This window comes from Diplotaxodon limnothrissa, linkage group LG20 (genome assembly GCF_057381915.1).
Source record: "Diplotaxodon limnothrissa isolate DT_005_m linkage group LG20, D_limnothrissa_male_GT1.1, whole genome shotgun sequence".
Lineage (NCBI taxonomy): Eukaryota > Metazoa > Chordata > Actinopteri > Cichliformes > Cichlidae > Diplotaxodon > Diplotaxodon limnothrissa.
Window position 1 is genome coordinate 4,475,472 of NC_140615.1, and position 111,397 is coordinate 4,586,868.

The following is a 111,397-nucleotide window of genomic DNA, read 5'->3' on the forward strand; positions in this document are numbered from 1 at the left end:
TTAAAAATGACATGAAAATGAACCTGAGCTGTCCTGAGGTCAGCTTAGCTCTTGCGGCTTTTTTTTTTTTTGCTAAAAACAAAGTGAATTATGGGCTGTCACTAGGGGGACTGCTAGAACACCTGAAATAGAGGCAGACATTGTACACATGCCGACACAGACACATTGGGTGTGAGGACATGTAAATGGGCCACATACGCTGGAAGTCATAGTAAATTAGGCCAACATCTGGCTAGGCACAGAGAGTTCACTTACCCACTCAGCTGTAGTATGTACCGCGAGGGCTTGGTGAAGGAGAAGTGGCACAGTCCAGTGCATTTTTAGGATCAACCCTGGCACTTCGTTGAATGTCTGCCATCTGCAGCTACCTTGGAGGGGTTCTTTGTCTCCAGTACAAACAGTGGGTCACTTTGACCAAGGATTATTGTGTTGCTATTAACAAAAGTTGGAGAGGGAGCGCTCACACAAACCAATTTACTGGGATGTGTAACAGTGAAAATCAATCCACATTGCAATTAAATTCAAAAGAGAAGCATCATCATATCGTCCACCAGCCATGCTGCCAAACAGCTCCAAGCCACTGTGGCAAGGACTCGACATATCAGACTTCAAGATGTTAGCAGTCAGATGTTTGAAATCCTGGAGATTGTCAGTGGGGGGCTCTCTGGATTATACTTCTACTTATAATACATTCTGAGAAATGCTCATTGGAGAATGATCATCTGTGGGATGTGTTGAGAGCTTCACCTTGTGCTCTTTGTCATTCTCTGTCTTTTCAAACAGTCCTAAGTAGTTTTTGCCATACAGCAGGGTGCTTTATCATGTTGAAAGAGGCTCCTGACAGTATCATCAGGGTCATTAATCCCCTGTTATACTAGGCTGGGAAATTAAGCTAATTGCAGCTGTAGCTCAAATGTTACGGAAGTGAACTAATATAGTGAAGGTATTTCTTTCTTTGGCGTAATGATCTGAAGTAACTTGCGATTTTCCATGAACAGCATGTGCGCAATCTTAACCCTCAGAGCTGATTCTGTGCAGCTGAGGGATTTGTCTTCAGAGCCCTGTGTGTTTCTTGAACATAAGAACCAGACATTTGAGTTCAAATGAAAAGGTGGTGGAAGAGCCAAAAATCTATAAAACCATCAGTCTATCCATTTTCTTAACTGCTCAACTTGAGGGAACTAAAACCTGCTACCAGTAAAACAGAGAGATAATACAGAGAGATTAACAACCATTCATGCTTGCATCCATACATTGGCAGCGGTGGTAGCCTCACTAAGTCCATAAAACAATGAGCATTTGAAGAATAAAGGCAAACTTAGACATGGAGAGAAGAACAAAAAAAAGGGGGTACACAGAAGAACTGACAACTAAAGGACTATAAATACAAAAACACCAGAGACCGACAAGGTAAGCAACTTAAAAAAGGAAAGAACAGGAGCATCTTCTCAAATGAGAGATATAGAAATGAATGAAATGAACGACGCTATGGTGACGAACCAGCAGGTGGATAGCAATATACTCAAATTCAAAGGTAATGTGCAACCTGCAAAATAAATAGGATTAAGAACTAATATTTATAGTATATGATGATGAATCGATGTTCGTGCCGGACAGGACTTTTTCTGTAGGGGTGGATGGGGGTGGAAAGGGAAATCTGAAAGGAATTATGTGGCTCTAAGTGGACAGCCCTCAGTGCTGTTGTGTAACATTAGCATCATGTTCTGGGTCCTCGGATAACTCTCTTCAAAGACACAAGAACACATTCCAGAAGTAACCTGTCACTTTATACTTCCTGTTTGTACACAACCAGATTAAAATCTTCTACATTTTTTACATTTGTTATTATTATTGTTATTATTTTAAAAAGGAGCTCGAACACAACAGCAAAACTGTGCGTATCCATCTGTTTGTGCAGAAATGTGCAGAATCTTAGATTACTGATGAGGTGTGATGAGGTGTCGAGTCCTGCAGTGTGGGCTCTCTCTCTCTTTCCTTCCCCTCTCTTGCTCACTTACAGACACACAGACACCAGATTTTCTGCCTCTGCCGCAGTGCAGGGCAGGGCCAGAATATCCAAACCCATCAATTTCCTATAAAGCCAGTTTTGTTCAAGAAAGGAGCAGGATGTGAACACTGCCTTCCTCTTATGTGTTATCTGAACATATCTGGCAGTAAAATATGTACTTTCAAAGTAAAAGGCTTTTTTATTCATAGAAGGAAACAAAAACAATATTAAAATTAATTTGCAGGCATTAAAGAAAAAAAATCTTGCTGTTAATGAGCAGTTCCAATAATTCTCCATCAATTTTTTTTCTTACAAAATGTTTTAGATGTTCATAGCTCCCCAAACATAATGACTAATGGCTTCTAATCTTCTGAGGTTTATTCCTCCACTGTAAGCTTGATGTTTGTGTTTCTTAACAAAATGTCTTAACAATTATTTATCATATTGCTTTGAAATTAATTTGCAAGTCTCGCTGAAGCCCAGCTCAAATCAAAACATCCAAGAGCCACAGACCCTGTGGGTAGTCTGATGACCTGTCCCGGATGTGCCCACCTCCCTGCAGCCATGACTTCATTATGAGCACATCCTTTTACATCATTATTTTACAAACATAACAGAACATCTGAACAGATGTGCACCTTCAGGTTCAGCACACAGTAAACGCTATGTCCCAGCTCTTCCACACCTGTTAGTGTGACCCCTGACTCTGAACTCTCTCTGTGACCAGAAACGTGACTCCCCTACAGCTCTCTCTTGACCCCTTACTTCCCCAGTTACACCACCAATCAGCTCAGTCAAATGTGAACAGTTGTTTAATGTTTCCTGTGGTCACACTGGGAAAGCACAACTTCTTCCACTGAAACCTGTGTGTGTGTGTGTGTGTGTGTGTGTGTGTGTGTGTGTGTGTGTGTGTGTGTGTGTGTGTGTGTGTGTGTGTAACCTGAATTGGATCAGTAGTTATGACAATGGATGGATGTTTATTCTTAAGTATATACATATACTAGTATGTACTGGAGATGAAGAAGTTTCAATAGATGAAATAACAATGGTGATGATTAATTTTGTGCAGTTGATTACAAATAAAATACATTTTAAAAACGGATGCATCAGTTTTATACTGAGGATTTCCCCACAAACAATCGTCACATCTAAAATATAAAACAGGCAAACACACACACACACACACACAAACATGCTCTGTCCCCTTCTTTGTGATCACTTGGCAACCGCACACAAAGGCCAAGGCGTGCTCTGCTGCACACAATGTGACACTGCTTGTGCATGTCAGGGTGGGGAGGAGCAGTGAGCTGTACCCTTAACGATCATGCACAAACACACAGAGCGGATTTGGCTACAGGCCACATCCTGCATGTGTCTGCACAAGCCAAAATAACATGGAGACATTTGGTACAGCACCCAAAAGCACCATCCTCTCATCTGGAGAAATGAACAGCAACTGACGCTTTGTCCTTCATGCTGATTAAATGCTAGATTAGTTTGTCTGCAGCAGACTGAGTGCACAGCAGTAATAATTACTCTATAATTACACCATATTGTGTCTCTGCTGTTTTTCACCGCTGTCGTTTTACTTTTTACTCAGTGGTCACTACGACTGTAGTAGCATAAATCAAGGAACTTTCTTTGATTCCCTTTCAGTTCTGCAGCCTAAATGATGGATAATGCTCCTCTCTTAACTCAGAGAAAACATGAGCAGTCATTAAAAGGATCCATGCATTCCTCCAAAGAGAGCATATCTCCACCAGTGAGCAATGTGAATGCATCTGTGCAACTGTTATCCTTAAGGTCCCTGCAGCTATCGTAGAAGTGTTAGTGAAGGGAAGGCCGAACATACTGCAGGCAGCACTCTGCTCATTTTTGTGTGCTCCACTTAGGGAAATATAGCTACAGGCGGGAGTCTGTGCTTTTAGTGGTCTGGGGGACTGTGAGGTGTGTGTGCAGCTTATTTGAAGATGCACATGGGACCAGAGGGCTCTCCCACTGAGCATCAACTCTCCTGCCTCTGTTGGGGGTAGGGCAAAGAAAAATAAGGAGATGGGAGATGGGATCTGAAACAAGTCCAACAGCGAGGAAGGGTGCAGAGGGGGTTCAGTATTTTCGCCAGATTTAGTCTCATCTCAATTTTACTTCCAAATGAAGAGGACTCTAAATAAAGAACTGCAATATAAAACCCCTGCTGAAATGGATAGGGTCACTGTAGTGTTCAAGAAGAAGGGGCGTATCCAAGAGAAGCACTGAGGAGAGCAATGACATTGATCTTTAGTGACACGGGAGCTGTAAATCACAGAGAATACACATACTAGAGAGATGTTCTTGCCTGTACTGACCCAAAGGGGCAAGTGAGGCATAGAGGCGATGTAGATTACATAAGCAGAGCAATGTGAAGAGGTCTTTGCTGCCTGGCAGCATCCAAAAGAAACTAAAACTAGCCAAGCTAGAGTCATGTTAGAAAACTCAACCTACCGGTATGAAACCTATGAAAAAAGGAAGTATACATTATGAATAGTCCTGCAAGCTAGCTCAGCCTCACGTTTCTAAGATATGCAAGTGAAAAAGTGTCACTTCACAAACTTGACCTTCTGCAGCTCGACAACAAGCACTGGGTTGGGTTTGATGTAGACGGGTTAGGGTTTAAAAAATGAAACAGTGATGATGTAGAGGTTACAAAAAATTAATGTATCAAATAAAACAGGGTTCAATCACAAATCAGATTTATAATAATATGATATAATATCCTAACATCCTGGAACAAAAACACTTTGAAACTCTACATTCTTACACGCTGAACCTTATTAAACGCAATCCGTGATGGTATAGAGAGTGGCTGAGTAAATATTCAGCCACTCTATCTGTATGTCTCTACTTTCTTGTATTGTTCTTGCTTCCCACTCTTTGTCCCTATTATGCAATCAAAATCCTGATGACCATCACAAATAGAGACTGCTTCCGTGTCTGGGTATGAATCATCACCTTTAAAAGTACTCGGAGATAAAAGAGAAGTTTTAGATCAGTGCATTGTCTAGATACTGGAATGCAGTCTGTTACTATGCAACACATCAGCTCCAAAGATATTCCCGCTGAGGATTTTCATCCGCCATCTGTCTGCGCCCTCCCCCTGAAAGCTGTTTCTTCTTTTTCCTCTGTTTCTTCTTCCTCACATATTTCTGGGTTTTTGATTCCCAGCTGCTTGAGGGGGGTGGGGGGGGTGTTTGGAAAATGAATATTCGTTTCCTTCCAGACGCTGTTCTTTTAGCCTTCATCCTGACTGCAGAGGCACCTTTGTAACATGGATCAGTATGCCACACAGGCAATACTTAAACCCTCACTGTCTCCATCTTTTCCGTCTCTCTAATTACCAGCTTGGCCTCTAATGTTAAAAAAAAAAGCTCTTAGGGGGAGACAAAATATTTATAGATCATTGTGTTTAACTACTGTTGCGTGTAATTACTGTCACTTCACAAACATATTGCTTGAAATGTAAAAAAACAAATATTTTCATGCTAGTAAATCTTTCTGGTCCTTAACGTGTGTTTGCTTTTGGGTTACACAGTGTTAGAAGGACTTGTTAGTGAATGCCATGTTTACTAGTGAATCTTGCCACACTGTTATTTCATGGGATCGTTGGCAGTCTATAACAAGACAAGCACTGTTTGCAGTTCTATTGTGGATTTAAAAAATATGCTTGTTTTATAAGACTCAGAATGCTTCTTACATGATGTATGCATTCTAGGAACGCATGCTGTAATAGGAGCACAGCAGCACTTGCTATAATTATCTCACACGATTAATTTTTCTGTTTGCTCTGATTCAACACTTGAACTGCTGAGCGAGCTGTTTGTTGCTCTAAGAAGCAGCTGTTCGCTTTGCTAATTGTAAGAACTCCTGCCGAGCCCTCTTAATGTGTGACATCTCTACGTCAACAAACCGCAGGTGAAATAAGTTTCCTGCTTCATAACCGCAAGGATTTTCTTATATTCCCAAACTGAACCTTTGAAAACCACCAATTAGTGTCTGATAGTTCTCACCTGCTTTGGATCTCCATCAGATCTCTGCACGGATGCACACCGAGGACTTACAGTACAAGAAAGCGTTACATGACTTATTAGCAGATGAAATCATTGTGTGGCCCACAGTCGACTGGACTCAGCTGCAGCAGCCTACACTTTGGCACAATATAAATACAGTTGTGCAAGCACAGTCTTTTTTTTTCCTTGAGCAAGTCCATGTTTATATTTAGAGCGTATATATTTAATTTGTGAAGCCTGAACAGCTTGTCCATAGGATTGTGGTTAATCTCGATTCTTTTTGCAATCATCACACCGCAGTCTGGCAGTTCTCTGGAAAACAAGCTAGCTCTAATTACTTTAATTGTACTACTGCAGTCTACAAATGTAAATATATGTGATTAAATCCATACACATGTTTCGCTCTTACCCCCGGGTGCATTTTACAAACTATACTCTCCAGTCACTTTTTGAAGTTGTTGAAAGCCAAACTGAGGGTTTTTTTGTGAATTAAGATGCACGACTCCAAAGTCTGAGTGTGGGTTACATTCAGTTTAGATCCATCTGGACACAAACTCTAATTAAAATGTAATGAAACCCAAAATACCTCTGAGTCTTTTAACACCTGTGGAGACAAGATGGGGTCAGAGTCTCCACAATGGTGAATGCCAGTTTTTGTCACGAGCGGATCCAATTTTTCCATTAATGTGCCAAAAGCTCCAAACAGCTGTTGCACATGTTCAAAAGAAAGTCACGCCTTGGTTAAGATTGCTGTTTGTAAAATGATAGAAAGGTCATATTAGTTGTCATGACAGCCAAAGCTTACCAGTGTTACATGAAGCAGTCTGAGAATGAATGGCCAAGGCTGAGTATTCAGACAGGAAGGGCAACAAAAGGCTGTGATATTCCTTAATGTGCCTTGAAAGTATATATCCAAGGCTGTACTTACTTTGCTTGGCTTCAGATGAATACTTCCCATTCATTGTACAGCCAGTCATTGCAGTTTAATGAATAAGAATAGATCCTGAACAACTCCGCTTGGAGAGGTGATTACTGAGCCATGTTTAAACTTCTCTAACAGAGGGCAGATGATGGAGCTGTATTCCTGTATCTCAGTCAAACTCAGCTGTTGCTAATGAAGAACAGCTTGAGCAGTTCCTTCAATCTGTGACGTTGATGCCCAGCCAAAGACCCCAACTGGTGCCAGCGCTGCTGTTGTGTCCCGTCAGTGAAGTAAGTCAGTAAATCTGTCAGAGTTACTTTTTTAAAAGCGCAGGATCTGTTCTGCCAATACAGGCATGCAAAACGTCATGTAACCCCGACAGTAAATCAGAAAACAAAATGTAAGAATGTGTCTCGTGGTTTGTACACACACAAATGCTCGTGCATTCATGGGTGTATATCTGTTCATACTGTATGCACAGACACAGTGAAGGGCGCGCAGACAAAAGGTGCAGAAGCACAAGCACCCACACACCCACCTTCACTTTGCTGTTCTTAAGCAAAGAGCCCGAGGCACAGTGAATGAGCGTGTCAGCAGTGTGGGATGACATTCTGTCGCACAAAGAGTGTGTGTGGAGACAGATGCCTCCTCAGCCTCCTCCTGTCCATTTACCTAACATACGCAAACACACTCAGATTTCATTGTTGGTGTTTTGTAATTTGAGTATAGAATTTCTGTTTTAAAAAAACCTTTACTATTTAAATCTTTATCTCTGTCAATTTTGGAACTAAAAGACAAAACTGGTAGAAGATATGAAAATATAGCTTCAAAAGGTTACATCTGGGGAAGATCCTTATTAAAGTGAAGGGGGAAGCAGAATAGGGTACTCTGCACAGGTAGCTCTGTGATTGGGTGGCTAGCACCAGAGGCTGAGAGGATGGGCAGGCAGGCAAGCAGACAGGCAGGCGATGTGCCAGGGTTCTCCCCACAGTCACAGACACTCTAATTAAGGAGCACAGTGGGGAGAAAGGGCAGAAACAACAGCTATGCATTGTCACATAGTGGTTTTCTTATCATGTCTAGTGCAAGAAAAGCTGCACATCTCTCATCTAATGGATATAAACACCTTCTAGATGCCTCCCTGAGCTGCAGTCTAGTCATGGACATGGAATCAGCAGTCTTGGTGTTACTTTCAGTGTCTTGAAGAGGCAAAAAAAATTTAAATCAAGTTGTCCTAATACAACTGTGTAGAGCTTATTTTCAGTTACCAATTCATTTTATAATAACTCTTGCCAGTCTGTATTTATATTAATGGATTTTTAGTCCATTCACAATATTGCTCTGCAAAATTACTGACACATATTTATAGCTATCATTACATTTCTGCAGCATCCCCTATTCTGTGATGCCCAGATGGACCAGATGGACTGACGGGGATGGGAAATACCTGTAGAGAGGGACAAATAATCATTCATTTTTAATATAAAACCTGCTCCAGTAACCTCACTAAAACAAAAACTGGAGGGTCTGTGGCACTTTGTTTCAGTTTAAGCAACAACACACTTTACATTTAAACAGCACAGCCTGGAGGCATTATGTCGGGAGGATGGCTTCTTATGAAATTTATTCACATGGAATACTCCACGTTAAAATGTAGGTTACATCCACTGAACTGAAAACAAACACTGCAGTAGACATGTTTGTTTTATTTTCAGTGCATATTGCTGCCTGTATAGACTAGTCATTCTCACATACAAGTTAGTTTCCCAGCTTGTATATAGTAATACCAAAAAAATGCTTGTTACTATGTAACAGGCAATGCATAGATGTAATAATAATCAATACAAAATGAAATGCACACATTTTCAGTAAGCGTGTGGAAATAAATATCTATATATATATATAAACTAAAAGAATAAAATGATTAAAAGAATAATGATGGAGAAAACTGTATGGATTTCACAGATTAATTGTGGGAGAGATGAAGAGAAGTGAGGTAGGGATGGTAGGGAAGTTTGAGCAGATGGGTCCTGGTCTGCTTTGTGAGAGCAGCAGATGCCCTGAGATCCTAGGCCACAGAAATGCCCCCAGACACTTACAGCAAAGCGTTAAAGAGGCCAAGCCCAGTAATTCCACCTCATTACATCTTCCCTCTTTCTCACAGGAATAAAGGTTAATGTATTTCCTCAACTAAGTATTTCTACTGGGAAAAAGACCAGGTGAATATTTGTACTTGGTGAATGGGAGCTGGTCAGACCAGTGAAAGGCAAATCTGGACAACTGGGATTTGTATTGTGAAATTGGGATTTATTATTGATTTTGCTGATGATGTTGTCCATCCGTGTTCTTTATGGACTCTTGCTTTAGACCAAACATCCCCTGGTCAGACAACAAAAATATATATTCATATGTAAAACCTTATATTTTGCTATTTGTTTTAATTTGTTTTTGCTAATGATTGCTTGGACATTAGTTTTCCTTTTAATATGTGACAACAGATGGCACTGTAAACAAAATAGTGCGATTAAAAAGAACATCCCAGAAATGATCTCTTCTGTTTTTTGTTTGTTTGTTTGTTTTGTCTTTAACCTTTTGACAGAGCCGTGTCATCTCCTCGTGTAACTACCACCACTCAGCTTCAACAGTATTTACACTCCCACCAGAGACTGTGGGGTCAGTGTGGTCAAACACAAGGTGATATCCCCACTTTATGTCAAATGTAAAATGCCAGCTGCTGTGGGTAAAACTGCCCCCGTGCCCAGCAGAAACAGAGTTAATAAATGTAGCAGATGCTCGGCTCCACTCACTGATCTTGGGCAATGAAGCGGGTGCTGCAGGACCGTGGGCATGCTGCATACCAAGCAGACGCCATCGCTCAGCCTTCTCTGAGAAGAGTGTTACCCTCTAGTGGACCAGAGGGGTAAAAGCCAGGAAGCTATGTCTTTAAAACAGGGAAAGAATCAGCACGTTAAATGATGCCCTCTTCTGCATCTTCCTGTATTCTCTTCCCTCCAACAACACCACATACCCTCACTCCTCTCCCTCTTCCCTCATAAAATATCCAGCGGTCTCCCACTTGTTCACAAACCTGTGGAACTGCATACCTAAAGTAAGTTTCTCTCTCCTTTTTTTTAGTCTGATTAATTTGCCAAAGGAGTAAGAAAAAATACAATATATAAAATGCATAAATGCATTTAACTTACAGCATTTAGATTATTATTTCAAACTTAAAATTCCATATCACAAAAACATCAGTGTTTTACTTTTTTGGGGCGTTTATATTCTGATGCATGTTAACATGAGTAGGGCATAGGATACAGGGCTGTGAAAACATATTATCTCCCATATTTATTTTTGCATATTGGTCACACTTACAGTATTGAGATTATCACAATGACATCATTTATTAAGGGAAAATGCTCCTGATGTCTTTACTCAGGTTATCTTTCCTTAATATTAAAATTTGTTTGATGATCTGAAACAGATTCGTGTTACAAATATGCAAAACATAAATCAGGAAGTGGGGGGACACTTTTTTACTGCACTGTGCCTATGGCCCACTTATGCAAACATGCACAGTGACAGTGGTAAAATGCGGCAGTGTTAGAAACACCTCTGGGAGCTTTCTCTTTTCCCCCTCCACTCCTCTGCACATGCCCAAACCATCTCAGCCTCCCTTTCTCTAACTTTGTCTCTAAACTGCTCAACCCGATCTGGTCGCCCCCAATGAAAATCTTCTGCTCTGCTACCTCCAACTTGGCCTCCTGTCTTTTTTGTCAGCACCATTGTCTCCAAACCATACATCTCCCTTTCATTCTTGCTGCTATCCTTCCGTCACAAATCACCCCTGAGTGCATTTCACTGAATATAATCAGAAATCAGGAATATTTAAAAAAAAAAAAAAAAAAAATTATCCTAGATAATATGCCTGGCAGAGTCTGGCCATGATCATTAATAATTAAAAGTTATAAATAGCATTAGAGCACATTATTAAAAACATTATTACAGTCTAATTTTGGTGGTAAATAATAAAACATTCACAGGATGTTGCTGTCATGCTTTAGTTCCTATACAACCAAGTTGTGGGCAGCTAATATAAACTCTCTGCAGTAGCTGCCACATAAGCATGCAGAAAATACACTTCCCAAAACATTCCAATGTCACCATAAAACAATGTGAGCAATTTATATTTTGTATTTTTTCACTACAGGCGATACCATACAACCCCCCACAGCATCCATTTTATCAATATTAATCCAGAGAGGCAACACTGACCTCTAGTGGACATATATTTAACATGAAGCGTATGTCGCACACTGACACACGCTATTGAACACATGTAAAAGGCAGACACTACGCATGCAAATGAAATGTGACAGTCTGGGGACCTGGGATACGAGCTTTCCGACCAGTATAAAATAATAATGCTAGGAGTTACTTCCGCCTGGATCCCATAATGCACACTGATGGGAGAGAAGTCCTCTCTCCCCCTGAATTTTTTCCATGCAAATGGCTGTTTAAAAAAAAAATTAATAATAAGTTAATAAATAATTATTTTAAGAACAAGCTGCTGGTTGTTCAATGAATTTTCCATTTTCTCCCGTATGAACGCAGATAGATTTGTGACGTAGAAATGAGGACGAATGACGAAAGTGCGTGTGCTTCGTCTCAACTGGATGATGCACGGCCATGTACTAGGAAGTGATGCAAACTCGGGACCCTGTGCTAAAGAACCTAATCATAATTTATCACTTTCACTGACATTGACACCAAAAGGCACATTTTTAATAGAATATTATCGCAGTGATGAACTTTACTGTATAAGATTAGCATAATAATATACAACTGTTCTCTGTTCTACTTTGAAGAGGCAATACTGTAGACTGCCTTTTACTCTAGCCCAGTCCTATTCTGACATACCATGGCTCACCTTTCAGTTAAAATAAAATAAAATAAAAATTTATAAAAGATGAGTGGGGACAGTTGAGACATGTTTTTCCACCTATCTCAGTTACTCAGAGACAGTTTGGGCTACACTGATCCAATTTGGATATATTAAGCGTATATCCCTGCTCTAATTACTTAGGTCCACTGAAAGATGAATATATACCTATCAATCACAATTGTATTTTAATCTATGATATAAGATGGGGGGGGGGGGGGGGGGGGGGGGGGTGGTCACAAGCAAAAGCATGGTGTTCTGAAAATAAGTATTGTATTGCAATGTTGAGTGCATCTAAGTGGGCTGTCTGGGGTCCTGTCATGCAACCTCACAGACATCTGGTTACATGGTAAAGCTTGTAAAATAAAAATACAAATAATGTATAGGCCTGCATCAATATACCCCAATTATCCACAATAATATTAGAAAACCACTAAACAGGAAGTCAGCTTTGGTCACATTACAATGCAGTGTTTTACTTACAAGTCTTTGGGTCTACCCATCTAAACACTGCTGCAATGCACACACCCCAGTAGCAAGTGCCTTTGTATAACTACTAGAGTGAAAGCGTGTCTGTAAAGACCGCAGGTACTTAGTTACAAAGTTATTATACAGTATTTGTAAGAATTAGTTTGAATTTACAACTTTAGTATCTGACTGTTTCATAACTGAAAGACAGGTTGCAATTCAGCTTTTTCCAAAAGCAATTCATGTTCTGCAGAAAAAAGATTCAAAATGCACTCAAACAGGTGGTGAACTCTGATTACTCATTCAGCCAAACACTAAGTTGTTGAATGACTGCTGAGCCATAAAGTTAAAATGCATACAGCTACCAGTGGGGATCCATTATGTAATTCTTCCTTTTACAAGTTGATAATACTGGTATAACCATTGTGCTTATCCTCTTGTAAACTGCGGTTCTTATTTGTGAAATTATAGGATACCTACAAGTGTTTTTCACTGAGGACTGTGTACATGTTCAACTTCACTACAGTGAAGTTCAATATTCAAACAACCGCAACTGAAAAAATAGCCAATCAAGTTGTAGAAGTGTTTTTAAAGCAGTGCCACTATTAAAGCATTAGATGGTATAAAGAGGATAGAAGTTTGGTTTCCAGGGGTTGTAAAAAATTTCTATAACAAGCATGATTAGAGGCAGTAATCTGGACTCGTGCCTAACAAATCATCACTAGCTTGAGATCAAGTTGCCTATGACGCATCTTTTTTATTTAGGGTCGACAGTGAATATCCAAACATAACTCTTTATTCAAGTATTAAAATGTAAAGCACATTATTTTGAACAAAGTACAAGAGTCAACACAATTAGAAAAGCATAACTCAAACGTTTCCTTCACAATCAATGTGTAATACATGTCACTTCTCACACTTATCGCCTCTCCTCGGGCTCCTCCTTAGTTGTGTAATGCATAGAAATGTTTGCACAGTAGCTTTAGTAAACTACAATCCTGTGTCCCAAAAATATCTCAGTTGGTCCCTTAACTAAAATAAAGGGAATGACAACAAAATGAAAGTATCTGATGAACGGATCTGACCTAAATTAACTAAAGTGGCCGCTAGCCAAGCAAGTTACTGCACTTAGCAAATCACTTTCACACATATAGACTGATCGGTTCTGAGGGGTTTTCCAGCATTTGGAGTACAAGAATGTTTATGGTGAAGCTAATAACATTATTAGCGTTAGTATACATATCTTCATGAGCTGTGTAGCATTTGCACTGAAAGCCAGATAGTATAGCTACAAACATAATGCTGCTTGCCTATTAACTAACATCAAAATAAGCCCAAACCTATGTACTATCCATCAGGAACATCATGCTTGATTTTTTTTTTTTTTAAATCAAAAAATCAATGTAAGAAAGGCACAACAAAATGAGATCAATATCCCAGCCTAAATTAGAATTATTGTTCTCGCACAATTTCTTTTTTCTCTCTCTCCACCGTGTATTTTAGAGTACTTATTTAGATAAATTAATTGAAAACAGTTACCTCATTTTAAATGAGAAGATTAGCAGGCAAACCTCCCAGTTTGACAGGAACAGAGGCATGGATATTTAAAGAGCTTTTGTGCCTACGATTTGGTTTAACTGGTCTATATGCCCTTGATATTTGACATCGTCATAAATCTGGTAATCAGAGTAGCACATTACTTACAACTGATGTAATGGGTTCAACACTTGGGAGACATCTTGAAATAACCAGCGTGACCAATGGGAAAAACCCAGTGGGAAGTCCAAATGCAAGTTAAAAAGGTGCTGCTATGAGACATCATTTAACATTCTTCCTGTTTAAGCGAAAATGAATGAAGGGTGAAGAAGACACACGAATGAAGCAATTGACATCACCTTGTAGCCACTTTGTAGGGGTTTGCCCCGAGCACTCTCAAAAGAGGAAGCAAAAACCGTTATTTCTACTTAAGTGAAAAACATACTTCCTTACCAAAGTGCCTGTGAGTGCTTTAGATTGCAACATCTTCAGAAAATTTATTCAGTTTATAGAAGCAGTGCTATCCTTGCGACATGAGCCATGTACTGACCTTATAACGTGGAATTAGTAACAACTCAACAAACATTTCTGGGGGGGAGGGGGGGCAATTCAACAAAATATGTCTGCTTATATAAGAAATAAGATGATCCCCAGAGAAGAAATACACATTAATATAACATAAACGTTAACATTAAACTTAAGATTTCCTAAACAATATTAAGTACCATGAATTCCAACAAATCACAATGCTCTTAAATATGTGCGTCACAAATCAGTCCCTGCTGCCAACAGTGGAAGCTGTAATACAAGGATGCACTGCACTCCCGAGTATTTTCTTCCACGTGTAGCACTGGGATAAACTGAAAATGAGCAAACTGAGGAAGTGAACTAGTGGAATGATATGGGCTCTGCTGCAGCATTAGACTCCTGTTTGCTGAGGTCTTTGTCTTCAGTCATCTTTTAAGAGACGGGCAGTCTCAAGAGCAAAACCTGGAGCTGAGTCATGTCCACCGCAAGGACAATCAGAAAGTCCTACAAAATCCTGGAAGAGCCTGTCGCTTTCCTGCCATCAGTCCGCTGTGATGCCCTTCTCTCTGAGCTCCTCTGTCACTCGCACCAAGTACGTGGGGTCAGGATAGCCGAAACTGTAAGAAGGAATAAAAAGCCATCACTGCGCCGGTATGAGTTCAAGCTCAAGTAATAGTGGCAACAACTGACAGCACATCTCTGTCAAGAACATGGATGAGATGCGTCACTAACTGTTCACCTCCAGCTGAAAGTGAGTACATACCAGCGTGGCCCGCCCCATATTGAGGTCTTGTGGTGAATGTCATTCCAGGTGATGACGTTTTGCATGCCCGTAGTCATGGAGGTACCGATGGTGAAGATAAGGCGCTGTTCAAAGGCCCGGCGTAGCAGGCCCAGCACACGGTTCCCCTCAGGGCTGTCAGGGAGGTAGGCCACACGGTCTGTTCCTGGGTACCGCACACCCGGGTTGGGATGTTCTGGCTATTAAGAGTTAAAGTGTGATGAGCTTATAAACGCATAAATGGCTTTAAACAATCAAATGCCTCAGTTCTGGGGCACTGCTACACATCCAGGTCTTGTATTTTTAGCCATATTTCACACAGCAGGAATGTGTTTTTTATATAATCTATTACAGCTACTTTGTAATTTTGACAGTTTCTTCAATCCAGGAGAGATTTTAGGAAACAATAAAGACAATCTTAAACCTTAATTTGATAAGAGATAAGGCACCTGTGGCACATTCTACCCCTTCTACTTGGCGTCTGTTTCCTGGGAAGGTAAACCCCACAAAAGTGCAGTTTATTTTTTCAGGGGAATTCCGACATTGACACTTGTTTAAATTTCCTACTGTGTGGAAACCAACTTTCGTTGTCAACAGATGTTTTCTCAGCTCAAGTTTGACGTTTACACAGTAAGACACAGAAAAGCTGAATGCAATCTAGCGTGACAGGCTTTGGAGAGATTATGACCCTTATTATGTAGATTATCCTGCATCCTTAGAATAACCTTTTAAGGTTAATGAACTTCCCTCTGGAAACTGTAAATTTGTGGCTACATTAAAGGTCATTAAAGTCAAACAGCGAGACATCAGTCATGACAGAAAGAGTAAATATACGCAGTCAAACTGAGGAGAGAGACTGTCATCATATGTGCAATATGGTTTCTTTTATGCCAAAGTAAGACTCTCTTACATAAATACACTCCTATTCTTAATTATTCACTGGAATTCTAATGATTAACAATGTTTAACAATCTGAATTATAAGTCCAACAAATTTCTTTACACACACACAAATGATTACTAAAACTTTTTCCCCTGAGTTGCATCTACTGTCCACATCTACTCACCGACTGTAAGCCAGGAGGGAAGCTGTAGATGATGCAGATACACCCATAGCCTTCATGGCCAGGAAGCTCCAGATCAGGATCTCGTTCTACAATCATCGAGCCATTGGCAGGCTGATTCCCAATCAGCTGCCCATACACCAGCCGACAGACGGGACACGCTTTCTTCACTTTAAAGGCTTGATCCAGGCAACAGCGACAGAAAGAATGGCCACATTTTTCCAGGGTAGTCTTCTCCACTATGTCCCCCATGCAGATCGAGCAAGTATTACTGTCCTCGGTTTCACCGTGGGAAGCCATGCTGGAGTCCACATCTTTCCTCTGGGCAGCCTCGTGGAGCATGACGCACGCCTCCTCGTCAACAGGCTTCTTTAACCTCTGCTGCTGTCTCTGGGAGCGCCGAGGCTGGGGAGGTGGAGGCTGGAGCAGGCTCCCCTCTCCGTTCTGCTCCAGGACTCCCACACAGGGCAGCAGAGCCCTCTTCCTCTTGGATCCCCCCTCCTGTTTGCTCATTTCTTTGCGGGCACAACGGCATAAGTCAATGAAAGCTTTTCGCGTCTCGCTGGAGATGGGTCCATCCATCACACCAGCCCCGACGCTCCTCGAGCCTTCCACCGGCTGCAGCCGAACAGCACAGCAGCCCCCCCTCTCTCCTCGCCTAATGATACCAGCACTCATCCCCTGCTTGTGCTGGAAGTCAATGAGCCAGGGCCGCCCAGCTGCAGTCAGGTAATCCCACACTGCCTGTGAAACCAGCACCTCATCACTGCCCTGGCCAGCACTCACACTCATCTCATCAGAGGAAACTGCACAGAGAGGCACATGAAAGTCATCAGTGTTTGAGCAGCAGAAGCAAGTTCAAACAAAAAGTGTTGCTTTTTCATAAGCATTCATCTTTTAATGAGACATGGCCGCAGGAGTCTTTTCACCTGTGCTGTTTTGTGCTTTTCTATATAATTTAGGCGCTCAGGCACACGCACATAAAACCACCATAGCACTCGCTGTGTTTTGCCTGCAGTGTATCTGTGCATGAGAAATTAATCTACGTCTATTTGCAGCGGATTCAGAAAGAAACATAACAGCGTCGCGGCACTGCTGAAGACGTATCAGCTGTTCCCAAATTCAGACTGTAAACAAGGGAAACTTAATCCCGTCACACGCGCGACAACACGAGGGGGGGGAAAGCCCACTGACAGCGGGGGCCACACGCAACAAAAACACTTGAGAGTGACACTTGTTTTGTGGTGAAAGGGTTACCTTGTGATCCCATAAATTCCTTCAATCGCGAATAAAGCGTCCTGTTGAACAGAGAAAGAGAGGAAGAGACTGAAGCACTGGAATAAACGTAATCACAGCTGCTCGCCGATATTTACACTGAGACATTCTCCACCGCGGCGGCAGCGATATCGCAACATTAGCTTAGCCTCGCACACATTTAGCTTGAACATTTAGCTAGCCTAAGTGTCTCCACCACACCAACCCCTCCACCTCGATCACTTCGACACCTCACCCTTTGCCGTAGCTCGTCGCTGCCTGTCAGGGAGGTTTCTGGCTGGATTAAAGAGCACTGAGCTCCATCGGAGGAGGCCTGTGTTGTTGTAGTTCTTAGTTATTGTTGTTGTTAAATCTGACGTACTGCTGCAGTTAAGCTAATCTTTTTGTAGTCAAGACATGATTCACATCTCTGAAGGATTTAAAACGGACGTTCCCCAAACCCTGCGCCTCCTCTTGTCAGTCACGCCTGTGTTTGCCTTCCTCATACGTCCTTGGCGTAACACGGAGTAAATAGCATTTGTAGTTGCTCTTCTTATCTGGCTCCGAGCACACTAGCCGTGTGTCCGCCTTTTACAGTCAGATAATTTGTTTCTCCTCTTCATTCTGCCCGCTTGTGTCTGAGCTTTCTAATGTAACCGTGCCCTTTCTGTTTAGCGCGTGGCAGCAAACATTATTAAGGAAACTAGGACCTACGAGAAAATGTGACCAGGAAGCTCGTCACTAAGCTGACGTGATTGGCTGCCAAATGGTGTGTGTGTGTTTAATAATGTGATTCATTCTGTAATGTCATGATTATCAGCTTTTATGATAACAGAAGAATACATGGAGCATGACAGCTTCTATGTGATAATTTATTTATTAATGTCACAGTTCAGAATGTTCTGTATACTACAAATAACAATACTGATATCTGTCTACTTATCTATCTAATCTAACTGGATATCTTATCCAGTTTAGGGTCTTGGGGGAGGATAGGGTAAGAATTCGGATGCACACTGGACAGGTTGCCAGGGCTAACACAGGGTTAGAAAAACAATGTAGTAAGCATATGCACCAGTAACAATATATTATTTGGAACATGGTTATCATTTACTATTCATCCTGTGGTTACTAAACAATGCAAAAGTCTTGAGCCATCCTTCATTTGTTTATATTTTTTTTATCTACGAGAATAAATGGCAAATAGATCATATTTAATAATGTGCTTATTAGAGCAGCTATTTTATTACCAATATCAAAACATTAATTAAAAAAATCCCTTCTCTTGTGCTTATAATAAGGTTACACGTTTTTCTTTTACTTGCCTGTGTTTATAATTTTTCTGAACAATAACCAAGATCTGAGATCAGGGTTGCATTAATGGGAGATGACAGTAATCCGCCATCATCCTGTCATGAATTTACTCTGTCCTTAATGAGGCAGCAACACGGAGCCTGTTAAAGGAATTATTAGCCCTCACAGAGAGGAAAAGATAAGGCAACTCACTGCTCGCAGAGATGACTGAGGAGATACACCACATTAAACATCTGTTCATTTTCATTACAACACTTTCTTGCCAATTTATCAATTAAACAGCTATTGAGTCTATAGGCATCAATCAGTGTCTGTTCGTAGAACAGGAATAGAAAACATCAGTTTCCTATTCACTGTGATAATAAAGGTTTCCTTTAAGCCTAAATATGTCTTATAAAATACAGCTCAATATTATTAACCAATAAAAGTGAGCCCTTTGACATTTCTCTTATTCTATATAATTTTTACTTGTTTTCTTTAAGCTAATTTGTATATTAGTTCTGTTTCTTGGCGTTCTATCTTTCTGAAATAGATAGCTCCATTGACTCCATCAAACAGATCACAAGTAAACTTCTGACTTTAAAGATTTTTCCTGTGTGACAGGAATACATACGATCCTTGAGAAACTGGGACTATTGTGGAGGTCTGCACTAAAAAGCTTGTAAAGAGATCAAATTAATATTGAGCAGAACTGAATTTAGCCTTTTGGTTCAGCCCTCTGCATCAGTCTCAGTTTCTCATTAATTAATTCCCACCCCTGTTAAAAAGGAACAAGCAATGTGCTTAAGAAATGCAGTGTTTTTACAATATCACAGTCTCTATCCTTCTTCTTTTCACTTTATGTAGGTTTGTGTATGAATGAATAATGAATGAATGAATTATGATATGTGTGCTTTCAATAAAATGAAGTCACACGAGACACTAACACACGTTTACAGATCTACACATACGATACTTCACATTTTCAAATAAATGTTGATTTAAAAGTTGAAGTAAGTTTTCATCTTCCACTTAAAACAACAGTGGACGCAAGGGCATAAAGATCCTTCTCCAGACTGATGTATGGTGCACAGTTCACGAAAAAGGCTTTCAGTGAAACAAAAATTCTAATATAAGTTTAATAAAAATAAAAAATAGAAAAAACATGTCAGCTGCTTCCTTCTTTGTCTAAATTTCCACAAACTGCTTCAGGTGAATATCTGCGATAATGGCTACCCGTCCAAGGTGTACCACCATCTAAAGAGGTTGGAAGGTTTTGTTTTGTTCACTGTCCAACTGCTGCTACAGCAGCGAAACAGAGCATCATGAAGCAAAGTAATGCAAACAGTTCTTAAAACCATCGCCCTTAAACTGTACTGCGATAGTGACTGCCTTTGCTTTTTAATTTCTTTTTAAGACAAGATGAGATTTATATGTTTAAAATATAGTCATATCTTGCTGAAGACACCATGCCTTTGAGCACAGTGACTAATGGGTCATTATTCACTGAGACTGGGGCAGCTCCAAGCTTTGTGCACCTGGCCTTTTATTTCTGCAATATTAAATCTCAAAAGGGTTTTTAGTATTACACGTGTCATTTTAATGCTTTCTTCATGAAAATTGTCTCGGAGAATGACACAGATACTTTATTGCTCTGAAGAATAATACATAAATGATAGACTACAGCAGAATTACCAAACCATTATGAAAAAGTAATCTAAGCCCTCTATAAATCCAGCCATGGGGGGCCACAAGCCAGTGCTGGTCCAAAGCCCGGATAAATGAAGAGGGTTGTGGCAGGAAGGCATCTGACATAAAAATCATTGCCAAATCAAGAATGAGATTCCCATACTGGATTGGTTGGAGCCTTGGTTAACAATGACACTGAAAACTGTGCTAATGTTGGCAAGACAAAAGAAGGAGAGAAGGGGAAGTGTGTTTGGAAGGTAGGCTATCTTGTAGAAGGAAAAGACAAAGACCACAGAAAAGATTAATGAATGCAGTGAAGGAGTGGACACAATAAGATGCTAGAGATACGGTGATTATGGAAGCAGCCAGAAGAAGAAGAATCAAAACCCTCTATGACTGTTTACATTGTTCAGAGATTTAATGTGCACCATCTTACTGTGCACAGCTTTAAAATAACGTTTTGTTTTGTTTGTTTGTTTGTTTTTACATTAATTACATCTAAAGCACATTCAACCATTTTTTGCAACATACTTGTCAGGCCATTAAAGGCGATCAGGACTGTAAAAAAGAAAGAAACTGGCTTTAAAACTCACAAAAAAACAAATTATGGCTTATTATCTGGCAGAAAAACTAGAAAGATAAGCAACAAACTATTGTTAGATCATCATTTCTTTAAAAATCATTAACTCACAAAATAGCTTTAGGTAGATGAAAAAAATTGCAATATTGAATTGAAAGTGTTGATAGTGTCTACTCTATCAATCTACAAAATAAAGTACATCCTGTCCCTTACATTTCATCATCAATTTCATCACCCACTTACAGGTCTCAAAACTAGATAAATACAACTTCAGATAGACAGCAATCCATGACATATTATACTGTGCCATTATTTAACAAAACTATGCCAACATGCAGAAGCACTGTGTGAAAAACACAGATGAACTCAGTACCTTGTAGATCACGGCTGGTAGAAATGACTTGACGTTTACTGTCAGATGTTTTTTCAGTCTCTCGCATAGTTACAGATGAATTTATGCCCTCTCGTTTTTACAATACTGCTTCAGTTCATTGAGGTTTGTGGTTTAAGCTTGCCCAAAATTGGGTCATGCAACAGAACAATGAGTCCAAGCACAGCAGCACATCTACAACATGGCTGGGAAAGAGAAAAAAAAGATAATCAAGATGCTTTAGTGGCTCTGTCAAAATCCAGACTTCAACCAAGTGAAATTCTGTAGTGCAGCTGCATGAGGCATGACTGAATTTTGGCAAGACTTTAGCCGTCAGGCGGACAGATTTGCATTTTGGTATACCATGAACTCCCCCATTGTTGCCTTAATGAGTGCAAGGTGTGCAGGTCGTGTGGTTGCAAAATAAAAGCACCTCAACAACCATGCTTGAAAGTTGGTATGAGACGTTTGTGCTAATATGCTATGTTTGGTTTTCTCCCAACGTTGTGCTTTAGGCCATTTTGGTCAAACCTCTCCACTTTGGTCTCTCCGGCCCAAAAGACATTGTTCTCGAAGTCTTGTGGTTTATTCAGGTGTAATTTTGCAAACCTCCGTATTTTTCTAATTGTACTGTCGCGAACATTTAACCTGCAAATAGAGTCTGAGTAGCACTTGGGGTTTTTGCAATTTATCTGAGCATTGCATCATATGACTTTGAGGTGAAGTTGCTGGAACTTCCTGGGAAGATTGTTAACTGTCTTGGGTGTTTTCCACTTGTGAATAATCTTTCACACTGTAGAATAATGAACTTTAGATTGTTTGAAAATGGTCTTATAACCCCTCCTAGGCTGATGGGAAGCAGCAGTTGCTTAAGATCATTGCTGACACCTTGCATCCTTAGAATTGTGTAAACAAACACGTGAATGCTCCACACCAGAAAAATGCCCAAACCTCTGCTTTTACAGAGGCGCTCACATTTAAAGGTGATCAATTTGTCAAGTGCATTTATTAGCAGCACCAAGCTGCTACTTACACTTTTAATTCTTATGGAAACAGTAATAGTGTGCTTACTTTTTCACACACTACCTTAACCTTTGTTAAATAAATAATGACATAGTGTAATATGATATATTTTGTTGTTTATATGACAATGTTTTTACCCAATTTTAAGACCTGCTAAGAACCAGATTACTTTTGTTAAAGCCTAATACAAAAAAACTGACAAATGAGTGTACATTCAGTAAAAACTTCATACAGCAATCCCTCCTTCTTTGCACTGCCTCCTATTAGATCCATGGAATCAGCTGTTCATAGTCTACCACACCTTAATAAGCTGGAGTGAATGAAGGACTGTACTGTCACCAGTAACCTATACCCTTCAGCAGAATACATGAGGCATGCAAAATGCGCCATTACTGTCTGATTCACATAGCTCCCCTTTCAAATATTAACTACCTAACTTCACTGCTTCTGTCCCACGCATTCAGAAGCTGCAGGCATTGTTATTCTACCCGTTATCATCAGTGTCATCTGTGGCTCCGTCCTCAGTGAACACTCATATGACTGTGTTGTCCTCTTCTTTCCATCCACTGGCTTTTGTTCTATTTGTGTTTTTTCTGGCAGCTGCCAAGCCTCATACTGGCAATACTGCCTCTCTCCTCTCCTGTTCAAGTACAACTGCTTGAAGCAGCTCCCAAAGTGACATCAGCTAGCCACTGATTACATCCCCCGATGGCCTTCTGTCAGTTTTCATGTGATTTTCTGTGAGCTTAAGTGCTTTAGTTTACAAAGAAAGCCACTAGAAGAAAAACACAGAAGTAGCAGGTGCATATGACACCCTCTATTCCCATGGGCCTAAAAAGTTGTGCTTCACTATGATTCATAGCCAAGGACAATGCTAGAAAGTCATCTATCGAGCAAGCTGTGAAGCTAGATGCTTTGGTTTCCACCACTGTATCTCGGCCATTTCTTGTCTGTTTTGTAGTAAGATAGGCGTCACTACATTCACTCCTTCAAAAAAAAAATTTTGCTCATATTTTAACTTTGTGTATGAGTCTTTTGTGTGTATTGTAGCATGACGGGAGGAGTACTTTGTGTGAAGACTCCATTTCTATCCAACGTTTGCAAACATGAGCAAAGCATTTGCAGTGAACCTCTCCTGAGAGGTGGTTTGCGTCCCGTTAATCGCACTGTACCAAAATTGGCTGCAAATTGATGGCACTCAAACAATCATTCTTAATGAAGCAAGCAGGTGAAATTAAGTGGGGGCTGCATTAGGAAGGTCATCCAGCATAAAAAATAATCTACCAAATCAAACATGCCTAGTGACACCTTGTGAATAAGGGAGTAGCTTTTATTCCCTTATTCACTTTTATGTTTTTGTTTTTTTACTGAGAGGTCAATTTTGCCTGTAGAACACTTTCTACTTTAAGGATTTACAGCTATATGCTATAGAACATCATCGCTTGATGAAGGCATATAAAATAAGAATGAAGCTTTCCAGTCTAAAACCCTGCATTATTTGTAATGACCAGCAGGAGGGAGAATCCACTGCATGGAAGCTTGTTTACACCAGTGAGGGAAAAAGAAACATTTTGATTGGCAGAGCTAAGTTTAACTTTAATGTTATCTCAAAATGTTGAGATAACTCAAAATTTTAGGTTATATTCTCACAATTCTGAGTTAGTAAGTCGATATTTTGAGGTAGTATCCCAAATTTTTGACTTATCCATGGCAATTGTTTTTCAGTTGAACAAACAAGCTTCTATAGGTCACATATGAAGGGACCCGAGATTTATTTTACTAGACTGCTATACAGTTTCTATATAGTTTCAAGTTATTTTTTACTCACTAACTCAAACTTGTAAGAAAATAACTTGAAATTAAAAAAAAAAACTCAAATAACTGCCGCCAATATACCCAGTGCATTGGTTGCTTCGTGCATGGCCGGTAACATTATCACAGAGTCACTTCTATTTATGCCGTTACAGCACAGGTAACCAAAGTACTCTCCTGAATGATACATGTAGCCACTCAGACAATACCTCCACATCAGCACTGATATAGGAGCAGAAGAAGTCAAAACCAGAAGCAAAGAAAATTGCAGTTCAAGTTTTTGTTCAACCTTGAGACATTTGGGGGGGGATGGGAGTATACATATATTTACAAAAAACTTGAATTTTACAGTGTTTATTTATCAGATAAAATAAGTTAAATGTCAGTGTTATTATTGTCCGGCGGACACGCCCTTCGCGGTCTAAGTGAGCAACTGTGAAATGGGTCGGTCTAGCCTTCAGAGTTACGTCATGAGCTCTCTTGGTGGAGTGAAACTCTGCCGTCTGCTCCTTGCTATCTAAAATATAACCAGACGCTGGCGTAAATTCTCGACCATTTCACACTTCTGTTTAATCCGTTTTCTGTTTTATTCAGCTGTGTGAAAAGCCCCGGAGGAACCCTCCTGAGGGATTAATAAAGTTTTATTTAATCTAATCTAATCTAATAACTTTAATCTCAGACAAACCGATTTACTCACGAACAATTAAAACACTGACAAAAGCTAAACAATAACATGTTTAAGTTATTTAAGTGACTTATATATCATGTTTAACCTGAGTTAAACATGATATAACTGCGAAAGACCGCAGGGGTTTGAAAACGATGTGCCGGGAGTTCGCTGTTCTCGCCGGCTCAGATATTTGAAGTTTACACAGCCACATTCTCGCCAGAAAATATGTTAAAAGTTTATTTGCGACCCAGAAAGAGTAATAAGAGTAATATTAAAACTAAGTAGCTGCAGTAGTAGTAGCCATTGTTGGAAACTGGAATTGGCTGGGCCAATCTGGGATATGGTTTTTCAATTTTGTTGTCCAGGTGGAAAATCGGGAGAAAATCGGGAGAATGGTGGCTACGGGAGATTTTCGGGAGGGGTACTGAAATTCCAGTAAATCAGGAGGGTTGGCATGTATGGCAGTGACAGCAGTACAGCCTACCATGTAAAAAAAAAACAAAAAAAAAAAAACAGCGCATGACCTACAGAAATGGCAGCTACCGACAGCAGACGTGACACCATGCAGCAGACTGTGACAGCACTGAGCAGCTCCTTCAGTGGGAGACTGCGGCACCCACGGTGTGGGACGGAGAGATTTCGCAGGTCTTTCCTCCCCACTGCTGTCAGACTCCACAACAAAGACTTTAACTGATCAAGCACACACATCCATACATATGCAATAATACTAAGTGCAATAATCCTTTCTGTCATCGTTGTATTTTTACTCAGTTGTATATAGTATTTGTATTTGTATTCTATTTTTATCTTATTGTATATTTATTTTATTTTATTCTACTGTATATAGTATTTTATTTTATTCTATTCTGTACAGTTGTGTACTGTATTTATTCTTATTGTATTCTAATTTTTGCCTCATAACTTTTGCACTGTCCACTTCCTGCTGTGACAAAACAAATTTCCCACGTGTGGGACTAATAAAGGTTATCTTATCTTATAAAGGTTATCTTAACTTAAATGTCACCTCTGTTGTCCAGTGCCAGCAGCACCACACAGAGGGTGTAAAATGGCCCTTAAATAAACAATGGGCCATGTCCATCTTTTATATACAGTTTATGGTTGTGCCAGAAATGGTCAGCTACTACTACGACGTGTGAACTCAAAGCAGTAATTGCTGTAAAGTTTAAAGTGACAGTGAAAGCACTGGTTTGCACCTTGAGCAGCTCGCCCAGTTACAACAATCAATTAGTTTTCATAGTGACCCAGTTATCCTATTACTGTAGAACTCAAGGAAGCCTGCTTTCATCGAGTTGTAAAACTCATAAAAGTATGAAGTGTCCTCGCTCGCCATCAGGTAGGACGACATTATTCAGGTGGTGGAGCTCTTTCACTGCTCTGGTTCCATGAGTATACTCTTTCTAGAATAATCTCCGGCGGCTTCGATCTGCCGAACACCGTGCTCACGTTCCAAATACCGGACGTCACGAGAGAACGTGAAAAACACGCGATATTTCCAGAGACACCAGTGCATATGTTGTAAACCCGAGTTAACTGTTTAGTTGTCAGTAGTCATTTTTGCCGGGCACTACTGCCAGACAACAGTGTGAATACCGTGGTTCTTCGAGGGAGCTTAAATTGCTAAAACAGTGAATATGTAAGTCTTGATTTACCGTGTTTACCTGGTAACCAACTAGCTACTTGTTAGTGCGGATCACCCACCTCATACTAGCTAAGTGAGCTAGCACACGAGTTAGCCTCAGCAGTTCAGCCGTACTTAACACTGTTGCCGAGACAAAAAGGCACAACTCTTCGTTAACGCCACAGGCTACAACTTTCCATCAATCTACTGTATTTTTGCACAATCCTGTCTCAAACTCCTAAACGTGATCTTGCATTGTTTATGGACCTGACAACAGCTCAGTCATCGTTAGCTAGCATGCTAATGTCAATGAACATGACAAGGGTAATGCTAAGAGTGGAAAAGCATGGTGTCACGCTCCGGGGTATTCACTTTAAGCTAACGTAAGCTAACACGCACTTTCACTTTAAATGTGATTGCAAGACATTCTTCTCTTAACCCTGTGAAACAATGGCCTCAGTGTGGTTCACATCTAGCAATGGCGGATTATGGTAGTATTACCCGAAACCTTTCAAGTGCGATAATCTAATTGTACCTCCGATATAGATATATATCTCAACAAGTGCATAGTTTGGCTTAAAAGATATTGTAAACTTTTTATTGGACAACAAGTATTAGTATAGGACGGATAAAGAGGGCGTTTGGGAGGCCTATGTGCTAATCTCAATGAATGAGTTACGCCTTTCTCAATTCCACAGTGTGTGGGTACTGCACTCTATACACGTGGGCCATGATCTTATAATGCCCACACTAGGCAGTGGAAATATGAGATCAGAGAGATGCATTGGTTGTTTTGGATTGTCTTAATGTTCATTTTTCATTTTTGTTCTTGGTGTATAGGCAGCCTGCAGCAGCCAAGTGGTATGACAGACGAGAGTCTGTCTTTATAGAGTTTTGCATGGAGGACAGTAAAGATGTGCAAGTAATCTTTGACAAGTCCAAATTCACTTTCAGGTAATTTGCATTGTTAGCATATTAAATGATGACATTGTTAAAACCCTGTTTGCTAAAAGTGTCTTTAAAAAAAGTCTTTCATTTCATCTTACAGCTGTGTCAGTGGAACAGATGATATCAAACACCAGAATACAGTGGAGCTTTTTGGGGAGATTGACCCTAAAGTAAGTTTTTAACTTGTGCAGACAGTTCAGGTTGGACCCTGCGTACCATTGTTAGGAAACCTTCACCAGTTTCTCCTTCTGATATACAGGAATCCAAACACAGACGCACTGACAGGTCTGTGTTGTGTTGTTTACGAAAAGCAGAGCCTGGGAAGTCATGGCCAAGACTTACCAAAGACAAGGCAAAGGTAACTCTCAGCAGTATAACATTTACAAAAACTCAGAATACATCAAAATCTCATAGTATACATCATTACCTTGTTGTTAACATTGTCAGTTACATTGACCCTCAAAGAGGTAAGATCAGGGTTTAAGTTGAAAGGTGGAGCATGTAATGCATATGTAATTTTTTTTTTTTTTTTTTAATGGAAGTAGGTTTAAGAGTGAATGACATTTTTGGGAGAATCAGGTTGTTCATCTTTCATTCAATAAAAAGAATTAAGAAAAAGGAAGTAGATAGGGGTTTGTCTCCATCAGGTTGCACTTTTATTAAGTATTTTACAACTTGCAACTTACTGTTTAAAAATAAAATAAAATAAAATGACTCCACAGTTTCATCTGCTCCGCTATGAAGGACTGTATTATAAACAGTAAGCTCTCTGTTGCACAAACAGTTTGAAACCATTTCCACATTACCCCGAGCATTGTTCTGTTTTAAAAAAAATACCTAAGTAAATATCAAAATTATAAAGTGACTGAATTTTAAACTTTGCCTAACCAAAACATTTTAATCTACTTGCTTTTAGTGCAACTGGCTAAGTGTGGATTTCAATAATTGGAAAGACTGGGAAGATGACTCAGATGAGGACTTGTCAAGTTTTGATAAATTCTCAGAGGTAAGTGTGTCAAACATGCACAGTCTGCTCATTGTTTGACTATGTTCAGCTAAACTGACATGTTGATTTGTGTCCTGCACCTTCCTCCAGATGATGAATAGCATGGGTGGGGATGATCTACCAGATTTAGATGGAGCAGATGAGGAGGTATAATATTTGTTTGTTTTATATAGCTATAGTACAACTGTAATTTGGCATTTAAATTTTATATAACAGGTGTTACACATAATTTTAATTGTTTTTTCCTTTTTTTTGCAGCATGAGTCTGCAGACAGCGATGATGAAAGTACGTAGCGATCTGAAAGGGCTCTGTTGTGATTTATAATCTGTAGTCACTAGATCACACGAGTCCCAAAACTCTGATAATGCCTGGCAGTGCGAAAAAGTGTCAAAACAGATGATTAATTATGGAATAATTTGAGTAAGAAATTACACGTGTGGGGAAAAAGTCACAAGTTATGAGATTTTATTTAATAGAATAAATTTTTATTTATTCAATGTTTTTGTTTTTATACATGTTAAGATTGCTGCGTTTAAACAAAATGCAACTAATGCAATGTACATAAGACTTTCAGCCACAGCTAATTTGCAGATCTTGTCCCTGGTTACGCTTTTTTCAGACAGTTAGAAAACAGCAATAATAAGAGAATTAACAGCAACCATGATAAAGAAATCCCATAATTCATAGCACTAACACACATTTGGTATATCAGAAATTGTTTATTAGTTTCTTTAACAATCCACTTTATCCAAAAAGCCCATAGACTTTTTTTGTAATGACCATAGCCATAAAAATTAAATTTCATACTTAGATCATGTTTTTAACTTTCTCTTTCAGAAATGCCTGATCTTGAGTAGTTGAATATGGATGCCACCTCAGTAGTTAACAAAGTGAGTTCTAAGTTTGTTGAAGAGGGAGACTAGGCATGAGTTGGCATCCACGTTGAAGAAGAACCTAATCTCGACGCAGTTTCCAAAGCGACACCCCTGAAGGGAGTGGCAGGGAGTGACTGTTGGATGGAGACATGCACAGAAATCCATAGCAACATACAGTGCTGTGCTTTGCTGTTTTGTTTTGCATGGACAATTCTGTTCAAATGAAAATGTTATTGTTCATTGACTTAAATGATGATGTTATGGGATGTACTGATGTCTTACAACTTCTCTCCGTCTCTTTTTTTTTTTCCTTTTTTTTTGCCGATGTCAGGTTATGTATTAAACGTTGTGATTTCTAATGAAAAGAAAAAAAACCTCAAAAATGCCTATTTTCCAAAAAAGTAGATTTTTTAATAACAGATTTTCCCCTTTAATGTTTGTATTGTAAATTGCACATATTTTCTTTGTTAATTTAAGAGGCAGGAGTTCTGCTTGTAATGGGTTTTTCAAATGTATGCCAACATCTACAAATATTTAACAATAACTTTTTTTAAAAATATGTTTCAGCACTTAAAATAAACATGCTTGTGCAACTTAACAGCTTGTGTTGAGGTTATGGTAGTGGAGTGCTGCTGTTGTTCCACGTAGTCATGCCTTTGCAAAGATGAGTTTCTTTATGCTGTTATATGAATCATCAAAATTAATTTTCTTACAGATATTCCGAGGTGACGGCAGAGATCCTGTGTAGTTAACAAAGTCACACAAATGGTTTAATCCCGTATAGATTATAAATGTTTATCATATACAACAGAACTATGATTGGAGGTTTGTTTGATTCAACATGTGTTGAATTCTTTCTTTGTCTTATATTGTGGGAGTTTGGCTATTAATTTCTAATAAACTTTACTGGTCACTGTAATTGTTCTCTTGCCCATAGTGGCCATAGTCTTGCCTTCCTAACAGTTCCATTGTAAATGATGGAAGACTGCACTAATATATGCAAGTTCAGCTTGATTAATATTGAGACTTTTGCCGTGTGAGTCAGCATGTTATAAAGCTTTCCTTTTAAGAACAAAGTTCTCAATAGGTTTTGTTTTTGCTGGAGCGATGGCAAAGCTCAAAGAATTGTATTAAGTTACTCCAATTTGCTCTTCAAAAGTATTTTCACGCAGAACAAAGACTGCAAACGTACCATAGTTCTTAAATTGAGCTTCATAAGGAAGGGGTCTTTTAAGGGTCAGTGCTAAGAGATTTGCAGCAATTAAAAGTCCATCTGTAAGTACTGCATTAAAAAGAACTCTGAAAAATCTTTATATCCCATGATCCAAGTTCTATGAAATGTGAAATAATGGATTAATCACGTCATAGTGTCAGGCTTTTCACAGAACTGCACTCAACTTTTCTCTAGCCTTTAAAAGGGAAATTCAGGGGCTTTCCATCTTCTTTGTTTACTAGAAGGAACTACCCAAAGGTCACAAGTACTGTAGTTCACCTCAGTGAAGTTCGTGGGCTAGATAAACTATTGCTATAAGATTATAGTTTGTTGATGAAAGATGTCAGTGATGATCCCAACTTCTCATAACAAAAGCCTGTTTTTTTTATATATATATATATATATATATATATATATTATATATACATATATAAACATAACTTCAAGGAAGTTGGCCCATTTTTTATATGAGCAGCTTCAAAAGTTTATGTTGTGTGTGCAGTTACCCGATCCGTGTCCTGTATTCTGCAGTTCACATTTTCACCACTGTGTGGTGAGTATATTCCAGAGCTTCTAATCTAATGTGAGATGTTTAGGTGCTGCATGTTAGGTATGCGTCAGCAGTCTGGACCCAGAGAACAGGAAAACACAATGCAAGCACCTTTTCAACACCCTCCCCAGTAAAACTGAACTGTGGGCTTAAACCCACAATAGGTGGCTTAGGGAGTCACGAAAAGGCCATAATACTACTCTCAATAGAGATGCCCAACTGGACCAAAGTCATAAAGTGTCAGAATTTTTTAAAAAAAGAAGAAGATAAACACTATTTAACACAAAGTTGTTTTATTTAAAAGTTGTTTGTTCCATCATATTAAACAGGCAACTTCAAAGGTGACCTGCTGTAGAAAATTAATATTTCTACCAATTATATTTGTATATAACCTTTACAGTGAGCAAAAACAACCCTGGAACAAACATCTAGTCACTCTGGGCTGTGGAAACGTGAACTCAGATTCAACATCGAGGTTAATGCAAACAGATCATAGAAACTAGCAGAAACTGTTACTGCCAGCGTTTTGTTTAAATGGCTGAAAGGAGAAAATCAGTGAGCTCAGCATAATCCTTTCAAAGCACTGCAGCCGTCCCTTTGGCTGTCCTGGTCAGCATGATGCTCCAGTGCAGATGCTCAATGCCAGGCCTGCTCTCCCCTCTTCCTCTCCAACCGTGGATTTTCCACCGCTTTATCTGACCTGAGCCTCCAAACTATTCCAGCCCACACAATGTAAAACTCTGCCTAATCAGTTCTGTTGCCATCAGCCCAATTTGTACCAATCCAGAGAACAAATGGAGAAATTGAGAAATTCCTCGTGCTTTATAGATCACACCTCTGATTAGTCAATGTGAACTGCTGATGCTACTTTAACTAGATGAAATAAAAAGAAAATAGTTTAAAATCATTTAAAAAAAAATTCACACAGTATTAATATTATCTTCAGTGCTTGGAGAAATATCTGGATTGCTGGAAAATCAAACAAGTTAGTGCAGTTAGTTCACTGCACTAACAGGTTCTTCCCACCACTTGCTCACTGCTCTTGTTTTTGAGGTTCAAGACCACTGCAGTTTCTCAGGGGGGGTTCAGAGTCAGCGATGGGCTACTGATTGGTGTTTTATTGCCAGCTTTTTTGGTTGAATGCTTCAGCCAGGCTGTTGGAGGTACATAGGTGCTCTCATTCTCCTGCAATGAACCCAGAGTTGTAGCTGAAGCCCTAAAAAGATGGAAAACCACATGGAAATGTAAGAAGTCCAAACTGTAAATGCTTGCCAACCATGATTTTTGTTCTCTGGCCCACTTTGATTAGTTCATGGCCTTTTATGTTTATGTTTTTCTTTTACAATAAGCTGAGGGTAATCAAGGCAAGAAAAGGGTTAAATTGCTTTGTTTTGATTTGCGGTATTGTGCAGTGACCCCTCCCCTGGACTGTGTGGCACTGCCTTGGACCTGGGGTGTTATAAAAAGGCCCCCGAGCTCCCCCTGCTCTGGTAAAGAGGCTGAATGTCTGCAGGACATGCTTACCGTTTGTCTATCCATGTTCTTCTACTAACAACCAGCGGGGTTGGCATATAGATGCGCAGAGACTGGCGTACTGCTCCACTCAGGAGCTCTCTATGACAGAAAGCAGAACAGCAGATTATTTGCAGTTGCACGAGAGTTGCAAGTTAGTAAGGTGTAAATTTTGTCGCTATTAGATTGAGAGAGGTCTTTTTTCGGTTTAAGAGCAAATTTTGCTCTTTGTTTTTTAGTGTCAAACTCAGTCAATCCTGTGGAGAAACATCTTCTCCTTTTAGTTGATTAGTTGTTGACTTTTCATCCCTCCACTCAGAAGTTGCTTTTTGACCTTTCGCCACCATGTGGGAGTTCAGGTCCATGTCTTTCTGGCGGGCGGTGTTTGCTGAGTTCTATGGCACAATGTTCTTCGTGTTCTTCGGGCTGGGGGCGGCCCTCCGCTGGACCACCGGGCCCCATAATGTTCTTCATGTTGCCTTTTGCTTTGGTTTGGCGGCCGCCACCTTCATCCAGTCTATTGGCCACATCAGTGGAGGACACATCAACCCAGCCGTTACCTTTGCCTACCTGATTGGCTCTCAGATGTCCCTGTTCCGTGCTTTCTTCTACATCATTGCCCAGTGTCTCGGAGCGCTGGCTGGTGCTGCTGTGCTCTATGGGGTCACACCCAACAACATGCGGGGAAACTTGGCACTGAACACGGTAAGATTGCCGTCACCTGCTGTTACCTATCATTTTCCCATACTCGGAAAGGAACTATAAATTAAAATACTTTACAACTAGGTGCACTCTTTCTTGAGACTGGATGGATGTATTGAAAGCTAAATGTCTGTTTCAATTTCAAACAGTGTTTGTCTTGACTTCTCAGTTCAATCCATCCCTCTGTCTTTCCCTCTGCAGCTGCAGCCAGGCATCAGCTTGGGCATGGCCACCACAATTGAGATTTTCCTCACCCTCCAGCTTGTCGTCTGCATCTTTGCTGTGACAGATGAGAGACGCAACGGACGCCTGGGCTCTGCTGCTTTGGCCATTGGCTTCTCTGTGCTCATGGGGCATCTTCTTGGGGTAAAAACCAACCCGGGGTCTATAAACTTGAAAATACACTCCGGGTTCATACAACGATATCCTAACAAGCTAAACAAGCACCTTTACAGTCCTAATCCCGACTTCTTTCTCTTACCTAGATGTACTACACTGGCGCCGGAATGAACCCTGCAAGGTCCTTTGCTCCAGCTGTTCTGGTCAGGAATTTTGTCAACCATTGGGTAAGATAACTGTATCTGCAAAATGACTTCACACCATAGCATGAACATGACATCCTCAGACTAAACAACACTGTCTGCTCTCTGTCATATCTGTAAACAACAGGTGTACTGGGTGGGTCCTATGATTGGTGGTGCCATGGGTGCCTTGCTGTATGACTTCATGCTGTTCCCTCGTTTCCGTGGCCTCTCCGAGAGGCTCGCCACACTGAAGGGCGCCCGATCCCCAGAGGCCGACGGCCAGCAGGAGACCAGGGGGGAGCCCATCGAGCTCAAGACACAGGCCCTATAAGCCCGGAGTTAGAAGATTGGCTTTTCTGAACCCCCTCCTCCCGCCCACCTCATCCCTCACCTGTCATGCCTCCCTCTGCACCCTCAGTTCCTGGTCCATCCTCAGCCCACACACTATTTTTGCACACATACCTCCTCCCTGTCTCAACACATGCTACTATAGATCCCAAACGTTTTGTTTTCCTTTTTTTGAATCTAGAACTGGACCTCCTGATTTACAGTAAAGGGGCACCCACAGCCCTGGTCATCCTTTCTGATTTTACCACTACCCATCCTACGTTTTCTTCTTCTCCCCTTGGATCACAGGACAAAGATGGAGGGTTGGAAGAAGACTTGCCACTGACAGAAGCACCCTGTGCCCTGTAGTGTGGGGAGTCAGTCACTCCTGGCTGACCAGGTGGCTATATACTGCTCAGGACAGGGGCTGCTATTGCTGTCTTTCCTTTGCTTCCCTTTCTCTTTCTTTTCTATTTTTTCCCTCCTTCCTATTTTGTAGTCTGCTAGGAGTGACGCTACAATAGAGCAGTGGACTTCTGAATGCTTTTTTCCCCCGTTTTGATCCAGTGTGATCTCGCCCTTTGTTTGTTTTGTTCCATGAACTTTGGGTAAATTACATGTAGTTATTGTACTTCACTAGTATTTATTTGGCTTATGTGCAAGTGCATGCGTGATGAGGAGTGAGAGAAAGACAGTGTGCTTGCGTGTCTGTGTGCATGTGTATGCTTGTGTGTTTGTTTTAACTGATCATTCCTTTGTTTGTGTTTTGAGTTTTCTTTTCATCTATTTTGCCAGCTTTTTTAGAGAAAGACGCTCCCTTTTTATTGCGCTCGCTAAAACCACAAAAGTCCAATACACCAATTCAATCAATTCCATGTTTAGAGTGGTCCTATTGTTTTTTAATAGCAGTTGAAGATCATCAATGCATTTGAATCCAGTCAGATTCAGGCAGTTCCAGGTTTGTGTCTCATCTAGTGAAGCACACGCACTCACATTCATATTTGTATTGAAATAAACAACAAAAACACCCAGTGAAATTATTTGAACTTTCAGAAATTCAGTGAAGTTATAATTGCAAATCCCTAAATTGTATTATTGCACCCATATATGCTAACCATTGTTTGTTTGTTTTAATGATTTCATTTCAGTGGGAAATCCGCTGGTTTACATAACCTCCACCATATCCCAGAACAGCTTCCTGAGAATTTGTTTTGGATGGTGACTTCCTGAGTTCATTTTTTTCTCCAAGCTTTAAAGCAGCGCTTACCAGATATTCATGTACAAGTGTGTAAAACTGGTTTGCTTTTACCTTCACGTGCCTGCCATGGTAAAACAAAGAGAGCAAACCTGACAGGAACAAGCATTTTCTCTTTGGACTGTGCTGTTTGACATGACTGAAGGGTCGTTCTACATCAGCTTGAGGTTAGAAATGAAAGAGTGCATGAGGTGTGACGGCTTCTTGCTGGTGTTAGCAAACACCTGGTGACTTCTCTTTTCTTAACTGTGCTGGGTGGCTCTCAAAGAGTGAGATCACTTCACTGGACAAGGCCCTCGGATATTTTGGGGGAAGAGACTGAACTCTTTAGTGTGCTTGTACAGGGCGGTGGATGTACACCTTTATTTTCATACAGTCTACACATGAGAGAATGAACTTTGAAGTTGAATTGGCCTGATGTCCCCTCTCTCTTCCATCCCTCCTTCACTCACCCTACCTCCTCCCTTTGTTCACCAGGCAGCCACTCTGTTCCTCTGTCATGAGGGAACATCTTCAGCTGCTGGGATGGAGGGAAGGGGACAAGGTACCGAGATAAGTTAGCATTTTACAAATTACACCAGAGCAGTCACTGAACCAGATATGTAAGCTGATTCTCTTTCTGCTTCCTCTACATAATCTTTGTGTGTGTGTGTGTGTGTGATTTCCCTGGCAGTGGTTGAGTAGAAATTACATTTTAATGGCCTGTTGAAACTAGAACTTGTTTTCTAATGGGGGGAAAAAGCTTTGTGATGTACAGTGTATAGTGTTCTTCTTTTTTAATTTCATGACTGTTGAAACTGGACAGACAGGAAATATAATACGCTAGCTATGCAATGTCTCCCATTTGGCTAATGGATTATGGAAGCGACGCTGGTTATGTTATACAGCAATATGGTTTAATTCAATAGACAGCCTTTGTGGTAACAGGCATACCTTCCCAATCAAAATGCCATTGCTTATTTTTATATTTAAAAGAAAATCTGAAAATTATTAAGTTTCCAACTCCTGTTTTGTCTCCTTTCTTTTAGAGTAAGTGTAATAAAAAGAAATACAGGATTTAGATATATGCTTTCAGTCAGCATAGACCAATAAAGCAATTCTTATATTTATACAGCAATCGTCATATAGTTAATAACACACTTCTCACTCCCAAACGAATCATTTCCATAAACAAATCAGATGAGATTGTGTACCTCGAAAGCTGTAAATCATCTGTCCGCAGCTGCTTGTACTGAAGAATATTTTCCACTGTGCAGTGATAACTCATGGATCTTGACTTAAGGGAGAAATGACCAATTTCTTGTAAATAAATTCAAACAAATGTTTTTGACTATTTACAGAAAAAGTGAAATTTTATTTGTCTCCACAGTGAAAGACTATAAGGATTGTAGTAGTATCCCCAGGGTGATATAAACAAAAGTCACTCCACAAGATATGAAAGGTTAAGTATACATATAACATCTGTTCTCAACATCCAACACACACTGTTATGTGATAACATGCACAGCACTGGCAGTGACGATAGGTAGTGCTAAACTTGTTGTAAAAACATCTTTTATGGGAATGACTGGTTTGGGTTAACATTCAATGCATATAAAAACAGCCATAATAAAATAAAATAAAAAAAATTAAAGCTCGGACAAGTGAGAAAACACTATAATGTGTCAGAATTACCGTTAGGTCCATGGGCGTTTGTACAACAGCACAATGTTTGTAGTTTTGCATCTGTACTCCACCCCAGGGGTTTCTAAACCTGACAATCAACATGTGATTGAAGTGCAGATTTTCAGCTTTAATTCAAAGACTTTATCAAAAGTATTGCATTAAATGATCAGGAATTACAGACTTTTATAGAATATTACATGGCAAACCCTCTGCTCTCATCTAAAATGCTGCAAAACAGTTTAAAATAGTGTTTCACATTGCAAAGGGACCCAAAGCAAACTGCTAAAGCAACCCAAGAGTTTGTAAAGGCAAAGAAAATAGGCTATACTTCAATGGCCAAGTCAACCACCTGATGTCAGCCCAGTACAGCACGATTTTCCTTCCTGTTAATTGCAGAAATTTTAGTTTATCTAGTTATTTTTAAGCCTCTAAATGTCAGTACTTTCCCAAACTGTTAATGCAATATTTTTGTTACACCCCTCCATTTGAAGCTACAAGTCTGCACTTCAATCACAACTTGAATATGTGATTTAAAAATCCCCCATGGTGGTGTACAGAGGCAAAACTACAAAGATTCTATTATTGTCCAAACGTCTATGGATTTAACTGTCTGTTTTCCTGAACTGCTTACTTAATAACATTATTGTTGTGCTTGAAAATAAAGGGAAATAAGGGGAAATCGGTTTGAAAATATATTTTTACTTTGACTCTTCTTTGGTATTTTTTTAGTATGCTTGGGCCTTAAAAAAAACTTAAAAAAACACGCACAGTGGCACAAAGTTCGTTGAAAACAATAAAACTAGAACTACTAAGTATCAGCTGACATTAAACAAGAAATTGTTTGATAGAACAGAAAACACAAAATTGAATTTTTAATTGACATACAGTAGATCTAATATAAACTTTGCCCATCACCCTTCATAACTTCTGACATTTTGCGCAGTCTGTCAGTGTTGTGACAGTCTCACAGTCACCACTGCCAGAAAAGGTGTTTATTCCTTAATGAGTATTTACCATGCGCTATATGCAGAGACTAAATGAATAATATACTGTGAGAAAAGTGAAAACACAAAGGGTTACATACAATGTATGACTAAAATAGACCAACATGCAATATACACTAATAAAACAAAATCCCCTGGTGTCTTAAAGTCCACTGGCCAGCAATGTCATGTGCCCTTGCCCTTTTTATACCCGCTGTCACACTTATAGCCACTGTTGGAAAAATGCTATAGTCTGTACAGTAATCCAAATCTTTTCCTAAATACAAGCAAAGAAACACACACACACACACAACAGAAGAGAAAAGAAAAGCAAAAAGAAAAGACATTAACAGACCTGCCACTAGGCAAGTTCTTGTTGACATGCACACAAAGGCACAGATGGCTGCAAAAAAAGCATTTTTGTTCTGGTTTGTTCTCAGTTTTACTTTGGATTTAAACTGATTTTCTCCTCTTTCTTAACATGTTGAGCCCCAGACAAATCAAGTTTGTCTCAAAATCTTCACTGGTCGTAGTCCAAACTTTAGATGTTGAGAGTCAAGGAAGAGAATCTGCTCAAATGGTGGCACGTTTGTTACATGACACAAGTCTGGCTTCAATCTCTAGCCGGCTTCTTCTTTGCACAGCCCACAGGAAGACTCTAGATTAATCGAAAAAGTTCAAATCTGGTAGCCTAGAAAAAGAGAGCGCAAGCGTAAGATGTTACTGTCTAATAATCAGTCACCATTGCAATGGATGTCTTACAGAAATTAACCCAAAAAAAAAAAAACGTACATGGGTTCCAGGCCAGGAGCTGTTGTTGCACCATCTATTATTTCATCAGAGAACTCTGATGAGTTGAACGGTGACGGGAACTGTTGCCTGAAAGAAGAAGCAATAGTTAAAAACCACAAAAATAATAAAAATAATAAAAATACGTATAGACCGCAGAAATCCACGATATAGATTCACAGATAAATGTGCGATGTAGTGAGTCCATGAAAGATGAACCGCGATGTGAAGCAGGAATACACGCACATGTATAGATGTTTATTTCCGTGGCACCGTTTAATGTAAATAAAATGTGAAAACATTTTATTTACATTACACAGACTGTCAAGTAGCATCGTAAATGTGGTACACAACAGTGTGTTTCCTGTAGATATGCTGTTTTCAAGACGCAATAAAGAATATTCAAACAAAGTTGTTCACATTTCAATATTTTTTGTGCCCAGAATCTGAATATCTGATCATTTCTGATAATTTATAGATATTTATGTTGAAACAGGGAGTGCGTGGTACGGAAGTGAAATATATAGAGTTATCACATTATCACTGGTTAATATGAACAGATTGCTCTAAATGAGATTAAAAAAATGTGTAGGCTTGATACTTACATAGAGAAGCTACTCTGTGAGGTTTCAGGCCCTTGTACTATAGGTGTTGGGGCTATAGGCTCCCTGCAAATGTATGTAAAATGAAAGGTAAGAACACAATGTGAAGCAAAAGGAAAGTCCAGATCAGTAGGAAAAAAAACAGTGGGTCAATCAGTTATTTAAAAGAAAAACACTGAAAGATTTAAATTAAGTAATTGGTGTGGATGTTGAGTATAAAAGAGAAATACATAAAAGCAACACTTACACATTGAAGCTAGAGTGAAGCGAGGGCATGGTATCCCTGGACATACAAAATAAAAGCACATAATATGAAGTGTAACCAAAGTCCAAGATAGCGAAACAAAAAAGGCAAACAGTCCAACAGCACAGCTACTGCAACATTATCTTTTCTAACTATTAACAACAAAAACAAAATGAGACATGAAATGAAACATGATCTGTCATAACTGAAGTATATTTTCTAGATTTGAAGCTTCAGTGCATTATGGCATTAAGCATAAATCAGGATGTTTAATTACACCACCTAATGTGATATTTATGCCACACCTACCTTAAATTAACAGTATTGTTCATTACCATTAATGTTAAAATATAATTATTGTTGTTATCGATGAACCTTCAAATGCACTGTTTTATAAAAAAACATATCTATCTATCTAAAACTTCAATAACTTTTAGCTTTAAACACTAAAATGTTTGTGTTTTCTTATTTTCATGACAGATGACCTCATAGATTTCATTGTAAGTATAATTGTGACTATAAATGGGTAGCATTGGCAGCAATTACACCTTTCATGTAATTGCTGCCTGTGCTAAATGACTCTTCCTTAAATAGCAGAGCTGGTGGTATGGAAATACTGTACCAAAGACTGTACAAGTGACACTCACATGTTGAAGGAAGATGGTGTACTGGAAGTTGGGCGTTGGGCATCCCTGCACACATAAAAAGATACACACACATACACATGACATGTTCCCTATATGTATTATTTTGTTATGAATAGATCCTTACATGCCGACTTTAAGTTGGAGAGACACAGGGATGTAACCCTCGTTGGTGGACGACGTAGGCTCTGCTTCAAACCACAAAAAAGAGGTTAGTTTTTTACTTTCACTTTCTTTTCCTAAACTGAGAACATATGACTGTCTTTGTACAGGACAACCATTACCTGTGTAGAATTTTCTGAAAACGTCATGTTTAGGAAATTCAGGATACAGATACGTTATGTGGTCAATGTCGCGGATGCGGTCCCCGAGGCCACGGATCTCAAGATCTCTCTTGGTGAAAGGCTGGATGTTTTGGATTTTTTGTCCCCCATCTGGAAAAAAAAGTTTGATCTGTCACGTCATGTTTATAACCGCCAATTGCAAAACGAGTCGAAATGCAGTGTAAAATGCAAATATTTTACTCAAAAGTACTGGCTGCCAACAGTGCTACCCCTCAGCCTCCTAGTAGATGCACCTTTGGTACAAATTTGAAAACTGTAGGTGATTTTCTTGAGGTCAAGGTCACTGAGATTCAAGCTTGTCAAAGATTTTTAGCAGGTGCACATAAGGAGCTTGGAAAGAAAGTGACTGACTTCTTTAAGTTTCTTGAATACGTTTCACCTCTTATCACCTCTTATGTTCTACAACCAAAAGGTGGAGAATCTCAGGTATTTCAACCCTAGTTGGGGTTATCTCTTACGAAGGTCACTGACCCACTTTTAATCCCATCACAAGGTAAAAGCGTGGGTCATTACTGACAGAGATTTTGGGTGAAACCCCTGTGAGATAATGCCTCACCCTATCATGTGACCTTTTGAGGTCACCTGAATGCAAGATGTTCTTCTTGCACTTGCACTTTGGGAGGAACACCCTTCAGTATGAAAGGGAATCAGGAAAACTAGTGGACCACCTCTTGCTTTGACATGAGAGGCAGACAGGCTCAACATAGAAGAGCAGGTGAAACCACTGTGAGAACTTGCATTATGCTATCACGTGAACTATTGAGGTCACCTGAAAGCAACATATCAGTGAAGCTTGAGACTGCATAGTAGGTGGCAGAGAGTTGGTGTCTTAAGCCACCTGCTCTGTTTGATGGTTGTTCACAGAGAACACAGATGCCCCTGTTTCACTCCTCTTTCAAACCATCTGTCTTCTCTGTCCAAAATTTGAAAACTGGCATCCTCGGAAGAGTGGCCTTTATCCTTTAGGTCAGTGTTCATTTTGACAGCAGATTTTGCTTTCGTTTTATTCATAATCTTTTGACTAAAATGTCATTTAGTTTTAGTCATAATTTAAACATCTAAATTGTTTTCAGTCTGGTTCTCGTAGACTAAATATCATGGAGTTATCCTAGACTAAATCTGATTTCTGTGTCTTATTTTCCCTGACATTAAATGTGAAATGTGGTCACATGTCTGCTATTCTCTTATAACATTTTGATACATTTTCGTGAGAAACAGGGAGCACCTGTTTCTTGGCAGCAGATCAGACGTGTGCATCTAACCTGACTCCACAAGGATTTAACGATTCAATCACTTCCAAACTTGTCCCGCCTATGTACACAACTTAATTAGTTCTGATTGGATCCCATGACTCAGGAACATTTTCATCGTGTTTTTATTCATCGACAAAAGTGTCATCATAGTTTTTGTCGTCGTGCATTAGTTTTTATTTAGTTATCGTCTTATTTTTGTTAGGAAAAAAAAAACAAGTTGTTGACGAAAACTATGATGGAAATTATTAGTCAAAGAGATTAACATTGCTTTAGGTGCTGAGATAACATTGAACTGAACATTAACCAGTGGTCTGTCAACACTTACTTTCAGTAGCAGACACATAAGCGATGGTGATGCCTCCAATTTCCGAGTCACTAAATCGAAGCAGGAATGTTCCATTGGGCCTGTCTTTGAGAATCAGGTGGAGATGCTGCTTCCCAATAAAACCAAATATCAGCCTGTTGGAGCAAAACACTGTAAGCTTTTTTATCACAGGCTATTGACATTCACTGGTGAAACAGCAGCAGAATCTTCCTACCCTTCGCTCCAGTAGGTCTTCAGGTGTTTCTTGGTCAGCTCCATTACTCCCTCAAACCACTGCCAGAAGGTAAACGGTCGACCTGGGAGAACCTCCTGTAATGTTGAAAGGCACCGTAAGATTTGTGGGTCAAAGTGACCTGTGCCAGCAAATATAAGCACATGCGAACCTTATTAAACTGGGCCCAGGAAACCATCATGTTGCTGAAATCCTCATTAAAGTCGGGCTTATCAAAGACCTTCTGTGCCAAGAAGTGTTGGTTGTACTGGTCCAGGTTGTGCTGCGTCCCAACCTCAGATGTAAATTTGCTGTTGAGAGTGTTGTACATCATCCTCCACGGCACGCGGTCCGGCACCACAAAGGGTACTCTGTCCTGATGGCAGTGACATAAAGGCTGATAAAGCGAAAACACTGATACACATATTTTTTTTTTAAATTTGTGAGGGGACGAGTAAAACCAAATTTAAAATGGAAAGAGAAAAAGGAAAATATATAAACGCACTATTATGGATGTTAAATGCAGACTTTAGAATTTTGGTGAACTGCGTTTATTCCCTCATGATAAATGTCTGCTATTTATTTATGTTCTATTTTTATGACATTTCCACTTTCCCACACACGGGCTCTAGGGACACTCAACTCTTGCCAAGTTCAGGACATTGGGTCAAGTGTGTCACTGCACTCATATTTTTTCCACATGACTGCTGCCACACCTCTTATTTAAAGTTCAAGTTCAATTTTTTTTGGGCAGCACGGTGGCACGGTGGTTAGCACTGTTGCCGCACAGCAAGAAGGTCCTGAGTTCAATTCCACCATCAGGCCGGGGTCTTTCTGTGTGGAGTTTGCATGTTCTCCCCGTGTTTGCGTGGGTTCCCTCCGGGTACTCCGGCTTCCTCCCACCGTCCAAAGACATGCAGCTTGTGGGGATAGGTTAATCGGATAATCCAAATTGCCACTAGGTGTGAATGTGCGAGTGAATGAGAGTGCGAATGGTTGTCTGTCCCTGTGTGTTGGCCCTGCGACAGACTGGCGACCTGTCCAGGGTGTACCCTGCCTCTCGCCCTATGACAGCTGGGATAGGCTCCAGCGCCCCCCGCGACCCTGAAAAGGATAAGCGGAAGCGAATGGATGGATGAAAGTTCAATTTTTATTTGCCACATGCAGTGGCAGGTTGCCCTGCAGTGGAATGAACCCCGCCCCTGACCTTACACACACAACACAGACATCACATGGGGATGCAAGTCAGAGAACGGTTGCATTACAGGAAAAAACACTGAAATATACACTACAATGGGAAAGTACAAGAGGAAAAAAAGAGACCTCTACTCATGCTGGGCTGTAGGAGGCAGCATGAGAACAGGAAACAAAAAAACTCCTCTGCACAGAAAGCACAGAAATGTCCACAGTACAACATTATAGAGCATGTGACCAGCAACAGGGTTGGGTAGGGGATGAGGAGTAATTCCAGGCAACACAGCAGCCATCCTGCCACTGCGCCGACTCTCCAGCGCGGGCCCAGACCCGCCTCGTGTTCCCAGGAGCCAACAAGCATCGAAGGCATAAAGGATATGCTGTTAGCTGCTGCTTCTGCATTTGTGCATTTTATAAGCAACAGTCACCTCCTAACAGCTGCCTCTGTGTTTCTTCCACCGCAAGGGGAAGTTGATATAATGCCTCGCCAGTCCCTGCTGAATTCCAGTTCAGGGGTCAAGTCGAGAGTATGAAGCACATATTGTATGTTGTAGCTTTCAAACACTTGTAACAGCAGAAAAGACAAGCTGCAATACTAAATGTAAAAAGGAAAAATCAAAAGAAGAACTTCACACTTACTCGCTCAGAAAATGCACAGTCCCATATGATGGTGGCCACAGCATTGTTGTCTTGACTGCCGTGAACAATAACAACCACTGGCTGAGAGATCACCTGTAATCAGACATGTTACGTTACCCGACCCCTTTAAAGTCACCATAACTACACCGTATGTGTGCTCAGCATGCATTCAACAAAACAGATCATAAGTTAGCAAAACAACTCAAGTCAACTGTGTAATGTGAACTGTTAAACAACAGTCAGAATGCCGGATAGGGTCAAACCTGTATCCTGTACGGAGTCTCACAGCCTGTGATGTTGATCTCTGAGGAGAACAGGAGGGCAAATTTCTCCTCTGTCACAGACTCTGATCCTTTTCTGTCTGCTCTCTTGATTTTCTTGATGGACTGTTAAATCAAAAACAAAGTTTGCATTTCCCAACGATGCTGAACGTCAATCAAATATGAGCTGTAAATGTAGACCCGCACATACCATGTTTCTGAAGTTGGAGCATGTGCTCTTGGTGGCTGCGTTGTGTTCTAGGACGGCCGAATTGTTGATGAGTTCACCAACATTATCACTGCAGGTAACATCATTTTATTGTCAGTTATTTCCTCATACAAATACTGGATAGTCAGTACCTTGATATTAACCACTTAAAGTTTTAACCTCTGTAGTTAATTTGATTTAATTATGTGCTAATCTACAAGATGCTAAAAAAACAAACAAGATCGTGACATACATCCTGCACAGCCTCAGATCAAATTTACACAGCAGAAATGCTTGTTGACAATATGAGGTGTTCAGTGTTAACTAATAAATCTAACCAAACAGCTGACTCTGTTGTTAATGTTACTGTAGATAAACGCTACAATTGTATAGTTAGGCTTACTCACACCTTTGCCTTTCAAGTAAATAATAAATGGTTGCAGCTGATTTCTGTTATGTATCTACATTATTGTGTTAAAATAATGTGGGAAATAATTATTTTAAGAATTTTGGTGATTTTAATTTAACTGTGAACACAACATTTAAACTTTAATAACAACACAGCAAATAACAGGAGCTTTAGAAGAGCTTTGAAAGTTAGGTGTGAATGTTTCCTGCCAATTGTGCTATAAAGAATAAGAAAACATGCCCATAGTTTCCACACTTCCGATGTGGGGAAGATTGCAACATCAAGTACATGTTAGATCTTGTCCCATGCTCTGTTTGCTCTGCACAATTTTCTGCAGGTTCTTTGTGGCCTATTTGCTCTGTGTGGCACCTTTGGGGAAGCAGACACGCAGACCTACGCCTCTTATGCATCCATGACAGAGACAGAGAGCAGAGGAGAGACCCAGCGATGGAGCTTGATCACAGTTTTTATTTCTTCCCTCACAATTTGCCACAGTGAGGATATTCTGTCAAAGTGTGAGGGGATTTCAGATTCCAGCCCAGAAACACATGACTCACCCATGTACATTTGCCAGGTTCCTGGCCTGTATTTCATTAATGATCTGCGCCTTCACCAACACAGGCTTCCCAGGAGCTACCTTCTCTCCCAGCAGATATCGCACAGTTGTGGAGAACTTTGACTGTGTCTTTATCACCTGTGGGGGCTGCTTGTCCACTATAAGAGAGCTGAAAGGGTTACAGAGTTAGACAACTGTCTTCTTCTTTTTAAAAAAGGTAATAAAGTGATTCCTTTACACTGCTGTTTGTGAGACAAGAAAGGAAACAATGGGACTGTGCTACCTTTCAATCAAAACCTGCACAAGTTGTGACAGCCCTTCCTGGAGCTCCGAGGTCAGTTCCCCAGTCAGCATCAGCTCTTGTCTCAGGTTTCCATTCATCCCAAGAAGCTGCTCAGCCCTAACAGAGAAAGTATAGAAAGAAAGCAAAAACACAAACACCCAAGCTGGTAAAAAATGCAAAATATTTGTTTAATAATTGACCAATTTATACATTTATAATTCATACAGTCATTCTCCATCAGAGATTTTTTGTCTGTGTTAAATAAGCTGAAATCTGATGGAGTCATTGGAGTGTCCAGTAAGTGGTGGTAAGAATTGGTAAGTATTCAAGAAAGTGATTACAGTTGATCCTGAGGAGGGATATAAAAAAGAACTTGACTCTAATGGTAGATTGGAGATCACCAAATTCATCCAACTGCAATCCATCCAAAAGTTCTAATAATTCATATTTGAGCAAAATGAAGACTGAAACAACAGATCAAACCAACTGCCAGGCCGACTTTGCTACATCTGGATACTGATCAATAAAGTTTTCAAATAAATCCAAAAATCACTGAAAATATGCAGACTTCAAAAATCCATCTCTTAAACGAGAGTGCGGTATGTTACTGGATTGTGTGCATAAAGGTGCCCTCTTTTTAGTGTTAAACTTGGAACATAAAAACAAGTGTGTCAAAGACACTGAATCATGGGTTTTAACCAGGACAGCATAAACCAATACCACAAAGGCTGTGAGTACAAACAGTGGAGTGGTGTGCAGCTCACCAGGTCTGCAGGGGGCTGAGGTTGTCATCAAAAGGAAATCCTATGGCTGCTTTGCGCTGCTCCCACCTCCACTCGTTCAGCCTGTTAAGAAATCGGTTCTGGCAGATGCCCAGCAGCTCCATAGACTCCTTCAGCAGCTGTGAACGTTTCTACAAAAACCAGAATCCAAACACATTGCAATTTGATTATTAACTGAAAACAAGTAATCAAGTAATAACTGTTTATCTATTAACTACCAGTATATTTAAATGAGCTGAGGAACATCAAAAAATCAAACAGGTTTAATTAAACGGGATGAAGATCTCGTCTTGTTCTTTGGTGTTAATAACCTGAAAATTTCTAAAGACATTTAGTTTAACTTCTCTCGAGGATGCCAGTAATGTTGATGATGGTAACATAAGCCCTTGGCTCACCGTGGCCATTGCTTGTATATTGTACTCCAGCTGTTGGATGTGAGTCTGAAGTTTCTTGATTTCTGCATTTGCAGAATCAAGTCCATTCTGCTGGAACGACCCTGTTAAAACAAGAAGCAACATGACATGTCGAGTCTTTCCTGCATTGTTGGGAAATGCTGCTTTGCTTTAAGTTAAATAATAAAATGGAATTCCTGTGCTGTACGTAGAAAACGGTTTTTTTTCCCTCAGAAACAAGCTTTCTGGCAAAGAAAAGATTGCACAACCTAAAGGTGAGTTTCTTTTGACAGACTGACTTTTATGTTGGAGACCTAAAAAAGGGTCACAGAGGGTTGGAGCCTATCGTAACTATCACATTGCAAAAAGTGGGGCGCACCTAATGTCTAATGTTTGAATTATGCCTAAGTGAAAAAGCCACATTGTAACCCCACTCAACACCCCACTTATTCAAGTTTGGATGTACGCGTTTGAAAAAAACGTTTGCATAATGCTTTCTTTAAAAAGTGTAATTTCAGTACAGCACATGAGTACAATCAAAGGGTTTAACTGCATATGTGTGTTCATTCATTCTGAAAAACTCTTGTTTTTTCTCTTTTGAATGTTTATTATCAGTCATTATTAAGACAAAAGTATTTTTATCCAGTTACTTGAATAATAAAATGAATAATTGATAGATTACTCTATTACCAAAGTAACTATTACTAAAATAGCATGCAGCCTGTTTCATTTGCTCCAACTTTTTCTTACTTTTTTCTTTGTCCTTTACTTCGTACTCTAGACTGTTCAGCTGTTTTAATAGCTTTCTTATCAGAAATATAGAACAGATCATTTCCTTAGGGATTAGTATTCTGATTCTGATTAATCAGTAGCTGCAGCCCTACAAACAAAACAACCTTGTGGTTCCAACAGCTTCACTGCTTGAACAATTAAATGCATAATAAAAAATGATATCTAATCATACTTCTTTGAGAACATCATGCAAGTACTGTTTATGATGAGGGTCAAATGACCAACATTAAACAAAAAGCACCACCTAGAAATCCTTTGGTAGTGGGCAGCACCTCCTCTATTGATCATTCAGTTTTATTGGGTCTTCAAAAAGTGAGTGAGTGCTTCACATTTGATCTTACTACATTAAGTCTTGTATATAATTAGACAAAGCTTGACCTCAAAAACGGTTTGACACATCAAATCAGATAAAGATAAAAATAAATATCACTAGCAACATCCCCAGACAATGGGGTTAAGGTATCTAAAAAAAACAAAAAAAACACCAACATCCACGTAACTGTGCCATCTCTACTTATTCTGCTTTGAAAAATGATAACATCTGCCACTTCCTACTGAGCAGACCAGCTAGCGCTCCATTTGCAGCACCTGGATTTTTTTAATTCATGTCGCCGCCAGAGAATGATCTTCTAAATAAAGTTTTTATGAAAACTCTTTCTTTTTCAAGCATTTAAAAACAAATCCTCCAAAAAAATTAACAAGTGGAATTAAAATAGCTGAACAGACTCAGAAGAAAAGGAAGCAGACAATAAAAAGAGATTATGATTTAACCTTGAAAAACAGGAACTCTGTTGATGTAAGCTGTATTTTTGCCGTTGAAGTCTTTTGGCAGTTATTACTGCGCTCTGACTGCTTACGGTATCTAAGGCATGTAATCATTCATGTACTGCTAAAGGAAAACATGCGTTTACCCTGTGAGTGTGCACTCTCAAAGTTTTGCCTCTCCCAGTTAAGCTCCTCTTGTATCTGGTGCATCTTTTTTCGGATCTCCTGGACTTCGAGCACCTTCAGGACCAGTTGGTCCACGTCCTGCTTGGACATATCGTTCGTCGGGTACGCTGGGTACTGTGCAGGGGAGGTCTATAAACAGAAAAAACATTAAATGGACTTGCAAAGCACCACAGCTTGACCTTTTTTGCTTTTGTGGGTTTTTTTACACAATAGTTTACACAATTAAACATAAACTGTATCTGGTAAACACATCAGCTTCACCTGGTTCCCCCTGAGATATAACCTCGTGGCTTGTGACTGCCAGCTATCACCAGTGTATTTTTATAAGGGTAGAAGTAAACTTGAAACAATGATGTCTTGTGGGGATTTCTAAGAAGAGCTAAGCTGTTTTATGTTGCAATATGACATATTTGGAAATGCAAGTTAGATTTGATCAAAAACACAAGTATCAGGTCAGCATGAATTATGACTCATGACTCATTTTCTTTTATATAAAGAAAATAATGTTGTTTTTTAAATAACTACACAAATTTTATTGCCACTCATTGCATAAAACCAACGCCTCTTCTGGTAGATAATTCCTCTACCTAACAGATATGAAGTTCATTAAGGAAGATCTGTAATCAGACACCTATCTGCTTTCGTGGGTGTTAGGCTGTTTTTCTGTTCTTAAAACCGCTCGCTCTCACTACCACTTTCCCACACTGTCAATCTCAATAATGAAATAGTTACTCTAGTTCAATCAGAGCCAATCAGCCTCCACTTAAATCTGTGCTCTCTGCTTCCTCCCCCCATTTCCACCTCACCAACTTGCCACACCTGCAATAACACTGTTCCTATTGACAGACTCAAAGATGCTTTAATATCAAGGATTTGAACTGTTGCTACTACTGGGGATTTACGTTTCAGCAGGAAATCTATGCAGTGGGTACGTTGTAATCAAAAACCCCTATGAAACCCTAAAATGTAACCACCCTGGAAATATAACAACACGTCTGAATAATAAGGAATAATAATCACAGTATCAACATAAGGACGAAAACGAGAGATCGCCAAAATAGGCAGAATTGAGGTGAGGACGTGGAAAAACTTGAGGGATAAATACGTTTGCCTTTGGAAAAAAACTTTAGTTAGACTTAACATAAAAGGGACTTACTCCATTTATCAGAGCCCTCTCCTGCCTGAGGAGGTCTCTGACCATCAGTGCAAACTTCAGTGGCTGCTGGTGAAACAGTTCCTGTAAAATAAGCAAATAATACCACTAATTATAAGTATGCAATGCAATAATGAATGCAAATGATATCAAAGACAATGCATTCCTAACATGTATGTTGTAGCAGCTTTAAGGAAGTTTCTAAAGTTGTCATAAAGTCTACCAAGGTTTTTGCATTCTTCAGAAGTTTGAAGTCCAAGCAACAAATGCTGCAGAAGGTTGAAAAATCTAAACAGGAATTTCTGCAAAGGTGAAATTTTATGGGTGATGGTAAAGCCCATAAACTCAAATAAAATGTCACTTTCTTTTTTTAAAAACTGATAGTTTCTTTGGCTTTATTACCATGTGCCTGCTCATCTGCATCAGCTTCATCTTCTCGACAACATTGGCATTCTGCTGAGCAACGGATTGCATCATGCTGATACCCTGGTCCAACAGAATTTGAGCTTGACTCTCTTGCTCTACCTTTTCCTGTGAAAAGTCCTCCCTGTGAGAACACACACACACACAGTCCCTTATGAATAAACACATGCAATATTTATTAAGAATAAACATGCATAATGTGTATATATAAACTATACAAGCATGTACATGTACAGTATGTGTGTGCATCATACCATCGTTGGTTCTCTATCCATTCAGATATGTAATGCCTGACTTCAATCGGGAAGGTGTTTGGTGGATAGAGGCTGCTGACTGTCTCATAAGGCAGATGCTGCAATATCTGGGTCATGTGGATCCACTGGGCCATGATCACGCAGGGCTAGGGAGTAAAAAGAAATTACATGTTTCTAACCTTTCCCATGACTGTTTTTTTTTAAACACAGTGGAACTAAACAGCGCATCTTTCTGATTTAACAGCATATCAACATTGAGGTGCTCCTTCATTCACCAGGAGACGCTACAGTCTGTAGTGTTTGATTTGATTTTTTACTCTAGATGTCCATCCTGACACAACCAAGGGAGCTGTGCCTCCTCTGGGATCAGACTAGAGAGCTTTTCCTTGTTAGGCTAATGTGTTAACCACTGCTTTATGGGTCCAGAGGGAGAAAGAGAATACAGATCAAAATTATCTGAATGTTTGTCAAAGAGACAAGAGCTGGAATTTTTAGGTCAGCGTCACTCTTTATGGAGAAAAGGTTAGGTTTTTTTAATTTATCACCCAATATGATTTTCATCTCTATACATACATACACATGCAGTATGTAACACTGTTCGTGTTTTTATAAACAAGCCAGCCATTGCTGTGATACCCCTTTAGCCCTAACAACCATCTGTTCAGCCAACTCTGCAACATGTGCTGAAAGCAGGCCTGAGCACATTTAAACAATGAGAAAAAAAACTCTGAGCTGCTCTGTTGACACCATATTTTATTTCCTACCTATCACTAGTCGCCCTTCGCTGCATACCAGACAGCACATAAGCAAAACAACAGTAACTGTGAATCTCTGTGATAGGCCAGTATTGGTTGGTCATACTAAGGATCCACTGAATAGCATAACAAAGCAACAAATTGATTATTTTTAATTAATTTGTAATATCTGCAACAGATATCAGAGCTCAACTGCGCCAGTAGCAAACATGCACATACGCTGTTCATAAACAGTTTGCACAGCTGCGGAGATACAAATGTTTTTAAATGATCCTGCTGGGATCAACCAACTACAGTCTAACCGCACGCTTGTTTTTCTAAAGCTAACATGAAAGTCAGACAGTTGACCATAAGTTAAACTTTCCGACTGGCATGTTGATGAGCCGTTTGATTTTCACTGTAATACAAAGCCTTGCATATCTTTTGACAGTAATACTGTAATTATGTAAGTTGAAAAGGATTTCCTGATTCATTATTAATGTAAGTTGGTGGAAACATGAGTCACCTGTTGTAGGACCTCTCCAACAGAAATGATACGCTTTTTAAGGCGGTGTGACACAAGCAAGAAAACTGCCATTCCCGAGTCACGATTTCTGTTTTGTAACATTGAGCAACTTTTTTTTAAACTTTTGTATCTTAACTGACAAAACAAAGCATTGCGTAACAGCGTTTCCACCGAGCGAGCCAGAATTCCTCAAATCCAGCAACTATCACTCCACAGCTGCAGAGATTAGTGAGTGTGCACGTGTGTATTGAATTGCGTTTGCAGTGTTACATATTCACATGTATGTTTTTGCATTTTGAATAGCAAACTTTTGACAAAGTGCACTGCTTCAAGAGCCTCTTTAATATAAAAAAAACCCATCAATTTTTATTATGTTGTAGTCTCACATTTATCTTTTACTGAAAATGTAAAAAATGCATCATCTCAGTGTCATGGTCCTGGGCCATGTGGGCCCAGTATTCTTAGTTCCTTGTATTTTTGTATTTCGTTCCTTATTTAGGCCATGTTTTCTGAGTTGCCCTGTTGTGTTGTTCCCTAAGTGTTTTCCCTTCATGGCTTTTACCCCCTGTGTGCCCCTCTGTGTATCTGTGAGCCCTCGTCTCTCCTTATGTTTTATTCCATGTTTCCCCAGCCCGTTATGTCTGTTTTCCCCGTGCTCTCTCTCCTCCTGTCTGAACCTCTGTGCCTGTACATGTCATGTTCAGTTCACCCCGCCCTGTCTCGTTATGATTATCAGTATCACCTGTGTTCCCCGTGTGTGCCCACTTTCCTCGTTTACCCTCTGTGTATTTCTGTCTGAGTCTCCCTCTGTTCGGCGTCGCGTTCTCCCTCATGCCGTGTGTGGTTCTCCCCGTGTCTTCCGGTATATGTTACTTTAGCTTTTCCCAGTTTAGTGTAGTTTTGCATTGCTTTTGTATCATCGTTATTGTTTATCACCTGTCAGCAATAAAGCTGCATTTTGAGTTTATCCCCCGTGTCTGTGAGTTTGCAATTTGGGTCCTCATCCTGCCTGCCACACGGCCGAATCATGACACTCAGTGTTGTGGCACTTTTCACCATGCTATCAAAAGCTTTGTCAAATATAAACAGCTTTTCAGATCGTTATCTTTAAAAATGCCAGCATGTTAAAAACAGTAACTGGCACAATCACAAAGGCAAATGTAGAAGTCTGTCTGTGTGCAGACATTTTGTAAACACAAAAACACAGCAATGTAGCAAAACACAGTAATAAAACCCAGTTTAAACATGGTTGTAATCTAAAAGCTTATCCGTAAAACTAACAGAATTGACTTGTTACCTGTTCCAGGAATCTAATTCTTCCAAGTCCCGGCATTCTTGTGGACGTTACGTTAATATGCAACACCCACGTAAACATTGCCGTAAATCTGACAAACCCCATAAAACCCACTCCTTCCCTATAAGGACAACACACACCACTAAGGATGAGTCATAAACAGCCAAAGGAACACAACAAGAGATTCAAAGCTGTTGATCTGATACAGACCAAATAAGATCCAGCAGTAAAAGTCTATTCCACAAAAGTGCCACTCCTCAGGTCACAGAATCCCAACATACTTAGGTGCCATGCATCATTACACAACAATGCAGCCAGTTTTAATGTTCAGAAGAAACTTATCATGTTAAGAGTTTTAGTAGAGAGCAGCTCACTCTAACCCGACACGATCATTTAGTGACCAGTCTTTATATGCTTATGAAGACTGCAACTACAGATATGATGTTTGATTTCCCCACTTCACTCATGGTCGGAAAATGTATGGTAAATGTAATGTTGGATCCTGTTAATGCTGACACCAAGAAACCATCTATGAAGAGACGTTTATAACAGTAAAGGACTTTATAACTTTGACATAGTCCTACATGAATATGATTGAATATTACTAGTCAGATGATAGCAAATCGGTTGATGAATAAATGCACAAAGAAGCCGACACAATGTACATGTTTAATTTGAATTTTTACTATAAAATAGAAACAGCATAACAGAAATAACTTCAATGTACATGTGATTTCGTGTTCCTAGTCCCTCTGGTTGTGCTGTAACATTAGATTTGGGCAACACAGAACCCAAAACAGCTCAGAGGGAAAAACCCTACAGGCTGTAATACAGGGCTTTCTGCTCTTGTTTCTTGTGTTTTGACTGAACTGGTTCTAGAGCTATAATTATGTAGGTGTATGCAGGAGTATGAAAAAGACAATGGAATTATTTGAGTCTTTTCCTCTTGCGTTGGCCCTGTGTTTATATACTGGGTTAGGGCTTTTGTAACGTGGCTCTTTGTTGTAGCCAAAAGGCTGATTTGTTCGACAGTTTTCACTGTCAAGCAGCAGTTTATAACAAAGTTCTTATTCTCTCAGTTATCTAGAACCTTGCCGTGCTATACTTGCTATACTGGTTGGGTTAAAGATTAGACCCTAATAATGACTTTGTTTGAGTTTAAGTGTATAATCCATCACTATCTTAGCCTTTTCCTCTTTAAGCTGCTTAACAAACATAACTGAATTACTGCCAAGTCAGAGGGTTGCAAAATACAACACCGATGTTTAAGAAACAACTGTCGCAGTCAATCAAAGAATAGCATCATAGCATATTTGTCAGATTACCAATTCAGGCTTTTAGTGGTCTCTGCAAGTTCCTGCCCCTTATGTCACTAGTTTGTAGATAGACGTGGAAACTCGTGCCTGCCTGCCAATTCCTTGCTTTCTGTGCCTACATTTTCTGTCATTTATTTAACATTTTTCCATTAAAGAACACTAATCGGTTTGTTTTTTTCAAGACTGTGCATGTTTGTATTGTGTGATTACACAATATTATTATACTAGCGTTATCTCAACATCAGGAGCCTGCTGCACGTACATCCCTCTGATGTGCTGAACAGCTTTCCAGCATTTATCCCCTGAGAGTAACTCAGAATGATTAAGTTTCTCCTGTCACTATTTGGCCTCACAAGTTGACGTAGATGACAAAACTGCAACAGGTCCGGCTGAAATCGTTTGCCAGGCCAAATATTTACTTCCTATTTCTATGATAATGTCTAATATAGGCTAGATGTGAGTGGACGTGTCATATCATGGGAGTTTCCCCAGTTGGGAGGCGGGGGGATCTACAGTGTGGAACAAAGTTAAAGAAAGAGATCCCTTAAAATTGTCTTCTAACATGTAAACTTGCTCATATTATTCAATTCTACACAGATTATTTTATGGGAGTTTGCTTTTTCAAGCAAATCTTTATCACGTGGCTACAGTATTATTGTCTTTTCTGGTTGCATTTTCATAAAGTTACCCAAAATGTGCAGCATAGAGAAATCCCCCTTAAACGGGAGCACTGCATGATCAGCAAATGAAAACAGTAGTATTTATCTGACTGGCACGTTTGCTGTGAAATGTAACAATTTAAACGAGAATCCATCAGGACATGTTTTGTACTTTATCACTTTGTATTACTTTTCCATATTCATTATTATTATCAGTTAATGCATTATTCAAAAACCTTGGCCAGTGAAGGCTTGCAGTGTTTCAGAGACTACGCTGTCTGCAGACTGCCCTGGTGAATTCAGTCAAAATACGAAGGATGACAGACGCACTGCTACACAGACACTGAGAGAAAAAGCATTTCTGCAGAAGCTCATTCGCATCTTGTTGCTGTTGTGTTGATGGCCAAATGTGTCACCAGGTCAAGGTACGCTGTCATAAACAAACAGTGCCATAAAAAAAACCTTTTATTTTCACAGCTCAACGCTTTAAATTGTGTAATAAAAACAAATATTCAGCTTTTCACCAGGGATACAATATATCTATTTTTTCTGAATAAACATTACTGGGTGAAATAGGGAAAAACCCAGACCTACCTGAAGACCTTCTGTTCATATCATTATATATGATAAAATCTGTTACGGGGTAGTCAAACCATAACTGGTCATTTTCCACTGGCATTCTCAGAAACCAATGTGGGGAAATTTGCTTTTCTTATGCGACTGTTTTGAACTCTAATCGAATTATATGACTAGAGAAAATCCTATAATTTGGCTCATGGGAAGAAGAATGACTCCTTTAAGCCTTTTCGTTAACTTCACTTTCTAAATACACACCCTTCCTAACACAATCTCCTACCACTGACAGTAAATAAAGATTACTTCTAATTATTTCATCATTTCAATTCTAAATCATCCATTCAATTATTCTGTAAAATGGTAGAAAAAAACAAAACATCCCATAGAAGGTTAAAAATCTTTGGAAAATTTGTTTTGGTGATGAATTCAATTTAAGTCTGAAACAGCAGAGCGACTCATCAGTGATCCAAAGTACCTCCATATTTCAAAAACGTGTTGCTACTTTTTGTCTTAAACAATAGCAAATATAATATAATATAATATAATATAATATAATATAATATAATACTGCAGAAAACACACTCAACCTTTACTTTTGGTGACTCATACATATCAAAAAAATTCTGACTAATAGTATGAGTAACTGATGAATAAAATCAATTGATTACTTGATGAGTTCAAATCAACATTCAATTCTTGAAAAGCAAAAGTGAAATTGCTGCTGAGTGATATTTTTTATTACAGTTTCCAGAAGATTCCTACGGATCTACAGTTATAACTATAACCATTCAGAAACAAATCCTATAAAACATCAAGATCGAGTCTAAATTTTGTTTGGCCAATGTTGAGAGCATTGCCAGAACTCGAGCTGCTCTGCAAGTCAAACTAGATGATTTCCTAACATTGTGCTTTATAACTGGTCATGCCATAGTAGAGTCATACACAAATGGATCCACGCATATCTAAAAGAGACAGAGAATCCCCTTGAAGCCTCGACATGTTCGCCATTTAATCTCTTAAGTGAACTAGTGAGTAAATATACAAAAAAACATAACAAGTAATGATTGATACTTATTTAAAAACATGGCGGGATATGAACAAATACACTGAAAGTAATCCTATACTGAGTTACCTAACACCTTTTATAAATTATCAGCACTTTACACCTGGAATGACAAGTGCAGTATTTCAGAGATAGTTTGGCGCAGGAATACGTGTGGTTGGTGATTTGTTTAATGGGAATGATTGTATTTCTTTTGAGCAGGTCCAAAAGAAATATGGAATACATCAAATGGATTTTTTTGCATTTTTATAGGCCCGTCACTTAATTACTTCAAGTTTTGATACTTTACACAATACAATGCAACTAGGACCCATGGAAAAGTTCTTTTTACATTTAAATGCAGATAAAAGTACTATAAGACAGTTTTATAATACAGTGTGACAGTGGCAGAGAAAAGGACACTAAAAAAACTGCTGGACATTATGAACAATGCTGGGCATCCTCTGCACACGGCCATTAACAACCAGAAGAGTCTGTTCAGTGACAGGTTGCTCCTCCCCAAGACAAGAACTAACAGACTTAAAAACTCCTTTGTCCCACACGCCATCAAACTGTTTAACTCCTCTCTGGAGGGGAGAGGGAGGGGAAACAGGAGGACAAAGGAGGGGGGAACAACTAAGCTGTAGTGCCTCTTCACCTCACTGTACAATACCTTGTGCAATACTTTTGTAAATAGTCAACAGTGCAATAGACCTCAATACTTGAAATGTGCAATTCACTTGTATTTTTATTTTTATTCCTATTTATTCTATTTATCCCCTTCGTATATTTTATTTATATTTGTCTCTGTATTTATATGTGTGTGTGTGTGTGTGTGTGTGTGTGTGTGTGTGTGTGTGTGTGTGTGTGTGTGTGTGTGTGTGTGTGTGTGTGTAATATTCTGTAACTGTAACTTCTGTCGGTGCTGTGCTTTTGGAAACCGAATTTCCCAGAGGAACCCACCCGAGGGATTAATAAAGTTCTATCTTATCTTATCTTATCTAATATTGGAAAACTTATCAGGAGTTGGGAGGGAGACCTCCAGTGTCATTGTGATGATCATGCCTGGAGCGAGTGCATACAGTCTGTGCATTCTTTATTCCTTAATAATAGATTTAAAGAAACACAATATAAAATTTTACATAGATAGTATAGAACGCCTACTTTTCTGAATAAAATTGATCCGAGTAGGTCAGCACAATGTACTAAATGTAAATCTGCGGCGGGGACCTACTTGCACTGTCTTTGGACTTGCTCAAAAATTTCAAAATTCTGGCTCTGTGTAACAAAAGAATTAAAGGGTATACTTAAAAGCAGAAAACAAAAAGATCCAGCTCAGTATTTATTGGGGCTGCCAACTCTGAACAAATTTCCAGATAAAAACAAATATAAACTACTATGTAAATTATTGTTCTTGGCAAGAAAATGTATTGTTTTCAATCGGATCAACTGATCAACTAATTGAAAAACCACCAACAATAACTCAGTGGTATAAAGAAATCTTTAGAGTCCTACAAATGGAAAGACTGAGTGCAAAACTAAGCGGTAATGACAATATCTTTTTGGATATATGGCGCCCTTTAATGATGGATTGGATTTATATAGCGCTTTTCAAGGCACCCAAAGCGCTTTACAATTCCACTATTCATTCACTCTCACACACTGGTGGAGGGAAGCTACAGTTGTAGCCACAGCTGCCCTGGGGCAGACTGACAGAAGCGAGGCTGCCATATGGCCTCTAACCAACACCAGTAGGTGAAGTGTCTTGCCCAAGGACACAACGACCAGGACAGAGAGCACAGGGATCGAACCAGTGACCGTCTGGTTACAGATGCGCTTCCCAACCCCCTGAGCCACGGTCGCCTTACCTGACGATCTGAGTGAAATTATACAAACCCAACCTGCCATCGGCAGCCCCACTCCGATGGCAGGTTGGGTTTGTCAGGGTTTGTGACACAAAAACAAAACAAAAACAAACAAACAAAAACCCAAAACAAAACAACAACAACACAAAAAGCAAACCCAACCTGCCATCGGAGTGGAGCTGCCGATGGCAGGTTGGGTTTGTCAGGACAAATGTGTAAATGGGTGGTAGACCCAATTATTTACTATCTACCATACGGTATTAGTTTTATATGTCTCAGACTGCTTTTTGTGTTGTTGTTTTTTTGTTTTGGGTTTTTTGTTTGTTTGTTTTTGTTTTTGTTGTTTTTGTGTATCAAAAAAAATCAAATAAAGAGATATTTAAAAAAAACAAAAAACTAGATGATGGCAAATTACTTTCAAGATTTGTTTCTACATTACGTTCTGAAAAAGAAAAGTTCCAGTATACATACCAGTCTGGCAGACCAATATCAGCTGGCCAATACATCAGTTAGACTCTACTAAGGAGAATCAAAACTAGTTTTAAATGCTGAATGTGGCATTTCTTGTTTCTCAGCCTGACAGCTAACTTCACAACGAACTCAACCAGGACATCACAACGAAAGCATTTGCTTCCCCTACTGACCAAGCAAACCGTATCTTTTGAAGCTAAACGCCAAATCATCCTTTTTCTGATAAGTAAGGCTAAAGTTTCCTGTGCTTTAAGTGAGATCACCAAAAATTACTTCCCCAGCAACTGAAAAAATTGTGCACAAAGCTGAAGTATAACATGTAGAGTGAGCAAGGCCCTCGCTTTTGACACAAATAAGGAGAGATTTCTCCTCCAAGGCCAACACAGATTATGTTGTGTACAGCTCAGACAGACGCAAACATAAAAGCCAAGAAAATGCAGAAGAATGTAGGGAACAACCACTTTTCCATGTGCAAAAGCAGCTCCCTCTTTGCAGCTTATGCTTGGACTCTTTTGTGTGAGTGCAATAAAATAAAGGTTGTAGAGTCACACACAACAGTCACACAAATCAAACTATTTGATTTGAAAGAGAAACCAAGAGACTTCCGCTTGTTTCTTTCGTGTACTGTGGGAAGTAGTGGGGAGGACTCTCATGTTTCTAGGACTGCTAACTGATGGCGAGTTTATAGTGTGAATCATTTTCATGATTGTGCCCATCTGCCTGCCAGGAGCGCTGCCTTATCTCTGAACATTTGCAGGACATATCCTTGTCTTCACACAGCACCCATCAGCTACAAGGTGTGTGTTGTTTTCACAGCGGTGCCAGGCTGAACACTGGATCCCTGCCAGAGTAACTATCTTTAGTTATTCTAAAGTTATTTTAAAGACTTAGAGTGCACACTTGCACGCAATGGAAATGCTGTTTTACTAGAACTATAATATTTGTGAGATGTCATAAGATTACTGCACTAGATGATATGAACTTGATGCCTATAATTATTTCTGGTTCCATCCAGTATAAGTGTTGGTGCCACAAAAACGGCACACATTTTGGAGTAATGAGGGTACAGGATGAAACAGTTGGACAGCAAGGCATGAAGGGAGGGACTAAGGTGGCAACATTCATGCTGCCTTGATAATTACATAACTCCCTTCCACGTTTCGTAAAAGACAAGTATTTACCAAATACTTATTTATAAGATAAAAATATATTTTAAAAAATCAAAATCACTATTTTGGTGTTCAAAGAAATAAAACGTGACAAAACTGCGACGTAAGGCTGTGTTTAAGGCCAACGGACGTCCATCCTGCCTGTTGTTACACAAGCAAAACATGACAAACACTCACATCCATTACGCGCGATTCTAGGAACTGACACGGTTTCGTGGTGAGCGGAGATAACACCAGCAGAATGAAACAAGGCACATTGACGCTTACCTTCGGCTAAGTAGAGAACTCAAAACATTGAAAAAAACAATAGCTGCAGCTCGTCGCCTCTTCCCCCTCTGCTGGGCTTACGAGTCCACCGAACAGTCCTACAGAACGTGCCCTTCTTCCATCACTCAGTGTCTCGATGTAATGCTGAAGCTGAATTCGGAAAGCTGAGCAATACGCGTCGATAAAACAGAAGAAAACGGAACTTTCGGTGCCAGCCGTTCGCAGCAACTTTTAACAACGTAGAAACTAGGTTAGACTCACTTCCCTGTTACGCACGAACAGAGGAGCGCGCTTTATTTCCTGCCTTCAAGTTCGCACATGACCTGTGTGTACTGTGTGTTTGCAGTTGGACAGCTACCAGGGCTGCTGTATGATTCACAGCGAAGTGTTCCCAAACAGGAAAACTGCTCTTTTTTTCTCTTCTGTTTTTTTTAGTCTGGGACTCATGTCTGTCTCGTCATTGCCGTGGAATTTAGGCTACGTGAATTTTGCACTGTGTCTGTGGAAGACCGCGATAGGGGGGTATACTGCTGCCTCGGTATTTATCATTGCGCTGAAACAGAAACTGTAAGTGAGTGCAGTGGGCATGGTGAACTTCCAGAGAACGAGTCGTAGGCGGAGTAATGTTGAGTCATTTTGCAACATAATGCAGTCTGACTTCCAGTAAGGAGACACATGATACCATATCTGCAAATGGCAGTGCCTTCAAGAGGGATAACTTCCCAACGGTAAAGCAGAGGGAAACTTATCAGACTCGCACTATTCGTCAACATGAAGGATTGAACTTTCTTTGAGCTCCGTGTTCGTGGTAAACAGTGGCGTGTCTAGAAAATTTTTGTTGGGGGGGCCAGGTAGGGGCACCGATTTGGAGAAGGGTGGCAGATTTAATTGGCAGATAATGTTTAAAAAAAAAAATTCTACCAACCCTTAACCATAATTCAATAATCCTAATAACCAAATGCACTTTTAACTCTTATTAGAATGAGATTTTAACCACTACGGTGCAAAGTTTTTAGATACTGCGTTGATAAAGTACAAGAGATACAATCAGTGCTTTGTCAGTGCTTACTCAGCATTCAAGGACATCAATATTTGCATAGTATTTTTACTGACATATAGTGCACATATGTTTTGGGCAAAAACATTTTTGAAAATTAAAATACGAACATTTGTAACAAACAATTGACAAATTAGCCAATGCCAATGCAAAACTTTATCTGCCTGTTAAAAAAAGAAGATAATCTTCTCACAAACTGGTGTTTGATTTTGAAACAGGAAAAAAGTGGGGAAACAACTGAAAAGACTAACATTTGAATAAAACCTGAAAGCAAGTAAATACTTTCTATGCTGCCTTATCGTAAACTTTGGTAATATTGATAAAGAACAACACTGGCTGATGATAAAATACAGTCAGCTGGCATGGTGACACTGCCAGTATTAACCTGCAGGGCTGGACTGGGACAAAAAAATTGGGCATTTTGACTACAGACCGGCCCACCAGGTAGTAAAGCCATAAAGACTTTGAATGAAAACAAATGCTGTTGTGACAGTGATGTACAGTCTTTTTGGTATATGTATGATTTCTATACATTTTACGTCAGATAAAAACTTTGGTTGTAAGATTTAGATAATTATTTAATAAAAACTAGATATTTTAAATGAAAATAAGAAAGAAAAGTATTTCTTTGTGCCCACCTTTCCCTGTTAATGCCCTACCTGGCCCCCTGGCAAAACTTTGCTAGACCCGCCCCTGCACAGTTACCAGCTGTCAGCTACATAAAAAAGGATCCTGGTGTTATTTATCTCTCAGAAACAGTTGATAACTTCAACTCATTCATGTCACCTAAAAGGTAAACCTGTTTCTCCATCACCTGTTCAGCTCTGATGATTCAGTAAGGACATCTCCTGGTTTCATCTTCATGTTTCCCTCTCACCACATATCCAAACAGACATCATGACCAGCAGCTTTACAGCTGTGGCTCCAGCAAACATCAGCTGATACTAGAAATTAATATTAAATACATTCTAACAACAGCTGATCAAGCTTAAACGTGCTGCTGTTGTTTAGCGCAATATCCGCTGGTTTCCTCTTTCTGGCGCAAAGTGGGCGATAAACAAACAAGAGAGAAAAGCCGATCAGCTGATCATTGATCAGTTTCATGATTGAAGTAGCAACAGGAGAGAGAGGGGGAGAGAATGAGAGAAGAAGAGGCAGCTGTGCAGCATAAAGACAGAATAAATCCAGCTTTGTGTCTTTTTTCCATTCTAGCTAAAGTCCGGGACAAACTGCGTCTCTTCTCAGCTCAATACGAAACGCGTAATATTTTCTCTGAATGAGGGACCATTCCATTTTTTTAAGGAGCCGTTGGCAACTCTACTAACCTTATGAATAAAATAAAGTTCACTATCAGTAACATCATAGCACCCACCCAGCTGTATAAAAACTCCGTCAAACTGGCTAGAACGCAGTATGAGTTATTGCAACTGACAGTAAAAAGTCAGCAACATGAAAATAAACTCCACCTAAACTTGGTTTATATCTGACCCAGATAGACTGCAGGTCATAACTTCTTACCTGAAGTTCAGTTCACCTGACACTCGGACTGGCGGCTGCTTCGGGTCTCTCCTCCTGCCTCCCCTTCCCTCATCCACCTGTTGCCTCTGTGGAAGCCCCGTCATAGCCACCACCAAACAACGGAGTTATTTCTACACATCGACCTGCATCTGGCCAATCCACCACCTCTCATTGTTCATGCCATTACAAAAAAAATAAAAAATAAGTCACCGGGCACATGCCCGGTATGCCCGATGGCCAGTCCAGCTATGTTAACCTGCAACCAAATCTGCAGCTCCATACAGCAATGTTACGACTTAGATTATATCTTATAACTCATAACTCTTATGTTAGCTCCCCTCAGTAGCATACTGTCTGAAATATTCCACAGCTGCAATAATTCTTTAAGTGTTATTTTTTTCCTTGGTATTCTAATTTCACCGAAGTTTACTAAACTCAACAAACTTAATATTACTTACCGGGACATTTATTCTGTCCTCATTTTCTTTCACCGAAAAATTGTTTCCTGCAGTGCCGTCTTTCGTGACCGTGAAAACTTAATCGGACATTTGATATTTGATTGAATTTTATTGTTTTGCCTTTGGGGTGGCACCTGGGGTGGCCAGTCTGGTTTGGGGGGTGGCCTGTGCCCCCCCAGGCCACCCCGCTGGACACGCCATTGGTGGTAAAGTCACCCTTCGGTGGCTTGAAGTTTACCCCGTCAGGCTAATAAGAGCTCATTAAGATTGTCGTTTTCCTGTTGAGCTTGGTGCAGTCGCATTCAGATATCTTCTGTGACTAACGTATGACTCAACAATGATGTTGACATGCAGTTAATAAACATGTCTTCAAATAGCTTACTTAAGTAACGCAACTTCAGTAAGCAGATATCGGCCTCTCTGTTTTGTTTGACAGCTAAAGATAAATTAAGTAAGGATTTTGCTCATAAAACGTCACAGCTTAACTACTTGCTTCAGTTCACTGTTTTAATACTGACGAACAAAGCCGGCAGTGGCGCTGTTAAGTAGTTAAAACTGGTTTAACTTTGCAGGGAAACATTCAAATGCAGAATAAACACAAAGGCATAATAACAATAATAAACAGTTAATGTAATATAATCAGGTATTTGACACCTTCTAACTTCATTTTCAGCAAGTGTTATTGGCCAGTTATTACAAAAGCAAATAAAAATAAAATCAGAACACGAAGATTAAACGCACACTTGCTCAATCCAACAATGCAGATTAAGTAGCAACATTAACAAACTACAAAAACTTCTTTGAGTGATAAATGACAGATCACAGAAATAAAAGTTCACCACATCTAAAAAAAAAAAACAAAAAAACATTTGGTTTTTTGAAAGAAAACCATATTTTTTTAATCTAATATAACATAAAAACAGAGCATAATTATAAATTCTTAGGTAACACACTATGCTATTGGAACACCGAAGTGGTGGTTATAAGCTCTGTGTTTCTATCCATTAAAAATCATAAATTATGTATGATTAATGATCCCATTAAACATTAAATGGACATTGTGCATCATCACTCATCAGTTCATGTTTCATAAGATTAAAAAGAAAGTTGTTCACTTTTGAAAATAAGGACATTATAGCACTCTCAAATGTTTTTCTTTGATATGTGCTTTTCTTTAATGGCTGTTTAAACTTCTACACCTTATGTAGAAAGTGCCGTAGGGCCAAACTCCAGCTAATCTATACATACAGTACTGTGAAATATTTGATTTCCTTTTTTTTTGTATTTGTCACACTTACACGTATCATATTATCAAACACATTTTAATATTAGACAAAGATAACCACATAAATACAAAATGTTTTTAAATGATGATTTAATTTATTAAGGGAAAAGGTACCCAAACCACTGCCCATTCTTCTGTCCAAAATTAGAATTTTAATGCAGACACATTTGGATGGTTTTTAAGCAAGAACGACCTTGTTAAGCTCAGGCCAAAACATCTCAATTAGATTCAAGTCTGTTCAAAACCTTCATTATGCTGTTTTAGTCATCCAGACGTGGACTTGCTGGTGTGTCCTGCTGCATATCCTAACTGAGATTGAGCTTCAGTGCATGAACTAATGGCCGTTGATTCTCTTTCATGATTTTCTGGCAGAGAGCAGAATTCATGTTTCCATCAATGACAGCAAGTCATCCTGAAGCAGCAAAGCAGCCCCAGACCGTCACACTGCCACCACCATGTTTGACTGCTCTCTTTATGAAATGCTAACATGACTCAAACTCCCATGGATGCCCAGTCTCTTTCTTATTATTGAATCATGAACTGAGGTAAGTGAGGCCAGGGTTCCTTTGTGATCTCCTGCATAAGTTCTGGATGTGCTCTTTGAGTAATTTTGTTGAGCTGGCCACTCCCGGGAAGGTTCAGTATAGTTCCCTGTTTTTTTCCATTAGTGGATAATGGCTCTCACTGTGGTTCACTGGAGTCCCAAAGCCTTACTAATGGTTTTGTAACCCTTTCCAGACCGATAGATATCAGTGACTTTGTTTCTCTGCTGTTTCTTTAGCTCGTGGCATGACGTGTTGCTTTTTTAGATCTTTTAGTCTACTTCATTTCACACAAGTTTGGGCACGGCTAGTGAAACTGAACTCCCCTTTCCAAAAATGTGGTTAATCACAGTGAATACTCTTACTTTTTCACACATGACTAGTTTGGTTTGGATAGCTAAATTGAATCTTTATTTAAAAACTGCATTCTGTATTTACCCAGGTTGTCTATATATATATATATATATATATATATATATATATATATATATATATATATATATATATACACACACACATTAGGAAGGAGTCAAATTTTTTTGTTGTGAGCTTGGTCGAGCGACCAAGTAGGCAAAACAAGGTAGTCATAACAACAGGAGTCTGAAATGTAAAGCATATTTATTTTCCCAACAAAAACAACACAAAACCGCATTTCTGGCTAACAACAACACAAACAGCAGAAGTTTTGGCAGTTTGCTGGTCTGCAGCAAGTGTTTGTAAATACAGTGTAGCAAACACTTCAATCTTTGGAGTGGACATACCACCAAAATAAGACCAAGGTCTGCCCTACGGTGCTCAGAGAAACTACACAAAATCCAATAGCTACACCCCAGACTCTGCAGGCCTCAGCATTTTAAAGGTTAAAGTTGAAGACTGAAGAAGTGCAGCTTGTTTAGACAGGCTGCCAGGAGATAACTGCTTCAGTTTCTCTAGAAACCACAACACTCCTAGAACAATGTCCTTTCAAAAGACAAAACCAAAGGTGTGTAGATTTTTGGACATAATACGCAAACACTTCATGCTAACGCTTCAATTTAACAAATGTAATAGTTATCACCTTCTTCTAATTCAGGAGAATAATGCAAAGTTAAACTACATAATAATTTCACAATCTTTAATCAGGGGTATAACATGGCATAAGATAATATTATAATCCCACACTAGCAAGACAGTGATTCCTTTTTAATTTGTTTTGCAAACACAGCACCTGGTCTCCTTGCAGTCCTGGTCTCCTTGCAGTCCTGGTCTCCTTGCAGTCCTCCAGTTGTTCTTTTGCAGCAAATCTACAACAGAACTACTGGAAAACAAAAGAAGTGTTGCAATGGACGAGTCAAAGCCCAGACCTCAGGTCACTGAAATGCTGTGGTTGCAGTCCAGAGCCACAAACCTCAAAGAACCCAAGCAAATTCACAAAGAAGAGTGGGACAAAATTCTTCTAACGACGTGAGAGACTCAATAGTTATTGAGTTATTGCTGCTAGAGGTGGTGCTGCAAGCTGCTGCTGCATGTGGTGTACCAAGGATTTACAGCACTGCATAGTCAAATGAAAAAGAAACCTTCCATATGTGTGCATGCATTCATAGAAATCTTGTGCATGCAGCAATATGCACATGTAAATCTATCTAAGTATTACTATTCTATGCACATTCACATTTTGTAAATATGGGCACTGATTCATTACTGTCTTAGTTCAGAATGTAAATCCATTTTACTATAATTCTGCTTTAACAATTTATATTTTATTAACATCCCTAACATTTTTACCTCATGATGATGGCATTAATAGTTATAGCCTTTATCTTATGTACTGTACTTACAAGTAAATGCAATAACGATACAGATTATACAGTGTTTATACAGACCCTGTATACAGAAACATGCACAAGCCATTCTAGCTATTATCTGTATGACAAAAATATGTAAATATATACATATGCCTTCAGGATCTGATGCATCTGCACACTAGAAATCGTTAACATGAATGTAACAGTTCACTCTTGCATCACATGTTTATTACATACTGTAGATTTAAATTTTTACATATTTTTAAAATAGCTGTATGAATTATTCCAGCATCATTATAAGGTTGAGTCCTTTCTAATGTAATTTGTATTGATGGCTTTTAAGCACACGCGTGAAAGTCTTGCCAAGTGAAGCCAGCAGGGGTCGTCGATGTGTTGAAAAAGCTCAGCTTCTGTTTTGCTTTTTCTGGTTTTGAATTTGCAGTAATTGAAAGTCATTATGGTTTTTTGACAGCGTCGGTGTTTCACATCCTATTTTATTATCACGGTTGGTGATTTCAAAACAACTCGAGATTGAATGTAGTGTAATTATAATTTAATAATCCGAGAAAGAGAGAGAAGTTTGCATGAATGTATATGTTGATGGGAATTTGCACAAGAATAAAACAAAAACTCTGCAAAAATTCAGTTCAGGGGAATCAAGAGTGGATTCCTTACATAATTTTGTCACTTGTTGCTCTGCGGTTTCACGGATTAGCCACAGGGGGGGAGTAGTGACATACATACAATCTGCCACATGTTCAGGGATATGAAATGTAGCGCCGCACAGGAGCATCTGCAGGCTACCCAGCATCAAGCAAATCTAACCTAGTAGAATATCTAATGTTAACCCTTTGATCCCCTTCTATAAGTATCCCTGTCTAATGCTCTTCTCTCACTGATATATATTTTTCGTTGTTCTTAAACACACAGTCTGTTTTTTCTCCTGTATATCTATTTACTATTTATTTATTCAGTGATCACACTTTGGTCATGTGAGCGGGGGGCAGAGGCCAAAGTATTTTAGCAGGACATTCCACCTGTCAGATCTAATTTCCTCAGAGCTTTGATTGACCAACACAGAAACAATGCTGCGGCAAAGGCTTGAGCTTTTCCTTTAAAAGAACCTGAGCAGTTTCTTTTGTGTCCTTTGTTTTTTCTTGCTCAGTGCGGATTTTCCATTACGTATGTGGCTTGAAGGTGCAAACTTTACATAATAATTGTGTTGATGATTATTCTTTCGTTTCCCCGGTGTTGTCTCCTTAGCCCTTGTCTCTCTTTTCGGAAATGGCAAAATATTTAAAGCCTAAAAGATTAGATTCAGGTATTTGTGGCAACAGCTATGCCTGTTATTAAAGAGAGAGCCTATATCTAATGTTAAATGACAAAGAGCTTATTCTCTAGGAGGGCTACACACTGCCACAATGTGATTTCTCTGTCACCAGTGTGGCAGGCACTGGAGCATATTCTTTAGATTTCTGCACTAAGCTCTGTGCTTCTCTGACGCTGTTTCGGGGTGCTCTTAGGTAAAGGACGCTCAGTGCAAGTTTGCAACATCTGGAACCAATACAGATGTGCTAGCTATCTGTGGGACCGGGGGGCTCGGAGGTTGTAGGCTGATTTGAGTGGGTTGGGGAGTGAGGGGCTGGGCTAGTTGCTACTTTGGCCCTGGGGGTCTGTGTGTCCCTGACTTCAAAATAGACTTGATTGCTAACAGCTGGCAGTCCTAACTCACCCCGTGTCAGAGCTGCCCTCTGATGTCAACCTTGTCAGTATCAAGGCCTGTACAATGGAAGGCCGGCAGCACGTATAGGTAGGGAGGAGATCTGTGTCGGGGTGAAGTGAGATTCAGAGAATGACCCTTTTTTTTAATGATAGTTGTTACCATAAATAACATTCGGGTTTTGGGACCTTCAAATCGGGAGCATTCAATGACGATGAACATCATCGTCATTAGTTATGAAGTCTGAGCGCACGCTGGAAAATATTCAGTCTTATGCTGCCTGATCTGAGAGCACAACATCAAATATACAAGCAGATATTAAAAACACGTATTATCAGTCCATGTCTTGGTTAGATTCATTTGAGAACATCTTGTTAATCTTACATGACCACAACTTCATATTAAACCCACCCAAATAAAGAAATTAGTCTGGCAATGAATAAATATAAATTTTATATTATTCTGAATCTTTGCTTCTGTGTGCCGCCGTCAGGGAAATGTGGCTGCGCTGTGTCCTGCTATTCACTACCACTTTATCAGTAAATAGGACAGCGACTCATTAGCATCTTTTATTATCCAGTTAGAAACTCTGCTCGCCTAATTACCTCCAATCAGCAGGGGGACAAAAATGATTGACTTCCTGGAGGACAGAACCCACTGTAGGACAAAAAGGACAAATTGCTTTTCAGGCTCTTCCTGGATGGACGTCAGGATATAAAAGTATTAAATGCAGAAGGTAACCATATGGGTTTTTTTTTTTTAAGTACCCTCATTTGGTCAAATAATTGCAAACCCCCTCACTGCAGTGTCATCAAGTAGTGAGGGCAGCACTTTATAGCTTTATATGCGTCTGCTGCTTGCAGAAAAACGCGTTGGCTTCAGACCACAGTTGGTAAAATATTAGTAGCATATTTATTCATCATTGTACTCTGAAAACTCTCCCACAGCCACTGCGTGATCCGTCTACCTTTACAAGGTTATGTTGTTCTGCAGATAATGTTATCGGGATTGTGACAGCAAAAGATATTAAATAATTTTTAAACAGCTGCGGAGACAATTATCCTTCACCAGAGGATGAAGGGCAGCTGCTGCACAAGGTTGTGCTTATAACAGAGCTATGTATCATTATTAGGCAATTAATTACTCTTGTCATTAACGCCAGCAGCACCACGCTTCCACCGGGATTCATTCAGATGTTTCAAAACGCCCTTTAACAACCTGTAACCGAGGAGTGACGGATTCTGTTTTCAGACTTAAGCTAAACTTTTACTTATTTGCATGGAGTTGCTCAAATTTACTTTTTAGTTTTGAGTGTTTGAAAGATGTCAGGAAAAGGCCAGAAATAGCGCAGGCTAGGCCGCTGGGACGAGCTGTTGTTTACAGACAGTGACAGGGATGAAGGACCTCTGTGCTCTGGTGTTGGGCCTTAAGCCTCAGGGGTGTGTTCGCACTGCTTCTGGATGCTACAGCAGACACACACACACACACACACACACACACACACACACACACACACACACACACACGCTTGCAGACTGGCAAAATTATGTGCACAGTATCCTCGGTTGCCTTATCTTCATTACTCACATTTACAGGAGTCTTTTCTGTCTTTAACAGCACTTAATATGCTGACTGTGCAACCAACTGTGTTAATTCAGTCCAAGCTAAAAAGATCCAAAGCCCTATGATTTAACTTTGTGCGTAAAACAACACACCGTCTATGTAAGCAACTGACCTCGATGCTGGGATCAACCATAGCTATTACTGTTACGTCAACCAGTGAAAAACTGCAACGAAATAAGTACAAAGTAATATTGACAAATTCTGTTTAATATTGTATGATACTCTTATCTTAAAATACAGTCTTTTCTGAGGTAGACTATTACAGTTCAAGAACATAATCATTTGTTTTTGTTTTTTTAAACAGACATCAAAAAAGACATGAAATAAATACTTTCATGTACAATATGCCGCAAAAATGAGGTAGAAATGGTTACAGAAAATGTACAATAACCAAGAACAAAGTTACTGTGATAACAGATCCAAATGTACACAATAAAAGCTTGTTTTGTTGGACAAACTGTGAGAAGTACAGGGGACAGGCAATCAAAAGGTTTTTTAAATTTATGTAATTACCAAATGAATTATCGCTTGCAGTTCCAGCACAACGCTGATGGGCCAGGGGTTGTTCTGCTAGTTGGAAAAGGTGTTTCTTTGAATTTCCAAGAGGGCAATCAGTTTAGTCAGTGGGGGCTGTATGGCATGACTGAAGCTACCAACTGGAAATGGAGGTCTGCACTGTGCTATAGGGTTGCTGGACATCAATCAGACCCCTTCCACTCCAGAGGAATCGGTATAAGGAGAGGGGAAGGGGGTGGGGAGAAGATGCAACGCCACATGGCCACTGGGTTTTGTGGCCAGGGGGCAATCCAATCTAATGAGATTGCATCGGGGAGTGAGAAAACCAGAAAAAAAAGAAAAAGAGTGATGAGGGCGGGAGAGGCGGAGAGAGGAGAAGGACGGTAGGAAATATTACATCATTCTGTTTATACCTCCTCAGGACCATGGCAACAGTCTAATGCACACAACCTCTGCTGCTGCAGACAAAAGACGGGTTTTTCCCACTTATTAAAACAACCACAGAGCTGCTGGGAAAGGGGAGATTGCTTTGGATTGTCTACATATGTAATATGTACACATCAGCTGTGAATTTTCATACTTTGGGATTTGTTAAAAGCTACACATACTTCTCAAAACTCGTCTTTTTGGATGGCATCTTGTGCTTCGTCGTAGGTGATTGTGTGTGTTTATTGTATTTACAGTTTCAAGTGATGTTACGCAGCAGTGAAATCATAAAGCAGACATGCATATGCAGGATGTGTAAACACTAGATATCACAGATTTTTGCAAGCAGTTTGTCCAACAAAAAAGGAATATTTTCTGTATTCTACATAGCATTTCTTCAACACAATCGTCACTTCACCATAAACTACAATAAAAATAAAGGTTATAAGAACAGGGAAAAAAATGTATATATTCATATATAATAATACATGGATTTATGGCATCAAAAATCCTTTGAAATACCTGAATTACATTCAATGTTACTCTTTGTAGCAGATTCAAGTTTCTCTCCCGAGGTAAAAGCCTCGTTGAAGTGGGTACTACAAGACCGTCAGGTTTCCCCTCGCACCTTTATCTCACGCTCCGCCACTCTCTACTAAGACCCTACGATTACATACATTCTTTATTTCATATTTCTGAGGTAAAATTCTTCCTGAGCATTTCAAACATGACTACATACTACAAAAAAAAAAAAGCAGTAAGTGAAATCAAAAAAACAGACATGCTGAAGGAGAAGCTGGATGTGCAGGTGGATTAATGTGGCTCTAATTGAAGATTTCGAGGGAAACTGGACTTAAGGCGGAATGACAGGAAATAAAAGATGCAGAATAGTAAGGAGAAGCTGCTGTTTCGTGATTTGGTAACAAGCTGTCAACATCAATACACCGATGTGAAGAACCAGCCCATTTGGAGAAATTTGAGACTACTGCTGCTTTTGTATTTGGTTTAACAAGTTTTTTTGGTCAAAACTGGTTTGCTGAAATGTTGCAGATCCCAAGCCCTTTGCACTGAATGATTAGTGGCAATTCAATGAGTAAATCAACATTTGGAAAGCATGGAAGTGGACTGGTAATAAATAGGATCCTGAGAGTAGCAGCCAAGGGGGAGGGGGGGAGGGATTTTCCAAACCCTGATTATCCATAAGCTTGGACCGCTTCACCTTGCAACAAATAATTGATTTTGTCCTGGACCCAGGCTAATCAGGATCTCTGAGTCATAAAACAGCTATCTGATTTTCCCATTGGCCAAACTACTAATACACTTAAACAAGCCCCATCCTTATTTTCTTTGGGAAAAACAAAATATTGCGGGTATTTACAGCAAAACAAAAACAGCACATCATTGCATGCTTCTGCCAGTGAAACAACCTTGTCATCTCTCCCATGTTTGTGAGCTTCTCTGGCTCTTTTGGCTGAATAATCTGTAATTACAAAAAACAAAAACATTCCAAAGGCTTTCTATGCCGATGCAGAGACAGGGTCATAATGCAGTCCGAGTACTGGGACTGGCTGCTTTCTCAGTGGCTATACATCTTGCTCCACTCTACACAAGTGTCCAGTTCCTTTGCGGTGGTGTGTGGCCGCACCTTGCAGAAGGCATTCTCGAAGTCTGTAAAGTCGGGGGGTTTGCTGGACGTGGTGAGGCCGTGCATGGCTCCATTTGAGGAGGATGCTGACGAGAGCACCTGCTGGCTGAGCTGCAGCAGCTCCCGCACAGTGAAGCCCTCCGTGCGCTGCAGCACACCGTTCAGCTCCCTCTCGCTCAGGCTGAAGCCCTGGGGCGACAGAGCCTGCAGCAGCACCTCTCTGCGCAGAGCCACATCTGGTAGGCCGACGTGGTATCGCTTAGCAAAGCTCCGATGGACAGCATCTTGCAGCAGATCTGGCCTTCCAGTGGCGCATACGAGAATCACCAGACCTGTGGTCCCCACCTGAGCTTTCTCCAGGGTGCTCAGCAGTACCTGCCTAAGGCCCTCCTCTTCCATGGCTTCCACCTGACTAAGTAGCACAACTGAGGGTTGCCGTGCCCCCGCCACCTGCAACAGAGACCCCAGAATGTGTTCTGCCTCAGGCTTCCCTTTAGAGGCCAGCATGGTTCCACTCAAACGGTAGAAAGAGGCCCCTAACTGCGAAGCCAGTGAGCGAGTCAATGTCGTCTTACCCCCTCCTCTGGGGCCGAACAGCAGGACGGCTCTTGGTGGCTGCACCACTGGACTTGGCCTCAACACGGGCCACATCAGGTCCTCCTCCAGGGCAGCTTTGACATGTGTGAGTCCAGCCAGCTCACCCCAGCCCAATGCGGGGATGCAGTCCAATAACTCCCCATTGATGAGGTCTAACAGCCGCGGGTCTGGACTCTTCATAGCCTCAGCAGTTGGAGCACATAATGGAGGGTGTTTGACAGCCTGGGAATGCTGCTGCTGCTGCTGCTGCTGCTGGGTGAATCCCTGTTCTGTCATGCCATTCTCCCCCGTCATGCCTGTTGGAGGGCTGTACTGCCCTGCCGCCCCAAACTGAGGAGACACCAAGGGCTGAGAGGAGGGCTTACTGGGCTTGAAGGTCTGAGGGTCTGTGCTGCCTGAACTACTGAAGCCATTTCCATGGCAATCCGTTTTATCATTCACACTGTAGGGTGAGCTTCCCCCAGCCTTCACAGGGTCATAGCTGTATTTCCTGTACCGCGACCGGTCCCCACTCTCATCATCTTCAACACCCATCTCAAAGGCTTTTCTTTTCAATGTCCCTCCAGATTCAGATGTCCCAAGGCTTGTGCTCTGGTAACTATAGCTGCCTCCTACCACAGTGGGCCTTGAAGGAACAGGGGTAGGGGCCGGTAGACCTGAGGGGAGGTAAGTCGAAGAAGGGTGGCTGTAGCCAGGAGCAAGGCTGGTCTGAGGAGGGTATGTGCTGGGGGGGTAGTTGTAGACTGGCGTGGCAGGGCTATAGCTGGGCACAAGAGTGGGAGTCGATTGGAGAGTGTGGAGAGAGGCAGGGGGAAGTGCTGCGTTGGGTTGCGGACAAAAACCTGAGGAAAGATAGGTGCCATTGTAGCGAGAGGGGTACTCAGTGGACCCACTGCAGGAGCTGCTACCACTGTAACCTGAGTCTGAAAGGTTACTGTTCAATACTGACACGCTGCCAATCCCCGGAGGGCCCGTGGACGTGGCTGCAGTCTTGGGCCCCGAATGGCTGTCATGGCCTCCAGGAGGCCCCAGGGGATAGGCTTCAGTGCTGTGCGTCAGTGGCCAAGGCTCCAGCTCAGTCTTTTGGTTATTTAGGCTCCCAAAGGCCCCAGACTCTGGATAGGTGCCCACAGCAGAAGGCCGGTCATATGGCGAGTCCAGCACGCCGGCATACTTCTCAGCATAGCGCTTCAACAAGTTGGAGGCTGTAAGGGCAGAGATGTCGTCATTGGCCCAGGCGTAGTTGTAGGAGCTGCGGCTACGGCCAGAGTAAAATTCTGACTTGTGGGCCGGAGAGGAGGTGGTGGAGGAGACGTCCAGGTGCTGCTCAGGCCACTGGCTGAGGGGCTGGGCATGCTCTGGGTTCCAGTGCATCTTTAACAGGCCTGATAGAAACAAAACAAAAAAAACAGTAAATAAAAGTTATATTTTTCTTCTAAGTAGACTTGCATCAGAAAAATCATTACACTTTAAATTTAGACAGGAAAGCCTGAAGTTTATTGGTCATCATATAAGTTCATCTATGGCCATGTTTTTCTCCACAGTAGGCGTTTACATGGGCATCTGGGTGCAGTAACAGCAAGACTTTCCATGATCTTAACCATGGTTTTATTTATTTATTTATATTTAAAACACACAAAGAAAGTGTCAGAATGCCTAAAATTCAGTTTTTCATTTTAATTTTTAATTTGTGGGCAAACCGGGGGGGAACTGATCAGTGGGGTGGATGTGTTGTTTCGCACTTTCCCAGCTTATGTTGGCGTAGCGATAAGATCCCACTACTATTGCCTGTACTGCTAGCATCTGCAGATCTCCCAGAGGAGCTATTGTTATCTCCCTGTGCATGTTGCTCTGAATGCCTGCTCTCTTCGCCCTGCCCCCCCACGTACCACCCACCAATCCACCCACCCACCGTACACCAGAGCTCCAAAGGCCCAGTGGCCGGCTGGACACGGGGAGGGGAGAAATGAACAAGGGTGTGTGTGTGTGTGTGGACAGTGGTGTGGCGAGAGTGAGAAAGAAAGCAAGAAAGAAAGGGGGGTGGGTGGGTTTGGAAATGCAGCATAGTGTGCTATTCATCAGCACAGTCTCCTATGGAACATTGGGAAAGTGGAATGCCTGTTCCTCTGGCTGACTTCAGCAGTGGTCGTGGTCTAATTGATCATCGCTGAGTTAACAGGACAGAGAAGAGCAAGAAAAATCTGTTTTTCATGTTTCCCCTCATGCAACGGATGTAATTAACAATGTTTAAAAGCTGGTTTAAAAAAAACAAAATCACAATCTTATAATTATAGGATTGTTCATTTCATGAAGAGTGTTGCATCTTGCTGAGGCACTAGCTTGACATTCCACACATAGCTTGGCATTACTGAACTGTCATGATTTACCCCAAGGTGAGGACTACGTCAGTCACAAACCGGGAGGTAAAAGGGAATATGGCGAAAGTCATCATTGCTGCCGTCTCTGCCTTTCCTTCAGCGGACGCCTGATGATTCATTATTCATGGCTGTCTGTGTGTGTGGAGCCAGGACTCTTATTGCCATTTAAATCAAAGCTCAATATCCACAGTCCAAGATTAGAAGCTGCTGCTCTCTTGGTCTCTAGCTCACTCCCAAACTTTGGCCTCCCTCCTTACCCAATTTCCAAACCTCCGCGTGTGTGTTTTCAGATTACGCCTGTTTATTCAGTCAGATGAGACCGGCAGACCAGATGGCCATTGGATTATCATGTCCTTCATATTCAAATGCACTGCCTTAAGTTCTCAATGGCCAAACCAGTTCAAGCGCTTCCCTAAGCTTCACCCAACCCACAGAGCCTCACACCCACGGCCACAAGATGTACAAGAACAGTCTTGCACTGTGTTCACTTCTATTTTTAAAAACATGCTGAAGACATTGGCTTGTCCACACCCAGATGACCACTTTTTTTTTTTTTTGGTCTGACTTGCAGGTCTTTGTCCAGGCTGCAGAAACCATATACATGTCCTGCAGGCCCTTCCCATCTGCAGCCCAACCAGTTTGTGAGCAGCCCCAATAATGGGGCCTGTGTGTGACAGAGATGGATGAGAGCCCAGGGGAGCTCATAAAACCTGCAGTGGGAGGGAGGGATGGTAAAGGCAGGGATGGAGGCAGGGAGGGGAAAGAGTGGACAGCAGGCACTTCGTCCTTTCTAAGCAGACTTGCGCAGACATTAGAGGACTCAGTGAGGCGGGCTAACTGCTGTCCTCTCCATCATTAGAGTAGTTCTAATACAGGATGGTACACTACCCCGCTGACCGGAGTAATGACCAGCTGCCCGTAACTGAAAAACCAATTCACTGTTAAATCTGAGCGTTATTATAATTCTTCCACAGAGCGATGCGAGTGATCATTCACCCCTGATGAAAACAGCGGGGTTGCTGAGCAGTTTAGCGTCCCATGCAATTAGATCTTTCCCAGTGCTGGACTGTGGTTTTAGTAGTAGGAGTAGTAGCACTCCAAAATGAACTGAGCGAGCGCTAATCTACACTTCTGCTTAAATCAGGGCCATCGCGCAGATTAATTCACTGGAGGGACGGGAAGAAACCTAAGATTAGAAGTAGGAAATCAGGACAATGTGGACATACTGTGGATAGCAGTGCAATCATTAGATTAACTTCAATACATGCTTTAATGCGATGCTGGGTTGTGACATAGAAGCATTAGCGCTGCTAATGCAATCACTAAATGTTGTAATCCATTTGCAAGTAACACTGATGAGCTGATATTTTTATTTATGCGCCACCATCCCCTGAACTCCGTCTCATATAAAAGACGACTTTTATGATTTGAATATTGTTTACAAATATGAATCCAATACAATCGAAGCTTTTCTTCATGCTAACAATACAAAGTAAAGCTCCTCTGTGATCTAAATATAAAGTGTGTAATGTTTTCTCTTTCATCACTTACGCTGTTAAATTTAAAGTGAATAAAAATCACTTGCAGTGACCAAGTTCAATATACACAGATAATGACATGGCTCTTCTGTTGACCAAGTGCGACTGAGTGTGGGGAGGTTGATAAGAACCTTCTGTGTATGCATATAAAACTTCCCACTGTTTGTGTGTGTTCTTGGCCCCAGGAGAGACAGATGTTCTGACCGCCTTACTGTCTGTGCGGCCATTGTGGCGGACGACCATCCAGCAGACGTGCACGGATCGGACAATCCAGTTGGCCCTGAGACAAAGCCTAAAGGATCCTATTGTCAGGGCCCTGTCTAATTATGGAAATCTTATTAATCTATTCAGCAGCAGTCTACTGACAGCTTTTGTGTCAGCCTGGGATTTATTGAGGAACTTGTGTGAGCTGCATCCCATTGTAGGAGTGTGTGTGATGAAGACAGTGGCACAGCTCACTTCAGCAGAGACCAGCTTTCCTTTGAGGAGGCCCTAAAATTAAAATTAGACTACTTATGCCAAACGGGGGAGCGTGTGGGGAGTGCTGTGATTTCTGCCCTCAAATGCTCAGATCTGCCACCTGCAAAGTCACAGAGTCTCCTGTTGACTGGCTGAAACTGAAGTAGCTCGTGGCCCATAAAGGCTGGTATCGCTCTCGACTGCGTTGTGGTTTCCTATAAAATAAGTATCAGTGAGTGAGGTGAAACCTTATCTTGGCTGGAAGCCCCGAGACGGAGGGCTCCAGTGCCATTTCACAGCTCCCCTGAGGTTGCTGCTCCCCCCCTCTTCTCCATTCCCGGCACTTTTGTTTTCCCGGCCTCGAGGAACAAAACGGACACGGATGCAACAAGCCTTCTGGGACTGTGGGCCGCTTGTAAACAAGAGAGCTTTGGATCAATTTAATCTGGGATATATTCAGAGTTCAGCTCCGCCCCATCCACAGACCAGAAAATAAATACATCTACACAACACCAAAGTTAATGCATTTGTTACATTGTTTCTAATATTTTATTTATTAACAAGAAAAGCTAAGCTGATAGAAATGATTGCTTAAATAAACTTAAAATTTGCAGTCTTGGTAATATAAAGAGTTACCCTCCAAGTCTGGCCAGCTATTCTACCTGAAAGTAAACATGAAAAAGTAGACTTGATGCCTAAAACAAAATTCTTTCAATACCTATGAACAAAAAGTTGCAGAGAGCACAGTGTCAAATTGTTCTGAGAATGCTGCTCCGGCTGTTGTGGCAGTGTGTCAGGAATTCAATTGAGACAACTTCTCAGAAAACAGCCACTTCAAAAAGGGAGAAGAAAAAAAAGCTTAAAAGGGGCGCAGTCACACAAAGCACCGCACACCGATATTGCAAAAGGGGAATGAAAGTGGAGAAGGGCAAAGTGTGACAGGCGTTGTGTTTGTGCTGATAAATCACAAAGTTGATGTTCCAATGACCGCATCAGTCGGGACGTGTTCAGCGAGCACAACCTGATCGATGAGTTATTGGACAAAACTCACGCTTGGCACTTATACATATGTAAGACAGACTTTTTCCCTTTTTCGTCTGAACTCTTTAAACACAACTGCTCGTTTTCAAAACCCAACACATTGCTTTGAATAGGAAATCTCCCAAATGATCATCAGTTTAGCACGCAAACCACGAAGCAACTGAAAATCTCTTGTGTATGTATGTTATCTTGATTTGCTGTTTCAAGCCCTTGAAGTCCTCTGCTCTCAAGTTCACTATGATTTATGATACTAATATCAAGCAGGGCATTCTTTCTAGGCTGTATGCTGCTGCATGCTACCGGTGTGTCGTAAAAACACCAATCGGAGACACCGGCCACATTTCACAGCCTAGCTGGTGGACAGAGTAGAAAATTGTCTCTGGACGTTTTCACACTTGGTATGAAATACACATTTTATCAGCCCCTTGCACAGTTCAGACCTGAAGACGGTGATAAAGATAATAAATTCCTGCCATAAATTTTGGATTATTTCGTACGACACTCGCGTTACACCGTGTCGAGTCACCCTGTGCATTATTACCCCACAGTCGCAGAGGAGCCTCTGTGATTGTGTGGGGTATTGCCAAAACGCCGTTAGAGGTCGGCTCTTCGGACCCTCGTCGACCCACGTTAAAACGGGGATAATGCGCACCCGACCAGCGGGGATCATCATATATCAGGCATGCATAATTGGAGATTGCTGAGGAAAATTATTATAAATCTAATTCTCAGTCGCAGGCCTGCTATCACTCAAATGAAACACAATCCCGCGCTAGGCCTCTCGCTGCATCTGGCTCATCTGCTCCCTCTTCATGTCCCTAAAAAGATGTAATAACAGAAGAGTGCGGGAGCTCTGTTGGGGAGTTTTCACACCTGCTGCCCAGAGCGCGAGCAGACGCAGCTCTTTTCAAAGACGCCTCACCAGTACACTCCCAGGAGGACAGAGCCCATCTCCTGCAGTGGCATTGAGGGATGTCCTCTGTGAGTTTTTTGTGTGTATGTGTGTCTCTATCTCTATACTTTCATCTTTCTGTGGATAGAGCTATCTGCACTCCAATGACAGTTTGACTTACTCCTTTTTTGTTTCACCCTCCTCTGGGATTGTTCCAGGCCAGCTGTCAGAAGAGTTTTTGTCAGCGTGTGAAGCTAATATTACTTCATGAGAGGATAAGGACAAAATGACCAAAGTGTGTGCGGCTTTTTAAACTTAATGATACAATTTTAATACCTTTGTAATGCCATGTAACTAGGATAAGTGAAAAAAATAAATATCGATTCAAAATAAAACAAAAGGGTAAATTAGAGGCAGATTAATGTTCTGTGGCATTAAAAGTTGCTATTTTAAGCAGAGTGGATGGAGGTGGAGCAGCGGCCAAACTACCTGATGGCATTTTGCTAAACATTGATTAATTGACAAACGTGTTTAGAATTGCTAATGAGAGTGCAGCAAAATGCAAAGTCCTGCCTGAGAGCGAGCACGCTCATTTTGCGCTGCTTTTCTCAGCACTCTCCAAAACTAGAAAGCCTCCAGAATAATTGCTGGATGCGTCACTTCATGCTCGTAATTTTAGAAACAACTCCCCCATCCCCCGTGCCTGCTAATGCACGTCCACAAATGGCAGCGGTCCGTCGACCCCCCACCCGCCTTCCCTTCAAGAAGGAAAAAAACAAAAAACAAAACAAAAACAAAAAACAAAAAGAACAGGGTCCCTATTTTCTGTGACTACAGGCTGGCTTTAGGTCATTGTGTCCACTAATATATCAAAGAACAGCTGTCCTAAGGCTCTGTGATGACCAATCACCCCTTCCATCTGTCTCACCCACCCAATCTCTCTCTCGCTCCATCTCCTCCTCTTCAGCTCTGTCTTTTCCCTCCAATCTCCTATCTGTGTTTCTCCGCTTCTCCACCTCCCTTATTCCCCCACATTCCCACTGAGCATCTTGCATCCCCCCCTCTTTTCTATCCAAATCCCTTGGTCCCTCTGTGCTCTGAGCTTATACTCGCGGCACATGGACAGCTTTGGGATTTGTTGTTTTCTGTTGGTACACACACACAAATTAGAGAAAGCTCGAGTGACATTCCACAGCCTCTCTTCTTTCTAGCAGAGCGTTTTCTGGACATTAGACTACAAACACCTACAAACACTCGAGACACGACAATTAAAGTATGTTATTTCTCAAGTGTAGTAATTTACTAATTAGCTCTGCTGGTGTGGAAGACGTGTCACATTGTCGAGCTCTGAATTCTGCTGCCTCAGGAATCCAGTTCAGCGCTGCCACCTGAATGAGCCTCACCACCCTGCTTCTTAATTGGACCCTTAATGGGAGCGGAGGTCTCCTTAATGAGCTGATAAACCCGTAGAGAGACAAACCACAGAGCCCGTGAACTCACAGGGCCTGGGTTCCTAACCTTCTTTTCTTGTGGACGTAGACGCAAACGCACACAAACACGCACGCACACACTCTGGTGGCTAATTGGAACACATTCACACCCAAACTAATGATCCTAGCACTTATTCGCACACACTTTAGGCTGTGTGTTTACTCAAGGGCCTCACAGACCTCCTTCTACTGCACCACTCATACCACTCTGCCTACAATAGAGATACGCGCTGGCACAGCCCTCCAACCTCCTCCTTCAGGAGCCGGGATGAGATCTAGTCTTTTTTCCTCCATACAAAAACGCTCCATGACTTGCCGGAGTCATTCACAAAGACACTCACACAAAACACAAAAACAGAGCAAGAGAGAGAAAGGAGAGGGGTCAGTCAGAGGAGAGAGCTATAAAAACTGGCAGATCTGGGCTCTTGTGTGTAGTCGCTCTGGGAGTGTGTGTTTGTATATATGTGTGTGCGCATGCATTCTGTTTTAAAAGAAAAGGTACTGCTACACCAGCAGGGGCCCCCAGCAACAAGAGTTAGGGCACTCTTGGGTTGGCGGCCTGGGACTGATTTAAGAGTGTGTTTGAAGTGCAGATTACAGATTCTTTGCACCAAATCCCTCCAGGAGTATCCATGGCCCCTGGAATCTCTCTCAGGTTTCTCCGCAGGTCCGGCCATAGCTGCTCACCCCAGCTTGAAGTATTCTGGACTGGCCGGAGACGGGGACAAGGGCTGAACAGGCTAATATAGAATCAGACACTCAGACACCGAATAATTATGACATCTTATTCATTAAGTCGAAGTGGTTCTGATTCCCCCCCCCCCTTTAAACTCTGTGTCGGTGTACCTGTCCTAAGCACATGTCACCTTGTTTGTGTTCATACAAGGGGACTTGACTCAGAACAGAAATGCCAACAGCAGGAGTCAGAAGTAGCACTGGGAAGCAGGAATGCTCCACATTCCCACAAAGGGGATTCCAACATGGAAGTGAGAGTCTTCACATGCACTGCACATACTCAGCGTCCTTATCTAAAAGACAGTACGCCGAGACATCACAATCAAGCACAGGGGCATATTTGTGTGTCACGCTTGGTCTGAGAATAAACGGCAAAGCCTACCGAACACTGCTGCACATGCTCATACAATCCCCTGTGTGAACTTTGCATGCACAAATACTAGCAGGCCGCTCTGAAATGAGCTCGCCGCTGCAGAAACACTGCAGAACAGAAATGCACCACACATGAAAACCCATCAAGCTGTTGATCTGAGAAGATGAAAAGAAGCACTGTGTGTCCTGATCACAACAGCAAGCCACACACAGAGGCCCACAAAGCCTAAAACATAATGTACCGGAAGAGTCCTATGAAGGACCAACAGTGTGTCATCTCCGAAGGCATGCTTACTATTCCACCATCACTTTGTGACATTCTTAGACTCGCTGTCCATTTCAGCAGCGCCGAGTATAACTAGTGAGTGTGGACCCGCAGGTTGCAGGGAACTAAAGGAGTAACCTGCGAAACAGGCCTTTCAAATGCACGGCCAAACTCGGTCTAATTAGGGTCTGAACTATAAACAGCGTTTAATCAAAAAAATTTAAAAAATTCTGGGAGCTGGCAATATTTCAACCACGAGCCACTTGTGAACGGACCGGTTTCAAAACAAAAACGAGAGGTCAGCTACTTATTTGGGCATTTAGAGGGTGAAATCCACCAAAAGCAAACAAACAGCCATGGTTACTGTCAAACATCTGCTCATGATGCTTTAATCAAACTCTGTTTTCCAGTTTGAATTCACACGCCCACGCGCTCGCCTACACTGCGACCGAAGCCACATTTAAAAACACAATCAAAAGTTCCTACAAACCATTTTTAAGTAATACTTTTTAAATTGACCTTTCCATGTGATTTCTCCTCCTTTTCTTGTAACTGTCAAGCCAATAATGTTCCTTTGAGGCCATTTAAAGAGATGGGAAAAAGGCGCTCGAGGCCGAGGCCACGGAGGCAGCCCCATGCTGGCCGGCAAACAATGCCGTTTCGGAGAGCCGGAGCACTGGACTCTGACTCAAATGAAACCTGGTGGGAGGGTGCAAAGGGGGAGACGAACACTGGACATGTTAGTTATTAGATCAGCATTGAAGGGAGAATAGAGAGAGGGGAGGAGGAAAAAGCAGAGAAGGCAGGAGGCCGTGTGTGCATGTGTGTGTGTGTGTGTGTAAGTAAAATGACACTTTGAGGACTGAAGGGTTTCTGTAGCTTAAACCATCAGCCCTCCAACCTCTTCCTCTCCCCATCTGTGTCTTCCGTCTGCTGATGAAACATTCACACAGGGCCAGTGCCCGGGGTTTAGCATTTCCACAACGCACGTCAAGCAGGAAAGGGAAAAAAAGAAAAGGAAAAAAAGCCCAACACGTTTCTGATTGCACGATCAACTGTCAATTCTTCCTCTGTTTGCAAACTACACAAACACGATGTTCGCTCCTGTGTATTTTTGGAACGGAGACTCATTGATTAAGGCAAAGTCCAAGTGAGGGAATGAGGCCGTTTGGTGTGCAGAGCAGATAGAGAGAAGGGTATAGTGTACTCACTATAAGGGACAATAGGACTCAGCATTCTGTGGAGCTGGTCTCAATAAGGAGGAAGGCTGTTTTGTGAATGCCAGCTAAGGTTAGTGCCCGTCCGGCTGTAGTCCATCACTGGCATGAGGTTGCACTGACAACAGAACAGCCCTGAGAGAGCGAGAGAGAGAGAAAAAGAGGTGAGGGAGTTACTGGCTGCTGCACTGTGTGGACACTCAAACGTCAACCAATGCTTGCAAGGCGAGCTCACAAGCCAACACACATCCAAACACAAGATTGAACCGGAATTTGATGGAATTATTGACCAACCCAAGAGCCCGATCAGCGTAACAAGAACAGAATTCAAACTGATATAAACACAAACACACACACGCACTCAGTCTACCAAACTGAGGCGCACAAGGGCGTTCATTATAGGCAGGCATTAAGCTGATTGTGAGGCTGCATCCAGCCTCTAAAGAGGGCTTTCTAAATCTGCCTCACAAAAAGACTCATGCATACCATTGCTCTGTGCACTGGGGCAATAAAGACTGCATTCTTAGGACACAGAGCACTTTTGGAGCCGTACTAACAAAATGCAGGGGAAAGATATAGCCAAAGTTCCAGCTGTCCAGCTGTCCAAACACATCAGCTTCAGCTGTAAAATGATTTAAAATGTATTTTTAATGTGGAAATCTAAATATAACCAGCTATTGTTTTTGTCTACTTTCAAAGATAAAGCACATTAAATTACACCAAGTCTCTAATTAGGTTGAAAAGTCAAGTTGTGAAAGAAATTTTGATCACGCACCAACTCAAATCAGCTTAACCTTCTAGTTTTTATTATGCTTTTCTCATCTGGAGCACCTCTCTGAAAAAGCCGTGCAAATAAAATATTTCCATGAAAGTTTTTTCATTGAGCCTTTGGGGTCATTAATGCTTTCTGTGAAAACCACATCTGTAGAATCTACAGTTCATTTATAAGTCAAATATTAAAAGTCATAAATTACATAATCTCAGATATGTAAACCAAGTCTTAAACAACCGTTTTATTTAATGCTCTGTTAATACTTTTGGCAGCAGTCTGTTCGCTTTAAAACAAACCTATTAAATACAGATTTATATTCATAAATGTACTGTTCACATAGAAGAGAAATTACGCAATGACCACAAGGCTATCTGTGGACACCAACAGGCAACAACACAGTATCAGACTACAAACCCACTCTGCTCCGACTGACAGTCAACTTTTACCACTCAGCCCAGAATAACATGCACACTACAGCGGCAAACCACAGTTCCCACTTAAAGCAAACACTGCCCTGCATCAGCACAGGTCAGAGCGAGGCTGAAGGGAGAAGGCAGAGAAAGCTGAGTTTTCTCAAGGAAATGTCTCATGGTCCTTGGCCAAACAGGAGAGCTGTTTCAACACGCTCAGTTCCCGTCTTCCTCCAACTTCAGCCCGGCCAAGTCAAACAGCAGGGATAGCAGCGGGCTATGACAGCAGATAAACACATAGATGCAGAGAAGACAAGCAGTCTTACCTATTCATGCCTGCATGTCCTCCATCAGATCTGAAAGCGCTAGGATAATCCCTGGAGCAGACCAGACCTGCATGTGCACTGCTATGCTTTTTTCCCCACATATGGGACACAATTCGTCTCTCTCTCTCCCTCCCTCTCTCTCTCTCTCCCCCCCCCCCTCCCTCTCTCTCTCTCCCCCCCCTCCCTCCCTCTTTCTCTCCCTCGTCAGTGACAGAGCGAGCGCTCAGCTCCCCTCCCCCATGGATCTCCCATCCCCCTCCCCTCCTTCTCACTCTTTATGCTAAAAGTATTTAAGTAGGAAGAGAGATAGAGAATAAGGGGAGTGCAGCAGGGAGGGTGGGGGACTGACCAATCATCCTCTGAAGGAGGGCGAGCGTGAAGGTGCTCGCTCATAATGAAACCTGGACACGGAGGACAGCGGAGAGTTTTTATTTGGAGGGAAATGCCCAGGGTAAGTTTGGTTTGACATAGGAGGATTAAGAAAGCTCAACAGCGGTCAAATTGCAGTGAAAACACACCGAGGAGCGAGCTCTTATTTCTTCACTGGCTGACTGAAACAGACACTTGACAACTGATCCTTGAAAAATGATATTCATCGCTTATTACTAATTAAGAAAGTATTTCTCAAAAGCAGAATAATGCATCTTAGCCTGGTATGAGTGTATTATTATTATTTTCTATTTTTCAGCCAAGCTCCGAAAAAACAAAAACAAAAAAAGCAAAAATGCCTTCCAAAAATTCCTAAGCTGCCACACCCACACAACATCTTGTATGTAACACGAGGAAGACAATGTGGTTCAGCAAGCAGCCAGCTTGGAGGTATTTACTGATCAACTGCCACATTAGCCATACACCCACATCGCAGAAGACTTGTCTCCACAAAGCCCTGATGCACGACCATCACACCATACTTCACCATTCAGCACAGATAAGGTGACCTCGTGAACAAAGGTTCAGCTGAGTAGAGCCAGAAACAGAAATAGCTCAATAAACTTTGACCTTAGTATAACAGATTGGATTTATTATGGACAAATTAATGCAAGACTACAGCTGGAAACATCTGTCGAGCAACAGTCGCCACCGATACAAGCAATAAAAGCAATAAGCAGATCTCTACACATCTCCTGCACTGTTGTAGTTTATTTCTTTTATGTTTGCGTTGCTTAAAGGTCTTTAATTTATAAATGCAGGTTACATGGTTGATTGATAGATGTGCATCTTAAATGGAGGTTTAGCGTTTGTGAGAAAGAGCCAAAAGGAAGAACTAATTTATTAGATCGCCACCGATTTTAAGGTTTGTGCCACAGCTGCACTAAATTAACAGTACTGGTAAATTACCAGACTCATTTTAAATGTTCCAGTAATTGTTAATCCACCAGTACATACAAGCTAAGGTAAATATAGTTACTGTTGTTAGCATGAATTTTCAGATTCACTGTTTAAAATAAATAAATAAATAAAAAATACAGTAAAGCACATTTTTTGATTAAGATACCAATTTAAATGTATTGCATATATTGCATTACTGCAGTTTAGCTAAAATTTGAGTATGAAAACATACATTCAGTTTGTTATTTGCCTAATAAACAAAATAATTTGTGGTTTAAACAAGTTTTCTAAAGATTTCTAAAATGTGTTTTTTTATGACAGGTGGCCCAATACATTTTTTATATGCACATCAGAAGATATATGTGGGGTTTTCTTGTTTTTGTTTGGGGTTTTTTCCCTTCTTAAATTATATTATATAAATTGGTTTAAAGGTTTAAAAAGTTAAAGAACTGAATCAAATAGAAAGAAGGCATTACTGACTGAAAAGGTGTAGGCTGAAGATTAGAGCAGAACTTTTACAGCTAATTTTCTAAATGCTTTTTTTTAAACCATTTTAATTAATAGATTTAAACAAAACAAAGACCAAATAAATGAAAACTAAAACAATTAACAAAAACTAATCTTTCAAATATAGATCAATAATCATACTTCAGTCTTATATTCACCACTAATTTTTAAACCTTTTCAACATTTGAATAGTGAACTACAGTCTTAGAATAGAATAGAATAGAATAGAATAGAATAGAATAGAATAGAATAATCCTTTAATTATCCCTCAAGGGGAAATTTGGTTGTAACAGCAGCCAAAAAGACAAATATACAAACAAACAGTACACAGGACACAGAACAGAAACATACACAATTTTTCTTACATATTTACATTAAGGACAATGGTTACTATAAACAGAGAGTACTGTACAGTTATTAAATTAAATAAAAATAATTACAGGTAAGAGGCAAACCAGGTTGTAGTGCGAATTGGTTAATTAACTAACTTGTAAACATCTATGTTTGTTGGGAGCAGTTCAGAGTCTGACAGCTGCAGGGAGGAAGGACCTGCGGAAACCCTCCTTCATGCATCGAGGATGCAGCAGTCTGTCACTGAAGGAGCTCTGCAGTTCAGCAACATCTACATGCATGGGGTGGGAGACTCTGTCCATCAGAGATGTTATTTTGGCCAGAGTCCTTCTGTCTCCCACCACCTGTACTGGGTCCAGGGTGCATCCCAGAACAGAGCTGGCCTTCCTAATGAGTTTATCCAACCTCTTCCTCTCAGCTGCCGATAAACTGCTGCTCCAACATACCACACTGTAAAAAATGACAGATGCCACCAGAGTCATAGAATTAATTGTCCCTTTATAACAATTGAAATGTCTGATTAACAAAGACTACTGAGAAATACAATTAAGTGCAATATTACTTCCAAAAAAAACATTGGGCCATAACAATTCAGTGTTCTGCTGGAAAAAGTTACATCCTAGCCTTCTGACACATATACTAACCAGACAATTTACAGATCTAAGGATCCCGATAAAGAACCCAATGCCTTAACCCTTCATCAGACCCCTCCCAGATTCCAGTCCGCCAACCATGCAACCCACTGGACATGCCACAATAGGTCAGGTCTGCTTTGATGACGATAAGGCAGGTGGGATTTATGTCGTGGTAGACATGAAAAATATGTTCCACTAATGATGGTTTCAAAAGCACATTCTGCTAATGAGCAGACACGATAAACAGTTTAGATACCCAGTCGCTTCATCTTATTTGTAATCAAACATTATTGCAGTTGGACCACATCTGAGGGGAAGTTGTAAAAAGCATAATCCACTACAATAAAGACAGCAAAGGTCAACACAAAAACTGCAAGAAAAGAGTAGCTCAGCCTCCTAACTCCCAAATCAGCCCAGCATCTGGGGGCAAGATGCACCAGAAGAAGTGGCCCAATACACAGAAGTCCTACTTGGCACAGGACCTAAAAATCAGTTGCCATTGTCCTGGTTCCAGACACCAGAGTAAACCGCAGAGGTCTTTTGTGTACACCCCAATGTAGTGAAACCTGTGTAAAAGTAGGCAGATGGTTTTCATGTTGTGGCTGAGAAGTGAATATTCCAGTCACTTGTAGCAGAACCAGATGGACTGCTTATAAGTAGCATCAAGGGAGCTACTAAGTAAGTAAAGTTGCACAGGTTGGTCTTAAGCTTCAGTGTCCACAACCTCAAAAGCACAATCCACTTCTGTCCTTATCCTGGACCAAGATACATCCAACAAACACTGATCAGCTCACTTCAAATGCATAGCAGACCTGTCACATCATGAAGAGCTCTGAAAGACATCACCAAAATCTTAAACTGAATACGAAGTATCACAGAGAGCCAATGAAAACAGGACAGAACTGGTGTCACATGGAGTCTTTTAGCGGGCCGGGTGAAAAGCCTCGCAGTAGCACTCTGGACAGCTTTTAAGCAATCAAGGAACAACAAAATGTTACAATCGAGCCACGTCAAAAATAAATAATGATAATTCCCATTTCAGAACAAGATGATAAAAGCATTATAAGACAACGAACATGTTTATCGAAGGTGAACTGATCCAAATCAATGCCCAGATTTCTGACCGTTCGCAGAACTGAAGATGAAACAGGGCCGAGAAAAGGACTGGTGTGACAATAATGACCGTTTTAAGATTTCTGATGCGTGTTTGATTAGTTATCTGTTACTCCAATGTTTCGTTTTTTTTGCTCATGGTCAGGTGGCGTTTCATTTACTCACCTCTCAGACACACACACACACACACACACACACACACACACACACACAGCTGCTGGGCTGTTTTTAGCACCACACTGAGGGCCACATGGCCCAGTCATCTCCTCTTGTTACATGCAGCCACCGCTCCACTCAAGCTTCAGCACTACACATGTTACAGCATGCCACTCTCACACACACAGCGCGCACCAAAAATATTCATATAGAAATTAGCAGACACAGTCGGTGGGCAGGCTGAAAATAGAGAGGGACACTGCGATCACGTTAGGCGTGCATGGACTTTATCATACGACGGCATTAGAGAAAGTGTTTGCCCAGAGGAGGGTGGGTGTAATAATTTATACTGTACTGATCCTATTATAGCTCATTATGTTGTCAAGTGATATAACCGTTTATTACTGGTGAATAATTGCAGTTGATAAAAAATATTCTGATGTTCCCATTTTGCTCCCCGAGTTTAATATTTAAAGCTTAGACAAAAAGAAATATGAGAAAACCCACATATCAATAAATCCCTCATTGTTAATAAAAACATTAGAGAGAGAAAAAAAACCTCCATTATTAACTTTTACAAACTTTTTGGTTAACGTTGACATTTTTCCCCCTCAGCCCATCTGGTCATTTGTGCTGCCATGTTCCTCGTTAGGCCGCCTTCTATTAAAATCATCACGTTGTCAGGGCCTCAGAGTCGTTTTATTGTGTACGGTGTTAAAACCGTACTGGCCTCATTTGAACCATGTGGTTTGAGCTTTTTTAGAAGATGCTCCAGTGGTCAGTGACATGACTTAAATTGGAATGCAGTGCAATAAACCCATAGGAGGAAACACAGCAACTCATTAGAGGGGTTACAAAACTTACCACACCCAGGGAGACCCAGTTCAGAACCACAATTAGACTCCTTGATTTTTTCCCTAATATGGGATCCTTAAAAGATCTGGTAATGGTGTCTTTGTGGGGGAGGGCATTAGGTAAGGGTACGGTTGAGTAGGGACGTTGAAAGCAGACAACTGGCGCTCCCTCTATCATACTATTGCCTTATTAGTGCTGAGGCAGCAGTGTGTGGACACAGGCAGCATGCTGAGTCCAGCACTACCACAGCACAAAGACTTCAGGGCCCCAGGACTTGAAGCAAGCCAAAAAACTCAAACACCGACAGAGTAACAATGAAACAGAGCAGGCATTATCCGCACAGACCACTTCCCCTGGCACAGAAGAGTTTGGCAGGTGCCTCTCTGCCACAAACATGCGTTGATACACGACAACACACCTGTGACCGTGTTGGCTCTCCAAATTTCTCTGAAGACTTTCTGCACAGGAGACAGTAAAGAACATGGGTTACTGTCGGGGCTCGGAGGACTCGTCGAAGCCCAGTGGTTGAAGGTTAATGGAAAGATATGAGAGGAAGACAAAAGAGCTGTGGCGGATGAAATTACTCCTGAATGGACAAAGGGTACAGGTCAACACGCTAGTGTTTGACCTCATACGCCAGCTCAACACCTCCATTCAGCAGGTTGTTCACCCCGATGATGAACTGTGGGAGCAGGTCAGCCTTTTTACATTGAGCCAAACCGTTGAATCAGGCTTATATTTAATTTGGTTAAATGAAAATCTGCATGCAGAGCAGCCCCGCAGGGTGATTAGCTAAGCAACATGTCACACTTATCAGCTGCATGGACAGAAATCAGCATTTGACACAAAGTCAGTCAAAGTTGCAGTTTCACTGCGAGCATGCAGCAGGTGAGACATCCATCACTCCTTCACACCTAACGCCTCAAAGCCGACATGATCAACAAATTATGTGGAATGAGTACTTTCAGCCACTCACCTTACATTACCCAAAAATATAATTAAACAATGTAAAAAAAACAAACAAACAAACAAACATGCTGGTGTTAATATCAGTGACAGTTACAGGTCACGTCTTTCTTTTTCTGGCTATTCCTGACCCAAACATGACAGGCAGCTTCAACATGTCAGTAATTACTCGTTGAATAACCTCTTTAAGAATTGCATCACTCAACTTGATTCTTAAAACATGTTTTTCTGCTGTTATTGAGAAAATTCAACAAATTTCAGATAAAGCTGAATTCATAGTTCTTCACCATTTCAAAGACCTACCTACACTGACCCCCATGAAGATCACACCAATATTACGTTTTCAATGCGCTGAGGTATTCAAAAAATCTGACATATTGTCAGTTGGCAATTACTTTCCCACTAGCATTAATACATAGTCTATAAATGACATTACTAACACTGCAAACAAGCACTAAAGTAAAAGCTAAAGACGAGCGTGCCTCAGGTGGGTGTGAGAACATTTCAAAAATCCCCTGTGAGCCAAAAGTTTAACTTTTTTTTTCTCTGGATGATGTCATTGTCATTAGAGCCAGGATATCTCTAACATAGCACAAAGACCCCACCCACCTACACTCTGAGCCATCTGTTTGCAAGGGGGAGCCAATCAAAAGAAAGCTGACTTAAAGGGCTGGTGGCCTTAAAGCCTTAAAAAGAACCAAACCTGCTTTTTTTTCCAGACACAGAATGAACCGAGCAGCTGCAAAACAAAGCAGTGTAAAAGATAAACTAGGATTACTTTTGAACTGTGAATCTCATAAAACTACTCCGAGAAATGATCACATCCTTTTTTCAGGGAACTGAACAAACAAAGAAAACACATACTAGAGTATTCTCTTCCCCGTTTCTATTTTAAAGCATATATTATCATCATTTCCTGTATTCTTCTTCCTGTGGCAGAATTTTAAAGCTGAGAGAGGCTTGTTTGTTTGAGGAAACCAACAAGAGTTTTTCCAGATACTTTGCAAACGTACATACATATCCTGAGGAGTGTGTATGACAAATGTAGGTGCTTTAAGTATCTACAAATCATCCAAATGTGCATGCGTTTGTGTAGCGATAATCACTTCCAGGCTTACAAAGCTGGCCAATATCATTTCATTAGGGCAGAGGAGCGAGTGCTGAGGCTTTGGCTGAGATTAGGGTGGACAGAGAAACTCTACCCCGACCCCAGTTGTCCTGAAGACGGGGGTGGCGGGGTGAGTCAGTGGGATTATTAGTGGGAGGTTCAGCTGTTTATTATTCCAATTCTATCTCTAACAGCTGAAAATTGGAGAATTAGGCACCAGCCCCGAGCAACCCAGGGATCAATGCAGCGGGGTTAAACCCTGTGGCATTGCTGCACACACCGACAGCGCTTTCAGATACTGACGCAGCACATACACACACACACCCCACACCGCAGGGGTCATTCACAAAACTTAACAGACGCATCAGATTTACCGCTCCGAAGTGATAAGACACTCATGGACTTCACAGGTCGATGAAAAGCTTCGCACTTCAGTCGTGGAAGAGCCTTTGAAAAGCATGAGGATATAGTAGATGGTTAAAGCTTTAGATTTTGGTGAAATCGTATGTTTCTTTTCAAGTGAGAGCACAGCATCTGCAAAGCCTCAAACACAAACTAAAGTCCTTTGATTCTCTATCTGAAGCCTATAAAAGAACACACGTACGACTCTGTACACCTTATCTCTTCTGACCAAAGGGTAACTACAAAGAAGGCAGTGAACAATGTCTTTAAACATTTATTTTTTAAAAATAAAAATCACACAGTTTGACCGTCTCTAAATACATCCTGTGACTTTCTCTGCGATCGACATAAACCTGTAGTGTCAGAGGGTCTGTAGTCACGTTCATGCATGTTAATCTGGATAGGGTCATGTGACACTGGGAACCTGAACTTTCCACACCATGCAGGCATGCAGTCTGATGGCATGGAAACAGAGCTCTGGACATATGGAGGTCAGGGAGTTGAATTTGGATTTTAAATTGGTTTCAGGTTCAGATTTGGGCTGTTTAGGTTGGTTATTGTAATGAAGGAGGACAGAAGACTCCAAGTAGACAAAATAGAGAGAAAATAGAGCTCTGAGCTGAAATTAAATACAATGAGAGAATCCGCTGGCTGCAGGACCCAGCTCCAGTTACTGTCAATAAAAGTGTTTTTTCCTGGCTCAGAATGAGCCTTTGGGCGTCGTTGACATGGACTCGTTACATTTACTTTCCACTAAACAATGAGGTTCATGGTTGTGTGGAAAGTAAATGTAATGAGTCCATGTCAACAAATGTACTTTTTCCAATTTTCCAGTTATTTCTGACTGTTAATCGATAGATCAAACACAGATTCTGCGTGATAGCAACTGACAAGAAAAATACAAATTTGGAAGATGGGAAGAGGCAGCAAATATGGTTATATGGAAGAAAAATCTGCATGTGATTGAATCTCAGCAACTACACAGTGCAGCTCCAACTCCACCCATTATGTGTATGCATGCACTCCTGTGATATGTAGTAACTTCCATCATTTGAATCTGAGGCGTACTTTAAATAAAGAAAAAGAGGCACGGCATGTCTTTGTCCTACAAATGAGGGCAGCTTCATCAGTAATGATAACTGTGCTTACTGAGGCAGATTGTAACTTGATGCTACAAGTCACTGACATTAATTTGCAAAAATGCTTACTTAATGAAGATGATTTCCTTAAATAATGGCATGCATTTATTCACTGTGAATAGGTCAGCTTTAAATTGCATGAATGCATTCATTATTTCAAATTTCTTCCAATAATTTCAGTATTTTGGCAAATGGCTGGACAATGACTCACAACGTGCATTTTCAGCCTACTCAGCTGGTAGAAACAAACTTTATGCAAGTAGCTGAGTCACGATCGCATGATCGAACGTTAAAGAGTTAACCGAGACAAACTCGGAGCTTCTTTCTACAAAAATAATTCAAAGGACGCTGATCAGATCATCTCTACCTGGCAACTAGCGTGGTACAGCTATGTTTGGATAAAATCTCACTTAATGACTCAGCTGTACCAGCAGGTTTTTATAAATTTGTTTGTGATAGAAAAGACTGAGAACATCGACTGAAATTGATTTTACTTTGAGAGGCCATTTCATAAATGCAGTGCAGGTATGAGAAAAATCAATGTTTGCCATCTGCTTGCAACCTTAACAGTGTGATTGTATCCAGCATGACATCACAGCGAGAAAACACAGGAAATGCGTTTAACAAATAAGATGGTAAGAAAGAGGATCTTTGCTTGCATATGTATATGGAGTGAAATAAAGAATGGGGTACGGCGAATACACAAAGACACGAGACAAGGCAACTAAGGAGACACACGCGCGCACACACCAAGCCAGAACTTCTTTAGATATTGGCCGATGAAGATGACCGAGAGAATGTAAATTACATCAAGTCGACCTATTACGCTTTTACAGATTTATTGTCAATATATACTGAGACCCAGCTTAAACCTGTCCAAATTTTCAAATAATGAGGTCTGTTTATGTACATTTAAGCTGTGTGAGCCAATTACTCAGGCTTCAGATTGTTCTAAATGATCCATTTCCAGAAGTTTCTCCCTCTCTTGGATCTCTATGTCAACGAGAGGGAATATCCTTAATATGGTGATGTGAGGTATGCATAGAGCTCTGGCTATGAGCACAGCAGCCCCCCAATGAGGACCGATCTGACCTGTGAATTAGGCCACTAATTAAATAACAGGTTAAAAACACTGTTGCAAACAAGTGACCGATTAGTGTTCTGCACCCACTAGTAGTTTCTTTGCTGTTGACTACTTTCAGACAATATGATAACTGTGCACAGCTGAAGTTAGTTGCTGGGATAATTTTTGCACTAATATATCAGATCTAACCACTAATTTTCCAAACTCTAGGTAATTACATTTTGTAATGACTGTGGCAGCGTTTTCTGCTCTGAACTGGTGGACAGGCTTCACCCTCAGGAAAAGGGAATTAGTTTCCTCTGTGATGTGATTGTCACAGGCTCCAATAGTTCATGTTGGTCTATTGGTCCCTCCATTTTCTCCTCCATCAACAGAGGCTGGTAGGGAGCTAATGGCTATTCTCCACTCCTTATTAAACCTTTTCTCCAGGGGCTAACCCGTGCCCAGTGTTCAGGGAAACAGGGGCAACAGAGCGGGGCATGGCTCACCGGGGTGTCTTTTCTAAACTGTCCAGCCTGTTGGAAAAAGACCTGGATAAAGCAGGAGCCCGGTGAAAGCTGCCTGTTGTCCACCTAATCCTGGCTATGGCCTCGTCTCCATTGACAACGCAAACCTGAACAATGCTCTCTTTCAAAAGTAGCTCTCTTCACTGACACACTGACATACCAACAAGAGAAGAAGACACTTGAGAAATGGGAAGAAAAAAAAAACTCGTAAAACTCGTCCATGTGTTTTCCAAAGATACAGGATGAAGCAAGTGGAAATGGCTTTTAAAATGTATCAAGATTCCTTTAACAAAAACTACCAAGAGCAGAAGTGTAAATCCACAGACGTTCATACCTTCACTGATGAATAAAATAACCAGAAGCTTAGGATAGGCAGCTTGCACCAAGCCAAGGGGTGAAATATGCTTCACTGTGTGGTCTGCTATGAAATGATTTCTCTTCTTTGAGATCAGCTTGCCTCACCTTGCTTTTCCTTTCCATTGAACACATTTGCTGACCAACAGAAAAGGAAGATGAATGCTTCCATTTCAGATGCTGAGCCTCCCCCCCCCCTCCTCCACCACTCTCATCTTCTGCCATCCAGATTTCACATTAAACTTGTAATAGCATACGACCCTGCAAGGCACGATTCTCATTCAGGTAGGCCATGTTATATGAATGAGATTTGGTGAAATGCCAATATTTATGCACATACATTCGCATTCTGAGCCTCTCTCATCATTGCGTCTGCTTCGGTGTTAAAGGAAGAGCAGCTGTCACTTGATACATGAAATTACACTGAGGAATGCACAAACGCACGTGTGCGCTACAAATCACAGCCGCGACAGGTACTACCACACCGCGGCGTCCAGATCCAGGTTAGTGTGAAATAAGCTTCGCACTACTGCTCACCACAGCGCTATCCAGCCAGCTAGCTGCGCAACCAAAGCTACAGTTGTTGTGAAGGTCAACTGTCAGAGTATGAACTAGGATGTGGCCATCTGCCATCCCAAGAAAGAGAGAGGAAAAAAGAAGCATCTCTGAAGGACACTTTCCCTCCTCTCCTGTGCTCTAATTCAATAGTTCTGACAGGGTAGTGGTGTCCCAGTGTCTGCCAGCCCAGTAATCTCTGTGTAATTGAGTTCCCAATTGGCCATCCATCAATAATGCATCTGGTTCCATGAGGGAAGAGACGACCACACTGCTCCAGCCCTCTGCATGGAGGAAGGAGACAGGCTTCTGCTAAGACAGGCCAGGGGTATCCATTACTTCCTGGAGTTCACTCCTGGCTTTGTATCACTCCCAAAGATTATAAGCTCCCTCAGAAACCAGTGTGTTACATCTGACAGTACGTTGGTGGAGGCTGGTTAAGATTGAAAAGTAATCCGCCCACATATAGAAATGATTCAGCCTGCTCGATAATGTGTCGTGCAGAGTTATAATGGGAAAAAAAAAATCAATGTCAAGAGATACTGAAGCACTTCTACAAAGGGCTACTTTTTTTTTTTTTTTTTAATGGTGTTCGATAAAGCTTTATTCAAACAGCACATCCATGAAGACTCACACCTGTTCAACGTCTACCCATCTACTCCTCTCACTTCAACTGCTGTGCATCCCAACCCATCAGTTAGTGACCAAGACATGGTCCAAGGTTAAAACGTACAGCTGTCCGAATGATTTTCAATTATACAGCCAGGAAGCCCCGACAGCACACTGGCTCAGACCTCTCTCTGGTCTCACTGGATCATTTATAATACCCAGTGTCTTCCACAGATAAACTGTAAATCATCACTTTGTTTCCCCCTTCCTGCACAACGTTATCTCCATTCCTGATTTCTAATCTTAGAGCACCTGGTGTCTCCTTTAAAGCTTTTCCTCTGGCATTATGTGTGATGAATAAAGTGCTTTTGATTGAACATGCTGGGGGGAAAAAAAAAAGTTGTTCCCTGTATTTACTGTACATGTTATTAAACTTTTGTAGTGCTGTTTAAGTTTACACTGTACTATTTAAAGAATGAAATAAATACAATTCTGAGAAAATTAAGGCAATACTTGATCATTGCAGCGTAACATCAACTCCAGGGAGAATCTGTCCAGTCAAGAAACAAGTGATTGTGAATCCACTTCACCTACTTTGGTGCAAATTTGTGCTCACAGCCCAGCACCATGCAGACTGACTAGCATTCACCTGAGAACACCAGAACTTGCAGATCTCTTCATCGACAACAGCTTCACACTGAGCACATACGACAGACATCCAGGAGTCAGGACATGCCACTGCGAAGGTTGTCATCATCCAGCATGTCCAATTTTGCAGTGGGCCAGCGATGGCCTAGGAAGGCATATGCTTAAAGTGTCACACACAGACTCGTGTGTTAGTCTGTCGTATGCTGCTCCTGGTGCAGGACGATGCACGGCATCATGTAGCCAGAGTGTGTAGGCAGTTTCTGGTTGATGAAGGCATTGACACCTCTGACTCATCCTTACATTCTCAAAAGCTGAACTCAATGGAGAACCTCTGAAAAATCATGTATCAGCTGATGTGATGCAACCAAACACCACCACAGACTGATGCTCAAATATGGGAGGAGATCCCCAATGACACCAGGCAGCACCATACACAATACTGAGTCACAAATATGACACAAGAAGGATGAGTAAATGATTTAAGTCCTCAAACAGTAGATGAATTTGCTCATGTATCACATCAATCTCAGGGAGGATTTGCAACTTGAATATTTCATTAAATGTGTGATGTGCTGTATACTTCATGCAATTTACATTTCACCCTTGGGTCTGCAAGATTAATGGCTCATTTAAGTCCCCCTCACATTACGTTATTCTATTCCAGCCAGGCCATACAACACACATTCAGAGAACATATTACATGATGAAAATATGATCAATCTCTGGATAAAATCAGTTTGATGTTAAACACTGTGACAAAAAGGAAATTAAAGCAAATTACTGTCACTGACAGAGAGAGACTGACTCTAATAGCTCCAAATCTATCAGCTTATCATATCAATGCGTCTAAAAAGCTCAGGCAGAGAGACTATTTGTATGTGTGCTCAGTTTTTTCTCTTTTCCCCCAGAGCACTGCATTTCACTATTCAGTGGCTGATTTCTATAGTTGGCTGGCTGGGCCAAAAGTCACAGAACGCCACAAAACAGCACTGCTTGCCCAAGCATTTTAGAAAACAGACTGTGCTATATAATAGTGTGACAGTGTAAGTTCTCGGAAAAATCTCAGAATCGCACTCATGAAAAAGGTATACGAGCAGTTCAAAACACACACACACACACTCTCTCCCAGCTGGAGGTTAATTCAATCCCAGCGTGTTTCATTTTGAGGCTGCTGTCAGGCTCTGGTCTGCAGTGTGACATTGTGAGCTAGAGGTAATTACATTTTGGTCCAGTTCGGCGACTCAGCGTCTATTCAGAGGGTACAGACAGTGCCCTCCTCCTACAGACCACAACCACCAGAGGAATGTCCAGTGCTGGTCACAATGCCTTAAACAAACAGCTGCGCTGACTTCACCACTACACTTCATGAGCAACAGTGAAATTTAATGTTTAATCTGAAAATACTCCGATTTCTTTAAATGGGTTAAGTCTTGCATTAAAAACAAATAAATGCTGCTTTATGATTAATAAGTAGAAAACTAAAGAAACAATAACCACGGTGCAATTTGTTGAGTTTTTGTTTTTTTTGAAGAGCGACAACACTGAAAGAGCACCCAGTGAAGGGGACCAATAGAAAGAAAAATAAGTGACACATCCACAGGATGTGGGCTTTCAGGTAGAAATAAATACACTTAAAAAAAAAAGAAGAAGAAAAAAACACCCCTCCCAGCTGTTTTTATGGTTGCTATGTGGTTGCTATGTGCACCTAAGCACAAAACTTTGTGACAGATTTATAGCTTTGCTGAGGCTCTCAGTTCACGTGTGGGCTTGTTGTACTTGTCCATTGTGTACTATTGATCAGGCTCTGGTGAAACTTGTGACTAAAGCTTAGCCCTATCCCAGCAGAATAAATCACAGTATTGACCCCGTGGTTATCAATAAAGGTAATGACAAACATCTGGCCCCACCTTTAATGGAATCGACAGAGTCTTCCTGGCAGCAGCCCAGCGCCGGCCACACATAGATTACCTTGATCTTTTCAGTGGGAACCCACTCTTAGTATGCAAATGAGCAGGGAGAAAAGCAATCACCATCCAAAGCAAAGCAAGGCTGCTATTGAACTATGAGCTGAAAATCTACATAAACACCAAAGAGGGGTGGAAGAAAAAAAAAGAAAGAAAAAAACAAACTTAAAATGTCTGCTGACAGTGGGCCTGTTTAGACAGACTTAGATTTATCTCGCCAAGGAGCCGTGACACAGTGCATCTGTGTCAATCGAGGAATGAGTGAGGAGATCAAATCAATGGTCGCTCCACTGAGGTCCAGAGGTGCTGAGCTGGACTTCTGGCTGCAAAGGAGACATTCTGTCCTGTGTGAGTCCTGTCAGGCCTGGATCTACTCGGGTTACAATAATAACAACAACAACAACGATAATATTATACGGGCTTCCATTACAATATACTTTAAGCTTACAGAACTATATCCTATATTCATTTGTGTAGCAGAGCAAAACTGTCCTAAATCAAATTAATGATTAGACTTGTTTTTTGTGGGTAAATAAATAAGAAGTGGGGAATACACAGAAATGTATCATACTGAAGGAAAACACACTATAGGTAGATACCCTGCAGCCCACTTAGTGTTTTACTGCAAATGACATTCAAAAGGCAGCACGCTCAACTAATAGTAAATGACAAAGAATGCAGCAATCTGTTGACAGTATTGAAGGTACTGCGACAGCAAGCAATTACAGCTCTCCACCACATACAATTTGGAATAACATCATTTTTGCTCTAATGGAAATGTTAGAAGTGACATTTTCTTTCACAAAAAGAATGACAAGGAAATGATGCTGGGGTTGGGGTGGTGGTGGGAGGGGGTCCACATAAGGAAAGCAATGTTATGTGTGTGATGTTGGATTTGCACAAAATGGTGAAGTACACTGAGTTTAGACAAGTAAATATTTAATTACGTAAAAAGAATGAAGACGGGTTTGACGTCTCGAAACGAAGTGGGAGCACACGAAGCAATAACATCTTCAGTTGTAACTTTCCTGATGTTATGAGACAAGAGCTAGTGAAATTTTATCAGCACATCATAAAATTCAGCCATGCGTCTCCAGGTTTCCATGATTTCTTTTGGGTTTTCACCTCATTTAGTAGATGAGGTGAATCCCAGTGGGTCAGTGACTCATAAAGAAGTGCTAGCACCACGACAAGCAGGCAGAAAACAGATTCACTAGAACAATTTCATTATGAGACTAAGGGCTTCTGGGTCTGCCATCACCTCACTCAAATCTGAAGCTGCACACCAAAAAAGGACACGTGCAGGTTTATAAGCCCCCCCCCCCCCAAACAGTTAATCCACCACAGAAGCACACTCGACCCGACAGCTGAAATTTGGCTAAAGTATAAAATGAAGATGACAATAGTGTTTGCAAACTGCTTTCAATATTGGTACCACATTGGATTGCACTTCACCTGGTCGTAATGCTAAATCTGCAAATTATTTTTTTTCCAAAAAAGTGTTCCAAAGTTTCTCCGTTTTGGAGAGATTTGTTGGATTATATGGACCAACTGTTGAAATGCAATTTGCCAAGGTCACCAAGACTGTCTTGTTTGGGGACAGGGGTGTCCTATCACAGCTGAATAAGTATGTAATGGGAGTTTTGATGGTAGGTTTAGTGATTTGTGTGAGACGGATTCTTAGGTTTTGGAAAGAATCTTAAACTTATTATACAAACTGCATTATACACCTCACTCTGTCTTTGAACTGCTTTGTTCCATTTTGCCGTTTCATCTATAATTCATTGCAAATTTCAATTTTTAGAAAAGTAAAATATTTTCTAAAGCTACTGATGGATAGTGGTAACACTTCTCCCCCCCCCCCCCCCCCCCCCCCCCCCCACCCCAAAAAAATACTTATTTAAAAAAGTCACCGATGTATTTCCTTTTACTAGTGAAGCCTAATTTTTTAGCTGACTAACTGTATAGTAACAAACACGAACTCTTGTGACTCCCCCCGCCTCATATTTACGGTAAGGTGAGGCAGCGCTGAAACCTTCCAGTTTCCTCCCAATCCTGTTACCGACAGGATTTGTTCTGCTGTCCCTATAAAAGATTAGTCCTCGAGGAGAAAGAATTGACTTGATTAGCTAGACAGCAATTTAATGGGATTGTCAGAGAGCCTACTATAAATCAGCTTTTGTGATTAAATGGGATCTCCAGTAAAAGTTAGATGTCTCCAAATCAATAACTATTGAATGTTTTCCCTTTGTTCCAGGCAAAGATAAAATAAAGGAAAAGGATTGGAAAAATGAAAAAAAAACTAAATTTCCTGTGGTCTAATGACCCCACAGCCAGTGGTGGGAAGCAGCTTACATGTTCAGTGGGAAGTGGAGAAAAAGTGCAAGGAGCCATTCAGCCTGGAGAGAGAAAGAGAGGGACAGAGTGATTTGTATTTGGAGTAAAGAACAAAGCATCAGGGAATTGTTTGGGCATTAAGTAAAAGCAAATGGACTTAAGCAGAAGCGGATGTATAGCCATAATTGGACCGATGCTGTAAAAGCTTTGGGCATCTCTGTAATAGCTAAACACAGACAGCGCTGTACTACCTTCCCTGTCTGTCTCCGTCCATGAGCGCACAGGGATATGAGCGTATCCACGGAGATACACTCCATGTGCATCTCTCTGGTTGTGATTGAGCACAGGAAGAGCTGGGCTTTGTCTATTAGTGAAAAGCAAAACGGTGTGGAGGCACAAAGTCTCCAGCCAGCTCGTGACCCCACGCAAGGATGGAGAGTTGTCCCAGTCAATTAAACGGCACAGCTCCGACTCCTCACTACATTCCCAATAAACAGAATTAAGCAGTTTTAAGATTCCAGTTTTAAAGTGAGGCACAGCTGACCAGGCAGGCAATTTAGGTCAATGTACCTATATAAAAAAAAGAATCGTAGTTCATCAGTTTATGAATTACAATGAATCAAATACTATTATGCATCAACTAAAATTTGAGTTCCAGCTTCATTAATCCGGTGACTGCCACCTTATTTTTAAATTGAAGTCAGAAATAAATTAAAATTAAAAGAATAAAAAAATTTTAAAATCGGCAGAGAAACGTGTAGTAGTTGGCTTAGCCTTCCGGACTTAGTGATTTAAGTTCATAAATTAAATCCCAACATTCTTATCCCTTCAACTTTTGAAGCTTTAATTTTCTGATAAAATCTTATAATGGTTCAAATCTTTTCAAATTAGAAACGCTGTGCCTTCATTAATAATGAAAAACCAGCTTTTCTAGCTTCTAAAGCTGGTGATCCACAGGGATCTGCCGTAGCCCACTCCTTTGTAGTTTATATAGAAATGAATAAATGCCACAGTGATGCTCTTGAGCAGAGTTTCATATGTATGCTGATTACACAGTGATGTATGCATCAGATGGGGGGAGGGGGTCAATTATCTTGACCTTATATTAGATCCCAATCTAAAGTCTGAGAAACATTTTAAAAGTTGCAAAAATAAGCTGTTACAGCTTATAAGACTGTTCACCATTTCATGCACATTATGATTTTCTGTCATTTAAATTGTACAGCATCCACGACTCTCAGGCTCTTTCTTTCCTTCTTTCTTTTGGATTATCCTCATACGACCTGGTGTCCACATATTTGGACATCACGTTTTTTGGGTTGTTTAGACCAAAATACTACATTTTGCTCTACAAGGGCCTGATATCCACTTACGAGGACATTATACTGTCACTGTTCTATCGAAATTTAAAACAAATGTCCTCATATGTGGATCTCATTTTTGTCAAAAAATAATAATAATCAGGTCCCAATCAGCCCAAAGAGCAAAGAGAAATTAAAAATGCAGGCTATGAAAGAGTTCGGGTCCTCGGAGGTTAAAAAGAAAACCATAATCAGAATACTTTGATAATCCCCAAACAAATTATGTAGAGCTACATCATTGCAATGTGCTTAAACTAAACATGTGATTTTATCATATTCACTAAGCTAAAGTTACCGTATAAATGTTTACATAATCAGGTGCTCAGTGACCTCATGGTTCCTCTTAGAGTTGGAGGCTTAGTAACGTGTTTATCACGAAATTGGAAATTGTGAGGTGCCTCTGGAAATGTTCATTTGGGCAAATGGCAGTTTGTTATTTTATTGACTGTAGGTTGCCTTTTCTGGCTAAATAGATATGGGATCTGAATTTTGTAAGAGGCACCAAGGGGTTAAAAGATTTACTGACATTCCAAGGTATTCGGTGCTTTGTGAAAGCACACGAAAGACGACGCTCAAAGTGCATCATATGCTCAAGCAACAAAAACATCAACGTAGCAAAACACTGATTACTGTACTCCTAAAGTAACATTTAAACACTGGTTTAACAAGCAGGTCTGGTAAGCAGCTGTATGTCTAGGTCCCTGCTTTGTATCTCAGCTGCTGTATGCAGCGCTAAGCTCTAACTCACCCCTCCACTTCACACATCACATCAGATCTGAGGTTTAGGAGAGCGTTCCAGGTCTTACCAGCCCGTTCGACATTCCTGCTGCTTTGATACTGAGGTGTGGGGGGGGTGGTCTCCCCCATGTCTGTCCATCATCATCGGCTCCCCTCTCCTCCACCTAAAAACCTCTCTAATCCTCCCAACACACACACAACTCTCTGCCCATCCTCCCCCAGCTCAGAAGAATTCTCCCACTCTCTGGACAATGTTTCATTTCTTTACAGGCCACATCTTTGATAGCTTAATGGCCCCACCAAAGAGAAAAGAACATGCACAGGGGAGGTACAGGGAGTCTAGCCCAGATTCAACACCGTTTTGTTGGCTTTCTAGCCACAATGAAACAATATGGGATAGCAAATTCTGCTCGCGGAGGGATGAAAGGAGTACGTTGGCACCATTTCCATATGAGCTTGTATTATACAGCACGCTTAAATCGATGCAGCTTTCACAGGCTGCAGCTCAGAACACAAGGGCAGTGTACATAAAGAGGATAGCCTTGAGCATTGTCCAGCAGTGAGTGAAAACATTTTACACAATCAAGCCATGTGTATGAGACGGACTGAATTCCATCTCCCTATTCACAGCCGATTTTCAATGAGCCATGGCAGCTCTGCTCTTTGTCAGCAGCATTTCATTTTGACATCATCACAAGTGTGCAAGCTGTCTATGTAGCCCTCTGCACTCTGAAGGTCTGTTTATTTTCTAAGATGAAGGCGCAGCATACAGAGAGCGGCAATACACGAACTGATCTCTTTAGAAGAATTAAACTCTTTTTACCAAGACATTTCAAAGCGTCTAGATCTAAAGCTGTGTTTGAAAAGATCAAAACATTGATTTTTTTTCCTTCTTCTAGTGCTCATGGAACAACTCAAGAATTTTAAAGTAAGACATCTCAGACATATCACTCTTTACCTTAAGCAATTTAACCATTTTTGAGACAGAGTGCTCAGACACACTGTTCTGAAATTACAATAACTAATGATCTACATCATTACCCAGGAGGCAGCACGGCAGAGGAGCAGAGCTATCATTTTCCTTGGCAATATCCTGCCATCCTTTAAAATAGATTGTTTGCTTCTGGACTAACTAGTAGGAGTTGTACCACCTCCGTGTTGAGGGCGTCTTGCTGGATGCACATCCACTGAATAATTCTGAATTGGCATATTCAGGGTGGATCTGCCACTACCTTGACCAAATACACAAAGGCTTGAAATGCAAATAGAATTCAAAAGAACCGGTGCAACAAGGTATTCAGCGAGTAGGAAGACTGGATCACATTCCTAGTTGAAAGCTTGTGAACTCCAAAGATAAAACCAGTTAGTCAAAGAGCAGGAGCACTGCTGATTATCGTCTGTCTGAAGTCCTTGAACTCCTGTCGATAGCTCCACCTTAAAATTCTACATATTATCGTAACTGGCATCAGTTAACAAAAACTGAAGTTCACCTGGGGGGGGTTCATTAAACATGTCTCTGATTGGTTAAATCACAGATGGAGAGTCGTGTCCGACTGCTGACCTTCAGGTCCGTGATGCTTCTTTTACAACAGACCCCATCACTCTGCCTCTGTCTGTATTAACAGGGCTTATAGTCAATTTAAGCTATTGGACATTTTATGACAGCCGTAGTTATTATTGGAGACCAGGCCACTGGCAGCAGCAGGCTGAATTTATACAACAAGGTGAAGGCTGACCATGAACCAGCCCACACACTCAACCCCGCAAAAAACCGAGAACTGGTAGACAGGCGGGATTATGGCAGAAGAGGGTGGATTAATCTCATGTGTTTTGAGAAGGTTTTAATACAGATGGTCAGTGAGGATGTGATATGAGATAATTGCTTCTGGGGTTGTCACAGATGGTGCTGGTTGATTGGTTAACTATGGCCGGGCCAGAGCTCAGTCAAGGACATTTTTACTGCTCTGATTTTCTTATCTCACCTTCACAATGTCAGTCAGTACTAGTGCTGCAGAGGGATGACTTTGTGTCGTTCATTGTGTTCTGCGTTTTTTTTCTTCTTTTGTTTAGCAGTTAAAGGATATTTGCAGCTCATATCAAATCTCTCTAATAAAACTGAATGTATTAAAAAGAAAAACCTTACGTATAACTTATTGTTCCGTTATTGCCACAATAGGGCATTTTTTTTCCAGATGAAATCACAATGTGCAAAAAGACAAACCAACAGCATGCACTGTAACAAAGAAATAAAGCGAGAGTGACAGTGAGCAGCAGGAGAATGAGAGAAATCTGTGCTCGACTCACATCAGAGATATTTCAAGAGGCCACCCTGTCAGAACACGCCCCAGATGAAGTCTCACAAGGTGGAGAGTGAGCTGTCATAGCAGGACGCCCGGAGGGCCGTTCGATCAGCTAAACAGCACTGAGAGGTGTTAGACACACACAGGTCCTACCAGCATGTGAGTGGTCCTGGTTATAGCCAGAGAGCACAGCCATGCAGACAGAAAACAATCATTCAGAGGCCTTTATCTTGCTCTCTGACTTATCCCCTCTTCTCTTGTTTTTCTCTTTCCTCTGAGGATGGAAGTGAGGGAGCGCTGCTGACAGCTTCACTTAAATATTTATGCTGACAGGGAAAAGACAAGAATGTTATCTCCAACAACTGACTCAGCCATTCACATGAAATATTTGCTTTCTAAAACCCTTCCTCCTCCTTTAAGAGATAGTTAAAAAAAGGTATGCACAGAGACTGAAAACCCACATCAGATGGTCCCAAATATATGAAGTCGCTGTCAAAAGGTTTGGCAAATATTAATGCAATCTAAAATGACTGCAAATGTGTCAAGTCAGGAATTGTGACAATAATAAAATTTCACCCCCTAGGCTTTCGCTCCAACTACGTGAAATGACCTGCACCACCTTCACCCTACTCCCCGCTCACACTGCCCTGATATTCACTCTCAGAGTTAATTTCGCTGTCCGGTTGAAACAACTCAAGGTCTAGCGTTGCAAAAACGTGCTGGACCCAGGGGACGTGTGCGAGAAAGAGGCAGCACTGTACACAGATGCCAGATCTCATGTGATGCATATCCTATTAAAGGAGGGTGGACAGCTTCTCCAATCAACAAGATCACCTTTTCAAACAGGCCTTTGTTCCCTCAACCCACGGGCACCTGGCAGCAATTATCTGCCAGGACAGGACACAGCAGTCCAGCTAGCCAGTGACTCCATTATGGTGCAGGGCCGAGTGAAACAAGTGACTGCAAGCCCGGGAAGTTATAAACAACAGACGTGAGTACACCCCTGTGCAATATCACATGCTTGCCTAATCTCTCCCAATAATTGCATTAAAACCACAATTAAGTAAGAAAAAAAATGTAATATTTGAAAAATTTAAGGACATTTGTTACTTCTAACCAACCGAACTGCGTGAACGTGCTCATAAAATAATGTGATCATCATGATTTTCTCAGTTTTTGATCATCTGCAACTGACTGTACGTGGGAAATGACTGCTAAAGGAGTCAAAAAACCTGATTGTGACAGTCAACAAAAGAAAAAGGATATCTGAAGATCAATGACCAGCAGTAACAAGGATGCACAGTACAATAGTTGACAGAATGCTGTCAGACCACCAATCAGTGCTGCAGTAGCCTTTCTTCCTGAAACAATGCACAGTGAACAATCTAGTCTTGAAAAACAGAGACAAGTTCTTCAGACTTGGATGTCCGCTGATAACCCCTTTGCTGATCTTCAATGACAGTTAGGATATTGCCTAACACCGAACTCCACAGTCACCATCCAGGGGGAAAAGAAAAAACTTCACAAAGATAAGATCACACAAAAGGTGTTTAAGAGAAAGATTTAAAGATGGGATAATAGATTCCTGTGAAGAAGCCAAAATATTGACTAAAAACTTGGCTTCCAGGGTCTTGCAGCTTTATTTGAGAGCATTACTTCAGCAACTTAACAATAAACAGGAAACATGAGCAAAAATCAGCTACATCCTGTCCAAGAATGTTACTTGGCTGGAATCCAAAACAAAACCTTTAGCGTAAAAGAAAAGCCAAGCGACTGGGGCGCATCCAGTCTGGAATCAAAAAGGTGGGAAAGAAGGAGTCTAAAAAAAGTTAAAGAATTAAATCCCAGTGAAAGGGGAACTAAGTTTTGTTCCAACAACTTCATTCCACCACATCCCAAAGACGCTCTGCTAGATTGAGATCTGGTGATTGTGGAGGCCGTTTAAGTACATCAAGTACCGCTGGCTGCTGCCACCAGGCGATGGGTACACTGGTCATGTTAGCGCAGAAATTGAGGTCCATCAGATTGCTGCTGTAGCCCATCTGCTTCAAGGTTCAGCATGGTGTGCATTCAGAGATGCTCTTCTGCTTTCTTAGATGTAACAAATCCCTAATTTTCTTACTTTAGCCTTCCCATCAGCTCAAAGCATTTTTCCCCAGAGAGCTGGTGCTCACTAGACATTTTCTCTTTTTGGGGCCGCTCTCTATGAACCCTAGAGAAGGTTGTGTGAGGAAAAATCCCAGTAGATCAGCAGTTTCTGAAACACTCAGACCAGCCTGTCTGGCACCAACAACCAAGGAGCTACTCAGTGCATCTGGGAATGTAGACATGACTTTATATTTGTCAAGTTGGCACAACAGAAGTGATGAGCCCAGATTACTCAGACTGCCAAGTTTCCCCTTGAAAAGTCTTGTTGCTGACAGCAATAATAAATTGCAATCTGACCAATCAATTATAGACCAGCAAGAACCCTTTAAGTCCTTAAGAATGAGAGGCTTGGGGAAAAAAATCAATTTGCAATTTACATCAGGCTGATGAGTGTTGAAAACACTGAGAAACAGACAGCTTTGAGCATAATTACATTGAAGCCAGTGCAGAGCTGTGGCCCTAACATCATCATGGGTTTAATAATCAATCAGAAATCACACAGGAAAGTGATTTGCGTCACATCAACGGGCAGTAAGTGTGTGATGACAGCCTCTTGGCGTCCTGGCTACCTGGATGTAACACAATGAAGTTAGTTAGAAGGGGACAGCAGTGAGGTTACAGCACATAGAGCCGGTACAGTGCCTGCAGTGCCAGAGGACTGCAGAAGACAATAGGCTCACATTTGGTGCTAAGTGAGTGCTGGACTTTGAGGCTTTCATTTCATTCCTATTTGTAGACCATCATTTCCATCCTCTGCCAATTTCCCACTTGCTTTCAAAGAGGGTTTTGACACACTCATGCAAAGCGCATAGCGCACTGCCAGAGACAGAGCTAAAAAGTCATAATGACATACAGAAGCAGAGGGAGGTAAATGAATAGTCGCGGTTTCAAATAAGTTTTGTTTTCTAGCGGAGACAGAAAGAAGGGGCCGAAAAAGGAGCAGCTTCGAGGGGTTAAATGTTGGCAAAAAGCGGGGAGGGGACAAAAGGCCCATTGTAAGGGACAGAAGTGTCCCCGGAAAGGAGGGGAGAGAAATGAAAGACAGCACTGGCTGGTCCCCCGGACCTATTGTAAGCAAAGGGGAGTGCAGCCACGCATGACAGATGTCCCTGGCCATTGTTACCCCAGCAGCCTCCTCTCGGCCTCCTGCTCCGGCTCTGGAATTCCATGAGATGGCCTCCGCCTGGGAGAGTTGTTCAACACATCTCGTTGCACGTTCCCCACTGCTGTGCCGAGGTAGTGGGTGCATGTGGCGACTCTCGAGGTGGGGATAGGGCTGTGCTCAAGAGGGTTTTGTAACGGGGTCCTGTGGGCCTTTAACATGTGGTACTGCACACAGATGGTCTTTATGTTGTATAAATATAAACATATACTTATTACTAGAGACAAACAAGCTTTACGCATGCCAAAAAGGGAAGAATACCAGTATAACATATCAAGAACATGACCTAAAATGTTACATTACCACCTTAGAAATCAATGAATACACAGGCACACATTTCATTTCAGGCTCGGAGCTTTGAAGCAAATGCAATTACCAAACTAAGTGTTAAGTGAAGCGCAGGTGAAGAGAAAGAGTTGAGGTAAGCCGTTTTTAGAAAACAGTGACGTTTTGCATTCCCCATTCATCGGCCCACCATGTGGCAGACCTACAGAGGCGGCTTGTTGGGCTGTCAGTCAGGGCAGCAGTGCGCCAGCGGGAAGTGAGCGCAACAATGGTCGCGTCTGGTTAATGGGTGAGAGAAATAGCAGACAATCCTTCATTTCTATGTCTTACTACCACACTGTCTGTTCTCTGACCCATTCTTCACTTAGTCTCAACCACATTCTGCCAACACTCGTTCACTCAGACTCCAGTTTCCCCACCCCCACCCGCCTGTTAACTTTCAATTCACACACACACACACACACACACCAATGCATAAGCATGAGCGACAGAGAGAGAGATCTCTGAACAAAGTGGAAAATCTTTTTGAAAGCAACGAATGTTTACCAGGTGGATCAATGGAAAGCTGTTAAATCATTTAGTGAATTATAACAGTGCTGAGACGTAGCTGCTGCTGTAACACCCGGGAACTCTTTGGCACACCGTCTTAAACTCTGCCGCGCTGACCTCAAAGAAATCACTGCATCAGCACAACACAGACAACTTTCCTACCAGGCTACCAGACACCCTCTCTACCTTTAAGAGTTTAAGAGAATGGATCAAACTCTGAATCCTGCCTTAGTTACGGTGCAATACTCATAGGCTGCTGGGGGCCTTTCATGATGCCCTGAGTGTTTTTTCTTTACTCAGCTCTTTTCTCTCTCCATGTGTTTATACACCACTCTACATTTCCACAGTGTTTTTTGTCCTG

General features: G+C 41.0%; 5 protein-coding genes across 10 annotated transcripts; 2 read left to right on the top strand and 3 right to left on the bottom strand.

The window, feature by feature from the left end:
- Window positions 1-13,805: 13,805 nt before the first annotated feature.
- dtx3 (deltex E3 ubiquitin ligase 3) lies at window positions 13,806-17,857 on the bottom strand. 3 transcript variants are annotated; one of them, XM_085344438.1, is made up of 5 exons: window positions 17,802-17,857; window positions 17,549-17,589; window positions 16,295-17,097; window positions 15,211-15,428; window positions 13,806-15,064 (listed from the first exon to the last, which is right to left on the bottom strand). In XM_085344438.1, the coding sequence occupies exons 2-5, from the start codon at window positions 17,559-17,561 to the stop codon at window positions 14,989-14,991; spliced, it is 1,110 nt and encodes a 369-aa protein (XP_085200564.1). In that variant the 5' UTR covers window positions 17,562-17,589; window positions 17,802-17,857; the 3' UTR covers window positions 13,806-14,988. The 3 variants fall into 3 exon arrangements, with proteins under 3 accessions (XP_085200564.1, XP_085200565.1, XP_085200566.1); XM_085344439.1 differs by lacking the exon at window positions 17,549-17,589 and having other exon boundaries at window positions 17,802-17,814; XM_085344440.1 differs by lacking the exon at window positions 17,802-17,857 and having other exon boundaries at window positions 17,549-17,657.
- An 8,640-nt stretch (window positions 17,858-26,497) lies between these two features.
- On the top strand, window positions 26,498-30,358 carry ptges3a (prostaglandin E synthase 3a (cytosolic)). Its single transcript, XM_085343836.1, has 8 exons — window positions 26,498-26,636; window positions 27,462-27,575; window positions 27,670-27,739; window positions 27,829-27,927; window positions 28,486-28,575; window positions 28,666-28,722; window positions 28,834-28,861; window positions 29,414-30,358. Coding segments are annotated over exons 1-8 (480 nt in total). The 5' UTR covers window positions 26,498-26,634; the 3' UTR covers window positions 29,434-30,358.
- Window positions 30,359-33,071: 2,713 nt separating this feature from the next.
- mipa (major intrinsic protein of lens fiber a) lies at window positions 33,072-34,283 on the top strand. The gene is made up of 4 exons (XM_085345303.1): window positions 33,072-33,431; window positions 33,630-33,794; window positions 33,914-33,994; window positions 34,098-34,283. The coding sequence occupies exons 1-4, from the start codon at window positions 33,072-33,074 to the stop codon at window positions 34,281-34,283; spliced, it is 792 nt and encodes a 263-aa protein (XP_085201429.1).
- A 2,620-nt stretch (window positions 34,284-36,903) lies between these two features.
- stat6 (signal transducer and activator of transcription 6, interleukin-4 induced) lies at window positions 36,904-61,121 on the bottom strand. 2 transcript variants are annotated; one of them, XM_085344104.1, is made up of 22 exons: window positions 60,810-61,121; window positions 50,891-51,036; window positions 50,616-50,760; window positions 50,217-50,297; window positions 49,021-49,189; window positions 47,321-47,421; window positions 46,908-47,056; window positions 46,144-46,260; window positions 45,862-46,029; window positions 44,899-44,986; window positions 44,691-44,813; window positions 44,428-44,520; window positions 42,767-42,970; window positions 42,598-42,692; window positions 42,384-42,517; window positions 40,746-40,895; window positions 40,589-40,649; window positions 40,465-40,509; window positions 39,821-39,856; window positions 39,577-39,639; window positions 38,975-39,061; window positions 36,904-38,873 (listed from the first exon to the last, which is right to left on the bottom strand). In XM_085344104.1, the coding sequence occupies exons 2-22, from the start codon at window positions 51,022-51,024 to the stop codon at window positions 38,846-38,848; spliced, it is 2,271 nt and encodes a 756-aa protein (XP_085200230.1). In that variant the 5' UTR covers window positions 51,025-51,036; window positions 60,810-61,121; the 3' UTR covers window positions 36,904-38,845. The 2 variants fall into 2 exon arrangements, with proteins under 2 accessions (XP_085200230.1, XP_085200229.1); XM_085344103.1 differs by having other exon boundaries at window positions 40,589-40,652.
- Window positions 61,122-72,151: 11,030 nt separating this feature from the next.
- fignl2 (fidgetin like 2) lies at window positions 72,152-85,961 on the bottom strand. 3 transcript variants are annotated; one of them, XM_085344271.1, is made up of 3 exons: window positions 85,876-85,961; window positions 84,362-84,502; window positions 72,152-75,365 (listed from the first exon to the last, which is right to left on the bottom strand). In XM_085344271.1, the coding sequence occupies exons 2-3, from the start codon at window positions 84,384-84,386 to the stop codon at window positions 73,315-73,317; spliced, it is 2,076 nt and encodes a 691-aa protein (XP_085200397.1). In that variant the 5' UTR covers window positions 84,387-84,502; window positions 85,876-85,961; the 3' UTR covers window positions 72,152-73,314. The 3 variants fall into 3 exon arrangements, with proteins under 3 accessions (XP_085200397.1, XP_085200396.1, XP_085200398.1); XM_085344270.1 differs by having other exon boundaries at window positions 83,670-84,502; XM_085344272.1 differs by lacking the exon at window positions 84,362-84,502.
- Window positions 85,962-111,397: the final 25,436 nt, after the last annotated feature.

Bases quoted from the DNA above. Each gene is read 5' to 3' on its own strand.
- dtx3 (XM_085344438.1), bottom strand. The intron at 15,429-16,294 runs GTGAGTAGATGT...AACTCTTAATAG, and splicing joins TCCCTCCTGGCTTACAGTCG to CCAGAACATCCCAACCCGGG. The intron at 15,065-15,210 runs GTATGTACTCAC...TCCTTCTTACAG, and splicing joins ATATGGGGCGGGCCACGCTG to TTTCGGCTATCCTGACCCCA.
- ptges3a (XM_085343836.1), top strand. The intron at 28,576-28,665 runs GTAAGTGTGTCA...ACCTTCCTCCAG, and splicing joins GTTTTGATAAATTCTCAGAG to ATGATGAATAGCATGGGTGG. The intron at 28,723-28,833 runs GTATAATATTTG...TTTTTTTTGCAG, and splicing joins TAGATGGAGCAGATGAGGAG to CATGAGTCTGCAGACAGCGA.
- mipa (XM_085345303.1), top strand. From the start codon at position 33,072: ATGTGGGAGTTCAGGTCCATGTCTTTCTGGCGGGCGGTGTTTGCTGAG. The intron at 33,795-33,913 runs GTAAAAACCAAC...TCTCTTACCTAG, and splicing joins TCATGGGGCATCTTCTTGGG to ATGTACTACACTGGCGCCGG. The intron at 33,995-34,097 runs GTAAGATAACTG...TGTAAACAACAG, and splicing joins GGAATTTTGTCAACCATTGG to GTGTACTGGGTGGGTCCTAT.
- stat6 (XM_085344103.1), bottom strand. From the start codon at position 51,024: ATGGCCCAGTGGATCCACATGACCCAGATATTGCAGCATCTGCCTTAT. The intron at 47,422-49,020 runs GTAAACGCATGT...TTGTTTTAACAG, and splicing joins TGAGAGTGCACACTCACAGG to GGTCGTTCCAGCAGAATGGA. The intron at 38,874-38,974 runs GTACGTTTTTTT...CTCTTTTTCTAG, and splicing joins GCTCCTGGCCTGGAACCCAT to GCTACCAGATTTGAACTTTT.
- fignl2 (XM_085344270.1), bottom strand. From the start codon at position 83,787: ATGGGGCTGCCTCCGTGGCCTCGGCCTCGAGCGCCTTTTTCCCATCTC. The intron at 75,366-83,669 runs GTCAATTTAAAA...TGTTTCTATCAG, and splicing joins AGGAGAAATCACATGGAAAG to GCCTGTTAAAGATGCACTGG.